Below are 130,495 nucleotides of genomic sequence, written 5' to 3' on the forward strand. Positions count from 1 at the left end.
CGTTTATTCATAGAAAAATGTAAATGATCAAAGGTAAAACTTGAGGAACCTAGTTTTGTGCACGTGAACATGTGTTGCATACAGTTTGAGGACATGGACCCTGTGGTTGTATCTGTGTGCTGGAGGAGTCCTGGCCCATTCAAACAGACTGTTCAGCCAACAGAAGTTTCCCCAGATGGGTTGCCTGAGGCTGGGAGAAGAAAGAGATGCAGCCTTGGCCCAGCTGACTGCAGAACTGAGTGATGAGAATTTATCATGTTATCAACATGGTTAGTGTAGCAAAGTTGCTTCTTTCTCCTAAAAAGGTTTTTTTCTTTTTTTTTTCCATTATCGTATCTGCTTTTTATCTACATGGAACCCAAGTTTTGGCAGCCCTGAAAAACTATTTATGGAAAAAGGCTGAAAAATCTCTCTTGCATTATACAACCAATAGCACCAACTCTTTCTTGCGCTTGCATTTGCTGTCACTATCTTCATCGTCGTCTTCTTCCTCTTGTGTTTGAAGTTTGTTTGGTATTTTTAGCTTTATGATATGTTTTCATTTATCTCCTTATATCATCTTCTTGGTTCATTCGCTCTCTTTTCTGTGATTGTATACATCGTAATAGGGCTGCACAATTCTGGAGAAAATGTGAATCTTGCTGAGAATTGAGATCACGATTCTCTGGCATGATTTTTTCACAAACCAAAACGTTTATTGCACTCAGCGAAAGATTAGAAGTGCCAAATAGCTCAACTCGTGACGTCATAACCATGGAAAATGTGTGACGTCATCAGACTGCCGTGCACTGATTGGTCACAGGAAGAGGCACAGGAATCAAACCGAACTGTAGATCAGTTAAAAATACTTAACAATCCTGAAAAGAAAATGTCTAAAATCCCATAAGGCGTCTGGTGTATTTAGCTGAACGCCTGCGATCGTGAGCCGAATGTGAACCTTTTCTTGGCACAAGCTCAGGTCGGGTTGTTGTGTGATCCTCGTCACTACCACCTGGGTTTTCATCACTATCCATTTTGTATTTATTTCTCCTATGTTCTGTGCCGCACTCACTCACACAGCTTGGAAACGCTCAACTGCAGACGGGCTTCTGCCTCCACTGAATCACGTGACGTAAAGGGGACAGAAAACCTTTGAAAAAGGAAAACATTGTATGGGGAAAGTTTGCTTTTCATGTGATAAGGTTTTAATCTAAATGAATATTCAGTAAAGTATGTGAAATACTTTATTTTGGGTTCAGTTCTTAATAGAACAGTGGACAACTATATCTTGAAATTTAATGTTAAGAAGGAATATCATGAATATTAGTTCAGTAAATGGGCTACAAAAGTCTCTATGAGAATAAATGAATGCAGAGGGACTTTTTTTGTGATGTCGGAGAAACAGTTGCAAATCGCACATGATGCAAAAATACAAAGCCAGAAATCAGTCCTGACCCAAATATGACTTACTTTATAAGCCGTGGACTGAAAAAATAGTCAGACTCATTCATAATGAGAGGAAGTTATACTGCAGTTGAAAAAGAGAAAGTGATGATGAGGATGTAGGATGAATGAGCAAGTGAGACTTAGCAGCAGGAAGTCTCAACAAGAGACGCTGAGACAAGAGTGTAAACATTACAAAAAATACATTTCTTGTTTTTATTGTCTGAGGACACTTAGTAATGTAATAAACCATTTAAATGCTTGCATTAGTATTCACACAAACAGAGGAGGTTTACTCCATAGTGAAATTGTATTAATATTCATACAAGTGAACGTCTCTGGAAGGAGCCATTTGTTTGTGCTGCATGTGTGAGGGGAAGCTCGGAGCATGTGGTGACACTGGCTCACCGGAGAAGATAGCTTTTGTCCAATGACCTGAAGTAATACTTGATGTAATAATGTAAGTGTAATTTATGTCACTTTGAGATTTAAATTGTAAATGAAGGAATTACATGTCTAATGTTTGCACTTGAAATGCAGTGGTCATAAATAAACAAGAGCTAAGATCTAATAATAATGATTCATGATACATCTATGTGATGTTGTGGAGGTTCTAATTTGAAACAGAGTTTGAATCAGAGCCCTCTGCACATATGTATGACATCACATTAATCACCTCACTTACACACCAGTCATTACTGCACACATAAGTTCCTAACCAGCAGTGATTGCTGTTGGCTGTGAAGATTTCTGGAGAATGTAATCCTCCTCTGTGCCTTTCGTCACCCATCCCCCCCTGGTATTATTTGGCCTGCCATTCCTATCTGGCGGTGTTTGCTATTTTTCTCCTGTAATCAGACACACAGATTCATCTCTGTCGTCCTCAGACACCACCTAAATCAATTTCCCAGCACTCTCCCGTCTCAGAGGGCCGCTGTCAGGGTTGGCACCTTGCAGTTTGGGACACACCTCTATGCATGCACACAAACACGCAGACACGTACACACGCGCGCACCCTCATACCTGTGATTCACCACATCACTGTTCTCTAATGTCTTACTTGCTTCATCTTTGCAACATCCATTTGTCACCACTGACAGGTCGCGGCAGCAGCATCTATCCATCCTGCCTTTATCCTCACCACATCAGCCCACTCTCTGTTTCTCTCAACCCCCCGACCCTCTCCCCTCTCCTGCATGGTCTCTTTTCAAACTTAAGAGAAAGAAGACACGATGGCATACCACCTGTAACCATACTGATGCGGGGTCATGTCTTGAGATGATACCGAGCCGGCGTTCTCTGTCCTAACATGAGTTTTTGGGTTTAGCAGCTGGACAAGCAGCCAGTCAGCTGTGATCAGTGGTGTCGAGGAGAGCATGTGATGCATTAGCAGGGAGGACACAGTTCAGTCTGACATCTCGTGGAGAATCACTTAGACACGGTGTCATGGTTTGTGGCTCATATGGAGCTGTTGTGAAACCACGTTAAATGTGTTTATAGAAAACGTCAGCATGGTACAGTGATATTAGCATATATTAAATATTAAGATCCTCATGCTAACACTATCATAAGATTGCATAGGTAGACTCTTGTGGTGTAGGGCAGTCATGCTTTAATCATTTATATATGACTTTAATATTATTGTTTTTACAGAATTACTAGATCGCATCATATTTTTTGTTAGTCTTTCTGTTTTATGGTGATGTGTACATTTGACAGTCAGAGGGCAGAACTATATATATATATATATATATATATATATACAGTATATATATATATATATATATATCACTTTTTGATTGTATTTCCAAAATAATACTGATATAACAGTAATGTAACGTTACTTTTTTATATGAGGTAAAACATAAATGTTACGGTTCCCACATTCACATCCATTCACTCACAAATTCATAGAGTGCATTTACATGCTTCTGGCAGAGCAACTTGTTAAGTTTCTTGCCCAGGGATACATTGGCATCGGAGCTGGGGATTTGAACCCCGACCTTGAACCAAAGCTGCCCCGGGTGTTCTATTATCGTGAAGCTGTAGAAACGAGGACCCTGTGGCAAAAAACAAGAGTCTCTTAATGAAAACTTACGAAGGTGAAATCACAGAAAAACCAGGCTAAGGCAGGGTAAAAATAAAACGGTCCCAAAAAACCAAAAACAAAAATGACTCGAGGGAAAAATATGTGGAACATGGAAAGACAAAGGACAAGAAACCAAAACAGACAAAATGACAAAAGCGACAGCACACAGAGAGCACAGAGACAATGAGGAGACATGGATAATTGATAATTGAACACAAGTGAAACACATCAGGGAGGAGCAGGAGGAAAACTAGTTAAAACACACAAAGAAATGATCAATAAAGTATGAAAAGCAAAAAAAGTATAATGGAGAACACAACATCCCAAAGTCCCAGGAGTCATTAAATGGCAGATATAGCATACAAATAAATGGAGGTATGATTGTCAGATTGACCAAACCACTTCCACACGTGGTCAGGAACACATACGGTAAATGAAAATGTCTTTTTTGTTCACATATACGTAACTACATTGGTGAAATTAACCATTCTACACAATTGTTCCTAAATGAATATGCAGCAGAAGCCATTAGCCAGTATACAAGAAAACAAACACATTAACACTGTTTCACAGATGGCAACCATCACTTATTCATATTCTACATTTTTTTGTGTTTCTCTACACCGTGCAAATGAGAGGATGATGTGACAGAGCGTGGACATCAGTGTTTATACCAGAGAAATATTATAATACGAGTAATAAATGTGATCAGTTTTAAACGACACAACCTGGATGTGTTTTAATGGCAGGTGTAAATCAAGTCTAGATGTAATCATTCAAGTATTATTCTTAGGAGGAGACCCTTCCCTCCCCTCCGCTGACCATGCCCTCTATATTAGTAGCACCTTGGTGAATACATTTGCATCTTAATGAGCATTAAAACATTCTCATAAAATGGCTTGCAGTGCTTTTACAGCGCTGAGTCCACAAGTTACATAAAGTCATTTAAGTTGTGCATTTCTTAATGTATTATATGGCTTCATGAATGATCTTATTAGCATAGCTGGTGAGGGGTCCTATTATACTCATTATACTATTATACTCATTAATTGGCTCACTACTCTACTACACTAATGATTAAATGTTTACATGAGGCGCTTGGTCCTGGAGAAAATATCACACAGAGGGATTATGTAAAGTGTTTGATTAAAGCTGCAGTATGTACGTTGTGGCTGTTTGTGACGTGATTTGTTTGCTGCACATCTGAAAACACACTCTGTCAAGAAATACTGTCAGACTTGACTGACGGAACACGTGTGTGTGTGTGTGTGTGTGTGTGTGTGTGTGTGCACCAGCAGTGCAGAGGTGGCTTTTATCCTGTCAAACTGCTGAAACTTTCTGTGGCTGCCTCTTCAACCTGTTTGCAGCGTCTCACTTTAGCATGATGTTGCTGTTGTCTCCGTCTGTGTCAGCGTAAAGCAAATGACTTCCTGTGTGCAGCAGTACGGTAATGTCGCGACACATGAACGGAACTGAGAAACACAGCGAGAGTTAAGACTGCTGAACACTGCCCAATTATTCCCCATTTTCTCCCCCTTATTATTAATAGTATTTACTGTTATCTTATCTTTTATATACAAAAATGTATGTGAACTATATATTATATGTATATTATTTAGTTTTTTTTGTATAAATAGTATTTTTTGTCTGCGCATACTGCCTCCTTTTTATTCCTGCTGTGCTGTGTGCCATTGCAAAGAAATGTAATTTTGATGTAAATCCAAATGACAAATAAAGTATGTCTAAGTCTAAGTCTGAGAGTTGTGTGGGGCTGATAGACTTAATCAGCATTGTGTGACAATGGTTTATATGTAACAGACATTTGTTTATATTTAAACGTCACACACTACAGTTTGGATAATGAAAGATGAATTATCAACAGGGTAAAAGTGTAACCTAAAGTACTACTGCACTGAAAGCTTATCCACCTACCATCCAGGTTCTTCCTCTGTTTGCCCCAAACACTGTTATACAGTGTGAGTTTGTGTGTGTGTGTGTGTGTGTGTGTGTGTGTGTGTGTTTACCAATCTGGCAAGGCTACAGAAGGCTACTTTTAATCAAATATTGATCTACAAATCAAAGACAGGCATGGAGGTCTAGCTCCCTCTCTGTAGGTCAACAACAAACTATTATCATTTTCTTTTGTGATTCTTGTTTTTCTTGCCGTGTTTGGCTGGATTGCAACAGCAGTGTGTGAGCCACATAGTAGTAACATGACCACAAACGTTGCTCCCTGACCGTTAAGTAACTGACTTACACGTGAGTGAGGGATGTGGTTACACCACTGGTCAGACCTCTTTATGGCCAACTGAGAGTGGTGAATGATGCCAGCACATGTGTAGCTAGATTTATAAATGTTTCAGACGTCAAGAGTCAACAACAGTCTACTTCCTTATGACAGCAAGGTTGGGCTTTCCACTGTTCTTGTGTCTTCACTTATTCACAATATTAAATGTTTTGACCTACTTTTCCATTTCACTTGTTTGTTTCATTCTTTTTTATTTTGGATAACTGGTGCCTGGCTTTGTCATGTGTGTATGTGATGCCGCCTCCTCCCTGCTGTCTCCCTCATGTGTAACTAACAGCTACACTAACAAGTGGGTTCACAGATTTGCTCATTAGTTTGTCACCTGGTTCAGAACGCCACTCATCAGAGGTTTTGTGTTGTGACTGCTCGCTCATGAGGAAGGTTCGGTTTGTGTGGATCCTCCATTTTCATAGCAAAACCTTAGGATGCAAAATCAACGCTGGTTCTCTGAACAATAACGATATCACTGTCTTATTTTTCAGGTTTAATTGTGCTCCCACTGCCTTCTGCTGGATCTTTCAGTAACTTCTTCAGATGGCGCTTCTATGCTTGAATTGGTTCTAACGTTCAAGTTTGAATGAATATCCAAATGTCTGATAAAAATTGACAGCCCGAGTGTGCTGAAACTGTTTTTATGTTAAAACCTTTGCTCACACTTTGTTGCATGGGGGCACGCATGCATTTTTATTTGTATTGCTTGAAAATTGAATATTAAGCTTAATTTATGCATCTTTTGCCCATGTGGCTAAAAGCAAGGAGCCATAAAAGCTAAGCCATAGCTACACTGAAGTTGTCGACAGTGACAGTGAAGACATATTCAAAGATGTTCAAGTACAGGATCTAGTGAGTCTTTGAGAAATCTTTATCTTCTTTCCACAAGAAGCCTGATTCTGTACATTAACTGTACACTGTTTAAGCATTGTCTCCTACTGATTTCTGTAATAATATTAACTATCTAAAACCCTTTGCTGTTTTGTTTAGTACTATGTCAAAGCTCTTGGAAGATATTGTATACATGGGATCAGTGATGTAGTTCCATTTCCAACATCCTTCAAGTGTTCCAGGTATGTGGCGTCAGAATATCCTTCAGTGTGGCTGCAGTGAGTCATCCTTGTGTGCTCAGTGAAATCTGTCAACTTGACTTCTCAGTTGTGCCCACAGTCGCGTTGCTCGTCAACAATAAGGCATTTGACTCAGAGGCCCTGCTTTCTTCCGGCAGCAGAAGAAACAGCATGATAGAATATTGTCTTTCTGAAATACATCACTTTCAGTCAGCTGTGCTGCTTTTCAAAAAAAAAAAAAATACAGTGGGAGGTTTTTGGAGTTTTTAGATTAATTGTATACCTTTGAATTTTAAAGAGGAAACAAATGCAGATTTGATATGAAGGGAGAGAAATGACATGGAAAGCAATGAGCAGTAGTTTTATTGACAGTGATCGATAGTGACGTGTTAAAGCACAAAGGATCATAAATCACAAATGACAGCTGTCATGGAGCCATGGCTGCATGTATAAAACATGGACGCAACTTACATTCTCACATTCTGTTTGTAAAAAACATCAAAAAAAAAAGATCCTGTACTCCAGTGAAGCTCCACGACACCATTCAGCTGGAGTTTCATAGATTCTTCCCATGAAGCAACATTGTGTGTTTATGCTTGTGTTAAGTACTGAATGAATGAAATGAAGTCCAACTGTACTGTGGTTCAAGATAATCACAGGCGTGTGCCTGTGTGCACTTTTGGCTTTCCACAACACTGTAATACACAGTATAGTTTGTCAAACCACAGAAAAAGTGTTATTAGCTCATTTTGAATGAATACAAATGAAATCATCAGCAGGTTTACTCAGTTAGGTTTACTGCTGAACAATAGAGCCAGATATATAGTAAAGCTTTAATGTACTATCCTGCCCTTTATGTGTTTTTTAACACATTTATTTAAATATCATTATAATATTAAGAGCACATGGGAACATTTTGATTGGCATATTACAACCACTACAATTCATATTATCAAAATACTAACATGAAAATACACATTACATATTAGCTTCAGTTGAACTGAGTGTGGATGTGTGGATTTTCTCTCATGTCTTACTGTGTGGTTGCCTCACAAAAGTCGCCCAGTATGTGTCGGCACTGAAAGTGAATTGAAAAAGTCCAAATCTATATTTCAAACATGATTATTTAATTGACAGTTAGCCTTTAAATGTTAAGTAAATGTGAATTTTGAAACATGGCCTTGGCCAGTTTGAGAAATTGAGTGAAATAGCATGTCAGGTTCAATTTAATGGTTCTCGCTGGTACAAATGCATCTATATGTCCGTCATGCGCTGTCAAGCATGGTGATGTATGTGTCTCCACACTCTGCTGGTTTCATTGGCAATTTAAAAAGCATATATTCATCCTTGTTGTTTATATCTGAAAGCTTCAGGTGGTTGAAAGGTGTATTCTTGTGTGTGTGTGTCTGTGTGTGTGGGGGGGGGGTGGGTGTGTGGTGGGGTGGGTGTGTCGGGCTTCTTGTGTGTAAGACAGATACACTTTTATCCCTGTTCTTAATGTAGCAACAAGATTAAGGAGCACTGTAGTGTACTTAAGGCTCAGCCTTCCAGTGCAGTCTATTTCCTCCTCCTGTGTTTGAAGATAAAAACCTTCACCAAACTACATTCTGGCTTGCGATACTCTCATCCCCTGTAATGCAGAATTCTGGAACAGTGATCAAGATAAGTATGGCAATTTTACACAGCAACACTCCAGTTGAGCCACGAGGAAAATGCATTTGTACATACTGTTCTGTGGGCCCTGCAGTATAGACGGTGTGACCGTGACTCTGCTCAGACCCGGTAACATCCGCCATGTCACAGGCAGATCATGCTAAGTCCAGGTCTGAAAGGGGTTTAGGTGAATATGCAAGAAAAAGATTGTTTACATTTCATGCCGTTTCCGTCCGTCAGTCCTGAATGCGAGACCACATTTAGATGTGTCCACATTCCTGATCTACATGAATTCAGTCCCTCCTTGGAATACGTTAGACAACTCCTCCGCAGGTTCGTCATCTGATTTCCAGCAGTTTGAGTTTGTTTTTTTTACACTAATCAGAGATCATATATTAATTTACATTCACATAAAATCTTTGTAAAATCTTTGTATTCCTTTTATCAGCATGAGTTTGAACTTAAATGTTTTCTCTTTGCTCTTTCTCTCTCTCTCACTACCTCTCTCTCTCCATCACTTGTGCACACACACTGACAGTGGACACATCTGTACAGCCAGACTCGTTTAAAAACATGATTTTGTACTTGCAAACAGACATGGTGTCAGTGTGTATTTAATTAAAGGGCAGGGATGCAAGATCCGATCGTTTATGGCCACAGGAGACATATCCAGGACACCTTTTTAATGCCAGGTGTGACCAGTCCTACTTCGGGGCTCATGTACCTGCATGAGATTGGATCACTGAACACAGATGTTAATACCAGGTCTGAACAGGGTCTGCCTCTCAACAAATGTCAACTGCTGCTTTGACCCTCTTCCACCCTCAAATTGGGATGGATGGATGGATGTTGTCAAGCGCTAATGTTTTATGAAAAAGTTGTCATTTATGAGCAGAACTGCTGCGACTAAGCTATTTAAAGTTTGTTACACCCAAGAAAAGGACAGGATAGAGGTGCATCAAGTCACACAGGATTTATTGGTAAAGATATTAAATGTACAATCAACTTTAGTGGTGTGACTGGCATCTTTTGCAGCTTGTTACACGTTTTCAGAGGTGACCTTGATGGAAAAGCGATGCATCACTGTTGTAGCCGGTGTCATTTAAAGGGCTACAAAATGTTTTACTGCCTCAACCCGCAACTGTCTCATGAGACCCCTCACTTCAAAACTGGATGATGTTGAAAAGCTGCTGTTGCTTGGCAATAGTTGTTCACGGGTAATTTCACACCATCATAAAAATGTTAATCTACTATAATAATACTGCAAATGGAGTTCAATAATTTGATGTGGCACAGTAAAATGTCTTTTTCTTCCTCTGTTGTACATTTGCTTCCCCTCTCTGTCTTTTTCCAGCCTTAACATGTGGACTATAAATTCATCATAATATAAATTCAGGTGCAGAGACCAGTGTCAAGCATGAAATTGCATTAGTTATGGCTTTACCTTACTGGCTGCAGCTACGCTTTAGAGGCTTTTAGGCAGGGCAACTTTCAGGTGGCTGGTTCAGGTCACAGGGTCTGTGGAATTGACTGCTCGGAGAAGCCATTCTCTCAGGTGGCCAGAATATGACCATGTAATCCAGCTTCCATCCGCATTAAATCTACTCAGGCAAGGTTGTTTGCAGGGCAGTCAAGATGTTACCAAGTTCAACATGGGGGTTGGGGTAATAGTCATATCAAGGTCAGTAAATGTGCCACTTAGAGATAAATAAAGGACTGTACTTCTGTTTGATGTTCATGATTATACACCTTTTCACATATTTATAGCAGGTGCTCTAAGGCGGTGGTTCTCAAAATGTTTATACCTGCAGTACCACCTGAGAAAATATTGAGCCCTCGAAGTAACACCATTATCACAGACGTTAAAATACAGTGGTGTAAATAGGTCGAGCAAAATCAGCTACAGATTTAATCCCAATAAGATAATTTGCTCTCTCATCATCCTCGTCTTCCTCACATATACTTCACACACTGTTATAGTGAAATTAGATTAAGATGGAGCGAGAGATAAGGTGACTCTAACTATTATTATTTCTTTTTTTTTTCATTTGTTTCAGGATTCCTCAGCTTCACTCCGATCTCATACCCTGGTATATACAGAAGAACAGTATTTCTGATTTTCCTCCAAGTACCACAAGAGGTACCTCATACCACAGTTTGAGAACCAAGGCTTTGAGGTGTGTCCATAATTCGCACGTTGAATTCTGAGCCAAAACGACTGAGGTTGTAGGCTACTACTTTTGTCGCAGTCTGTGTCTCTTGTGATCAAACTACTGCTACTGAAGTGAAACAGTAAATCTATGTACATGACCCCAAGTCTCACCTGTTCACAGCCTTAATCCAAACACCTGTGTTTTGGTGTTTGAATATAAACACTGCGCGAGAGAAATAATTCAGTTTATTCAGCGAAGAAGTTGGTCCATTTGCTAATGTATGAGGTAAAATGCACTATTTTGGTTTGGCTTTGGAGACACAACGTTCACAGTGCATTAGTTGCGGCTTTGGCGAGTTAATTGAATGTGTCTCCCAGGGAGAGGCATCAAGAGAACAAAGTGAACAGCTCCTGTACTGATTTCCACTGGACAGCTTGACAAAACTAAGTTACTTAAGGGAATCAGTCCTCCCACTGCTAGGTATTAGTGAGGAGAGTTGTTTATGGTTAGTGCAGGAGCGGTACAAGCCAGCAACACATTATGTGGCCTAATAGTTATTCAATAGTATCACCAGCCATAGTCATTATTGGCTGCACGTGTGTGTATGAGGGTCAACATAGTGCTGCAGGGTGGGAGAGAAAAGCCAGATGACCAAATAGAATATCCCATTAAAAGCACATCGTTTCTGCTCCCTAAGCAACACAAGGACGCTGTGTTTCCTTAGAGTTACATACAAAGCAGTAAAAATATCTTGCTATTTATGCCACACATTTTCTTAACTTAAGCCTGAATGATAAGCTGAGATAAACTCTGATGCCAGCCGGTCATGGAAACCAGGGGGAGATTGCTCTGTGGTCCATACGTGATAAATGAGCATGCAAACATACCGTACATTCAGAGCCAGCCTCGAGATGAAAAGGAAAGGATGCATCATTGACGACTTTGACTGGTACATTAGAGCACTGATTCACACTCAGCTTGAGGAATTGTTCCAAGTCATTATCTCACTGACATGTTACCAGTCCTGTGTATTTAGTAATAAAAGACCTAGAGCACAGTGTTCGTCGATGTTTTCTACTTCTCAACTAAAACTGTACATTTACGTTTTCTCCGATGAAAAATGATGGGAGACACTTAAGATTTTGATTTATGTCGTACTCATTAGTTTGATCACAGAGGAAGAAATGTGTTTTAATTAATGACTCTTTTCAATTCTGGAATCGGAACAGACTGTGTTGAGTAGATTGAACAGAATTTATCATGAAGGAAACTAAAGCACTGCTAAGCAGCAGGTGAGTGGACCAGAGTGGTTCAGAACACAGAAGATGTTCTTTGTGTTAGTAAAAGGCAAAACTCCAAGATGTTTGTACCACATAGCTTAGGCTAGTTTGTATAACTGTAACACTTTTCCTAACTGTCACCTAAGAATTTCAATGTAGGGTTTGGTGAACATTTCCAGTAATCTCCATGGTCCCATCCTCCAGCAGCAGACTCTTTTAGTAATATTGTGTCTTCCTGATTGGTATGCCTCTCTGCCTCTTTATATTAATATATTTGGCCATTGAGTGAGGAATGAATGAGTTGAAATGAGTCCGTTAAATGACGAGGAAGTGATTTTAAAATAACTTCAACTGAGAGGACAACATGAGAAAAGGATTCACTCACTCTCACTCACCTTCCACCGCTTTATCCTCCCGCACGAGGGTCGCGGGGGCGCTCGTGAAAATCCCAAAGATTTCATTATTATTGTATATGGATTCAGCAAAATCATTATCAAGTGGTCAGTGAATCCATCAAACGATACAACTACAGGGAGAAAATGCTTTGTTCCAATTGTACATTGTACAACAAATTATGACCGTGTTGATCACATAAGAATATTCTTCAGGTGCATGACATGAAAAGATGCATCAAGGCAGACAAGTAAACATAAACAATGATAAAGATACCGGGGAAACATGACATGCAAACAGTCATGCAGTTTCCTGTGGAACCATTACTTTTCAGACTGTGTTCAGTAGCGGCACAGATTAAATACTGTGAGAAGCTTGGCCACAAAGATGTAGAGACTTGACCGTTGTAATTTTCTCTAAGTTCTCTGCTGTTGTGTGGGTGATTGACTGTAATTGACTGGACTGGAATCCTTCTGAGTGGCCAAAATACTCTATGACAGACTGGCGACGAGTCACCAAGCTGTCTCTCTACCTCAGTCATATACTGTGGTCTCTTAATGAAAGCTTCTCCAGGAATCCAGCGGTGTGCGTTGAGTCACGGGTGTGTGACACTTGAGTACAGAAGACTAATAACTTATTCTCTATTCTATCGTGTCTTAAAGCCAACCTGGAGAAGGATGGAGACAAAGGCATGGGAAATGTTCTGCGTAATATGATTGATGAAGGGCAGGAAAGGATAAAGTTTGATTTTTCATTTTTTACTTTCAGCTAAATGCCAGAATCATAGAGAAGAGAAGTGAAGCTGCAGGGTTAAAGAGGTGAAAAGTCCCCCATAGTGACAGGAGTGTGGCCATTATCACGCAACAGCCAGTGGTATTAAATTGAGTTATTTCTGCCACATGCAGCTGCCACTTGGAGATAAGCACTGTTTGGCTAAACCTGTGAACTTACCAGCATCTCTTATAACCTGTTAAGTTTGATTTAAATTTTTAATGTATCAAATCACAAGGAATCAGGTTTGCCTTTTTTTATTGTTGTATTTACGTGTGCATCAATTTGACAATGGTGGAAGCATGTACAAATATAGACCTGCTAAAAACAGGAAAAATGTGAAGAACATGAATATTTTATAATATAATTACATTTGCATTCACTTTGATGTTAATGTGTGCCAGACGCCTGTACAATATAAGACTAACATCGATGCATACCAGTGTCAAAGTGAGGAAAATATCCGTAAATCTTTGTGGGGAGTCCCAACTAAAACTGTATATGAACCTCGTTAACCTTAACCCTTAACCTCAGTTTGCATGCTGACAATTTTACCAGCTCTTCCTTTCCCCAAACCTGTCAGAGTGAAGAAAGATGCAATATGCATTATTCTGCCTCACAAGATATCAGGAAGCAAATAGAGTATTGATTTTTAGAGTTTTCAGCACATGATGATGTCCCCCTTTTCCTCTGTGTGTTGTTACTGGGTCCTCTGTTTTGGTTGCAGGACCAGGTGATACATTCGCCTACAGCAGGGAATGGAGACCCTGGATATAAATACGCTCGGGTTGTTTACTAGAAAAGCTTCTTTGAACACTTCCCTCTCATATTTAAGACCTGTCAACGTTTTCTGAAATCCTCCAGTTCAGGGTGTCCTGTACAAAATATGCACGTGAACACAGTGATAGAAACAGTGAGTAAGGAGCTGCACTGTGGTGGCAGAAAGTAGGTCAAGGTATTCAGCTGAAGGCGACTTTTTGGATTTACTTGCTAAAAAGGCCTCAGACAAGTGGAGAGCTGAGACCAGGGTTAATATTATTCTGACATTTTACTACAAATATCTCTACAAGTCCATGAAAGGAGCTAGGTCTTTTCCCCTGGACTCATAAGTAACCTGGCGCATGTGTTTCATGTCTGTTTTCACTGGTGATCCTTTAGAACAAGGACATTCAGTCACTGATATTAGCTCTCATGGTCACTGTTGGATTGGTGTGAGTTAAACAACTGTCATGACTAGTTGTACCTTGAAACAAAAACTGTTGTTCAGCTGATTGTGCTGCATAATTATTGTGATAAATTAAATTTAAAAAAAAATTAAATTAAATTAAATTAAGATTTTTTAAACCTAGATGAAGGTAAAACCCCAGCAATAACTGCACTCCCACAGGAGGCCCACACCCCAGTCTGTAAACCACTGATTTAGGGCCCATTCACAGAAATATAGCAGTGACAGTCCTTCACCTTCCGTTCACCTCCAGTCTGAGCCAGCAAGAGAGTGAATAAACATTAGCTTCCTGTAGTGAAGCTAAGCCACAGTGTGCTTTTGCATCATAGTCACTGCTGCTTAACTTTGACTGGTGAAGTCACAACCTCTGTTAGTGTCAATGACATTTGTGAGGTTGATTACACTTGGTTGTGATTGGCCAAGATAAAGTTAACCCTGACAGTACTCTGACCCGCTCAGCCTTCACATCTGACCTGAGTGATTCAGTCATGTCCAGATCGTGCTAAGTACATATCTGAGTGCACCCAATCTGTCCTATAAATGTGTCTTGAAATCTGCAAACAAAAATACATTCAGAGGTGGTTTAAGGACACATGTGGCCACATTGCTGCAATCTGTCCTCAGAATTAATTTAAAAAAACACCTCCTCATCTGACATCCTCTGACACGCTGTAGTTTCACACTGTTTTACACTAATCAGCACTCATACTTACGTTTATTTGCAGCCTTCACTGCAATATTAACACTGATTTTCACATGATTTCACTGTGAGATGAGCTTAGATTGTCCTTTTCTCTCTCACACACACCTGTAGACAGTGGACACATCTGTAAAATAATTAATATCATATTTAAATTAAAACATAATTTCAGCCTTGCTCCTTCAAACAATCCTGAAGTCAGTGTGTATCTGAATAAAGGGCAGGGACAAGCTTTCAGGACGCCAGGTGTGAACAATCCTACTGAAGGCTGTCCACTGTTAGATTGGAGCTTTGAATGAGGCCCTTTCTGATGTTGAACATGACATTTATAAACTGCCCCGCAATAGAGAGGCTGTGCCAAACAGACTTTAGACGACATGCCTGATCTCAGTGTGCATCACATCCTCCACAGCCTGCACACGACAAGTGATGATTCCTAATTTGCTTCGACAGGTGATCGATAAACCCTCCTCTGCTCCAGAAGCAGAAGTTGTCGCTTCCTTTTGAGTTAATCCAGCAATCTGTACATTGAGCCGACGACCTCACAGCCGTTTCCTTCAAGTGGATCTGCTAAACACACCATATGTTGTTCACACAGTGTTTTCTCTGTCATGTAACCTGTCAGTCATTCTCACAATTCCCAGATCCGGTGACCTGAAACAAGCAATTTGGACTGACTCGACCCCGGCACTTTACAGAGATGAATCTATTGTAGACTCCCCACATGTAGGCCACATTAGCAACCAGGGTTTCTGCTGATCCATATGACACAGCCTCAGGGTATGAATGGGAGGAGAGAGATAAGGAAATACAATAGACCACTTAACAGTAATTATGCATGTAATGATATAAGTATTAAGGGGATGGCGACAGCAATAGCAATGATTTGGCTGATGCTGAATATGAAACTGAAATGTTCTGATGTGAACAAAGCATATCTCATAATCAATCACACCTGTTTCAGACTCTGACTCTGTCAAACAAATGCCTATGGGCTTTGATTTCTTTAAAGGCTGTGCTGCTTCACAATGCAGTGAGGGATTAATCATTTCTGTCCTGGTTTCGTGCTGTATTTCACTGAGTTATGTTGCACTTGATTACAAAGGAGCATCTTTATTACAAAACAAGGGTTTTGTTGTTTTTTTTAACCTTCATTCCTTGTTGTCAGGCTTAGAGGACAGACATCACAGAAACAGTTTTGTTTTTAATTTCCATTACATCAACCACCCTGCTGATAGTCTCTGTGAAACCCGCAATTATAGCCAAGGCTTCAAATGCCATTAACTGATTCATGCTCAGCAGCACAACCAGAGGGAGTGGTTGAGGAGAGGAAACATTTTGGCTTGAAAAATGAAAAATATGATTTGTCACCACAGACATTTTGTCTTTGTGTGCCTTTGCATGAATTAATTTATTTAGTTTTCATTTCATGTGCTTTCAGTGTCTTAAAGGTGGGGCAAGGTTAGACCACGTGATATATGCCTTTGTAAAGATTGAGCATTTGCTTGGAGCAGAGGGATGGAGGAGTGGGTGCCTAAAATGAGACTATAATGATCCACATGTTTGTGCAGTAAAAGCCTCAACACAAGCAATATTAAACTTACTCATGGCCTGTCATCAAAAACAGTGCAGGGCTTAATAGGATTCACCGGCGAATTCTAGCCCACAGGCCTCTTTCCTCATCTCCTTCCTCTGCACTCGGATAATATGCCGATAAAGGGCTGTAAGTGTTGCAAAGCACTCTACTGACCTTGATAAGGCAACCAGCCATGATGGGGGGCGAGGAGGAACATCAACCTATCTTAACAGCAAATGGCTGATGGTGTGAGGACAGAGGGAAAGAAAAACAATGAAGTAAAGAGATAGGAAAATGAGTAAGGTAGAGTGAGAACAAAGGGGTGAAAACTTGTTTGAGCGATTCTCAGTCATCAAAGCTACATCTTGAAAGGTATTCTCGGTTCTTTATAATAAACTGCACTTCTGTGGCCTTGTTCAGAGCACATTACAAATAACTGCCTTTGAGGAAGGAACCCATTTTAACTTTTTCAAGTGGAACAAATATCACTCTTGTTAATACAATCACACCACAGACATTGATCATAATAAAGTGGGTGTACTCTGCAGGCTTTCCAGTCGCAGCCACTGACCTCATGAACAAGGTGATGCTCCAGCAGGGTCATGTCTGTGTTCATGAGGGTCCATGCTGGTTATTTACCCAACCTGGTGGTATAGTTAGGAATCAAACCATTGTCAACCGCACTCCGGCGCAGTGCTCTCGCCACTGAGCCGACTGCCGGTGCCGACATCAGCGAAGATACCGCGTCCAATGTGGAAGTGGTTGCTGTTATGTACCACTAGGGGCGCTGGTTTTGAAAACGTAAACATAGGTCATACTTCCTGCATACGACCTATATGTACGTTTCAATGGAGGACAGTCTCTTTTTACCATATGCCCAAACAGGGATTCTGTCTTACTGGGTCTAACCACACCAAAATGCTTCGAACATGCAATCACAATATGTGCCAACTACAAAACACAGGGCATTGTGGGTAAAAACAAACTAAACATATGCGTGAGTAGAATGCTCATTGTTGCAGCGTATATGTTCACATTAAACAAAATAAGACCGATTTGATGCAGCTCCATATTTTGCTCTTATGTGGCAGCAACAGAAGTTATCCTGCATTAACCAACAGATGAGCACATTTTCTTGTTCTTGGTTCGTTTCACTATAGTGTTGTGTGACCGGGTGAATCTTGAAACCCCCCAATTGAACCGAGTCCCCAATCGTACCGAGTCTAGCGGACTATTAGGAGCACCCATAACCCATAACTGTCACTCCTGGTGCAGCAGTGGCTTGAGCATATAGTGTACATTTGCTGTGCAAGGCCCAGGGAAGTAGACACATATTAAATGGTTTTATCCCTTAAAAATTAAAGAGGTGGAAAGTCCCTGTGCCTGGGAACCACTGATACACGATAAGAGTGATCTTCAAGTGTATCTGCCAGAGTCTTATGTTCTCCTGTTATTAAAGGGCAGTAGCGAATCATTGTCTCTTTGCAGCAGCACCTACTCAGAACAACAGCACAATGTCCTCATGAAAGTAAATAAAGGACTCCAGAAAGCTAATTTTGTGCTGGAAACAGTACGGCAGGCAAGCAGTCTGCTTTAGGGATGAGGCTGGAAGCCCCTGATTTCATTTCCTCCTTCCCCACCATTATTCCCAGTGGATTAAATAATCTCAAGGGGGACTAGAATGAAATGAATTACTGCTGTGCAGTAACTGATGACCCTCTCAAACCAGAGTGGCCAAGTGGAGGAAGGCTGCAAGAAAGAGTGATTACGTCTGTAATACTCCATTCCCACTGGTCAAGAAACCTGTTTAATGACGGGTTTAAAAGGGCTTTTTCCTAAGGGAATGTGTTTAATCGGTATTCAGTCACTGGTCTGAAATGCACACGTTTTTTTCCGCATTGGCTACCGTAGGCATCAGTGGAACCTCAAGTCCCAGGTGTACATGCTCATTTCTTCTTAGCTGCTCTGTTTTGCCAGAGATGCACCATTTCCCACACAATGCAACAACACACCTACAGCGTTCTGCTGTTAGCGTAGCCATTAGTCTTAACGTTTGTTGCGATCCATCCATCCATCTTCTCCCGCTTTATCCTCCACATGAGGGTCACGGGGGGTGCTGTGCCGATCTCAGCTGACATAGGGAGATAAGCAGGGTCACAACCTGAACAGATCGCCAGTCCCTTACATTTTAAATCTTGGGACAGCATTCAGTATCATTTACTTCCTCAGTCAAATCATCTGCTGCAAATGATTCATTTAAGGAGGAATAAAAAGATATTGTTTTATTCCCCCCAACTTGTTTTTTTCTGGTGTGTCCGTGACATCACAATTCATGCAGGGGTGATGCAACACCAAAGGGAAAAGCAACCAATGGCAATAGGAATGGTGTTAATCACCTTTTTAGGCGGCTTCCCTCAGGTTTGAAAATCCCGCATTCACCTAGTGTGAAAAGAGGCAAAATGAAATGTGGATGCCACTGCAGTTGTGTTATTTTTTTACTCTGCATGCATTGTTTTGTGTCTGTTTGTTTAGATATACAATCACTAAACCCTTAACTTAATTACTTTCATACAGTTTGTTTTTAATAAAATTTATTGCATTTGACTGGCAAGTGATAATGATTGACTCAATCAAAGTAGATACACTAAGGCTGCAATATGTAATGACAGGATTCCCATTAAGAAATTAATATTCCTGCTTTCAGCCTCATTACTTTCTGTTAGCCAACAAATGATTTAGAGATGCATGCATAATTCATGGGGTTGGAATCTTAAACCATGAGAGCTGCAAACACATGATACAGATAAAATCATGTTTGTCCAAAATCCACCAAGGATCCTTTTCACCTCTGCAAAGACCATATTCTGCAGCAAGAACATCATTTTTAGGAAAACACAGCACTGAGATGAACAGAAAGACATTAATCCATGCCTGGATCACCACCAAATTATAATCATTTCTTCCTTGGATAGATGTATATAGTATACAAAATACTGTTTTTCATTAGAATTAAATCTTTTACTTTTTGAGTTATGCTGTTTACAGACACACAGACAAAGATTGCCAAAAACATAACGTCCTTTGTGGATGTAATAAATTGAATGAATGTGATAATAACTCCCCAATTCTGTACAATGCTGCAATTTACCTACCACTCTGACATTTTACATCCCACCTGGCATATTAATTTGAAAAAAATAAAAAAATAGCTTCAGGGCTTTGGGGAAGAAAAGTTGTAATTAAACCATGAATTGCTCAAAATTAATTTGTCACTTCCGAAGATGAACAAGGATAAGGGTATACTGTGTACTACTTAGCTAAATCTATGGGAAATATTTGACATTGTTGCAGCAAACGGCAAGAATCAAAGGCTTTGTAAAAGAAAACATGTGCTGCTGACAATAAATCTTCCCCTGGAAGAAAGCACGTTTTTATCAGTCAGGCCCAAATTACTAGTAAACATTCATCCATCACTGGAGGGGGTGGCCTGCATAATCGCAACGTTTGTAGTGGAGGAATGAAAGGAACATAAAAGAATAAGTTTGCAGACAGGAAATAATAGCACCGGAATCTATAACATCTGCCCTTACAAACCCACAATAATAACACCTGCTGTGAATTATCATGCAACATACAATGAGATAAACAGCTTCATTGCAGCACAATTGTTGTTATAGCTTCAAGATATACAGTCTGAAACACTGTTGTTGTGCTGTACACCAGCAGCTGCATAAAGAAAACATGTTTTCTTCAACCACAGGGATTTTCCCCTTATGATTGTGCTTTTCTGTATGTTTGTTTTCATATCACACTTGCACACACCAGTCAATGCATATTCATTATTCTGTTTTCTATTGTCTCATGTGACAGTGAGTTATGCATAAAATATTTCCATGGAAATATTAAATGTGGCACTTTTGTTCCCACCCTCTGCTCTCATAACTTCCCCTGGATTATGATGCTTCTCCTCTGAGGCCCAGCTGAGCTTATCCATATCTAATGTTCATCCAAACCACACATGAAGCAGTGGCACCAACCCCCAAGAGAAAAGGTGATAAAACATCCCCACTCAGCAGCTTAAAAGAGAACTGCGGTTTCCATAGGAACAGGTCTGAAAGCAATTAGCTCTGACATGCAGGATGCTGCTTGATGAGCCATCATTCAGGAATGGCCCTCAAAATTCCATCTGTGACGTTCAGAATCCTCTAGACGACAACCTATCTTTAATTTCCCTCTTCTTATTGCTTGTGTTTCCTCTGTCTCTCCTTCCCGCTCTTCACCAGATGCTGGTTTAAAACATGCGTTCTGCAACAAATCTCATCTTTGCATCATGAGGGCCCTATTCATCTTCTCATCAGCCAGTATGTCTTAAGTGGAGATTGATGACACACTGCTGTTTTGTGAAAAGATGAAGGACATACTGAGGATGGGCTTAAGGAGCAGAGGTAGGAGGAGATCTGTTGGTAAGGTAAGACCTCAGCAAGATGATTAAAATCGAGAAGGGGAAGGTAAGGACAGACAAATTGGACTACAAGAAAGACAGAAAGAAGGCAGGGAGTGACAAAGAGACAAAAGAGACGGATATAGTGATTGGTGACCCTTCTTAGAAGCTGTTGTCCATGCTCCATTAAGGCTCATCTGCATAATGCTCCTCCTGGCCTCATTAAAGATGAACAGCGATGGCAGACACATCCTGCCAGGTAACACATGTGATAGCACCCCTCACCCCACCTTTCCCTGTTTTTTATCCATTACATGCCATCAGTCTTCACTCTTCAGTCCTCCCACCTTCCTCCTGTCCAACCTTCCCTCAGTCTGCGTATCAAAATCACATAAGAGGGTTAAAGGGAACATCTGACAGTCTGCAACCTCTCCTCCTCTCATCCATCATACATAAACGCTTCCCTCCCTTCCATTGCCGAGCTGCCGCCCCCTACTCATTTGTTGGTGCATGTGCTGCCTCCCTTTCTCTCCCTCCCGGCACATCTCTGCTTGTTCTGAACTAAAGCATGACTATACGTCAGCAGCAGTTTACTAAATTACACGTCTTCCCAGGGAGAAATGAATGAATTTCATATCTATTTTTGCTCTGTACGTAACTATCAGACTTAACACAGAGTGACACCAGCTCTGGTGTCAGTGTTAGTCACTGGTAAAACATTTGATCCATTTTGCAGTTTTTTTCTTTAGTTGTTTTTTTTTTTTTTTTCCTGCAGAAATTAATATGAGTCATCAACGCAGGGACTAACCAATACAAATCAATAGCCCCCCCCCCGGAGAAGAAATTCAAAAACACATCACATACAATCCATCACATCCCCCTTCTCTATTCTCTTGACATCGAGAATAATGCCTGCTGTGTCAATCAATAGATTTCCTCACAACTAATGTCACGCTCTGTTCTGCTCTCTCCCACACACCTCCTCACTTGTTGAGAGATAGCACAGTACGCATTTTTTTTTCTCATTTTCTGCTCACACACTCCATTTGTTTTTACATCTTTGTACTTCTCTCCATTTCTGATCTCTCTCTGCTCTCCTTTGTTGCTCTCCTCTCCCCCCGTCTCTAACAGCTGTTGTTGCTGTGCTGTGTTTGCAGCCTACGCCTTATCTGGGCATGAATTCATTTAGCTGCCATTAGATGCCTCTCCACAGACCCTGCCCAGAGCTCTCCTACAGCAGTGGACCCATTTTAACAGCATAATTCATAACACAGAGAACAATGATGCAGTACAGTACATTAATGTGTTTTAATGTTATCAGCTATGAGTTAACAAATAGCTGGTCATCAACAGCCATATCAGTGCACATGGGGGTAAAAAAGTCAATCCTTCACTGTTGTTATCATTTACACAGAACATGTTACAGTATAGCACTGTGTTTTTGACATCAAAGTATTCCCCCGAAAAAAAAAGGTTAATTCCATGGGATTTAAGATGAAATGTAGGCTAATATTTTGCTCCCACTGCTTACGTATGCACATTCTGCTCAACTTTTAAACCTTTTATCCAACTTCCCTGGATTCCCTAGCACCCGTGCTTGCCATCAGCATGTTTCTGCACCTAACCAGCTTTGTGGCACCATATGTCCACAACTCATGCCTCTTTCAGACTTAATCCCACCCCGTTTCTCTCCTTACTACTAAACAGAGTACACAAATCTGGTTAAAACTGGGCTAAGTTATAAATAAAAGACAAGGACCACTGTGCACCAATTCTCAGTTTTACATTTGAGTGCACATAAACACAGAGGAGTACCTCAAGGCTCCATAATTGGACCTCTTATGTTCTGCATCCTCCCGTTGGCTAAGATGGTAGAAAACAAGAAATATATTGTATAATATAATTCTTTGGATGGAACAGATTCAGTGTATTGAAGTTGTTGGCAGAGCTTTCTGCAGAGCTTGTCCTTTCTCCTTTTTCCACCTCTCACTTGCAGAGTGAATTGTGTGTAGTTTGTGTTCTTATAGTGACTCACACAGCCAGTTTCAATTCCTCCACATGCTTGCCTTCTAATGCATCTCCTGCTCCCTAGTGCAGGAGGTGAGACAGTCAATTTTATTGAACTAATTCCAGTTCTCCTTGACATATATCCCTCTGTCCACATTGACATTACGCCTCCACAGTTGAAAGCCTGGGGGATGAGGGTGTGTCCTGTCTGGGACCACTCGTACATTGGACATTATTGTTGAGTCACCTGTGAATGCAACATTTTATTATTGCGATTAGACTTGGTTTTATTATTTACTTTGACTCCTTTTAGACCAAGTGGGACCTGTTCCAATTGTGTGCATCTTTACAGGAGAGGAACAGGATGATTGGTTTAAAATCTTATTTATCTTTTTGCTTTTAGCTTTAAGTGATGGTTTTCCCATCACTTAAGTGTCCTATTGTCCAGTTTTCTCCTTACACCAAAGCCCTGTGTCAGACAGTGTGGATATTGCTGCTGCTTCTTTTATTTGATGCATTTTCCGCTTATGTTTCCTCCACTGGTTCTTCTGATTATTAATTGACATGTAACTGGCACTGACATCTTGACACTCAGCTTTTTGTGGGTCATTATTGAACATTTAGAATAAAGCCAAAGTATGAGGACCACTCCAGGGACATTACTAATTCTCCATACTGCTAGTGTAGCTTTCTAAGCTTGTGCCGCATTACATGATGCACAGAACTAGACAGACTCACTCTTAGAAACTCTCCTCCATTATTCCTATGAGTTTTATTACATTTATTCTCCTTTAGACTCCTTTAACAGCAAAGGCAGTTGTTACAAATGCTTGAGTAGCAATCTTTTTATCAAAGGGATGTGTTTAAGATCACTTCATTTATAGTAAGCTGAAAGGTTGTTGCGGAGTTATTGATCACTTATGCCAGTAATATTCAAGTAACTATAATTTGAGAATGACTAATAGTTAATGAATAACGTTGAGTCTTGGGTTATTATTTCTTATTTCATGGGCCAAATCGGAATTGATTGGCTACGGCATTTAGGCAATAGCAATAGCCTTCAAATACTGATTTGGACATCAAACACGACAGAGTCTGGCTCAGCCTTATAACAAAACACACTCACATTCCACACAGAACATCAGCTCACACTTATCTGCTAAGATTAAATATGGATCATACTTAACAATATTGAGTTTAGATTCAGCAAGTCTTTACTCTACAAAGGTTGTGGCCTTACAGTCATTCAATGAAATTATTTTTCACTGTTCCTCAGTCTCACTCGAGTGTTTGTCCTTCTTTGAGCATCAGCTTTATTTTATATAATACATTTGTGTTTTAATTTACGGTCTCTACTGAACTCACTTCTGGATTTATTTAGTAAGTTTTTGAACTTTTATCAACTCCTCTGCGTTAATGTGACCCTATCCATGGTTATTGGCCTTCTATCTTTTTTTTCTTTGGAATTCATCAAAGTCCGTCAGATTCATTTAACCCAGTGTCACTCTCCAGTGGCCTTTTTTCCTCTCGGGCTCTCGGGCCACCTCTAATATATGTTTTAATTCCATCCATCCATCCATTTTCTACCACTTTATCCTCCACCAGAGGGTCACAGGAGGTGCTGTGCCAATCTTAGCTAGGGTGATAGGGCGATAGGCAGAGTCACACCCTAGACAAGCAACCATTCACTCTCACATTCACACCTATGGTCAATTTAGAGTGATCAATTTACATAATCCCCATATTGTATGTTTTTGGACTGTGGGAGAAATCCGGAGAAAACCCACGCACACGCGGGCGTGTTCCCTTTTTGAACCCTTGTTCCAACCGGGACTCGAATCCTGGTCTTCTTGCTGCAAAGGCAAGAGTGCTAACCACTACACCAACCGTGTGGCCATGTTTTAATTCCAGTGGACAAAATGGCCTCTCTCAGAAGTCTTGCCAGCTTGTCGGGGCTTATGACTCTTCAGATTCCAACTTCAGTCAGCCCTTTGCCATGACTGAATGATTATTTATGAAACATAAAAGGAAGGCAGGGCACAGATACAAAAAGAACAAACACAGTGATTCTGTATAAAAACAAAATAAAATTGAATGCACTTATTAACATCCAAAAAAAGAAGGGAACAGATATTATACCTGCTCATCTATATCTCTGGTGAGATTATGGCCAGTATGACTTTTTATCATCTCCTTCACATAAATCCACTCATACATATTAATTAGAATTCCCCCACCACCATCACTTTTACAGAAGTATTAATGTTAATCCATTAACCTGTTAACGACCAGCATATTGTAATGAACAATTAACTCACATTATATATGCATTTATTCAAACGGTGCTGCAGAGTTCAGACATCACAAGAGCATAACATTTTAAAACATGTAAATAATCATGATAGTGCATATAAAATATATTATTATATATTTTATTCACTGTGTGTACACAAATGTGTGTTGTGTTTGTCTGGGGCTTCCCGACACTACACACTTCACTTTTCCGTCCTGTGGGAAAGATAAAAGTGATCCTGTTCTCTTGGCTTAGATCTGTCCCTGCTTGCTGTTGTAGTCGTCGCTTCAAACTGCCGGGTCATTACTGCACCACAAGCAGCTTGGCTTAATGTCTTTTGACTTAACACTAATGACTGACTCTGCATCTGTCCCTGCGGGGACGAGAGCGGGCGAGAGCACGGCGAGAAGTCACGCTAACTTTTATTTGCTACAATTAACGCAGGGATTTTTATATCATAGGTTTTCTTAAAGCAATTTCCTGGAGGATGTTTTTTGGCTTTTCATGTTCATGTTTTCATAACAGGCAAGTGAAATGAAACGAAAGAAAGGAAAGTGTAAAGAGGAGATCATCTCGAGGACAAGGTGATGCAAGCAAAGCAGAGGATACAACAATGAAACAATAAAAGAAGCAAAAGGAAACAAATTGAGTCAACATGGAGTGAAAATGAAGCATCGGAGAATAGATGATGTGAGATGAAAGGAACGACAACCATATGTAGTAAAAGAAAAGGAGGAAATTAAGTGGCAGGAGATTCAGAGAACAAGGATTTCGATGTATTTTCCTGCACCTCCTTCTTTTCTGTATCCCTCCTCTTCCTTCCTCTTCCACCATTCTTTCCCCCACTCTGTGTACCGTGTTGGATAACCCATGCATATTTAACATAGCTGCATCTTCAAAGCTATGAACTTAGTCATTAGCATTTAGAGTGCTAATGAAAGCACGGAGTGCTAGCACCCTCGCTGCTTGCCTACACCTCTTCTCAACTCCCCTCATCCAATCCCACACCACCCACTTGCACAGCGCGCTATATGCAGCACCTGCCCAAGCCCCCACTGTCTTCCTATCCCTCCACCTTTTAGTGTATTCAGCACAGAATCCAATTACACATGGATGGACTTAAAACTAAAAACAGAGAAATGTGTGGGAGAGCTGAACCCCACAGGGTTTTTTCTGTCTGTCTTCATCCGCCACCACGACTTCCACTCGGTGTGGCTCTATTCATGTCTGACCCATCTCTATCTTTCTCATTTCTCCCTCTCTCCCTGTTGTAGCCCGACTGGGATGGAGGATGAGTTCCCCATAGTCTCAAGGTAAGTTGTTCATTCCTGTAAGTCTAACTTTCTCTTAACCTCTTGCTGCACAGACACAAGGTAAATTTACAAGAAAAAAAAGTTTTAAAATACATGTAAACACGTTGAATTGAATTTCTCAGAGATGGACAATTACTATTGCGTGTGCATGCATAATCAGATTCAAAATGTCATGGGTGCTCTGCGCGTGCTCCACATTCACCACCCCCGGGCTTTAACCCAGAAGCCAGTACACAGAAGACGAAGACAACAGCGAAGAAAAACATGGCACACATTTTTGAATATGTAGAAGTTCATGGATGGTAGGAAGACTCGGAATTGGGCTCGAAATGCTAACAATTAGCTGCCAACTAAACTATAAATAAACCTAATACTAACAAGCTGAAAGTGGACATATCATAACCTTGTAAAACGGAGGTGGACAAACTTCATTCAATCAATCAATTCCCTGCCTTGTGTTTGTGAACTGGGACAAGGGCAGCAGTCCAATTAAATGGCACAGCCAAGCTTCAGCCATAGCTCGACTTAACTGTGCATGTAAATGTATGATATTCTCCTCTCTCTCTCCCTTTCTCACACACACATGCACATTGAATGGACTGGAAGCAGCTGGAAGCCCAGCTAATTGGACAGGGAATGTTCTCTCCTGTTTACTTCCACACAGTGAATTGCGTGAAAGGTTGGCGCCTTTTGTCACCATGACCCAGGCTGAAAGAAGTCGACTTCTTTCTCTTTTCTTGTGGCCTCAGTTTCCCTCTGCCCTGTCAGTGTGTCCGTCACAATGGCACTTCCTAGAGAGAGAGAAGCCTTTGAAAGAGAAACAACGCACTGGAAAGGGAGGCTGGATCGTTGCACTGTCTCCACAACTACAGATTCATCCCTTCTCCCACACATGCACACAAATGGACAGGAGCCCATGCAGGTAATCTGACTGACAGACAGCAAGTGAGCGTATATAGGAGGAATACAGAAGTATCTGGAGGGCATAATGAAGGAGGAGGAGGAGGTGGAGGGGGAGGCAGAGGTGGAAGGGAAGAGAGACGATGGAGATAGTGGATGTTTTGGAGGAGCGAGGGGCCTGGAATGAGAGAGTTAATCTGCAGAGGAACAGATTGGCTTCCTATCCCTCCATCCCTGTCCTTCAAAGAAAGCACAACTTCAGCATTCTGACACACACACACACACACACACACACAGTTTATCACAGCTATCCTTTTGAGGACATGCAGTGAATTCCATGTATTTGGACAGATTAAGCGTTATCCCTAAACTCAACCATGAACAGTTAATACCTAACCTAACCTTACCACAATCTGAATCTTAGCCCTAAACCTAACCAGTTCCTCAGAAATAAGGTTCTGCCTCATTAGGGCCAGGTTTTGGTTTCCATGAGTAAGTCAGACCAACACAGCCAGAGAATTACTACTGCATGTGCTCTGTGCATCCTCCACAGGTCCCACTCCTGCTCTTTGACCCAGAAATAAAAGTAGCACCACAGCAGGAAAATGGAATAATACATGTTTGGACTGATGATGATAATTAATTTATGCTTTGGTAATTATTTTACAAATGAATGGATGGAAGGGAAACTAGGAATAGTCCTTGACTTGCTACCAACTAGATGCCAGATAGTGAAATGGAGGCATATTGCCATCTACCACAGTAGAGTTGGCCACACTTCATTGAATCAATTGACAGTAGTCCAATTAAACTGCATATTCAAGCTACAATGTAGCTAAACCATAGCTTGACTCATCTGTGCATGGAAACATACGTGAATGTACACATGCAAAACCTTCAATGACACTGACAGCCAAAGAAGGTATTTCAGCTCCACTGCACACACAAACAGGTGAATCCATGTGCAGGCTACACATGGAATGGCCCATTGTCTCTCTTCCATTTTTGGCACTAACACACTTGGGGTGACCAGAGAATGGTGTTGGCAATTTAAAAGATATGGGTCAATAAAACACAAGGGACATTTTAGCTCAAAGGGAAATTGATTTCTCAGTGGCCAGAGCAAGCTGTGACCTTCACAAACCTTGGCAGGCCCTTTTCCCGTGACTTTATGAGCAATGAGTAACATTTTGGTCAAATCCCACAGCTGACGCCGTGTTCCCCTCAGCAACGGCACATGGGAGCTCAATTCATTTCACTGTAGTTTAAACCATTTCATGAAACAAGTTATTGCTGACAACACTTGCAATTCTGATAAAGTAGCTCAAAGTATCAGGTAATACCAGATTTTTTTTATTTACTATCTTTCTTTTTTTCAATCTAGAATCTTTCAATCTTTATTTCACAAGGCACTCACGCTCAGTTAAAACCTCTTTTACAAGAGAGACCAAGACAAGACTGAGTCAGTTAGCAGCATCAAAGATACAGGTGGACAGCCATGTCAACAACAACGAGAACAATAAACACATAATGCACAACAGAAGTGAGAATGTCAACAAGGGACATTTTTTAAAAGATAAACCTGCATATATGTGTGAGTGTGTATGGTTTGCATGCATGTGTGTGTGTGTGTGTGTAGTACTGTGTGCATGTTCTTTAAACTTCTGCTATGCTGTGTTGAAACGTTTATTCTGCCTGCTGGAGATTTTGTTGTGCTTTTGTTGTTAATGGACCAGACTGTTGAAAGCTTGTGAATGACTTTAGATTTCATACATGTCAAAATGTCTGTAATTCTCCTGTTGGACTTTCCTTTTGTCTCTTCTGCGTCACTTCCCAGCTCACATACCCGCCCTCCCCCCATGCTTTTTAGGACTCACCGTCTTCTCTCTGTGGAACCACTGAGTCGGTCGGTCTGAATCAGGCGGCGATTGAGGTCATTAGATCTGCTGATTTAACGAGTTCCCAGCACTCCGTGCAGCTGCTACACTCAAGGTTTGCACTGCTGACATAAACACACACACACACACACACACACGTGCACCCTTAAATGTCTAAATTGATTGGGCCAGCACTGATTTCCCTGGGCAAATATGTGATGCGTGGTTGCGCTCATAGGAAGGAGCTGTCAGTGCCGTCACCTGCAATGAATACTGCAACACATGAGCCGTGATGAGCGCTGCATGTGAGTGTAAAAGAGAGAGAGAGAAATAAAGAGGTTATTCAAACCAGCCACAAAAGGTTTCAGGGGGATTTTATGATTAGAAAATTAATTAAATTGCATTTTTTTTTTTTTTTTTTTTTAATGATGTTTTTTTTACTGAATGGAGGCTTTCCCACTGTCTCAATAAGAATTTCAATACTATACTTCTACTCTCCCTCCTTCTGGCTACCTGGCAGGATTAAGTACGATCATAAGAAGCCACTTTCACATTTATTTTAAAATGCTTCATGACTAAACACTGGCCAGTAAGATTGGCAGCTCGAGGTCCTGTTAATCATTAATTTTCCTTTGACTGTCTCTGTAAGTGTGTCTGATCTCATTTGGGCTGACCCTGTTAGCCATGTAGAAAATTAATTTGTTTTGACTGATGCTAAATGCTTGTTAGCATAGGGCAGGACATTCGTGAAGAGAAATGGCAGCTTGATATTCAAAATAATGAGATAGTGACACACTTTGGCAATGTATCAATTTGCACCTCACGAATGTACCGTTGTCGTAACGCATTCACGTGAAGTATCTCCTCGCCATCATTCCAAACAAATCTACAGATGTTGCTTTCATCACTGAAGCGATGATGTGGCAGTGATGATGGGCTGAAAAAGTGAGGTGATTTTTAAGTCACCCTGAATATCATTGCACTGTATGATGCACTGGCAGGCGCTTGCATCCAGGGACATGGAACCAGACCTTCTCTTTGTTTTGAACACAGAACACATGGTGTTTTATGGCAGTTGGCATCTATGAGGTTACATTACTGCCTCCTCCTCCTCCTCTTAGGAGGAAAATCAAAGCAATTAACTTTGTTAGGTCAAAACATTAAACTTGTTTGTTTGGACAACTTTACAGTTCCAGCACTACACGGCTCGACTCTACTTGACTCTACTCATTTTTGGATTGTTTTGCTTTTCCATTAGGGACAGTACATGGTATCTGTTGCTTTTTTTGGTACCTGCTCTGGTGAGGTTCCAAGCTAGCTGAGCCCATACTAAAATTTGACATCAACAGACTGCCGGCCACTGATTGGTCAGAGTGTGTCGTCACTGGAAGAGTCATGAGTGTGACATCTGACACAAGAATCAAACTGAACAATGTGAAACTGTAGATCAGTTAAAAAGACATTTAGCAAGGTTGTTTCTAAAATTTCAGTATTAACAGAAGAGTCTGGTGTATTTAGCGACCGCCCTGCTGAAAGCCGCCGATGCCCGCCACTAAGTTGTGAATTTGTGTGTTTCGCATAACAAATGACGTCACCCCCTCTCTCCCTCTCCCCCATGTTGGGGGGGTAGAGTAGAACTGAGTAGAGTAGAGCCAAGTAGTGCTAGAACTGTATAATGAAAAAGTCCTGGACATGATACACTGCTGTATCATCTGAGGTGCGATGGTTCTCTTCTATTTATACATATTTATAAATCAACTCAATATTTGGTGTGACCACCCTTTGCCTTTAATGCAGAACTTTTTACAACTTTTACGTATTTTTACACAACCACCATAAATATCCATCCATCCATCCATCCATCCATCCCTTGTCTACCACTTTATCCTGTTGTAAAAACTCATCACTGATGCTCCCCCCTCGCTTCCCCTCTCCTGGCCATGTGCATTTGTTTTCAACAGAGCCGACGAACACAAGCTGTGGAGCCACATCCATGTCAGTCAGCATCTGTTTTACATGTTTCTGTGTTTTTGCAATTCATGTTTACTCATGTGTGGCCCCTCACTTGGTCAAACAGTCATTTTCTCTTCCTCGCTTCTTCCAACAAGTTTTTCTGCTTCTTTTTTTTGCCAGCTTTGCCATGATGAACGTCTAAAATCTTATCTTATCTTATAGCCAGTACCTGGCGTGTGTGTCTTGCAAGACCTCTTGATTCTGAGGACTCCAGGTCAGCGGCCCTGATCAGCCCCCAATCTCCCCACAACAAGACATTTAACCATCACAATGACTCTGAAGCTGTTCAATTTGGGAAAGTTCCACCATAACACAGCATCAATTCTTCTAGGTGCACTTGTACAATGTCAGGGATTTTGTAGGATTATAGTCAGGTGTGTGATTAACCAATTATACCAAGCAGGTGCTAATGATCATCATTTTCGTATGTAGGTTGAAACACAGTCATTAAATGAAAGCGAAACAGCTGTGTAGGAGGCTTAAACAGCTGTGAGGAAGCACCATGTACTGGAGGCCTAGTATTATATTCTTTCCTGGGGCCCAAAATTTCTAGCAGTGCCCCTGAGTGGGTGTTTGAGCTACACAGAGAGACACCAGTTATTGTGTAAAAGAGCTATTTTTCGAAGGGGTTTTTACGGCCAGACAATTTATGTTTAATCTGTGTTTGGATTATGAGACAGGTCTTTGGAAAATGTTCTTCTTGTAAGGTATCCCTAACCTCAAAATAGTTTTCTCTCATTTGGTTATTGTAATTAAATTAAAGTGTCATAATGAATTGACCATACATTATGTGCAGTGAAAGCATTAAACTTCTACACACAAAACCTGCACTAGTTTTCAACATGGAATTTGATTAAATGTTTGTGTCAGTGCAGGAGAGAACCTTCACATTACACATTTTAACATAATATTACATCGTCTGAACAGCATAGAAATATTGACTTTTACTGTTTATGGTTTTAATTTTCACCATCCATGAGTATTTGCTTATGGGGTTGGTACTAATTCAGGCAAATACAGTCTCTTTTTGTGTTTTGAGTCTAAGGCAGATGCAGAATGTATCAAAGAACATATATTTAAGCACTGTGCTGTTGTTGAATGTTGTTATTTGGCATCTACAGTATAGTAACTTGAAGCTCATAAGATGTGATGCAGTGCTTCATATTAAATGCCAGCTGTATGAATAAATAAGTCAATGGAGCATCATTAAGTGCTTCACAAAAAGAAACATGAATAGAGAATTCAGTGGTGTAAAAACATGATATAACAGGAATGAGATACCAACACAGAAAAGAACCCAAAAACACTTTACGAAAAAGTACAAGAAAATAAATTATGATGGCAGGAAATTACCAACAGAAAACTAAAACAAGTAAAATCAAAGTTGAAAAATAATAACAAAATATTATACTCTATGTTATGGCAAGGATGCGGTTTAAAAATGACTTACTGACAATAATACTTTGCATTACAATAAGTACTTAGCTAGACCCACAACAGTCAGGTGATTGACAACGCCTGCTGGACGTCCTCCATTGTTGTCCGTTGTGTAGTTGTCAGTTGTGTCACGTTCGATGTTGTACTTTGTTGTTGCACCGGTACAACGTCACGGTACTTGTCTCGCTAACACAGACACAGCAAGTAAAGTTACTGTTCTCACTCTAAATGAAAGCCTGACCCAGAGCTTTACTGCTCCAAACTGTACCATTCTGTTCGAGTCCCTACCCACTCAAAAAAAAAGGGCTGAGGTACCCCTGAGCAAGGTATCCAACCCCCATTGCTCCCTGGGCACTGCTCAGTGGCTGCTCGCTGCTCCTAATTCTAGGAGGGTTTCTAGTAGAGGATGGGTTAAATGCAGAGAAGGAATTTCCCCTGTGGGACTGATAAAAGACTAATTTATTATACAAACATACCTTACTTATTTTTTGTCTTTCGGCTGTTCCCTCATGGGTCGCCACAGCGGATGATCTGCATATTTGATCTTCAACACTTCCAGTTATCCGGGCTTTGGGACCAGCACAAGGAGTACATTATGTGGCTTGGGCCAATTTAGAGTGTCCAATTAACAATAATTGGGTACCTTGCTCAGGGGGGACTCACACCAGCAACCTTAAATCAAGTTATCTTCCCGCTTGGCTATGAGCTGCCCAAACAAACATACCTTACACTTTCTGCCAGTAACCTTTCCTTAATGTTACAAACTGTCCCTTTAACACCCATGGTTAAAAGATTGAAACAGGTTTTTATAGACCCATCGTTAACTTAGACCTCATCCATGCACAGAGGCACCTGACCTCCTCCTTTGTTCCCTTCGACATGACCACAGCCACTACAGGGCTTTGTTACGCCAATATAAACATGTACAGTAGTTCTGGGTCATTAAAGGAATGATGTTGTCCCACATGACCTCTATGTCACCGAGCGATAAAACGTGTATGGGTTCGTAATAAGCTGTTACAGGAAGACAAGTTCTTCTGCATTGTCCACACGCCTTTAGTCGTCAGGAAGAAAGTGCCACCTCTAAAGCACCGTCTCCTGCAGATTTAAGCCTGAAGAGAAGAAATACAAACCCCGACCAGATGACTTCAGAGAACCTCTGATGATAAAGGTCAGCAGTAGCCGTCTGATGATCGTGCAGAGCTAACTGATCACAAGAACCTTGCATTGAATTTGAATTCAGTGAGATGCCATTGAAAGGAGGATCACTGTCCCATCAGCCTTTTGAAAAGACCTCATTAAAACCTCTGCATCTGCACTTTTTCATCGCTTCGGGCTACAGCCTAAAAAAATCCAGCTTAGACACATAAATAATTCATAATGTGTCACTTGGAAAGGGCCAGTTTTTATTGGGAGATTTTTCTACATTTTAGATTGCAGCAAATTATACAGTGCTGATGTATAACCTGGTTTTATAGCGGTAAAAGTGTATTGTGTGCTTTTACTGAGTCACTAGGTAATACTGCTCCATCTCTGTCAACAGATAATTTAACCCTGTTGACCTAATTAGATTAATTTACCTCAGGTTAATTTATTTATAGTAGCAAGTGATTGATGGCAGTTTAAATGTGATTCTTTATGTTTTGTCACAGAATGATTTCAAAACATTCCACATCATGCCAAGTGTTTTGAGTTATCATCATAAAATATAATTGCATATAACTGCCTGTTATAAAAGGTGACCTTTAAGTCTCTCTATTTCTTATTTCATGTGCTTCATGAGTAAACATGTGCTGCTGATGTGGGTTTTCTTGACTGTTCCTTACTGTGCAGAGTCAGACACCTTCTTCACTCGCCACCAGTCCACCGTTCCCTCAGAGCTTAGAGATTTGTTTCTGTCTCCAAATTGTACGCATTTGAGAGACAGTCTGACAAAAAAGTATTATTTTGTAACGGTAATTGACTTCCTTTTCATCCACGTAGTAAATCAACTATGGTTATGAATTTCTTCTTTGTCAACCTACACTTGTGTCTCTACATCTAGACAATGGACACAAACCCCCCTGAGTTAGGTCTTATTGTACAGCTCTAAATCCTCCATGGGTTCATAGGTATTCACAATATTTCCATTTCCCCCACAGGGAATTAATCATGATGCGGCCATTATAATTTGTCCGCTGATATTTGTCATGTTTGTGTGCGGTGATGCTCGATGTTCTGGAACCACACGAGCATCGACTCCATCAATCAGTATTACCACTGTAACATTGTGAGAGCTCCACTTCTCCCGCGGCCAGTGGAGGGGAAAGGCAATTAGGTGATGCAGGTATAGCATATGAGGGAGAAGGAGCTAGGAGATAGAGTCAGGAAGAGAAAGAGAGCGCGAGAGAGAGAGAGAGCGAGAGAGCATCCGAAGAGCAGTAAAAGGACATTATTCCCCAAGCCACCTAATGTTATTCTCTTCAGATGGTGTGCGTGTTTGATAATAAACATTGCCTGATTGACTTGTCTCTGAACATAAACAGCTTGCCTGGGTATGAGATGGTAAATGATGCAGATATTTAGTGAAACCATCTGTAACACCTTTTTCACAATTTGACAACTTAAAAAATGCCATATGGTAGGGCGTGGGCTAAAGTACTATACTATGTAATACTATATGTAATGTTTTTCTAAAATTTACAGGGTGGCTTTTTGGCATCTTATACTATAGCTTAAAAAATAGATAGATAGATAGATAGATAGATAGATAGATAGATAGATAGATAGATAGATAGATAGATAGATAGACAGACAGACAGACAGACAGACAGACACCTTCTCTTTAAACACATGGAGAGTGAACGCTCAGAAAACTTTAAGACTCTTTGCATTTCTGAAAGTACCAGTCTTCTCCCACTTCTAAAAGGAGCACTCATTTCCTCTCTGAGCAGACCTGCTTAATCAATTGTGGGGGCAACTTATTAAGCTACATGTCAATACCTCATCCCAATTAAAGTAGACAGCAGAAATCAGGCATGTACTGAGTCCGCGGCGGTCTGCTTCCTATCGATTCTGTGCTAATGCCAGGCATTTGTCTAAGGCTGTGGCGGCTGCTGTATCTCCACTGTGTTGTTCAGCAGTCAACAAGTGCTGTGATCAAGTCTGCAGACAAAGTGGGTAACAAGCCAAAACTGTCAGAATCCATTACTGATTTCTATGTATGACATTAAGATTGAGCAGTTCAATCACATTGGGAAGGATGGGAGGACAATTTTCACTCGGCTGCTTTATGAATTGTATTTTGCTGTGCTTCTTGTCCTTTGTCAGAGTGATGAGAAATAAGATCTTACTTGATTGGTCTGGTCTGCCTTTTTGTGAGAGTTTTATGCAGGTGGATTTTTAAATAAAAATATGAGGGGCTTTCGCTTTGTGTTTGACCTTAAATTAATTAAATCTCGGCTATTTTTTTTACATTATAGGTCTTAATAAACTGTATTCTGTCACTCAGTTAATAAATGGTGGTAGTAACTTTGCATCAGGGCGGTATTCATATTAGCTTGCAGTCAGCTTTTGTGAAGGCTCATAAAATATTACGATGATGTCTTTTAAACTGTTAAAATTGAGATGCGTATACTTACTTACAGCTTCTATGTGGCAGTGTTGGTGCCGGCCAATCAAATGACATTTATGTTTTTAAGCTTAAACACTGCACTTTCCACATGAAGCTTTTGCACACGGCTACTCAGGTGTCAGGCATGATGTATCCAGCAATGGCAACACTGTCTCTTCAACTCTTGCGATGAAATCGGCCATGAGAGACACTGCTCTGTTAACTGCTGCTAGCTGCCTCCAGCGTCAAATATTAGAGCGTTAGAGAGTTGATGAAACAGTGAGAATTAAAGCGGAAGTCTGCTTGCTTTTTTACCCTTTTCTCTCCAGAGCTGCATCTCCAGTTTAAGAGTACATATTTCTGTAGCTGGCGAACACAAGCCTTGTCAGCATCCTTTTTCCATGCTTCTATGTTTTTCAGTTCTGGCCATTCAAAAAAAAAAAGAAGCATGTCTGATGTTTACTGATGTGTGGTCCCTCACTCAGTTAGACAGTCGCTTCCTCTTCCTCGCTTCCTCCGACATTGTTTTTCTCTGCTTCTTTTTTGCCAGCTCTTCCATGATGAACCTAAATAACAGCATTGCTGCCTTGATCTTATAGCTGGTACCTGGCTGTAGGGGGTGTGTGTAGTGTCATGAAGCAATTTGAGTTGCGAGACCTGAGACTTCGGAAAACCTCCTGATTCTTAGCACTCCGGGTCGGCGGCCCTGATCTTGCAAGAGCTGGAAGATATTTAACCATCACACTCACTCCAATGCTGTTAAATTAGGATGCAAATCCTTCATAGTCCTGCTTTCATGATAAAGATAAATATAGGGACTGTAAAACAAGCACACGCTTAACAACAAACTCTGTAGAGCTTTACATTTGGTTGTTAGCCTATTAGTAAAATCAACTCTTTTGACATATTTCTGTTTTAATGCATTGGGGGGTTTTTTGCCCAACAATCTGAGTGTGTCCATTGTTTTTTCCGCCTCCAGCCAATAGTCTCTGTTGTCCACAGAGAGCACATTATTTTGCACAACCACCTCTGCTCCTATTCGACATGTTTTGTACCGCTGCACCCCTGCAACAACATACTTTTTTATAGTTTTGCCTCCAGCAGTATGATGTACACAAGTATAATTGACAGCACATATGCGGTAGCTCAAGTACAGGAATAATATGCAAGGGATATTTTTCTACCTTTTTTTCTCCTCCAGTCAAACTCAGAGTTAAACGACCAGATTTTGATGGATTAACCTCATTATACATTTCACATAGACTTCTATTAAAAACCTTTAGACAGACACTCACATTATAATCAATGACAGAGACATTTTTGTAACAAAACGACACTACCGCACAGTTCCTTCCCTCTGATACTAAGTCAGTCTGATGGTAATGATATTGTTATCCTCTGTGGTTGTTGTTCTGCACTATAGAATATTTAGCCGTTGTTAATAAGGCTATTCTCGGATCTATTTGCATTAATCATGGATGATTGCATTGTACTCATTACACATGTAACACTGCAGGCAAAGACCAAGCACACCTGAATCCAAACACTGAAATAAGGTGATAAATATCTTAAATCAAAGGTCAACTCACACACAAGAAATACAATGCATTATTGGAATGAGAGCCTGCATAAACTAACCTCTCATCATTTCTAACAAAGGTGTGGTAAATTTACAATTCTGCCTGTATACATCATTCATAAATTAGAGAACCTTTTACCTCCTGCAGTCACAGGTAGTCAGTCATTTTTTTGTTTCTGTTTAATTTGAAAAACTGGAAATCTAATTCAGAATAAGCCTCTAATCTTATAAACGCCATTCTCTTGGAGAAAAGTGTTAATTCCTGCCTTCATATGTTGGAAACAATGAGAGTGTGGAAAGTGATTTAAATGAAAGAAAGTACTCTGCCGTAGTCTGATAAATAAGCTCATCCTTAATCCTAATTGTGTCAAACACAGGATTTACCACTTCATTTTCTAAACAAGCACTGGGGCATCACACCGCAGTGTGGTTTGCTATCAATCTCATGTGAATATCGCCAGTGTTGGTTAATTTTGTAGTGTGTACAATAGCAGGTGTGTGTGTGTGTGTGTGTGGGGGGGGGGGGGGGCAACCGTTTTCTCCAGGAAATAATTGGATGTAGCTGCCAGTAAATACATGGTTTAAATCATAACCTCCCTTATCAGCTGCTCGCCAGTCCTGCCTTGTGTGTGAGGGAGGGAGGAGAGAACGCTAAAGCACTTTCACTTTCTGAATTCTTAAATTTCATATTAAACTAAGGCAGTTTAAGAAATAAATGTTGGCATTATTAAGCCAATTTTTCACAGTGAGCTTTTTTGTTGCAGTTCCAATTGCTTTGTACTTTCAGCTCTGTGTGATTGAGAAGAGATTTCTCAGGTGACAAACAAAGAACAGTAAAACCTGGTGAAGAGTTTTCCATCCAGCCACTCATTCATCTATTGTGGTTATTTCATGATTATTTATTACAGGCAAAGGCGAGAGTGACTCATTTTATATTAAGACATCTAATCATGCTTTGTTGAAACTCCACGACTGAGAACTAACAGGGCACACATATTGGTTTGTGCTGAAGACTACCAGTACATAATCTGTATTGGTAGTTATTTTCTTAATTGCTGAAAAAACATTGTACAATAACATAACCATCAATTGTGATGCAGAGATTGGAGATATTTCTAAATTGTATAATCAGTAAATGCATTTGTTTCACTGTTTTCAAAACCAAATCTTTTTCCATGATCTTTGGAAAATGACAAGATAGTGGTGATCATGTTCTTAACATATTGTAGATTTAAGCAGACATGCATTCTATTAAGTGCACATTTACTGTAACTAACCAACTTCATAAATATAACTTAGTGTGTAATCTTTAAATGTAAACAAATGTCTCTTACATTCAAGCCATTATCAAATAGGTTCAAGGGACGCTGATGAAGCCGCACGACTCCCTCCGTGTTTCTCAGCGTAGCAGTGTTTAGAAATCATCTTGCGACATTGCACTGCTGCACACAGGAAGTGATTCACTTTATGTCAAGACAGACAGAGGCAGCAGCAAAATCGCACTCGTAAAGTGAGACAGCTGCAAACGGGGAGTATGACTAAAAACACAAACACAAGTTCCCACAAAGAACTCTCAAAGTGAATTCTGAGCCTGGCAAAAAAACCCTGGTTATTCAGCAGTTTGACAGGATAAATGCTGCGCTGATGCTGTAAACACACAAACACTCCATCAGTCAGGTTTTCATTTCTTTAATTCTCTATTAATCAGATTCCCATTTGCTGCCATTAAGGTTGCAGCTACTCTTCCTCGAGTCCACACACATCAAAACATAGAATAAAACAACAACATGTAAAAAACCCCAAAACATTAAAACGTGTCATCATAAAAATTGGTGCTCTTCCATCACAGAGTTGGAGCACTACTCAGCTTTAATCGAGTCTGTTTATGTCACATTTTGGTCTCGGCTCAGCTTGCACCAAAAGTACCAGGTACTATCCCTAATGGAAAAGCAAAAAAAAAAAAAAAAAAAAAACACAAAAAATGAGTTGTTGAGTTGAGCCGAATACTGTATTGTGGAAAAGCCCCATATATTTCTGTTGAAATCCTCAAAACTTGGCTCACTTGTTGGTTCATTGATCTATTGGAGAATTTATTCCACATTGTGATGGCTCTGTAATTACAGATCTGTACACTGCATCAGTTCTTTTGTTTGACCAAATATCCTCTAGTAGCCAGTGTGGTAATATATTATGTCGGTCTAATGTGAGTGCAGAGGGTTTGGATGCTTACTATAACAGCAATTCTTAAAAAAAAAAAAAAAAAGACAAAAAATGAATTAGATTAATTAATGCTAATCTCTGCTCCACTCTGAGCCACGAGAGACTGGCATGCATAACATCAGCACTCAGCATCACACCCGGCGGACAGGCCAATGCGATGCTTGCAGCTTTATTTTGAGCTAATTGAAACTGGGACAGATGTTCTTTAGCAGCACCAGACCAAATTAGTGAGCAGCGGTCAAGATGCGTCAATATTAGTGTCTAATAGTAGTAGGCAGAATAATGACATCACAACAAAATAAAATGAATGTGATTCTCAGTTACACACTGCAGCTTTAATTAATGAATTATTATTACATTATGTTTACTTTACATAGACTTTAAGGTTCAGGACACTAGGAGTCCAGTATTTATACATTACAGTATTTATTAAAAAGTATTGGAAATTGAGAGGAGGACAACGAATCAACAGAAGTTGCAATGCAGCATTAAACCAAATTTTTCTCCCCCTCTCTCTCCCTCTCTCTCACACTAACACAGACACACAGGCACGCAACACATGCCCTTTCTTTTGTAATCACCTGGATCAAATACTTGTTTTAGTTCATAATTGAAGGTAAACTTCACACCACATTGTTTTCCAAACATTTTTACCTTGGATTTTGGCAAACAAAAATGTTGTGCAAACATGTGTTCAATTACACGTGGGCGTGTGTGTGTTATTTTTAAAATATACAGCACAGATATGTAGTAATGTAGGCTATTGTGCCAGCAGGGCTGTGAATGGGCTCCCATGAAATCCCGTGCGATTTGTGCGGGACCTGTGGGAGCGCTGTGAGGGTGCACACTGCAAAAAATACGTGTTGTTTGGGTAATGCAGTGACTATTATATTCCAGTTCACAGTGTGCACATGTTTTGTTTCATGTTGGAACAACACTTGTTGTGCAAAACTGTTTTTTCTCCATTTTTCTTCCCTTTGGAATATTATCACTGTCTCATTTTGCCTTTTTTTTAAACTTGTGAGAATTCTGTCTCCGAGCAGCAAACTAGTGACACCACGTCGTCACATTGTGGAAAAATAGATTTTAAAATCGATACTGAGGCTCAACAGCTTGTCAAGAGGTGCGCATTTTCTTGCAGCGCGCGCGCGGTTCCTGCTGAAGTCATTCTCCGTCTCATGCAACAGCAGCCAAGGACAAGGGAGCATCAGCAGAGAGAGAGAGAAAGAGAGAGAGAGAGAGTGTGAGAGAGATAGAGAGAGGGGAAGGAGCCTGCCTCCTCTCGCCATTGCGATAATTGTCTCGCCGCTGCTGAATCGATGTCGGAGTAAATGCTGCTCTAACGGGAGGCGATCGCAGGAGAAGCGGGGGATTTAACTTCACGCACACGGACGCGCGGACAAACCTATGCGTGGATTTCGGCTCTTCTCTTCCCCTTCGCCAATGCAAAAGGAAATATGCAGCGAAGCCTCAGCATCCTCTACACCAGTTTACTGGGGGTGTGCTTGGGTTCAAGCTCAAGTTTCCCAAGTAACATCAATATAGGTGAGAATGACGCGCCGCATCTCCAGCATTTCCTTCCACTTTAACGCGTCGCTTTTTTTCCATCTTTGTCTTTATTATTATCACCATCAATGTGTGCGTGTGTGTGTTTTCCTTTGTCCAACATCAACTCCTGCGTCTCTGCTGCTCAACAGGAGGATTGTTCCCAACCGAATCGCACGAATATGAGGTTTTTCGCTTCGCCCTCTCGCACCACCAGGACATCCCCAAACTGGTGCCGCAGGTGGATATGGTCAAGATGGGGAACAGCTTCTCCATGACATATGCATGTAAGTGCTAGATTTCACAGAGAAACACATGATTCTCTCTCTGTGTGTGTTCTGTGTTGCCATGATCTGTGTGTGTGCCCAGGCTGTTCCACCTCCTCTCAGTCTGTTGATTCACTCATGCGCAAGAGCGCAGTGAAACTCTATAGAAGTATAAAGGTATTATTGCTTATATGATGTGCATGATAAGGCCTGACACTGCAAACACATTCATATTTTATTAGATTAGACCATTAACTGTTGCGTGGGACTTATTTCTCTTCCTCTGCATGATTGCAGCGTGTTTTTTTATTGCGCTCCGATCACGCCACTGGGATTTCAAAGCAGCAGCAGCAGCAGCAGCAGAAGCAGAAGAGGGTAGTCATGTAACAAAAGGTTTCTTTTATTTTTGACTCCAGTGCGTCTTTCCATCTTTAAACCGAGGTAGAAAAAAACAACAGAGGCAGCTGAGAGCGCAGAGCCACGATTTCTCTCCAGTGATGTGAACAAAGGCAGAAAATAAATGCACTTGTAATTAGCCGCGGACCACAATCCGATTATCTTTTTTTTTTCCTCTGGAAGAACACACACTAATAATAATAATACTCATCCCAGTCCTCACACCATCTTCAGACTCGTGCACGCGAGCGCGCTCAGTATAAGCTATGTTTTAACTTTTAGGGCTGAGCTGTGTGTAACAGACAGATTCACAGTATAATAATGAATTGCTGTGAGGTGAAATAATGACTTTTCTTTATTATCGTTTTGAAGATGACAGCTTGTTGCACAACATATGGTCAGTGAGAAAAGTAGAAATTATCATTCAGAGTCAGAGCAGTGGATCCTCACACCTGAGCTCTAACTTGTTACTTGTTTGTCATTTCTGCACTCACAGAGGCACAGTCATTCAAAATGAACGTATTTGATCATTGCTTATTCAGTTAGAGTGACTATTCTGTCTGGCTTTGGTTTGAGGAGTTTTGGGAAACACTGCTCAACATTTGCCACGTTGTTCTGCATGTAATAGACAAAATAACTAGTTGATAAACAGAGAAAATAATCAACAGATCAATCAACTATGAACATAATCGACAGACAGTTGCAATCCATCCTTTGAGAATCTTTTATCTCAACCCCTCTGAGTCTCTCTGTGCCTCGCTCACTCATTTCCGTGAAGTCACAGACTTCAAGGAGATTTCCTCTGACAACACTGTCTTCCTGTCTCTCTGCCAGCTGTGTGACGTTTCCTCAGTGGCCGACGTTTACTTACTTCTGTCCGACAGTGATTGTGGCGTCTCCACTTAGAAGCCTGCCCGGAATTCAAATAACTTATCTTTGCTTCATCTGCACTGGCTCGTGTGTGTGTAGTCACAGATTTTAGGCATGCCTCACTAATTAAATGAAAATAATTGACTAAAAAACATGATTTGCACAGTGTACAGTGGGTGGAATGGCATTCTGAGTCAGAGCTTTCATATTATGTGGTTGCCGCTGAATATCCAACACTCTCAGTAAAAGAAAATTCCGTCTCAGAGCAGACCGTCTTCCTTAACCTGTTCATGGTGAAGGTGATCATGTCCAGAGTTTTGGCTTCATGGTGTGCAGTCTTTGCAGAGCTGACTTCATGAATATGTAATAATAGCTGTGAAAAATATTTGGAAACCATTATTTCCACACACCCCCACCTCCATAAGCTACTTGGGCCGAGCTGTGTAATGAAATGTAAACACCCTCATTAATGTGATGGTCCTCTGCTCAGAAGGGAATGTGACATGAATCCCAGTGTCCGGCTGTGGAGGAACGTTTCCAATGGTGTCGCTAGTGGATGAAACCTGGTTAATGTCTCAGTCACAACGTGCGTCCGTGTGGAGAGACAACAGCTTAAACAGTAGGTTGTTAGAGGACAATAGCGACTCATTGGGGCATCTCCTGTTGACGGGCTTTACTTGTTTTGTAATTAATCTGATTCTCAGTTTAAAACTCCATAAAAGTATGAGGTGGAAATGTTCACAAAGATCCATTATCCTGATTATTATTTGATCATAAATGAAAAGCAACCATAGCTGTTGATATGTGATCATGTTTGGTTAATTATTGCAGTAATATTCGCTTCTTGCACTAAGTGGCAGAATGTTGTGCTTCTCCTCATCAGTCCACATATCCACACATTCTCCTCTCACCCACTCTTTTAACCGTTTCCTCTATTTTTCCAGTGTAGGGAAATGTGAAAGCATGATTTTGAAACCTCCACTTTTATTTACTGTTGTAATTGTTTCCATTGTGCTCAAATTTTGCATCCACATTTTATAGATATGATCTTTCCACCTCACTCGAGCGTAAACACTTAAATGCAATATTTTCAAGACGGATTCTGGCAGTTTTGTTTTTGCCCATCAAAACAGGCTGAAACATACTGTACCTACTGCCAGTAGACGTGGTCGCTATCATCACCCCTTTCTTCTCTGTCCTCGGAGTGATGCCATCACATCTGATATATTTCCTTCATTCTTTCACTCATGTCACTGCAGTCCAAAGGTATATGATGGCAGGCCGTGGTGAATGCATGTCAGAAAGATTCACAGTGGAGGGCGAAAACAACACCTCACCCTGCCGCATGTCACTTGCTCGAAAGAGTGTTTGGCTGTGGAGCCCATGGAGACGTATTTGTGAGGAATAAATCAGAGCTCCAGGGCTTGTTTTTAAAGAGGCAGATGAGAAAAGCAGCCTAGATCTGTTTTTTGTATTTAGTCAGCCTCCGTGGCTGTGTGTGTGTGTGCATCTGGGTGCCCACTCTGTCATCTGTGTAGGATGTCTTGAGTGAGTGACAGTTCACCTCTGTAAGTGCGCGTGAGTTTGGCTCTCGGGGTTCACAAGGGTGAAAGGCAGCGGGTGAATGGGCCCTTGTGCAAAGGGATGAATGGAGCTTCCGGATGAGGGTGATACTCATCAGCTGGCTCTTATGAACCAGCCACTTCCTCCTGAAGCAAGGCCTTCCACCACACACACACACACACACACACACATCCTGCCCAAAGAGCGAGAGGATAAGGGCAGAGGTGTTAGGTGGGAGGCTGGGAAAAGACAAAAAAAGGAAAAGTTAGATAGATAGATAGATAGATAGATAGATAGATAGATAGATAGATAGGTTTCTTTCAACCTACGCAAACCAAGTGATACACACCGTAGTAGAACTGCTGTAATAGTATGGAAAATGCTTCTTTTTCTATATGTGCCTGTGATCTCTTGCAGGACTGGCTCTTTTTTACGTTTCCAGTGGTTAAAAATAACCGCCACGGATGCTGTGTGTACAAGGAGAATATTAGTCACCGTTCCCCTTAGTTAGATATCACATTACCATAATCTGCTATTGACTGGGTTTATAATAAGGACGTGGTTCAGTCGCTAGCTTCATGTCAAATCCCCTGCAGGCTCACGCCTACAATATCTCCTTTTCTCTTTGATATCCCACACGTGTATGGTGAACTAAACTCACTTCATTTTTAGCTGTTTTAATTTTGTTTTTATTTTTTATGACTATTATTTTTAACAATCTGTGTAGGATATTAAACTTGGCTACAAACTTGAACATTTCAGACATGGGGATTTGAAGTTAGATTGCAATTTAACTCTATAATTCCATAACTCACGTTTGATTTCCTGTCCAGTTCAGCCGTTCTGATTATAAATCTTTCATTAGGACTAATTAGTGTTCATGGAAAAGACGATTTGTGTTGTCAGTGTGATGTAGGCGGCAGTATTTCCCTCAGGTCTCTGAGGGTCAGTTAAAGGGAACTAGAAGAGGATCTATGAGGCAGCCGTGATCAATGAAGTAAGCACCGCATGGAGGTCTGCTCAGCTGATCAATACGGCACAGATGAGAGGAGGGGGGAGGTGGGGGCTTCTTCCCTCCAGGCAGACCTGCAGGACAGATATGAATTACTTTCGGATGATGCGATGTATGTAGGTCTATGTCACAGACAGAGTGTGTAAGCAGAGGTCAAGTCCAGGGGTGGTCAAATGTTGGAGGTAAATCAAATCCTGCATTGTTGGATTTAAGATAAGAAAACAAACATTTATAGCTGAGGTATTGGTATTTATCTGAGCGAGTGCGTGCACTGTAGTCTTTGCAGAGACAGTGTGTAGAGTGGTCAGTTAGATCAAACACGTCATGTACTCACTTCTATGACCTACCTATATAAATCTGTCTGCTTTAATCAGATTAACATTTAGGTCTAATTGAAGGATGATTTTCTTTGTCATGCAAGTTTGGTGCTGGGACTGACAAACTGAATGTGGAATAAATAATCTCATGCTTTCTCCGTCACTTACAACACCACTAGCAGATGTGACATGAAATAAGGGAGAGCAAATTTTTTAAAATCTTTCACAATATATTTTTCTACTCTCAGTTTTTATTCCCTAGTCAATCAAGAATGACTCAAATCGAATTGCGGCAAAGATTCCGTAATTTTTATTAAATATTACAATTTATTTCAGTTATATTACGGCAAGATGTTATATTGGAATGCCATGTTTTCGCAGCGTCATTAATCTTATAATTTAGAGTTGTGTAGAATAACAACAGCCTCATAAAGATCTTGAACAGAGAGTTTGCTGTAGAGGCAGGCGTGTGGATGCTATGACTTCTTTTCCAAGTTCCTCACGTTGTTCCCTGACATTCATCTGCAGGATTTTGCAAAAAAATACCGCAGTTCACATCAAACAGTGAAGAAATGGGGCATCAGCTTCGAAGCCAATTATTTGGTGTGGATGTGTTTTCACGTGTTAGTTCAGGTGTCTTCTACGACACTGGGAGATTTAATACAAATAATCTATTATTTCAAATAAACTGGTGTAACAAAAGGTAAATATAATCTAAAAATATAGTAAACTAAATGTATGAAGTATATGCTTGACTAAGTTTCACTTTAGTTTTATTGAGTAAAGCACTTGCCACTCAAATTTGTGATTGCTGTTTCATCCTAAAAGAGAAGACTGACAGGGCAGAAAGCATTGGCAGTCAGGTTGGTTTGAAACACACAACCAGGTTAACCAAACCTGTCTGAAAGCTAGAATGAATTACTAACCAAGCAGACTTCCTGATATGCTGCTTCAGTGCATACACGTTACCTCTCAAATAGGGCAATATGTACTACTTCCTCACTGCTGTTTTTATATGGTTAACAAGAGTGATGGACATGTTTTAACAGCCTGAAGAGGTCAAACTCACACAAACGATAAACCAGTTTTCTTCTTTTCCTTTCGGCTGCTCCCTTCAGGGGCAATCAACCTCCTCCATCTCACCCTGTTCTCTGTATCCCCCTCTCTCACACCAACTAACTTCATGTCCTCTTTCACTACATCCATAAACCTTCTCTTTGGTCTTCCTCTAGACCTCCTGCCTGGCAGTTCCAACCCCAGCATCCTTCTACCAATATACTCACTATCCCTCCTCTGTACATGACCAAACCATCTCATTCTGGCCTCTCTGACCTTATCTCCAAAACATCTAACATGTGCTGTTCCTCTGATTGACTCATTCCTGATCCTATCCATCTTCGTCACTCCCAAAGAGAACCTCAACATCTTCATCTCTGCTACCTCCAGCTCTGCTTCCTGTCTTTCCCTCAGTGCCACTGTCTCTAGACCATACAGCATCGCTGGTCTCACCACTGCCTTGTATATCTTTCCTTTCATTCTGGCTGATACTCGTTTATCACACATTACCCCCTGACACTTTTCTCCACCCATTCCAACCAGCTTGAACACGTTTCTTCACCTCTTTTCCACAATCTCCACTGCTCTGGACTGTTGACCCTAAATACTTTTAAATAAGTTTGGTGTCCAAAACTATATAAAACAAATTAGTAATAAACCAAAACCACCATTTCACATGCATGAAAAAAACAACTCCAGCTACATCAGCTGAATCTAAGTGTGGAGACACACACACACACACACACACACACAAAGCGAAAGGCAGAAAGCTTGAGCTGATGTATTTAATGTATTATTTAATGCACCACATCCAAACCTATCACTCCATGTAGCTGTGAGCATAAATATGTAATAATAACCCCACAGGGGGGGAAGAAGAGAGAATTGAACTGGCTCTTCTGAGCACTGTAATGCATACAAGTACTCATAAGTACTCATTACTCAGAGACACTATAAAGGAAATCTGTCTGTTTGCTGTCGTGTTTTGTGTTTTGCCCACATTTCCATCGCGGTGCTCAGGTTAAAAAGGGTGAAGGTGAGTGCAGACTGAACATTTGACTGCAGCTACTGTCAGTCATTGAAACACAGCTGGGTTGACTGACTTCCACAGGACATGTTCCGAGGGATTACCATGTGCTCAGTGTGTTATTGAGTCGGACTGATAGCAGATCACCACTCCCTCCTGACTGTTTGGGACAGGACTGTCATTTGTCAAGGAGAAAACAAAGGGATTCATGTCGAGGAGAAAAACAAGGAAGTCACGGTAGTTCTCTTGGGCTACAGTCTGGCAGGTGCTGGTTTGATGAATTAGAATTTTTTATTTATTTATTTTTTGGTGCCAGGGATAGAGATTGGCCCACAGCAATCAATGCAGATCAGCCAGAACTGCTCTCCCAGCAGCGGAGAGATAGAGTGTGGAGCAGAAGAGAGACAGAGCTTGACTTGTGTTTTGCCAAGGAAAGAAAGAGGTGACACGGGCATGCAGCAAGGGTGAAGAAAGAGATAAAGAGGAAGAGGAAATTAAGCAACCTGTCATTTAATCTCCTATAACCTTCTGATGTGGCCGTCTTTAAGAGCCACTTAAAGGTCCAGTGTGTGACATTTAGGAGGGTTTATTGGCAGAAGTTGATTGTGTGTAGTCACAAAAAAAGTTTTTATGACACCATGTTACCATAGCAGCCTAACTGGACAAACCACCCAGAGCATGCAACTTGCTATGGAAATGAAGAATGATATCCTTTCTGGTGTGCAAAGGCCACTGTACTGTAGGTACTCGATGCACATGGGAAAGGGGAGGGATGAGCAGAGGAGTCTGCCGTTTGTTACAATCTGCAGTCTCACCATTAGATGTCACTACTTCTTACACACTGAATCTTTAAATGTAACCACAGTAGCCATCCAGCAGCTTGTTGTTGGAGAAATCAGCTGTGAAGACAAGAAGAAAGCCCTAAGCAACACAAACACCTGTAGTTCTCCAAATAATCACACAAACATTACAGATGGCTGTGTCCACTCTGTTCCCGTTTGTTCTCATTGTATTTCTCAGCCTGCTCTCATTCTTTCTGTATTCATCCCGGCTCTGTGCAAGAACCTAAAAGAAATCTGTCATCTCTGGAGGTAATGACAATTGTGGAGGTCTGAGCTGAGACGTGTGGGGCTGGCAATTAGAAAACAATGTGTTTGAGAACGAGGCCCAGGATTCGTGCTGCAGGGTGGAGGGACGATTACCAGATGATGGCAGCTGTCATGTTTTTGCAGTAGAGACAGAAGCAGAGTCCCTTTTTCATGTCATACTGTACATCTCAGGAGTGTCTGCGTACTTTAATGAGGAACACTGCCTACAAGCATATTAAACAGTGTGACATAGTGCAATTGCTCTTACGATGACAACAAAGACTGCTGTTGTCATCCATACACACACACACACACACACACACACACACAGCAGAGCAGATGCTCACAAAGACAACTGACCTGCAACAGTTACTTGCCAAACAGGACAACAAACAGAAAACAACAACAGCAAAAAGAAAAACAGACACACCTGTTTGCAAGTTATTCTAGCTATAGCGCTAACTCTGTGCTCAAAATTGAAACTGATTGTATTATGGCTCTCGATGCGAACGTCGTTTGTGTCATGTTTATATCTATTTGCATCACTCACTCAAGTTCCAAGTTCCAATCAGTGGACAGAAGATGGAGTAAACACAAATTATCCTGCAGCCAAAGTTGCTATGCAACGCAACCTAAATTCTCTTCACGTTTGGTGTGACTGCAGCATTAGAGCAGGATGGATATTATTTTGATGTAAATGCAAATGGGGCTGCATTTGCAAACCAATATTCTGCATTTTTGCCAAAAAACCTGTTGACACAACCGTTCTCCAAGCGAAAACTATTGTCCTCAATAAATTCCACCTTGGAAATAAAACTAAGCTCGTGTGGACAGATTTTTCCACATCTGTTGCCATAATTTAAGTTGAAACAGCATTTACTCATACTCATGGATTGTAACTCTGGAAACAAATCTAAAAACACTGTAAATTAGATGTTCTTTGGCAGTAAGATATGTGGTAACAATTAAATCAATTTATTTCACTTTGGTACAGTTTCTTACCATTTCTAAAATGATTTCCCTGAGTTTTCTTCATCATCATAGTGTAATATACAGTCTATGGTTATATATATATATAAAAAAGGCCATAATAAACACTGCAATTCCAATCAAGTCTTAGCACAAGTTTAGTGCTTGAGGACCTTTCTTTTTGTATGTTCCCTGTGTTTGTCTCTGTATGTTGGTTCTGTGATGGACTGTGGTGACCTGTCCATGGTGGAACCCTGCCTTTGGCCAGATGTCAGCTGGAGTTGAAAGGAGTTGAGAGTGAATGAATGAATGAAAATTAATGAATAGAATAATTCTGTAGTAAGTATTTTATCTATGGTATTTCCACAAGAGCATAGTAATGTACTGCTCTTGCATCAATGTCAGTTTCATTTTCGAAGTTGTTTATCAAAAAGGATTGCTTTTGCTGTTCCAGCTTCTATAACAAGACAATATTCTGCTTTGTTTTGTAATGACATCATCAGGGTCTTTGATATATTAATGGTCATTTGATAGTTTTGGACACAAAAACACTTTATGTCCCAGTGGCTCGGCTGGAATTTTCGACGGCCGATCCTCATGAATTAGCATTCAGCTTGTGTGTCCACCTCCTACTCCTCCGCATATCAAGCTCCATCACTTCCTCTGTCAGGGAAAAGAAAGCGTGTGAGCGGGACCGTCCCTCTGCACCTGTCCACACTGATACGCAGATGGGGAGATAATTGCGAAGGGATGATTGTTAAGGAGATAATTGGAGTTTCCGTACCCCCTGAAAGGAATTGGTCTGGGCTGGGTTTTTGACCTGTTGCCCAGGTAAGCGTTTATTCAGCATGTGGCTGTGCTCCTTGACAAACCAGATTGAAAGCGTGGTGTGAAACAGCGAGGAGGAGGTGTGACAATGGCCTAGTGTGAGAGGGTTAGAGAGTATGACACAGGATGGCAGAGAGAGAGAGATGTTCAGAGCTGAGGGGAGTGCTCTCACACCCTCGATTACCCATTTAATGAGGCGATGCAGTGCCATTGTTTTATTACTTAGAGGAAATAGGAGAAATCTAGATTTCACCGTGTGGTCCCCATTTCCCACTGCTAGGCTGGCATCTGTTCTCTTTGTGCGCAGCAGTCTTCCTATCATCTCCTCTCACAGGCACTAATGCTCCTGTTTCTTCTACTCAACCGCAACCGGCTTCGCCTTCTGTCTGCCCCCATCTACATTTTCAGGACACGCTTGCTTTTTGGCTCATCCTTATTAACCTTCCATTACCCCGTGTTTCAGCTAATGTAATCTCTCATGAGTATCCAACCCTCTCCAACATTAATCTGGGAACGGTTGGCTGGTCATCTGTTCTCGTCACTGCTGCTCCCAGTGGTGGGATCTTAATATTATAGTGTCTTCCCGTCCACCTCCTTGCTACATTCTCCTTTTATCATCTTGTTTCCATCTTTGCCTCAACTATTACTTTTTTCTTTTTATCAGTCTCTTTTCATCCACATTCTCTATGATTGTTTCTCCTCTTCGCCACGGTGACATAAACTCAGTTTTATTGCACTTCCACAGGCTCTAAATCTCCTTTGAGCTGGAGGAGCTGAAGCTGTTTATACAGGGGAACAGCGAGTGCACCTCTCTGGAGCTCATCACTCCATGGGGCATATGGGCACTCAAAAGAAATGGGAAAGCAGTGAGGCAAAACCCAGTCTGCTTCAAAAAAAACTTTTTTGCATCTTTTCCTGAATATGCAACAAGAACAACTTTTATCTATAAAAGCAAGAAACATCTGTCTGTCTGCCTGTTTATTGCTTAGCTGTCCGATGTGTCACTTGACAGGCTTCAAACTTGGCAGGTGACTTACTAAGGGCACCAGTGTGTGCAGTGCTGACTTTGACGTTGTTTGGATAAGAAATGTACGAAATATCAGTAGAAATGCAGCAGATTTCTCACTCCAGAATATTGAATAAGTTGCTCTGGTATGTGTTTTGGTTAGCCCGCGATTTTTTACCCCATTCAGCATGATGTAGCTGTTGGCTCTTCCAGCTGCCAGTCTGTTTTGCCAACCTATCAGCTGCTGAACCTGTTCCTCACCGTGACCCAATCAACTGCAACTTCCTCCTGCTTTGAACACAGAGAGACAAACCTCATTCATGACATGTTCTTCTGGTGGGGAATGACCTGACACTGAGCTGATCACTGCAAAGAACAAAGATTCTGGACTTTTGGTCAATCCCCGCACTTGGTGAGTGTCATTTCACAACTTGGCTGCAGCATTACTGCCGCTTTAGCAATTCTAAAGCTAATTGCTAGGCTAATTAGCTATGCTAATAAGCCTGTTGCCACGTGCTGCCCTAATCCTAATTAACAATTCCTCCAAACCAATTTCACAGTCGTACCACTAAATCCACTGGACTACTGCAGATTTGAATCTATTAAAAGGACAGACTTGCAGCAGAGCAGTGGTGAGCAATCATTTGTGAACTTTTAATTATGAACTTTTAGTATTGAAATTCTCCATGCCTGGCATTAAGTGGGGCATGTTTCTTTTAAAGAGCCGAATCGGATGATGAGCTGAAAAAAAAATAGACAAAAAAGAATGTATCCCATTGCATACAAGCCTCAAGTCTGATTGTCCTAAAAATAACTTTTGGTTTGGCTGGTCAGGTTTTTATTTTGGTTTCCAATTTTTTGTGTGACAGATTGAAAGAGAGTAGCTACCAATAATACATGTATTGCACAATTGAATTATATTTGAAATTGAAATAGATTGAGAGTGTTTGTCATGCTGGCATATAACTTTAAAAGAATTTGTGCTGAAATAACTCCGCACAAATATCTTTTTTTTTTAACTCAAAGGATCCATTTTTATTTTCCGTGTATGTATATTTTCTATAATTCCTTGAATACATAAGTATTCTGTTTTTCAAATTGTTAATTTCTCATTGTAACCCTTCACAAAATGTGATACTAACCACCTTGCCAAATTTGAATAATGTAAAACAAAAAGTCAGTAAGTACTAAAAATATGTAAAATTCAGCAACATTCTCTTTGGTCGATCACACACACACACACACACATAGTGGTCTCCTCATTTAAATGAGGACCAAAGCCTGCAAATGTCACTGTGCATCAGTTTTTGTACATAATATAAATGTACATTTTCTGTTGGAATTGGACTGCATTAAAGTTCATTTACAACAAACATGTACAACGTCTCAAAAGAGTCCAAATTAATAAGATAAAGAAAAAGAATGATTAGGTCCAGGATATATTTACAGTTCTGTCCACAGGACATTTTTTAGATTTATCCCGGGATGAAACTGTCTCTTTGCTGTTCACTGACCTCTTATCACTGTGCATATTCATTGAATATATTTTCCAGAGCAGATTTTGGGTAATTTTTAAGAGATCCCAGAGATCTGTGTTTCAGTCTCCTGGGCTTGTGTCCTCTGCACAGGAGACTGATTGCACTGTGTGCGTCATGTTGTGTTGGAGGGCCCATGGAGTGGGCCTCCCACACCCATCACCTGTGGGATTCTTCACAAGCACATGCTGTGTGTGAGACCCACTCTTGTCAAAATCAGTGAGACATTTTATTTTATTTTTTTTAGAGTTCTGTTAGTGTTGTTGGCTGCATGCGCATGTGTGAGTTATCAATAGCTTTCTCTGGTCTGCTCATTAACTGATTATAAAGTCGGATGGGACCGGTGGGACCACAACATGCTCTCTGCTTTTATTACACACATCATCTGACAGTCATTAGCCACGGGTGGCTAAGTGGAGGATCATTGTGTGTCTTCCAGTGTCTGGTGTCACATGTACTGTATATCTCCTTTCAAAGTGCTTTGTGGTTGATTGAGCGACCCTTCACCCTTGCGGAGGTGGTGTATATTACCGCCTGATGTGATCATACCTCTCATCTTTTAGGTTGCCTTAAACTAAATATGCAAAATGCTTTATTATGGATGAAGCATTTTGTTCTGTTCATTTATACATAAGAAGATGGCAAGACCAGCACTGTCACCTGGGTCACATACTTGTCTATAGACATGTGTATCAAATAGTGCTATAACCTCTTGAGTGTGCTGATAACCATGTCCTGGTTATGAATGTGGTTCACTGACCTGTGAACAGGTTTAGGGGCCACACAGTGTCGCATGTGGCCAGCACTGGTGCCTCACAGCAAGAAGGTTGCTGGTTCACATCCCAGTCTGGGCCTTTCTGTGTGCAGTTTGCATGTTATCCCTGTTTGTGCGTGGGTTTTATCATGCATTTATCATGCAGAGGTTAATTGCCCATAGGTGTGAGTCACTGCTTGTTTGTCTCTATATGTTTGCCCTGCACCTTTCACCCTATGGGATTGACACCAGCAGCCTTGTGACCCCCATGTGGAAGCTAAAGTGGTAGACAATGGATGGATGGAAAGGGTTGGGCACAAAAAGCACCTAGTTAGTGCTGGGATCAGGGTTCTTCCTATAATGGCATCAACATCCTCCCCATAAAAAAACAATGTTGCAGGGCTAAAACATGACAGTGACAATGACAGCATTAAACCATGTCATGTCACAGCCTTAAAACACACTGGGTGTCCACATAAAACCCAATAAAATGCATATAATTGCCATGACAATTGGTCTCAACTTGGTTTTGAGCTGTTTTCACTCACCACCATCAACCGTATACATTAACTATGTCACTTTACAAATGCTGATGATGACAATCATACGTTTGCTGGCAGACTGTAATGACGAGTTCCAAGACATGGCAGCAACCTTTCTAGCAGGAGCTAATTCAGTCACCCATATTGATTTGTATAGCAGCACAGTGATGGGTTTTTATGGTGAAATCCTCTCGTATTGTTAGACTCTAATCACCATGAAAGGAGAGAAGAAAAGAAAGAAATTGAGCTGATGCAATTGATTAAATTGAAAGGTATTTGAAGTCGGTTTGTATAAGGCCTTTTAGTTTAGACTGCCGCTCAAATCAGAAGATCAGAATCTGATCTTCCTGACTAACTGTTCACATTATATATTGCAAGTGATCAGGTCCAAACTGTGTGTGTCCATATTGACATTGTTTAGTCTAGTCTTAAACATGGATTTCAATAGTTACAGGCCTTTCCCCAGAAAAACAAGTAGTCTAAACAAATAAACAAAATGGGCGACATAATTCTGCGTCCGTTTCTGTCCCAAATGGTTATATGCAGCTGTGGCTTAAACTTTCTTCTGATTTTTAAACTATTGTCTTTTTAAACTATTGTCTTGCTATTTTAAACTATTGTCGTGCTGATCATTTAACTTCTGTCTCCCTAGATCTACTTCATTGTTGTTGTTGTTCAAGTCGCGCTATAGGGGGCGCAGAACCCTGGGATTCAACTGTATGCGTATACATTTGATATGGTGTAACACAGGCTTTTATTCTGAAAATAACCAGAAGCTTAATGTTGTATCGGTGTTCGACTTCCTGTCCTGCTCATGTTGAATTATGAAAGAAACAGAAAGATTTAAGATGTCGCCTTGGGTTATGTGCAATTGTCATGGGCATTTTCAGTCATTTCTGCTATTTTAATTTACAAAATGATGTATTCAATTAAAAAGTGTTTCTGAGTGTTTCTTAGTGTCAAATTACAAAGCAAATGGAGTTTGATTCCTTGGGCATAAGTCTGAAAGCTGTGGTCTTGTGTTGATAAGGTGACAGTGGGCAGACATTATGATCCTAGTTGTATTTGTGGAAGTGCATGTGCAGAGAAGTGGTGTGTTGCTCTTGGAATCTATTTGTCAGGGTCATGCTGGGGTGGAGGACAGCCACGCTGATGTAGCTGCTCACTGTTCCTTTGTAAAAAATCATTGTTCATCGATGCCAAAAAAGAAAAACAACAGGATTTCATGCTGCTGGAGTTCGATGGTAAAAAATACACAGAACACAGAATTGTATTGTATTGTAGTTGATCAGTGAGTGAAATGAACGGCTTCATAATTGGATATCATATTTTGTGAAGGCACTGGACATGCCGGTCCACAGCAGTGGGGCTCTATTAAAGAAAGAGACCTTTATGGATGACTGAACAAAAACCATCCAATCAGTATGCTCCCTCCAGCTGATCCCAGCTTCCTACTGCTGCAAAATTCCCTCTGACCTTAATGTTGCAGGATAATAGCATGCGAGTCCCAGAGGACAGAAATAGTAGAACATTTCTATTCCTTCTGCGCGTGTTTGTGCGTATGTGTGGGGGTACATATTGTGTGCAGAGTCTTTGTAGTGTTCGTGTGATCACATGAGTCCGTGGGTCTGGAATACATGTTTACTGAATGTGTTTGTATTGATTTTGACTCACCTGGTTGTGTATCTCCTCAAAAGAGCATTTGAAAAGATGTCTTGCATCTGCTCTCCGTGCAATTCAGTTCAACTGTATTGATTTTCTTTTTTAACACGTACATATATATATATATATATATATATGTATATGTATAGTTTTGGACTTACCAAGCATCACAGATCTATTGAGAATAGAATCACTGATTCACACAAAAGAGCTGCCTTGTAATATCCTATACGCAGGGCGAGCAGCTCCAGTGGAACAGCAGGGAAGCAGCACAAGGGCACCTTGACAGCTTCCACTTATACATACGTTTGCCAATATGTCGGGCAGATACTGATGTTTAATTAAGCAGTCTTACTTTAATATCAAAATGTGTTTTCCAGCCACATGTTTGAAACATCTCTGGTCTCCAGTCAATTTGAAAAATCAAACAAATGTATCCAATTCCAGCTATTTTTAATGATAAAGTTGAACTCAGATCTTTTCATTTATTTCATTTTGTAAATTGGGCTTTTTAAACATTTATAGCTGGTAGGAAGCATGCAGAAATGCCTCTCGCAGCCCTCCCATCATCCACAACTTCAGATTCAGGAGCAGCTGTCATGAAAACACGCTCTGTGCAGCCGGCACAGACACGTCTGTCATTTGATATTTGGCTCATGCTAAACAGAGGAACAGCTGCAGGGCACAGGAAACACAGAGCAGGGAAGACAGTGGGTGCATGATTTGTTTCTGACAGCTCCTCCTGTTGTGCTAGTTTCACTCCCTTTAGGATTTGAGTTCTTATTCTCCCTCTTTTCCTGCTGACCAAAAGTTCTGAATGAGTGGATTTTGCATTTCACCGAATGCAACTCATTGTTCAGTCAGAGGATACGTTTTAGATCTCAAAGGACAGTCCCGGTGAGCCTCCGTACGTCTCTCTGCTGAAGGGTTTTGTTGACTTTTGGAAATTGATGTGGTTAACTTTGAGCGTAAATAAGAATGTGGTGCAGTGGAAGTGCGCTGCAAATCGCCCAAATTCCAGAAATTATCTCAGGATTTTGCAAAGCTGAGTCAGTTTAGCAAATTAGCTGATTCCTCGAGGGGGAAAATAATTATGACAAAAAAATGTCCAAACACTCGCATGATTCCCACCGCTTTCAAAAGTCGTTTAGCAGCTCTGAGCAACTGTAATCCCTGCTGTTGCCCGGGCAACCTCATTCATGCCGCCATAGCAGCTGTAACTGTGACAAGAGACACAGAAATCCACGGTGGACAAGTGTTGCAGAGGTCTTCGAGATCACTTAAGGTGTCTCTGCCCTACCTTGAATGTCGTTACACTTGTGGAGTATCGCTAACAAGCTGCTCATACACACACAAACACACACACACACACACAACCAACATGCCGCTCTTTGTTTCTGCTGTCTGAGCTGAGACTGCTGAGTTACACTAATATTCTGTGTCACGCTCATGTCGAACCAGACGAGCACCAGGTCCTCTTGCCAGCTCGGAGCAGGAGGTCCGTGCCACATGGCTTCTTTTCCTTAGTCGGACAGAGTGAAGGTATGAGAAATGACTCCTTTTCAGTGAAATGTGGTAACCTGCTGTAGGCCAGCATAATGGGACACTGCACACAAAGTCAAACAAGCCATCATTACCTTTTATCCAAGCAGAACATGGGGACCACTGCATGGAAATTGGTCCTAGAAAATGGTTAGGAGAAATTTACTGTGTGCTGGTGGAGAGGAATAGCTGAGAGAGTGTCCGTTTACCAGTGAGAGCGTGTGCAGACCATGAAAGTGAGATAGTTCTGTTGCTGAGTCGGTGTGGCAGAGCGCAAAATGTCTATTTCAGTGCTTTTTTTTAAGTGGGGTGAGTCACCAGGCTTTTGAAGCATGTGTGTGCGCATGTGTGCGTGTGCACACACACGTATGTGAATGTGATACCGCTCTCACTCTCCATTTGTCTCCGTCACACACACACACACACACGTGTGCCTGGAGGGTGCAGGTCTGTGACAGGTTAGGCGTTTTGGGTGAGGGCCATTCTCTCGCTCTGTCTTTCCCTCAGCTCCTAGCAGCGAGCTGGCCCGTGCACCAGGGACAGGCACCGACTTCAATCTGTTTGGAAAATACTGAGGCGTGTAAGGCCCACAGAAAACACAGAGAGGCCATACCTCTGACAATAATGCAGCGAAGCTATTTTGAGATATTAGAGGGTGTGACGGAATTGAGAGTGTGAGGAGTGACGGGAGGAGAAATGGACAGGCTGGGGGAGAAAAGCTAATGAGAGATGGTAGCTGCCTCCTGCTGCCAGTAAAATGTCAATGGAACCCTGGGGATGCATTGATTAACCTCTCTACTCCTAAGCTGCCTTCACCTCCTCCACCTCTTAGTGAAAGCAAACAAACTGTTGTTGCAGTTACACACTTTGCATGAATATGTCAGTGAGTCGTTGAATTCACATAGCCATTAAAGTTATTTTTGGCTGTATTAGTGTATTAGTTTCAACATGGGGTTACAATTAACTTTTTCAATTTGTGTTGCATTAGAGTGTCGTGTTTGTTTGTTACATTAATACCTTTGTAAAATGAGTTCACACAGTGCTGATTCAGTGTTTCTCAGTATAGCAGTATTTAGATCCCACGTTGCCCAGCAACCTTATCAAGTGTTTCATTTTCTGTCAAGACAGACGGAGGCAACATTACACAAGTAAAACAAGATGGCAGCAAACAGGATACAGTACGACTGGAAATGCAAAGAAGTGGCCCAAAAAAATTCAGAAGTGAATTTAATGGGATAAATGTTTACAGGTCTGATCATATTACTTGACAGCAACAAATATTCTTGCACTGTTTCTGTTAATGAAGATGAAACAAAGGCACAATAATATCAGCAATAAAACAAATCCCCAAGAGTTACTTACTGCAGCTTTATCATGATTATTTTTTTCTCCGTTAACTGATCCAAAATAGTTAAAGTTATCATTATAATAAAAGGTGATGTTTTCAAATCTTTTTACAGGACACATCTGCATATTTACACAACAAAGAAGCTCGGATCAATCAGCTAATTATTGGTCTCATATCAGCTCATATTCCTCTCCCACATGAGGAAATCTATTTCAATCTAATTTAAAGTAAAGCAGCTTCGACTTTTATATTATATTGCAGAAACATAAATTGGCTAATGGTGTGAAATCAACGGCACAATGTTTAAAATTACCATTGTCAACACAATTAATGCTACAATCATGGTTTCTAATGAACATAAAAATGGAGTACACCAGTGGATTAATTGTCTATATGAAAACCTGCTTATGTGTTAAAGTAGGTAATCACATGTGTAGTAATTGTAATCACTGTGGCAATATGATTAATACATTCTCACAGCCGCTGCTATGGTATAAAGTCCTTCTTAAATTACAATGAATTGGGGTTTCTAGACTTGTATCAGCAGAACAAATGTAAATGGAAGGCTTGAACGTTGGTCGAGCATAAACATGCAACGAAACGAAAAACTGCCGATCTTTAGTATCCGAAGGCACCGCTTTACAAAGACACTAATCGTGGTAACTACGAGGAAGATGTCCGCTTAGATCCTGTCGATGTCACAGTCGGAGAATGAGAAAGGGATTCATTTTGGATTTTTACAATGGACGGCAATCCCCATTTTTCTCCTTCTGTGGAGCCATTTTGTTTCCTAAAAATGACTTTCTACTTTTTTTTTTAATTTGGATTAAATGTGTTATTATTCTAATGTACGCTATAAATAATAACCCTAACCCTTACTGTTGAATGTGCTCTGTCATGTGACTTCTGCACTGACTGCATTCTGTTCACATGACCACAAGGAATATAAGTGTGGCCATGTTTATATTTTTTAATAGCCATTAAATGTTTAAGGCTTATAATAATAATAATAATTATAATAATATCTGTGTAACAGTTCACAATATGTTTTTTCTGATTTATTTTTATGCCTCATCAGTGACTCACCTGTCACATCTCATTCCCCTCACCTGTTGTTCCACGCCTCTTCTCCTCACCTGCAGCTCCATTAGTTCCCCTCGATATGTCTTGAATATGTCGACAGATTATTTTTGTGGGTTTTTTTCCAAGCTCTCCCTCATTCTTAGTTTGATGGTCTACAAGATCTGACCTGTTTGGTGTTTTTTGTTTCTTGGATTCCTGCCTGTCGCTTATTGGATGTGATTGCCTTGTTTGGACAGACTGTATTTTTGACCCCTGACTGTTTATTTTACTGTGAAAACTGAAAATTCCCTTTGAACTGATTTCTGCCCCTGTTGTGCTTTCAGGTTCTTCTCACCCAGTTCACCTCACAATCTGCCTTTTCTAAACTTTTCTAAACTATTTGGATCCCCAAACTGAAAGAGATACATTATTCACCACACAACTTAATCCCTGCACTTCTGCTCCTTCATAACTTGGAACAAACTACACACTTGTATATATTGTACAAAAAAATGTTGTTTATTCTATAATCCTGTGAGGAAAGTCCAGAGAGTAACTTTCCTTCTCGTCTCTTCTCTTGTTCACAGTTTGCTCCCAGTTCTCTAAAGGTGTGTACGCCATCATCGGCCTATACGACAGAAAGACCGTCAACATGCTCATGTCCTTCTGTGGAGCGCTGCACGTGTGCTTTGTCACGCCTTCCTTCCCGATCGAGACGGCCAACCAGTTTGTCATCCAGCTGAGGCCTGAGCTGCAGGACGCTCTGGTGGGTGTCATCGACCACTATGGATGGACCAAGTTTGTCTACATGTACAGCTCAGATTCAGGTAGGAAATGGACTTTTTCTTTTTTTTTTCATTGCATCTTCCTTCACAAACACAACAAGGCAATCAGAGATAGCAGACAGGCAACAAGCCTCTGGCGGCCTCTGTTGGTCATGTTGGCAAGTTCAAGTGCGGAAGAACAGACAGACAGACAGACAGACAGACAGAGCCACCAAAAACAATACTTCACTGGGGTGAAGTAATAACATGCTCGGCCTGATAAATGCTACAATCAGGGGTATGTTGCACAAATGTAGAATTAAGATATCCAGGATATCTGAGAAAGCGGGACTTAGCCTACAGTGTCCTACTGAGTTCATCCTGGTTTAGTCCATTACACAAACCCCAAACCAGGAGGAGAAGGTGTGGCTTGGTCAAGCCAGGAGTAACTAAGCACACATTCACAACTTTTTGAAGAAGACCCTGAGGTTGATCGCAGGTTTACTGATGCATGAAACACTATTAACCGCTGTTCAAGATCAGAGAAAAAGCCTGGTAGACAAAAGCAGACGGACTGAAGAAGCCTAATATTACAGCGCTCATTTGAGTTGTTGTCACACTGTCGATCAAACTGAGGTGAGAACAATAGAATTTCATATAACAAGATAAAAAATGTTTCTCCTCAGTTGTGCTTATTTGTTTTTGCAAATGAGCTCCCCACTTACCAACTGCTGCTCCACTGAAATCATCAGATTTGCAATTCAATGAGTTCTCAGAGTTGTACATTCTCCAGTGGAAAAATCTCATTCATGTTTCCCTGAGGGACGTTTGATGCAGATCTGTGTGCAGTCCAGTCACCAATCACACGGGGGAAAGCTGTGATGCTTGTTCCTACTGCGACTGTAAATGGAACGTCTTTTGTGGAATCTGGAATGTTTGCCACCGGCAACACTGTCAAATTTTTAATGTTGTGCGATCTTCTCTAGGCAGAGAAGGTGATGAAGATGTGAGTCACTGACATTAGCAGCAAATAAACAGTTGGGATAGAGTGTCAAATTGTGCCTTTATTCAAATTTTCCACATCTCCGATCTAAGAAAATGCAGCTAAATCGTAGACCCGTGCAGATCATCTCTGGTGTGGTGAGTGCACGGCTTTGTGCTGTGTGATGCTGACATTTGGGATCAAGCAGTCAGCAAAGGTAATTGATACTATCACCAAAAATCAATACCTCTCGTGCAGGTACTTGTCCGGAAAAGCCAAAGGTCAAAAATGGGCATATTATTGACATAAATCTTTATATTGTTTGCATTTCTAATCCTCTCAACTGCAATGATATTGCATAAAAAAAACATGTTTCTAATCCTTTGACAGCAATACGAACACCAGTCTTCACAAAATCCATATAAGAATAATAAAGACTATTACAATTAAATAACATTGACTGACTCACAGTTTGTCTTTTTAACGAGTGCTAATAAAAGTGAGGAACACAGCTAGAGGATTATGAATAATTGTAACTCGCATTTATTTCCAATCAGAGTGACAGCTGACTGAACGGATTGAGCAGCAGGATTAACTAATCCCTAACTACACACAACAAATCTCCATGCTAATTTATGCGTCTCTGCTTTCCTGCAACCAACTTGAGGCTCGGTTCAGCCGAGGTTAATTGACATATCCCGACTTAATCCCTTATCTGGGTTTTGTTCAACAGCCGGCTGATTGGAGGAGCTTTGTTGATTCATGACTACATCATGTCTGAAACCAGTGAATTGCAGCTTTAAAATAACATTTCTGGACAGTAGGGCTGAAACAATTACTCTTTTAATCGATTACTAATTGGGTTTGAAACAGATTTTTGGATTTTTCAGCTTCTTAAATGTGGATATTTTCTGGTTTTCTTGCTCCTGACAACAAAGAAATCCTTAAAACTGAATATTTTTGGTTTATGGACAAAAAACAAGACATTTGAGAACATCGTCATTTACAGTTTTCAAAAACACTTTTTATGGACCTAACGATTATTCGATTCATTGAGAAAATAAATGACAGGTGAATCAATTATGAAAATAACACTAAGTTACAGCCCAATGGACAGATACAATTTCATTTTGTGTTCATAGTGTTTGCACAGTGCATAAATATAATATCTTAATACATTAAAACTTTATTATTTTGATTTTGCAGAAACTTACATTGTCATCTGTATTGTTATTAAATTATTGCCCAGCCCTTTCAGGACATGGAGAGGATTTTAACAAGGAAGTTAAAAAATTTTTTTAGAAACCAATTACAGGTCATAGCTTCAAATGTCGTCATCTTTTTTGGTCTTTCAGCGTTTCATCAATTCTTTTTAAATGTGTATTTCCTGTCATTTCTTCACTACAAGTACAAGGTGTAGTTCCACAAAATCTGTGTGAAGAACCAGCTGTTAAACCGACCATTAGTGGTCTTCAGATTGCCATGGCGACAGCCATGGGGTCAATTGTAGCCATTGTGCAGAAATGAGCTGCCATCAGAACATTTCTTGTCGACTGCCGTCTGCGTATACAGACAACGGACAACAGAAAAGATGTATTGACCTGCAGAGACTAGCAGATAGGGCTCACAATGGAACAGAAGATTAAGCCTTTCGTCGAGCACTCCTTCATAGTAACTCATGTCACAACAGTTCTCTTTATAGCAGAATGTCCAAATAAAGCGCTGCGGTGTCTAATTTAAACATCTTCATAGCGTCCTGCAGAGGCAGACAGAAATAAAGTAGCGCACCTGTCAGCCTCCTGCTTCCTCCGCACACTCCCCCATGTAGCCAATCAGCTGTAACTTTGCCATAATTCCATGCCATCTGTACCAGGTGCTCTGATTTTTGGAGCTTGACCATGTGCATGTGTGTGTGCGTGTGCAGGTGAGGGTTGCCTCAGGGCAAAGTGATGTGTGTGCTTTTCAAATTTTAAATATGCAGCTGCAGCACAAGGGCTTTTTACAACTTTTATCTGCTGATGTCTGTGACTTGTGTTTGATAAATAAGCTGCTTAAGTCTAACTTCTGAAGATGGACGCCGTCATGTGACTTTCCTCAGCACACTATGAAGAGTTGGCTTGGACGATTTCACAGTGGCCTTTAGCCCTGTTGATGTATGATTGCAGTGGCGCCACACATGTGCCACAGACTTTTTTAATCTCTTCTGATCCCTTCATTATCCACTCACAAACTGTTGGATTTGTGTGTGTGTGTGTGTAGGGTCACCCCTGTGTGACTGAGTGGTAGGATGGAGCCAGTGGAATCCATATCAGTAGTCTTTGGTTGCCTGGATACTATGCGGCAGTCACCTCTCCGACAGGGTTATTTTAAGCCTTTAAGAAACGTCATATTGAGTTGTGAAGAATTTTAGTTGTGCACATGTGTGTGTGTTTGTGTGGGTGTGTGTACACGTGATAAATAGGCTGTGTGGACCAATGGTCAAACAAACAAGATAGGTTTGTGAGAACATTTTGACCTTGTCATTGTGAGGACATTTTGCCTGGTCCACACAACTTTAATGGGCTTTTTGAGCATTAAGACCTGGTTTTAGGGTTAAAATTGAATTAAGATTAGGCATTTAGATGTGATGGTTAAGAATTTTGTCATTTTGCACATACACCAATTCTACACTACACACCAGTAGTGAACACACACGAGCAGTGGGCAGCACTTATCAGTGCCCAATGAGCAATGGTGAATTTGGTGACAAAAATCTACTTTCTACTCTAATATATTTTGATATTCATATTGTTTGAAGTGTTTATCCGATTATCTGATTGAGGATAAAGACGTAGACATACCTTATGCCACTTCATCACTTTATCAACATCTTCCTTTTAACATCTGTCTTGCTGTCTTATTGCGCAGCATCTGCTAATAAATGTGCCTCTTGTTTTTATTTTCAAAAGACAAGAACAGGAAAACAAATTTGATAGGCCATTAAACCCATCATAAACAATATTCAGGTAATGGCTTCCCCAAGTGTTGTTTTCGCCTGTCTTGGTTGCCTGGTTTCCAGGTTCTCAGTGTAGTGCCTCTGGCCCAAAAAGGTGTTTATGACAGCCAGATACTATTATGATTTTATTCTCTTCCAGGATGCCTTTGGAGGACCATTTTTACCTTGGCTAGTTCTACGAGTCTCCCTGTCAGACTGGCTCTGATTTATAGGGCAGCATTAGGGCACATGGCTACATTTAAAGAAGAGAGAGGATATTTAATGCATACACAGCCAACCAAAAAAAGGAAGGAAGGAAGAAGGGGGGAGGAATGAAAAAAAACAGATGAAGGTTTTGAAGAGATATGAATTGTAGTCATTCAGCAGCACCGAAAACATTGAAGGATAGTGCACTCCAGCTCTGTGTAATGCATTATGCACAAAACAGCTTCATTACTAAGTACTAATGAGATTCGAGCACTAATTTTAGTGCACGTTGACTGCTGCCCAGCTGTAAACTCAGGTGCTGGAACATGATGCACATAATGCACAAGCAGTCTCTCAAACAAAGGAACACACACACAGATGGTGGGAGAGTTGAAAGATGATTAAAGGGAAGGAGCAAGAGATTTGAAAGATAACAAAAAAGACATGGTGTGCCTTCTAAAACGGTGCTGTCCATGGTGCTGAAACCACAAAACATGACCCCATTCAGTCCATGATGTTTGTATTTTCTACTCAGCGACTAGAGTGCATTCATGGTGGTGATTAACTGGCTCCTGTGTTTCCGTGTCTATCATCATTTTCACAGTGACTATTAAAACTGTCGGTGCCGAGGATTACAGTCATTCACTTATGAGCAACATTGAAATGAAGGAAACACCATGGAAGGAGTTATATGTCTCTTTGCACCTTTCCGTGCATCATTTCTCTTCAACATCGCGGCATATTTTTCTGGTTGTCTAATTTATTTACCTGTACTGTATTGTGGTCATATGTGGAGGTGAAACACCATCCATCTTTCTATTTCGTAATGACCTGGTGTCAAAAAGGCAGCGTGAATTGCCTTGAGAGCAGCTGGTGTGCATTCTAATAAAGCCCGGCAATCATCTTTCAGAGGTTGTGACTGCATTTCTCATCCTTCTTTTGACGGGCCCTGGGTTGTGTTTGTTGTTGTCGTGGAATAAGCCATTTTCACATTTGCTCAACACGCACAAAGTGCCTTTTATGTATGTGAACACACGAGCATGGAGGATATGTAAAGCACATAGTGTTTAGGCCCACAGTGGCTTTAGCAGTGTTTGCAGGCTTAGTGTTAGAAAAAAAAACAAATGCAGCTTCATCATGTATTAGTTTACATTTCTAAATTTTGTAATTGCTGTAATTCATTTGGGTAATGGCTGACAGTCTGCTGCGGGTGAAATTACTTTATTTACTCTCTGGAACAACCGCGGCTGCCAGCTCCAGCGGAATCTGATTGGTCTGCTGCCAGCAGCGAAGCAGTACAGCAGTGAGTCAGATTGTAAATCAGAGCTCAAGATCAATGTGCTCTCTAATCGCCTTTTATTTCCTGCCTTAGCATGAGCCCCTAGCTCATTGGCTGCTCTAACTCTTTCTCTATGATACCCAACTGTCTCAGCAGTGTATTGGTGACAGTGTTATTGAGTAGCGGCACCTGTAATTGGTGCGAGGAGGGCGTGATGCTGGCTGAGTGTGGAGCCAGTGATGATGTACGGGCTGATTTGTTATTGTGAAAGTGATTATTTAGCCCCAGCACTGTATGAGCTGGAAAAACACACCTGTACATGTCAGTATGTTTAATGGACCGTCCCACTTATAAAATTTAATCACTGAAGCCACAGGTATAGATTATGATGGATAAGCAAACAACGAATAGTTTGGTTTTCTGCCCAGCCGTTTTGTTCTCAAGTTATTTCAATTTCTTTTTGCTCCTATTATGACTATACGAATACTGTGGCAGCTTAGTGCGCCAGAGCGGGTCGTCCTCCCACTGGAATGTTAGGGTTTGATCACCTGCTATATATTCTACATGCCAATGTAGACACTTAACCCTAAATTGCTCCTGTCAGCGTGTGAATGAGTATGATAGAAAGAGAAATGTCGCATGTAGGTGTAGTGTAAAGCACTTAGTGCTCATCAAAACTAGAAAAACACTTACATAGTGTTGCCTTCAGTAAATTATGACCAGACAATCATTCATCACTTAATTAACCACGTGGTTCTGTCATAAAGGTGTTGATGTCACTCCTTTCACAATGACCAAGAGAAGTGAAAAAAAAGAGAAGTAAGGAAAAATTGGGGAGTTGCATAGTTTCAACAGAATGTTTACAGATTTTAATAAATGATAATAAAGAAACACAAAATGCATACTGAATTTGACAAACAAATACAAACATGGTGCTAGAGGTTGGATGATGAGGGAGCGTGATGAGTGTCCCTGTCAGATCTTAAACACAACAGGGAGAATGGTCAGATGCTCCCAGTTGCACTAATGATCTCCACCCACCGGGTACCTGCCAGACAAACAACAGGCAAAACTCACAAACACAGCAGGCCCTGATAGAGCTGGAGGGCCATTACATCTTCTTTTTTGCACCTGTTTTGCTGTAAATGTCCACACAGGTAGCTCCCAGAGTTTGTTTCCTGCACAGTTTCCACAGAGTGTCAGCTCTTTCCTTTTCTTCTCTCTGCCAGGACTGTCAGTGCTGCAAAAGGTCCTGGACACGGCAGCAGAGAGGAACTGGCTGGTGACCTCGGTTAATGTGGAGACGATGACGGAGGCTTCTTTTCTGAAAGTGTTCCAGGATTTGGACAAGAGGAAGGAGGGCCAGATTATCATCGACTGTGAGACTGAGCGACTCACCGGCATCCTCAAAAAGGTAGAGAGTGTTCTTTGTCTATTTATTTATTTTATTTTTCAAAATTAATATTAATATTGTATAATATTATCATCTAGGAATAAAAATACTTCTACTTGAGAACAAGACTTCTTATGTTTCAAACAGATGAGCAAAAGAGACGCAGTGTAGATGCGAAGTTGGGTTTGGTTGGCGGTCTCCTGGAGCATTGAGGACAGGAGCGATAAATAACGCAGCGCTGGCATTTGAAATCAGCAGTTCTTCTGTGATAACATCATCACTCACTCACCACTGAACTGTTGAAAGGAAAAGAGAATCTGGTGTCCTCCCCTGAACACGCTTTGTCCAATCCCAGCCTGGCAACAGTAACTAGGCACGTCAGCTCTGGTTTGGATGTCACTGTGTGTTAAAAGGTGTAGCTGTAGTAATACTATTTGTGTTGCCTTTAAAAAAATAAATAAAAAAATTATATTTTTTTATCTCTTTAATTGTGACTGCATTACTTCCAAAGACATTGAGAAACTGTTTACTTGCCTCCCCAAGTTATCATCATGGATGCCAATTAAAAAAGTAATCATAATGGCTGGTTTAATCCCACTTAACAAAGGCTACTAGGACTAATTAGATGTATACTGCTTTACATATGTATATATCTGTAAGCTTTAGCCTCAGTCTTTTAGAATAATGATTCTGCATGCATGTGCACTTGTTTTAAGATAAGTATTTAGAAAAAAGCCAGCCCGAGACCGTTTAACTTTTACGTATTAGCTCACTAATAACTACACCTTCACAAAATCAACAAAAAAAAACTAAAACTAGAGGTGTAACTTAATAAATTATCATGTGGACCGTCTGGTTGTAGGGTTGGCTCTTTACACATTTACATGGATTTTAAATAAATCCTGGATGGACTGGCATGATAATGATATTAACTTAAAATGGGAAACTGTTTTCTTTGCATTTCTGATGATGCCATGTCGATGCCACATGTTTCAGCTCAGTAAAACCCACACACATTATCTGCCAGAACTGCTTTGATCGCCGTAGCTCCCATGAAAACAGTGGTCTGCCTGAGTCAGGTCGCCATAGCAACCATTTGATCTTTCATTACACGGATGATGACATTTACTCTGATTGTCTTTTGCTGCATTTGATAACAGCATATACAACTGGTGAAATAGTACATTCTCCACCACTAAGGAGATCATTTACACTTGAATTTAGGTTGTTTTGTGTTTTTCTGTGAACATCTGATTGTGTAGAAAGCTACTTAACTCTATGCAGGGTGTGGGAGTTGCATGAAATAGATGGAATTTTGACCATTCTTTAGACGAATAATCAGAAATGCAACGAAAAATCGAGAATATGATCAGTCAACATGTCAAGTGTAAACTCCCATTGCAACAGTGTCCATATCCGTCTTTTGATTGATGGCACTTTTATAATCAGTGTAATAATGTGATTAATAATGTATTGTTAATAATAAATGTACTAACAATAAAAAATAATAATAATAAGGTCCTTGCTTTTGGACACTGTAAAGAACACGGTATACCCCAAGATGTTGTGAATAAATAGAACACACACACACACACACACACACAGACGGTCCCCATCTGTATGTGCAGCCTGCGTCTGCTCTGTGTGAATGTTATTGATGACCCGGTGTCTACAGTTAAGGTTATTGCATGAGTTCTTACCAGTTTACAGGAGCTGGAGAAGTTCTCCATTCAGACGACCGCCATCAATCACCCACACGTCTGCTTCCCCCTCTCTTCTGCCTCTTTTTTGCCCTTTAAACTCACTCCTGTGTCGGTGTCATACAGTACACAGATTCCCTCACGATAAAGTCACTGACAGTGTCCTGAGGGTGACTTCTTGTGGAGGCTGAATGTTGACGTAGTCTCCTCAGAGAACATTTATTGTACATCAGCGTGTGTTTTGCTACATCGAGACTAAAAACCGACCCCCCACCTCTCTTTCTCTCTCTTACCGCTGAACTGTGAAACACTCTTCAGATCTGCATGTGTAATTTAAGGGTCACTCACATTCTAAACATTTCCATTTGTAAGGCAACTCTCGCAGTAATGTGTGTGTGTGTGTGTGTGTGTGTGTGTGTGTTTTTTTTCTTCTCCCTGGTATCAGCTGTATTAGTGGCACCGCTGGTGTGTGCGTGTCGCTCTTCCTTCCCTCTAGATTTTCCCTGCCCGGGGCTAAGCCGCTGGGCTCGTCTTGCACTGGGGTCACCATTAATAACAAATGCCACCTTCTGTCATGACCTACAGCGTCATTACACACACACACACACACACAAACGACAAACAAATAAGCACACTCCATAAAATGTACACAGGGGAAGGTGCTCACTGAGAGGAAGAGGAGTGAGGTTATGAATATAATGCCTGAGCAGGGACAGTGAAAGTCTTTATTCTCTGTGTTAGGGCTATTAATTGAATGATGCATGGCTTTAAATTAGTGTTACCCACTTGGCCTTATTTTATGTGACTGCCCAGTGTGATGACACTCATAAACGTTTGTTGTACAGCACAGCATCTCTTCATTTACGCTTTGCATGCTCTGTACGGTGATAGAAATATTATTTAAAGATGTGATCGATAACAGCGCTGCATTAAAATATCTAAAAAATATGTTCAGGTAACCCTCATGAAACCACAGAGTGAGGAATGAAACATTTGTTATTACTAGTTTTTCTTCCATTTTATTGTGTATATGTGTCATTATTGGATAACAATGACTCACTGGTGTTTGCTGTTCTGCCATCGAGGCGCCCACACTTTACAGGGAAAACTCCTACTGCCGTACAACAATTCCCATGATCATGTGCTGCTTCCCAACACCATCAAACTACGCTTTTGTCTTTTGTTATTGTTTTGATTCAGACCTCAATGGCACACAACAGTATTTTCCCCTTGTCAAGTATTGACCAGTAAATGCTCACACTGTCAGCCCCTGTGGACAATCCTGGCTATTGACAGTTGTCAAAGATTTCTCTTAAAGCACACACACAAACCAGATGGATAGTTAGAATCAAACCAGAATATAAAAAGATATATTGCCAGACAGCTGAGAGCGTCGTCTGTGTTCTGCCAGTGTCTCTTGTTTATATCTGTTGTAATAGTAGAAGTCAGAGCTTCGTCACCTTGCATATGCACACGGAGGATAGAGCATCTAAAGTCGGGTGAATTGAATCATGGCTGTACTTCAACAGTGCAAGAGCCTAATATTGGTCGTCCAAAATCTCTTGCGTCAGAAATTCATTTGACTGCCAAACTGCTGTATAGAGGCAGATAATCAGTCCCATCTGTGCACTGCATGAGAAATGATGCCCGATCAAGTTGAAACTTAACATTGGGTCAAAAATGGTTCACTGAATGACGAGCTTTAGACACAGACTATGTAGATATTGGTGCTGACTTTTTTTGTCTGTATGTAGATTGAAATGTTGTCAGTCAAAAATATGTCTGGTTTATGTGGATAAACCAGTTCTGGCACAAAACTATTCAGCTCTCAGTCAGTGTGACCTTAGGTGCTTAGTTGACCTGTATCTCCCACGGTTAGGGAGTGATAGCAGTGCAGGCGGAGGAGAGATGGATTGTATAGAAAACTCAGGTCTGACTGAGTGCATTATTTGATGGTATTGTCAGAAGTGAAAAAAGCAGATTATTGCAAGTTATTTAAATATCAGATGAAGTAAAGACCGTCAGAGGACACAGAAATGAACAGTAGAGGGAGGGGAGAATGGTGTGTAATTATATTTATTAATCTCTTAAATAGAGAAAGAGCAAGACATATTAATTATGTATTCTTTCATTAGTTGGGTATGGAGTTAATTAACTGTACTTAAAAAAACTATTTAACAGTCAGTGTGGGCTCTTTCAAAAAAACAACAACAATGGTTAACAACGTTATGCCCTTCTATAGTATTATTGGAACAGTGAGGCCAATTCATTTATTTTTGCCATGGACTGAAAACATTTGGGTCTGAGACAAAAGATGAACATTTCATCTTTTACTTCCAGGTATTTGCATCTGGAGCTGATACACAACATAGAAGATAGCACCTTTTGTTTGAACCAACCCATTTTTCAAGTATTGGAACATGTGACTGACAGGTGTGTTGTGTTGCCAGGTGTGTCCCATTGCATTGCTTATTCAAACAATAAGCTCAGTTTCAGATTGGGTAGGATAGGTTGTGCACATGCAGACTGCATTTAGAAGTGGAACCAACATGAACCAGAGAGCTGTATATGGGGGAAAAACAAGTGAATTTGAGAGAAGATGGGAAATCAATCAGAGTCATTGCACAAACATTGGCCATAGCCAGTACAACCATTTGGAATGTCCTGAAGAAGTAAGAAACCACTGGTGTACTAAGCAACAGATGTCCAACAGGTAGACCAAGGAAAACATCAGCAGTTGATGACAGAAACATTGTGGTGGAGGTAATGTCATGGCTTGGGCTTGCATGGCTCCTTCTGGGATGGCCTCATTAATATTCATTGATGATGTAACACATGATGGCTGCAGCAAAATGAACTCAGAAGTCTGCAGAAATATTTTCTCTACCAATTTGAAGAAAAATGCAACCAAACTGATTGGGAGATCCTTCATCATGCAGCAACATAACGACCCCAAACACACAAAGGAGTTCATCAGGGACAAGAAGTAGAAGGTTTTTAGACTGGTCAAGTCAATCTCCACACTTAAACCCTATAGTGCACACATTTTACCTGCTAAAGAGGAAACTGACGGGAGTAAACCCCCAAAACAAACTGAAAGAGGCTGCGGTGAAAGCCTGGAAAAGCATGACAGCAGAAGAATGCAAATGTTTGGTGATGTCAGTGGGTCACAGGCTTGATGCAGCGATTGAAATCAAAGGAGTTGCAACTAAATGTTTAGTCCTATTCACTTCAATCCTTTTTAAATCTATCTGTTCCAATACTTTCGCTCACATGAAAAATGGGTGGGTTCAAACCAAAGGTGCTATATTCTATGTTGTGTAAGTACCTGGAAGTAAAGTCTTTTGATGTCAAACCCAAATGGTTTCAGTCTATGGCAAAAGTAAAGGAATTGGCCTCACTGTTCCAATATTATAGAAGGGCACTGTTTATATAATATGGTTGCGTTTTAGTTTTATTTACGCTGGAGAGTGGATTTCTGGCCAAAGAAACAAAGCAGTCGTTGTCAGAGGAGCAGAGGCGATGAGTGGAGGAAAGGAGAAAATGAGACAGCAAAGGAGAGAAGAGCCGTAAAACACCAAAGTAGACGATGTAGGTAAAGGTTAAAGGAGGCGGTAATGCAACATTACGGATGCAAACTGTCATAGATCACCAAAGAGGGAGAGGAGAAGTGCTGATTTAAGAGAGGAGAAGAGGAGGGGAGGCAGTTATTAAGGAGAGGGAAAGGAGCATAGGAAATGAGAGTAAGTAAGGAGCACAGGAGGAAATTGTAGAGTGACAAAAGTGACAAAAGAGTAGAGGTTTCGAACTGCCTCCAGAACCTTCCTTTTCTTTAAGACATACTTTGAATACTTTAAATGCAGCAGGTAATCTCTTAAAATGCTGCTCAGAGATCGAAGCTGACATTTGTGAATTTATCCTTTCTCTTTCTTACAGTAGAGTGTTCATTGTTCAGTCCCTCTGCTCTGATTTCCTCTGAATCTGTGTCTGTCTGTTGTGCACAAGGTCAAATACTGTACACTGTACCAGACACACAGCTGAGACACACACACACCAACACCCACAAACAGACTTTCTGTTTTTCTAACACTGTATCAGGCATTTTATTCTCTATTTGTCCTTGTCTTTCAGATTGTTGAACAAGGCAAGAATGCCAAGAGCTATCACTACATCCTGGCTAACCTGGTAAGGAAACACTGCATTTTGTCTGTGCATGTTTTTTTTCAAAGATTTTCCACATACATTTATGTGTTGAGTGAATTTGTATTCATGAATGTGTCTTGTATATATATAATTTTAAGGTTTTTTTGATCACACAACCTTGCTATGTGTAGTAAAAAATGTATTGTCTGGTAATGAGCAATGTTATATTAAAGCTATATAATATTTGCAGAGTAAATGTATTTAAATGTGGTATATGGCAAACGCAAACTCAAACACTTTCAAAATTGCTTGAATTAGCTCAAGCAAAAATGATCTTTTTCATGTCTTTATGTTCTAATATTCACTTTTCTTCTTCAGTTCAACCATATGCTCTTTCTCTGCACCGTCAATCCTGCTGACATAACTGAAGTTGACTTGCAGTGAAGCACGAGTAGTAAACCTGTGATAGACAGAGACAGAAATCTCACCATGAAAGGCAAAAAGTCTCTGCAGCCAATGTATGCAAAACTCTATGCATTAGCTTTCTCCTTCTCTCTCTGTACATGGTTTGTCGACCCCTACAGCACTGCTCCCGCTCACTAAATGCAACCAAATGAAGAGAAAATTGACATCAACTAAAGCCGTAGTAATAACAGCATTAATATGCAGCTGCTGGCTTGAACAATTTCTCACTGCTGGGGTTTTAGATTAGCTCAATCGCTCTTGTCTGGCCAGTTTGCCAGATTTAATTTTAAATGATAAGACTCACAGGGTAATAACAGCTGATAGGCAAAGTGGCTACTGTCATTTATAATGGACCCATTAAAAGGTTTGCGCATCATAAAAAACTGTTACTGTCGCATGTTTTCATACATTTACCAATTTACTTTCTTGTGCCTATGTTTGCAGCTGTGTGTCTACTAAGCATAATATGATAGAGACAATACTTGTGCAGTATATTTAGTGCCTTGAGGCCACAAAGCAAATTGGACCAAAATAAATGCTTTGTGGCCTCCACCTCGTTGGACTTCAGGTGATGCAAAGGCCATCATGCAACCTGAAGCACAACTAAAAGCTATCCTATATTCAGTGGCATCAACAATTAAACAAGATTTAGATAACATTTGGCATGACAAGCATTGTAAGAATAATCTAAATGCATACATAATAAGTATTACCTGCTGCACACATGCAGTAGCATGAACTTGTGCCCACCCTGACTGATGACATAAAAGTGGTGCCTTCAAATCGGACTTGTAAAGTTGTGCTTATGACATTGGAAGTTTTAAACACAATATGCATAGCATTCCAATTGTTATGTCATGAGAACAGTGTTTTAGGCCAGGGCTCTCAAACTCAAATGACTCATGAGTTTCAAGACTGGTAAGGAGAGGCCAGTCAAACACTCTGTGTCAGGAAAGGGTGACTGATATTAGCAATTATTGTGACAATAATTTAAATCATTTCAAAATAATTAGGTGTTTGTTTTGATACATAATGATATGGTTCACAATAAAAAAAGATATTTATCATGGAAAATTAATCAATACATATCACAAACTAACATTTAAGTTTGAGACCTCTGTTTTAGGCAGTGTTAGCTAGCCTGTGAGGAATTTTAGTTCTTTTTCACACCTAATAGTCCGCTCCGCTTTAGTGAAATGAACTGAACCGTTTGAATAACATATTCCCCTCCTCGCCTGAGGCGGCACTGCATCAAGAATTACTGAATGAGAAGACAAGCAATGAACAAGAAAACTCGCTCATCTATTGGTTAATGCAGGGAAACTTGTGTGTCCGCCACATAAGAGCAAAATATGTAACTGCATCAAATCAGTCTTGGGTTTTTTATTTTGTCTTATGTGAACATGTGACACAGAGTATACGCTGCAACAATGGGCTCAGCCATATCTCTTGGCTATCGTTCTACACGCATGCATGTTTTGGTTGTTTACCCACAATGCCCTGCATTGTAGTCCACATTTGGTTCACTTGAAGCAAACCGAGACCTATAATTTTAGGCGGACCAGAGTTTGCTTCTTTGATGCACATTAGAGTTCAGTTGCACATTCACAAACCGGACTTTCCGAGCAAATGGATTATGGTTAGATTAAGAAGGGCTGGCGTGAATTTCAATTCAATTCAATTTTATTTGTATAGCGCCAAATCATAACATACATTATCTCAGGGCACTGTACATAGACAACATCAAAGAGAGCAGAGAACCCCAACAGTTCACACAATGAGCAAGCACTAGGCATCAGTGGAGAGAAAAAACTCCCTCTTAACAGGAAGAAATCTCTGGCAGAACCAGGCTCAGAAATGTGCAGTCATCTGCCTCGACCGGTTGGGGTGAAAGGAAAATCGGGGACAGAGGAGAGGTGGAGGACAGAAAGGGGAGGGGGGAGAGAAAGGACAAGAGGGAGATGAGGTAGAGACATGCACCCTTATTGTACTTTAAGGAATGAAAAAAATACATTTATTTCTAATGAAAACCTACAAAATTATTTTCTCCATCCAACTAAAATATATTGATTATAAAAAATAAGCTTCCATGGGATCCACTATTTTTGAAAATGTAAAATGCCACAACTTATGAACTCAGGGTTTTCAGAAGCTTTCTACTTATATTGTTGTGACTACAATACGAGTGTTGTTTTAAAATACCTTAAACAAGTTAAACGTGATCCCACTTGAAGGCACCAAATGAACAGAGGAGAGAAGCTTGGATCAGAAAACCCACTGAGTGTGACGTGACTCCCTGCTCAGGACACCATGACTCCACTTGACTTCACATGGTGAATAGGTGTTGCCAAACTAATGTTGAAAATGTCTTTCCTATAACCTTTAAATGTCATTAAAATATCTGTCTGAAATACCCCAACTACGTCCAGAGTAGGAAAGGCTAGTTTCTATAGTAACCTCTTCGTCTCACTGCACTACGTTAGCTCGTACATGGAGCAGAAATAAAGACTACTCTGTCCGTTCAGCTGAGAAATATGGACACCTGGCAACACACAGGCACATTAGAAGGACTCTGAACACTGTTCCTTTTCTATGTTTCCAGTTTGTTCATCCATGAAGAGCATTAAAAAAACATTTGAACGTTGCTCTACCTAACAGCCAGACACCTCTGCTTGGCCTAATTTCTCTGGTTAATTCATTTTCTGAAGTGATCTGAATATAAACAAGTGAGATTTTGGTACAGATATGATATTTTCATAATCGATTAATCTGATGATTGTTTCCTCAATTCATGGATTTATCTTGTTTTTGGCCACAAACCAAAATGATTCAGTCAAAATATGAATATTTAAGCTCGACAATCTGATAACTTATTTTATTTAAAACACTCAATGATCAAATAGTTTTCAATATTTAATCAATAAATAAGATTACTTGATTCCAGCCACTGCAGCCCTAATCTAGAGAGAGGGAGACAAAGACATGACAAGAATAGCATCAGAACAGAGGAGAGAAAAAAGATGGAGCAGTGTGTGTTGTCAGACAGATGCCTGGTGAGCAGGAACGACCCAGTGAGGCGTCATTTCTCCTCACCTGTCAAAACCTTTGCTCTTAAATCTTAGACAAATCTTCTCTCCCCCTTTACTCCCTCACCCATTCCCTTTTGTCTGATTTTTCTTCTCCCCAAACTAACAGACTGGCTGCTGAAAGACTCTCACACTGCTGCCTTTCTCCCTCTCTTAAAAAAAACAGTCTTCCTCACATAACAGTCAGGGGGAAAAGTACAAGTTGGAGATATACCATTACAGCAAATCGCTCCCTTTTCCATTCTCCTCTGCCTGAGGTATCCTTTATATTGTTCACAGTAGCCCATATGGGTTTGATCCTGCCATTGATAACTGTAGCCTTTGAAGACTCTGACTCTATCAGAGATTAACGGTGGACTGCTCCCACCATGAAATTAGGTTTTCTATTTTCTTTCTCACTACTCTTGTCCCTCGGGAGAGACGGGGATGGAGTCTGCTCAATTGGATAAACTCTCTAAGTGAAAAAGACGAATTTGTCATTTTCATTATGCAATTAACCCTTGCGCGTTTGATGGGAGGAGGGGTTAAAAACGATAACCAGAATACAGTTCTTTAAATGACACATTGGGTTCCAACTCTTTCAGCTTGTCAATTGTCCCTTGTTAATTATCCAGCACAGTTGTCCCCAACCTGAGGTTTGGAACCCCCTAAAATGGTCCATATGTATAAATGGATACAAAAATCTCTCTGTAAGTGCAAGGAACATCTGTCCATCTGACTCAATCCCATAATTGTCCTAAGGATGACCGGCTTCAAACTTGGCAGGTGATTTACCAACAGCACCTGTGTGTGCAGAGTCGACTTTGGTGGTGTTTGGATCCGAAATACAAGAGATACCAGTTAAAAACAGATAGATATTGAATGGATATTGCACTGATAAAATAGGACAAAAAGAACTTTTGATATTGTAGGGCTTTTGAATATCCTTCAAATTGAAGAATCTCAGAAAAAATAATCTGTTAAGATTTTTGAATAGCTAACAGAATATAACTTCAGCGATTTCTTTGTTTTAATTCATTCTCGACTGGTGATGCGGGCGGATGGGAGTACGGCACTGTCAGTCTGGAAGCTGGCAACCTTCATAGGTGGTCGCTTGCCCCCTATGGGGCTGGGGGGTGAGTGTTCTCCCAGGTATCCGGCTCCTGCTCGGTCCTCAGTTGGGTTGGGGCTGGCTGTCTGGGTGGGGACAGCTGTGATGGCCCTGGGGCATTGCTGGCTGCGGGTAGACTTGGCCCCCTTCACCCTGCCTGGGGGTTGCAGTGGCTCTTCACTGCACATCGTCGCAAGTGCAGTGTGGGGTGGTGGACTGCTCACTTGGTGGGGACCAATGCTGGACACCAGGGCTCCTGGGTGTTTGGTGGGGCCTTGTACCAGGGAACCACGGGTTCGGTCATGGCAGGTCCTTGGACCGCAGGCCACTACCTATGCCTGGGTGATCTGCTCCTGGCTGGCTCGGTATTCCTCACCACATCTCATGACGACCTCTGCACATACACACACATCATGAAATAAACTCAAACTGATACTGTTGCTTTGGGCTTGGTAACCCTTTATGTGGTTGTTTACGATTACTGTATTCGTTGTACATGTAAATATCAGTACCATTACTGTTATTGTACTATGTTGTAACTGTACCTGTACTGTGTCTGGTGTCGTTCTTCTTCTTCTTCTCTCTCTCTCTGTCTGTCTCTCTGTTTCTCTCTTTCTCTCTCTCTCTCTCTCTCTCTCTCTCTCTCTCTCTCTCTCTCTGTGTGTCTGTCTCTCCCTCTCTTACCCACTCTCTCCACCCACCATTCCTCTGTCCAGTCCTGTTATCCTACATCACACAGTCAAAAACTTTAGTGCATCACCAGTAACTATTAATTAGTGCAGTTTTAATATGGGCCTGTTTTTGTGGCATTTTATTTGTTTTGTTTTGGTATTATATGGTATATTTTTGGTGTTTAGTCACGTACAGACAGATCTGTGAGTAAGTATGTTTTTAAGCAATATATCTGTGGCATTTTATCTGATATTGCTTGCATTACTAATCCAAATGACATCACAGTATAAGCACTGGACACACTGGTGCCCTTTGTAAGTTAATTGTCATGTTTAAGTGACCCGTTAGATAGTTATGCGGTTAACAGACAGACATTTATAGGTAGATAGATGAGATGTGGCACGTTGATAGTGATTTTCAGGGATCAGTAAGTGTGTACGCACAGGCTCAGCAGCCCCCAACTCCTTAAATGTGAATGGCTTTTTGTTTTCCTCTGCCTTGTCTAGTTGTCTACTCCACTTTCCTCACAATAACCATTCCACACATGAATATAAATATCACTTTTACAAAGTCTCCCTGCCTGTTCTTCTCCTCGTCTCAGGGTTTCCTGGACATTGACCTGACAGACCTGAGGAAAGGTGGCGCCAACATCACCGGCTTCCAGCTCGTCAACAACTCGGAGCCGAGCGTCAGCCGTGTCGTCCAGCAGTGGTTGGAGTTTGACAATAAAGACTCCAAATTGCCCAAGAGTGGACTCAAAGTAAGAATCTTTCATCCTTGTATTTATTCTCCCTTTGTTCTTTTATCTTGCATTATCTGTTTTGGTTTTTTTAAGAAGGGAATATACTCATTCTTTTCTGTCGTTTTGTCACACTTTGGATCAATGATTTTCTGTGTGAGGCTGCCTTTACCATGCTTGAAAGGGTGTTGTTTATGCCCTTGAGTCACATTTTGGTAAAAGTCATGAAAAGATGTTCATTAAAATACATTGGCAGATTAACTGCAATCTTATCTCAGTTTGTTGATTCAGATTGTGGGATTTCTGCCGTTAAATGATTATTGATTTTTAGCTCTAACAACTGTCCAACCAGCTGAGGTAGAGGATTAATTCCAAATCTAAACATTTGTGTTCACACCGAGTCAAAACGAAATGCCTCGCCTCCCCTCAGCTAAGACCATTATCGTTTTTATTAGCGTTGCTTCTGTTGAAACTGTCTGCTCTCTTTTTTGCAGTACACCGGCGCTCTAACGTACGACGGGGTGAAAGTCATGTCCACGGCCTTTCAAAACCTAAGGAGACAGAGGATAGACATATCTCGCAGGGGCAACGCTGGAGAGTGTCTTGCCAACCCGCCAGCTCCCTGGGGACAAGGCATAGACATCCAGAGAGCCCTGCAGCAGGTCTGCACACGTACCACATGCACATATATACATGCACATACATGGACCGGTGCACACAAATTCTTGACTGACACATTAGCTAACAGCTCCTGAGTTGGTGCTGGCTGAACAAATTAGGTCTCATTCTGTCGTGTAAAGTTCACATTAAGTCGTAGGAGCGCTCTCCAGTATCAAATGTGACATCATGGCTAGTAAACAAAACCTGGGGGCAATAACACTCAGCTGTGATCATCATGGAATATGACATCAGCAATTGGGTTTAGAGATGTAATATTTGGCAGTGGAAATGGAAATGCAGGGCTGGCTGTGAGACTTGTTGGTCTCGTGCACACACAGACGCACACTCGCGCATCTGAATCCGTGTATGTTGAGGAATAAGGGCAATTATTTCACATTTAAAACTCTGCTAACCTAATTAAAAAGACAAATCTCATATTTTAATTATTTACTCGGGAACCCTATCCACATTGTGTATGATAAATTCAAGATGTTTGCAAGGCCATACCCGTGTGAGTGTGTGTGTGTGTGTGTGTGTGTGCACGCGCACAGAGCAGCCTGAGGCTCAGTCTGGAGAGTGGCTGTGCAGCGGCCTGCTCAGAGTCATTCCAGCCATCTGCCTGAGGATAGACTGGAGATTGAAGCCGTGTTCGCTCAATTAACTCCATCACACAGCCAAGACAAACACTCTGCACTGTACACATGCACGCACACCATCTGTCATTCACCTCTGTAGGAACTCCGGCACTGTGGGCTCTCACAAATGAATACTACCCAAGCACACGAAAACCACACTTAACATGCATCGCATGTGAGCACAACATGCAAATGCCTGCCGCCAGTGCTGACATGAAGAAAACGGCATATTTGTGCTTCTCAGTGAATGTTATTACCTGAGGTGAGTTCAAGTCTGCAAGACACTTGTTTAATATTTGTAACTGCATCGTAGGTTCGCATAGATGGATTGACTGGACACATTCAGTTCAACGAGAAAGGTCGCAGAACTAACTACACCGTGAGTGTCATGGAGCTGGCCCCATCTGGACCCAAGAAGGTAAACCTGAAGCTCTCAATTCACTATTTTTATTATTTTTTTTCTTGTTGTTGTTGTTACCATACAGTTGTTAATGTATTTATGAGCTTTAAAGAGACAAAAACGGCACCAAAACATTTCTGAATGAACAAAGAATTGTGAGACTTGCATTTAATAACAGCCCTGAAGTGATGTTATGGTTATTCATAAATAAAAGCTTTAAGTGGGGAAAAAGTGCAGAGAATTGTTTTGATAATGTTGTAGTTTTCATGACAAAATGGAATCCAAACAAAGATGGAGCAAAACAAAAATGTAACATTGGAAGGGGCAAACACATTCTGTGTTAGCTCAACAATGGTAGAACATCTTATAATGTTTAAAATCTAATGTAGATATGGAATGAATAAATTGCAGCTACAGAAAGGTTTCAAATGAACAAACAGATGATAATCTATGAACATTTGTGTAAATGAATGTGAACAAGTGACATTTATTGTTGTTGTTTTTGTTATTATTCAGAATTGTGACATATTCTGCTTGTTTTAGGTTGGCTACTGGAATGAAGACGAGAAGTATGTGACTACCGCCAGCTTCATGAGAGGCAGCAACGAAACATACGGACTCCAGAACAGAACTTACATTGTCACCACTATCTTGGTGAGTCAGAGTCCAACAGAGAGGTTTGACGGATTGTGTGAGATGAGACAGAGATTAAGACAGTCGACAGCGTATTACTCTGTCATTTTCTTTTTAAAATAGTTTTTCTATAGTCGAGGCTCTCCAAAGAATTCAGCAGAAATTATGACTGTATCTCCCTCGTCTCATTCCTTTCTTAACTCTGCTATAACTTCTCTCCATCTGTCTGACGCCTGCTCAGAGTTGCAGTCAGAGACAGAATCGCTTTCTGCTGTAGGTTCAGTACAAGTCCAGAAATGTGTCTTAGCTTCTTTAAATTACTGGAATATGAATGCATTGCATTATGTATTTACTGAGCCTGGCTCATGTCAGACTACATCTCAATCTCATTTGAGATTGAGTACAAGTTTGGAAAGGGTTTAGTTATCTCCCACTTTCAAGAGCGTGACCAACGGCTGTAGATGTAAAGGCCTCTGTATGCAGTTGGATGGAGCTACAACCTGTCAGACCAATGATCCGTATTTGTCCAGGGAAACTCGGTGGAGCAAGTCACATAAAATGGAAGCAACAGCCGTATCGAAAGACAGCTGCTCTTCAGTGGCCACCGAGTTAGACGTATACATACGCTGACGCATACGCTCACGATAAGCTCTTCTAACACACGGAGATTCTGAATTAGGCCGAAGTCGTGTGTGCAGAGCAGTGGGAAACAGGGGAAGCTCATTTCAGGTCCAGTTATCTATCCATAAATTCTGCAAACATACAACAAGACAACACAACATTTACAATGTGTATGTACAAACAAAAATGGACTATATTGCCAAGCAAATGACACACAACCACCAACTATTCGTCTACAGACTTTCATTGCAAAATCCATACAGGACTGAGGCAGAAAAGGCTCTGCTGTTGTGTATGATTCTGCAATGCTGTCAATCAAAAAACGCTCCGCCTTTCAGAAAGTTCCTCCAATCATCATGCAGAAGCCCGGCGTCCGCAACTGTCCTATAGGGAGTTTTAATACGGAGGCTACTACAGGAATAGGAAAATCGCTCAAGACGATCCGATCAGCTGATTCTGTGAACTAGTGACACGTTCTAATCGCGCACGTATTGAACTGTAAATACAACACAGTACATATTTGAGCTTCCCTTGCTGTCTTAGAGAAACCAAATGTCTGTCAGACTCGGCTGAGTTCACCTAGGCTAGTTTTTACTGTACATCTTAAAAATACAAATGCAAAATGCCCTGCAGTTCTAAAGATACATTATGAGCTGTGCAGTGTCAGTGTGTCCTTCACGTCTCTCTCCTGCCACGTTCTTTATTTGGCTCAAATGTCACCATTGGGCTGTTCAACAAGACGTGGCCAGGTTGTGTGAAGTGTTCTGGCCTATATATCAGAGATGGAGCTTGCAAGGGCTGCGAGGGAGTCTGGGATTGAGAAAAGGAAAGAAGAAGAAAGATTCAATCTGACAAACTCTCATTGGCAGTTTTTTTTTTATTCTCAAAAGAAAGTACATACTGAATGATATACAGCAGAGGATAATACTGAAGGTAGTTTACACGTCTGTACAGGGTGTTCCAGAGCAGGGTTTGGTTGTTTTGCTGTACTTTTCAAGTGGAAATGCCTTTTATCTCTGGACATTTCGTCCTCCATGTAATCGTGTTGGAATGAGAACAAGCATAGCTCTTTATCGTGTGGTTGAAATGGGTGTCAAAAAAAAAACCCCAGGTGATTTTAGATATTCTGTTGGCGACTTCAGATCGTGCAAGGCAGTGGGTGTGCAGCTGATCGTCACCGTGAGAGGGTGAAAGATTTCAACTGTTTGCTTCTCTTAAGAGAAGGGGACAGAAGAACATGTAGAAGCATTGGCACATTGTCTCATTTTAACTCATTTTGCAAGCTTTCACTCTGGGCCCATGTAGCATCAGCAGGGAAAAGCCAAACACAAAATCATGTTTTAGTATCATAGTATCCTGTGACATTACCACTAAGAATCATCTGGTAATGCTGCTTTCCTGTCATACATAGTTGTTATTATGATATAGTGAATTTCTGTGAACAGTGTGTGCTACAATGATTGTTACATTGAGTAGTCGAATCAAAATAAACCCCAGCATTAACATTAATAATATATAATAAGAGTGCCAGCAGGTCCATCCAAGCAAAAACAATTGTGAGCTTCACGTGGCCCAAAAAACAGACAAGTAAGGTTAATGTTTGCCCTTATAAATTCATGTGAAGAGGAGCTTTCTTTTGAAGTCAAATCAGCTGGATGCTCTCGACCACTTTCTGCCACAACTAAGTAGCTCATCATTTATCTATGGCTGTGTTCAAGATTACACTGAGGGAAGTTGTTTACAGGACATTCAGAACTCTTGGCTTTCAGAAAACCTAAAGTGAGCAGGTTATGAATATGACATGAGTGATGTAACTGTTCCAATTTACTCTTCGTGTGAAGAAAGTAAACAGCCACATTTGAATGCAGTATATTTATCTACAGCATTCGGTACATTCAATAAATGCAGCAGACAGACTGGCTGGCTGGCTGCCTAAACAGAGGCCCACTAATAACACAGACAGCACATGTGTGACATCATTGTATTCTTAAGTCATCAGTACTTTATGTTTACATGTCTTAAAAAGAGATTTTCCTCTTCACACATTATATATGTTAGAAAACAGTGGCTGAGAACATGTGAAACAACATTACAACAGTACAGTAGCAAAGACTGAAAACAGTTCCTCTTCATGATGCTCACGAGCCGTAGTTAAATATTTCTCCTCACACTGTAATGATATAAATATAATGATATGTTTGTTAAAACGAGTGGTTTGATACCAGATAATTCACGTTAATATTCTGTACAAACGTTTGCATACTTTGGTCCCCAACAAAGTGGTTGTGTGTTTGGCTAAATTTCACATTTGAAACCTAATTTTTAAACACTTGCAATGTTTTTTTTAATCATTCATTTTGGTAAAGTTACTCGTTTTTGTATGCGGAGCAAAGGAGTCAGAAGTGACGATTTCATCACTTCACAGGGTCTTATTCAAAAATGAAATACATTAAACACCTTAAACACCACCCCAAAATAGAATGGTTTCATCACTGGTTCATGGGAAATTGGTATTATTGTTTTTGAAAAATTGTTCTAAAACAGTAATTATTACGACCTTTGTTCATACTTGATTTAACTTGATTTCAGTTAAATAAACATGTTATGTTTTAAACACAATGTAGGCTGCTTTCAGTTGTGTGTACTGAAATGATGAAATCATTGTCAAAGTATTTTCATTTTGACATGCAGTGCAGTGCAGTAAAAGATTGAGTGTTAATGAGAAAAAAATGAGGAAAAAAAGGTAATATTTGAGATTTTCTGTCTCACACACACTTCTTTTGGCTTCTTCCATGCGTATGGAATCTTAATTAATATTTTTTGTAAAAGTGTAAAAACGAACTAAGTATTGGACAATTTTTTTTTCTAAGTTTTGGTTGGAGTTTTAGTTGTGACTCTTGTGTAGAAACTGGCATGTAATTAAAATAACATGAATATCCTGTTTTAAAAGCATACGGTTTTCCAAGAGAATAGACTTAAAAATACTGTCTCTGACATAATCTGCTATCAGTGTCCCCATTCTGGGAAAATAAATTGGTTTTCTGTCTTGAAACCTTAGGAAAAGATAAGGTGTAGTTACTGGGCTGCAAGCGTAGCCGTGGACTTTTTGCACCTTGAAACTTTTGTGCATACTGAGTCGTTGCTTGAGGGAGCATGTTGTTTTCCCAAGGTCTCTGTTATCACCTCATGTTTCCTCCCCCCCAATCCCTTTTGTTCCAGCCCGATACACTCAGACCAAGTCTGGGTTAACAGGAAATCTAAAGGAGTCAAGCAGAAATATATTTAATGGAACACACAAGCTTCACAATTGTGGCTTTACAGCAAGACCAGGCTATGACTGGACTTACTTACAGTTTATTTTTAGTGAGTTGAAGTTTTTATTTTTTATTATGTGCTTTCACCAAGAAAGTGACATTCAAGAGCAAATTATTTCTCTTTTGACTTTTCTAACTCAAAAAAACACCCATGTTCTTTAATTGGGTACACTTTAATTCTGTGTTTATGTTATTTTGCACATACTGAACTTTGTGTTTAAAGTAGCATTCCGGTTTATCATATAATACTGTCTTATAGCTCCATGTTCATTTGCATTCAGCAGCAGTTTGTGCCCTTGGCTTTATGCACTGAGATTTCCCTTTTTCACAATGTTATGTACTGCAGACAGTGACCTAAATACTTTGCAATCTTACATTGTCTTTGAACTGACTGACTGAACTCTCTTGCACAAAATGGTGAGCCAGTTCTTGCTTGCAAATGTTAAGCCATTGTTAAATGTTCCCTTTATACCCAGTCTCAATGCCCTCACCTGTAATAACTGGCTAATAATGGAACGTGTTTAACCTTTTCCGTTTTGCAAACTGTCCCAACTTTTTTTGAGTGTCTTTGTCAGTGTCATATTTTCAAAACTTTTCTGGAAATTGAGATTATAATGTTGTAGTTTTCCTGAAAAAAGGAAACCAGGACAAAAATGGATATTATTCTGGAGTATAATAAACACATAGACGAGTACAAACAGTGTGAAGCAAATTCAGCTTTAACACGAGGGATGGGACAATACCAATTTATTTATTTATTTTTATTTTGTTTATCTGTCCGATATCTGATCCAGTGATTTTGACCAGTATTGGACTGATACTGATTAATACTGTTTTCCATCCCTATTTAACACAGCAAAGTTGGTAGAACATTCTATCAGGAATGTTGACTATGTAACTTAAAAACAGGTTGATTCTACATATCAGTCATTACTCATTTTCATGTAGTGTTTTGTTTGATTCAGTATACTTCAAATGTACAGTATGTTTATATTTTCCCCCACGTACTGTGTGTGTGTTCTTGCGTGTGTATGTGTGTAGTACTTTTTACATGGTTGAGTAACTGTGGATCTCAGTGGAGCAGTTTGAGGTCAGTGAGACTAAGTCCTCTAGGACGTTCTGTATGCCATGTCGTATCTCTACATAAACACGCGTGTGTGTGTGTTCCACTGTCGGTTCAGTATGGTTGTGTGTGTATGTGCATCTGTCTGCTTTAGTGTTGTTTTTTCTTTTTTCTTTATATTTCTCTTACTGCAAGTGTGAGTGTGAAAAGCCTGTCAAAGCGCTGTGTACCAGACCTTTCCCTCCACTGTCTCCCTGGGGTTCTCTGTATCTACCAGTGGGCTTTTGGTTCCCATGTACAACAATGATTACCTTCACCTCAACCATAAAGTGCAGAAGAACCCAGATAATTGTAACACACAGAGGAAACCCCAACCCTGTCTCCAGACCCTGATGAAATATGGTGTCAGGATTTGCTCAGCTCAGCACAGCCTTTGCTAGAAGCCGGCACCTATAACAACATGCGGGAATTGAGGCCCGGCTCGTGCCGGCGAACAATACAAACTGATGGGAATTCTACGTGAGATGCATTTTTCTGAAAAATAAAGGGAGGCCCCAGATGTCATGTCAGCTGTAATTTCTCAGGATACCCAATCAGTGTGAGATGTACAAATGTCAGCGTGATATCACAAGAACAGCCTGGCCCTGGAGCAGAGGTTAGCAGCGTATGCTTCACCCTCCACATGGCTCACACACACGCACACGCACACACACACACACACACACACACACACACACACACACACGCTCACACTCCTCTCGAGCAGATTCACCGTCTTCTCAGCTTTAATAACCCAATTCCTCTGCTTCCTCGCAGTCTGCTCCATTTTATCACCCTTCCTTTCAGTGATGATACTTCTTATACACCTTTTGTGTTTAAATTACACACCATACCTTCAAGGAACAAAGCCCAAATAATACCTTGTAATTTCATAGAATTTAATTAGAAACCCTTTATATAGTTATACAGTATGCTGGACCCAGTAAGACGTTTTTTTAAAGACTTGGATGTATCCACGTCTTCAAAATTAAAGAGTATTATTGTTCAACTAAGCTACACGCAGAAAAATGTTAGTCGTAATAATTCTTACCATAAAAACATGTGACATGCTTTTTAAATCAATTCTTTGACAAGAAACAAATGTGTTTGTGTCCTCTCATCTGACAGGAATCTCCGTATGTGATGCTGAAGAAGAACCACGAGCAGTTTGTGGGAAATGACAAATACGAGGGCTACATAGTGGAGCTGGCTGCAGAGATAGCCAAACATGTGGGATACCAGTACAAACTGAAGATAGTTTCAGACGGCAAGTACGGAGCCAGAGATACTGAGTCCAAGATGTGGAACGGCATGGTGGGCGAACTTGTGTATGGGGTGAGTCGACATAGATTTGTGTTTGTGTTTTTTTTCTTTTTTTTTACACAGGGATTGTCTTTTATTCTGGAACCAGTAATTAAAACAATCATTCAAAGGTTGACAAAGTAGCAGCACTGTGAGGTCTTACGCTGTGTTTTCATCATGGTTTGGTTCAGTACGGTACAGTTTGGAATAAATGGGTGTGGACGTTGAAGAAACACCTTTCGCAAGGGAATTATGTTTTTCTGTTGCCCAATCAGCTGACTGATGTGACCGTACCATTAACTCTGGTACTTCAAGGGAAGGGTGACAAAAATGGAACCATTTATTTTGTTACTATTTCTAATGGAAATGCAAAAAAATGCCTGCCCTACCATTCCACTCGGTGGGAACACAGCTGTAGTCAGACCCAGTGTTATAACATCGCTGTTTTCTGGAGGACACTCCCCAGTTTTTTTAATCGAAATGTCCTCATTCATTAAAGTCATTGTCTGGAGATGGTTTTTGTTTCGTTAAAGATTATCATTTTATATAAGGATATATGTGTAAATGTAGAAGTGTTGTGCAGCAGCACTGAGGAAACTCTACAGCATCTTACTCATGGTGGTGAAAAAAGTAACTTTAACTTACTTTTAACCTTTTCTAACTAACACTTATTAGTATCAAACATGTAGTTACCATGGCAAAAATATTTTATCCCCTTTCATTTAGCTTAATGCATCTAATAATACTTATTGAGTTCAGCTAATGATTGGCTCAGATTCAAATACAAGCCTCTATGTGCAGCTCTACTGAAACACAGCAGAGGAAATGTAAGGTAAGGCAGATGGAAATGACATTACCATACTGCCGATTTAAACAAAAAATAATTTCAACAATATTTAATCATCTTCCTCATGTATGTTCTTTTTGTGAGTACTCCAACTGATGTGTATATGACTTTGAAACAGTAGTGCTATATTGATATTTTGCCCTTTTGAGGATATTCCATTGGTAAATCGATTGACATTATAAAAAATGGCGTTCACTTTATGTATCTTAACATGACACATTTAATTTGATTTGTCCTAGTCTGGCCCTGGACATGGACGCAGTTTTTAATTCCGTGTTTTATTTACACTAATATCATTTCATGTTTGTGACATAAAATGGCAAACTCAACACACTCATCACTCCAGCATTATTGAAATGGTGCTTTTTTTAGACTGAAGGGGAGCTACCCGCTATAAAAACTTAATATCCCCGTTGCTCTAAATTACTCACTCTTCTGTTCTAAGAAGATGCCTATAAAACTTTTAAGTATGAATTGGAATTATGTTCAATTTATTTAAGATTTTTTTATTTCACCTTTATTTAACCAGGTTATTCCCATTGAGATCAAGAACATATTTAAGCAGGGAGAAGTAAAACCTGTTTCTTTCCACGATGCATTTTTGTGGCATTTAGTTGTTTTGCCCTTGATGGTGCAAAGGCTTTAAGAATATAACAAATTGCTGGTGGTGTTCAGTTCTATTTGACTGACGATTGTCTCTTTCATTAGAAAGCGGATGTGGCTGTGGCTCCTTTGACCATCACGCTGGTCCGAGAAGAGGTCATCGACTTTTCCAAGCCCTTCATGTCCCTGGGTATCTCCATCATGATTAAGAAACCCACCAAATCCAAACCGGGTGTGTTTTCATTCCTCGACCCCCTGGCTTATGAGATCTGGATGTGCATTGTGTTTGCCTACATTGGCGTGAGCGTCGTCCTCTTCCTCGTCAGCCGGTTCAGCCCGTACGAGTGGCACGCTGAGGACTACGAGGAGGGAGGTGAGCCGCAGACTCCCACCCAAGCTTCAGCTTCTAATGGAGTGCAGCAGGGCCAGACCCCAACACAGCAGAACATAAACCAGCAGAGCCAAGAGCAAACCAACGAGTTTGGCATCTTCAACTCCCTCTGGTTTTCACTGGGCGCCTTCATGCAGCAGGGATGTGACATCTCCCCACGGTAAGCAACCAAGGCCCAAACTGTTCATACATGTTCATGCACTCCATCCACAGTCCTTTGAATCCTTTCCTTTTGCTTGTTGATACACAAAGAGAAGACACTCAGTGCCACCCACGTACAGTATGTTTCTGTCTGCGACACCAACGCTTCAAAAATAATGCATTGCTTTTTTTGTTCAACTCAGTTGGGGTTTGTTTGTTGAGATTTTGTTTTTGTCAGTCACTTGTCAAGCAGAACATTGATAAAAGTTGCATGAAGAGCAGCAAAGGGAGTTTATGATGTGGCCAAGTTGCACAGCGTTGTGTTTTTATTCTTATTCTTTTCAGACATTTTGTGCCTTGTTTCAAATCTGTAATTACCTGCAGGACTAGAAAAACATATTCTTTTTTATTTAAAATCTCAATTTATCTGTCTGTCATGCCTCTCTGTCTGCACACCTGTCAGGCGGTGGGTAAAGGCAAATATTAGATTGAAAAGCTTAGGACCCTGGTGTGAATCGAATATTGCGTGGTTAGGTTTAGCTCCCCTCGAGTGCTCTCCTGCGCTGTGCTATGAAATCATCCTCCAAAGGTCACCAATTAAAAATCTCATTAAGTGTCTGAAATTAGAGACACTGAGGTCGACTTTCTGAGCTTTCCAGAGGGACCAACACGAGGAGACGGGAAGATAATGTCAGTATGAGCACTGTGGGCTCTGAACCAGCAGAGACAGGTTAGGTCAGACATGGAGCTTCTTGTCTTTTTAAATATTAAGCTGCATATACATTATGTATAGTAAGTGTGCAAGTTATGGATGTCACAATGCCAGAAATGTAGTAGATACGAAGACCAGTCACACAATTCACCCTGCTCTATTTGATAGCAATGCAAAAAGAATAAAATCATTAAACAATGATATTGTTGTACTTAGAAACAGTACAAAGCAGAATCACGTGTTTGTAGTAAGTTGTAACACATAGTGTAAGAAGTAGTGACGATTTCAGTTTGGTCTCGTCAAAACACAATTAAAGATATGGATTTATTTTCAGGATGAAAGGATGATTTTATTGATATATAAGGTCATAAACTGTGTTTCCAACATAGTAATGTTTGGTTTGGTACAGTATGGTTTGGAATGGTAGAGCAATGGTCAGGCTTGCGTTTCGACTGAGAATAGTAGTGCCTTTACTTGGTAGCAATATATGTCGTACCGGTGCGACGACAAAGAACAAAGAACGACATGCTGGCATCTTCTTTTTCTGAGTGTTTGACTAACTTCCATCGGCCGCAGGAGTGACGTTTTTCTGTTGTCCAATCAGCTGACTGTCGTGGTCAGTTAAGCTTCAAGGTATGGAGCAGTATGGGCTGGTTATTTTGGTGCTATTCCTTATGGAAACTGTACGTACTGAACTGTGCCAAACTGAATTACACTCGATGGAAATATGGCTATAGATATTCAAGACACACATGGGGAGATGGTGTCTTTGCATGTGTCTCGGTTCATATGTGTATTTACTTCTGAATTTAAGTTCTAGCTGTTTGGTTTTTGGCTTTGACTGTGAAACAAACACAATCGCTCTCTGTCCTCTCTTCATTCAGCCTATAGCTCTCTTGAGCACTGCTGCGTATTCTCTCCCTTTACGAGCATATTTAGAATTTTGGCATCGGATAATATCCGAGGTAACGGTTGTGGTGACATAGCCAGTGGTTGTGTAAGTTTAATGTCTACACCATGTAGTCAATAGACTGTGTGAATGGAGACTTCAGATTGTTGAGTGGCTTGATAGATATAGTTGGACATGTTCTCTCTTCCTGAGTGTTAAAAGATTATCGCTCATGTTTGAATAGTAAATGAATCCTGAGCCAAGTGATGATTTGTTTAAGTTAAACAGCTAATCTCACTTGGTCCAAAGGTAAACATGTTCACCTATGAGCACATCTAAAAGCTTATAACGCAACACGTTTAATCGTGTTTACTTAAACTGTACATGAATCAAAGTGGGAGAATAAACACGTTCTGGTTTAGATGGGGTTTTGTGCAGATTAAACCAAACAACAAAGCATTAGGAAGGCAACTCTCATCTTGTCCTGGCACTAACCCTATATTGGACAAACAGATAAAGAGAAGTGCAGCATTATCTGCCTCATGTCAGTGCCAAACGATTGCCTTGCATCTCCCCAAATAGAGACGTCCGTGGTTTTTTAGCTTTTTAACTGTCACGGTGCCAAAACAATCCATTCTGAATCGTACTGAAATGAGCAAATAAAATAATGAAACAAATGCATGGCTGGATACCACATTAAGTTTTTTGATGGGGTGGGTGAACTGACTCCTGCATCCACTAAGCCGATCAGTGCCCAACAAAAGGAAAACATGTTGTGCTGCAAAGCCGCCCGTTCTGACTGTATTTATTTATAAGCGTGTTGCTGAGGAGCATCAGTGGTGTTGACTCAGCCTTCTCCTGATTGAGTGGATGAAGGTTAAAAAAAATAGCAGCAGTGTACAACTCTTTTTCTTTTTTATCTTGCCTTTCATTGTGTGACATTTACAGAGTGTATTTCCACTTTGCTCTTAAGGTGTACAAATATCAGAGGGGAGAAAAAGGCACATGGGTGCTGCTGCCTTAACAGTACATGATGGAGGTTCTGGATCTCTACTCCCACAGGCCTTGTCCTTTTTTAATCAGAGACGCCACCGCTTTCCATGCAGGATGATGCCTTTTGTCTCATTTTTCTTCTCTTATGAGCTGAAAATACAGATCGAATAACTATTGATTTTCTTGTACACATTATCGAGGAAGGAAGGATATGTAAAGACGCTTCTATAAATTGTCTGATCCCTGTGGTTTCTCTTCATATGTGTACACTTGATTGTGTGCATGCAAATTTGTGTTACTATACATGTGCATGTCCACACATGGATTAATGCTTATTAGTATGACATACAGTATGCATCTGTTTTTGCTTGAGGGGAGCGATCTCCCCTGATGCCAGACCTTCCACTGACTGTTTAAACAGCACAAAACAGATCATTCCTTGCAGCAAATCCTGGTGATGCTACATGTGACTGCAAACCTGCCCGGCTGTAACGCACAGTTAATCATAGTTGGTATAATTACTGTAACAAGGCTGTTGGCCCATTTACCTACTATCAAGACAAATGTGACAAAACTCATTACGACTTTTCTCTCCCCAGTAACAGCAACAGTATTTTGGGATATTAAACCCATGCTGAGTGCTCCCAGACATGTACTGGTACTTGTGAATGTAGGTTTCAGGTAGTCATGAGGGTGGCAGCTCCAAGGGCTCGTATTAAGAATCCAAGTGGGATAGTTTTCTCTACCTACCGCATTCTTCCAAGGTGATCCTCATCGTCAGTATGCTTTTGTCAAACAAAAAGATGAAGAACACGAGCAGCTGCAGAGCACTGTAGCGATCAGAATGCTGTCGTCTACTCTGTGTCTTAAAAAACCGACACAGCAAATGTTTCACCCCACTGAATTCTGCCCTGAAGGAAACATCTTCCCTCTGAAATGTGGGTGACCTAGTTGCTCCAGTTAGCACAGCAGATATTCACAGAGGGAGCTGCATGTTGATGTAACTCCTAAAGCACTGCCAGTTCCTCTGCTAGATTAGAAGGACACGTTCATGTCATTGTTCATGTGTTGTCAGATGAAAGCAGTGAGCTAACATCATTCAAAACCAGTTTTTAAGCAATTTTTACACATGTAATTAGATTTGGATATTTGGTTTTACTGATCAGTTTCATCATGTCAGTGTGTACAACCTCCATAAAATATGTGTCTGCTCCTTTTAAGTTGCTTTTGTGTTCAGCTGTGTTTTTATAGTTCCTATAAGAAGCTGCAGCCTTGGGTCATTTCTGTTGTCTCCGTCTTCTTTACACTGGATTCTAAAAATGTGTTAGTGTGTCATGGCTTTCAAACACATGATTTATGGTGTTGAAGTAAAAGTCATGCGTGAATATAATACTGGGACATAAATATTGCTCCAATTGTTACCTGATCATCATATATTTATAGGACTGGGCTACACTGGATGCCTACAGAAACCCTAGTGTGCGTTTATTTTGAAATGGGTACAGGACATGTTGTGTTTATGACTTATTCAACAAATACAGATGTTGAAACTACACTCAAAAATCATTTGAGCTGTCTATTTTAGGTCTACTTGCAACGTCTCTGACCTCTCTGTTCTGTGACATGGGGCTTAATTATAAAGCGAGACCTTCCATGAATCAGTTGTGCCACTTATCGTCTCAAAGGTGACTAAGTGCACTTTCCATCCTAAGCATTTTTCACAGCAGACATTCTTGACATGTCTGGGAACAGACCAGATGTTGCTGATGACATTATTTCATTTAAATTCAGCCATTATTCGTTTTCATGGAAACACCTGTGCTTTTCCCAGTCACATGTCAAAAATGTCCGCTGTGACAAAGGCCTGTAGGTGGAAACCGAATGTTCTGGAAGTGCACATCCTGCATCATGCTCCTCCTATGATAAGAGACAAAAGGTCATTGAAAAGCACTGATGATCCACTCTGTCCTGGATTAATCACAAAAACACACAGTGTTTGTGATATTGGGTCTGATTGGACCACTCGAAAGGCATCTCTGTAGACACAAATTCATACATTAACGTGTACGGTACATTAAGACGTGTGTGTCTCCTCTCCTCTTGCGATTTGTCTCTGTGAGACCTTGTTTACTGTGCTTTTTCTAAATGTCAGCACTGTCAGTCAGGCCTTCCCATAAGCCCCAGTCCGTGCAGTCGGACCCTTCCCGTGTTTATCTCGGCAGACAGGTGCACTCTGAGAGTCACGCCCCCACCCACCATCACAAGCACCACCACCACCACCATCATCCCATCCCTGCACTCATTTACGTCCTCTCTCTTCACCTCGGTCTTCTCTGCTCTCTATCCTGTCCAGATTTCTCCTCCAATGCTTTTATTGTTGACATTTTCTGTTTCCACATTTCATGTCATGGTTTCAAGAGAGAAGGACCCACACACTTGTTCTCTGCCAGACTTTCAGAATGTCTGGTCGTATGTCTTATATACACTCAGGAGAACAGGAAAGTCTTGGTGTATTATATCAGTGTTAATAGCCTTTAATGTCACAGAATAACTGATCACCAGCTGACTATCACATGCAGTCACACAACAGAGGGATCTGACCAGTGGCCCGAAACTCTTTACATATCTATCATTTGACATAATCCTCTTTCACACTGAAATGAGTGGATATACACATTTTAAAACCTAGGTTTAAAAATCACTGCAATCATTAATGCTAATGGTTAATTGCTATGCCAATGGCCAGGGGATGAGTGCACATCACAGTATTGGACCATAAATGGTGAATATCTTTTGAAAATAGAGAAGCCAAGAAGAAAATTAATGTTTTCACCTGGGTCTTACATTGCAGAGTCATTTGACTCTTGAGTATTTGCAGATGAAACACATTCCCACGGGTAAAAAAATGCTTAAACCAGGGATTTAACAAGTTTTTGACCTGTGGAAAATGGGTAATGGACAACACCAAAATCTCAATTTACTTCTAAAAACTCAAAAAATCATTTACTGTGGGAAATGAAATGTGTAGTTTCAGTTCCATCCGCAGGTTGATGTGGGAATGCAGCAATACAATGACAGACGCACTTGAATCAGAAGCGATAGATGACCTGAGGCAATCTATCTCCACTGATGATGACACATGTTTTTTTTTTTTTTGCATTTATTGTCCAGCTCTCACTGAGAGTCTTTCCATTGTTTAGGATTCAGAGCAGCATCGGCAGCTGCTGCCAGTGCTTGAAGAAATCTTTTTCATCTCAGTCACCTTTTATGCAGAGTAGTTGTACAACAGCCAGTGAAGCTGCCCTGTCAGTCAATGAACAGATTTTTTCCTGGCAGAGCCTGGAGACAAGTCTCATTCTCAGATTACCTGATTTAAATTACCCTGAAAGGTATGGAATTATTGATCAATAATGTCAAAACACATCCCGCCTGCTGTGCAATAATCAATAATTTTTTTTTAGTATCTTGTTAGCTGTCACAATCAGAGTTGTTAAATGCAGCCTGACACGTTGTTCCACCCTGGGCACAGCAGTGACACTGGAATGAAAAAAAGCTGGTGTGAGTCTGTGAGCATCACTACAATGTAGTGATGCTCACAGACAAACACCTGGGTCAAACATGACCTTGTGGATTTTGACTTGACTCTGAGTTTCCATACAAAGTTTGTCAGGTGGGAGCTCACGGCGGGAAGAGAAATCGAGTAAAAAGGCGTGGGTTCATGATGGTCCTCCAGTGGATGTGTTTTCAGATGAGAAACATTTCTGTGTGTGTGTGTGTGCGTGCGTGTCTGAACTGCATGGCCCCGTGGACTTGTCTCCTCTCCTCAGTGCCTGTGTTGCTCCTGTTACATGACTGTAGCCTGAAATAAATCAGCTCTGTCACTCACACCCTGCCTGCCACACCAGCAATTTCTCAGTCTGGCGGTCAGAATCATTCAATAATGGATTGTGTATGTGGTGTATGATGGTTACCTGGGGAGGGTCCGTATTTCTCGAAGGGACTTTTTTTTTTGTCATGAGTCGTGTTAGTTTTCCTTTTTGAAGTGCTAAACATGAGAAAACAAAAACAATTCACCATATTTACATACACATGTGCTTTATTATTTTATTAAAGGTCCAGTGTGCAACTTTAGCCGGGTTTATTGACAGAAATTGAGTGCAAGTATATTTGTATAAGTGGATGATCGCCACAGTGAATGAATGCTTAATGCACACAAGCTCAGTGGTAGAGCAGGCTGTCTCCCAACTGGAAGGTTGCGGGTTTGATTCCCGGGTCGGGTAAGACACTTAACCCCGTGTTGCCCCTGATGCCTGCCAACAGTAGGCTCAATAGCCTGCCACCTCCTTGACTTCTACTATGCTAGTGCATTGTTTATTTATTTTGCTCAATGAAGAAAATGTATATCTACAGCTGCTATAACATGAGTATATGCAAAATATTATTTTAATTTCACTACAGAAAATACTAAATGACCTCTGTAGGCCTAATAACATAGTTTTACAATGTCGATGACGATTTACCATACCCACATGTTTTGAGTTAATATTGTTTTATTGTAAATTCCATACGATAGCTAATGCTTTTCTACATTGCTGCAGTGTGTCCTTGAACGCCTCTCCATGGTGTGCTTAGAGAATAGTCCCTGCTTGCAGCTTCATTATCACTGGACGGTAATGAAATTAAGGCAAATAATGACAACATAACTTTCTCTGTGGGACGAGGTCGATCTGGTTTTTAACTCTTTTCAACTGAGTCTTAATGACAGTGGTAGGCAGAGGAAGAGGAAATGATTCTCTTCTTAGTGTTCGATTAAAACAAAAAACTGGAGTTATGGTAGTTGATTAAACATAAAATGAAATTGAAGACCTAAAAAGGTTGTGTTGTGTTCTAAGACTTGGCAGTGTTTTTATCACCAGTTGCTGTTACGTGTCCATGTTAATTATAAAATACTCCTCTTCTTTGTATTCAGCTTTTACACTCTGTACTTTGCATATCTGTAGAAATACTCCCTTGCTCCCAGACAAACGTGGCATTATGGAGTTCATGAAATCATAAATGTGTTTTTTTTTTTATTGTTATCTGATTGGATGCGAGTGGCTGTGTGGTTGCTAATCAAGCCCACAGGGACGAACCAAGCGCGTTCTTGTAATCATTATTGATTTTGCACAGGAATCAATTAGGTATTACGCGGTTGTTATTTATCTTAACAACAATAAATTAGATTGTGTGACACACCACAGAGTTACATAATTATAGAGTGGGAAAGTTGCTGTCAAAGCAGTTGGGGAAGACTTGATAGGAGAGAATGATTTATTTATGAAGAGATGGTTCATTTTAGTTCACAGCATCACTTATGTTTTATTTATCTGGAAATGGCATGAAGGCAACTTTTGATCATACATGCATGCGCATTCTCACACACACACACACACACACACGCAGGCCCTCAGGATTTCACAGGGACATCACACTTTGTACACAGACATGGACACCAGCCCCTCAGAGGTGTATGATCTGTCAAATCTGCATTTAAAACACAGTCACAAAGAGGAGCGCATACTGTACGTTTCCAGAGCAGCAGGGGATTTCTTTTTTTTTTGCTTGCTGTAATCAAGCTGTGATGGTATGTGAATGTCTTTTCTGCAACCATGAATTAAACACCAGGCTACAAGCCTTATGGGGAATCTGCCTGGAACTGGATGAAACACTGGCAATAGTTTGGAAACATGGCAGGCCTGTGTCTTTGAGCTGATCAGTTGAAACGAGAGCTTTCCCGTGGTAATGGCACTTGGGTCCTACTATAGAGGTGCTCGCCCTTATAGACACAAACACAGAGAGGGAGATGAGGAGGAGTGCGATGACTAAAGTCTCTCTCAGCTCAGCTGTACTGTTTGGAGTGCAGAGTGTGCTGCCATGGCAACGATAAAGAGACAGATTTTTTTCCTTCATAGCAGTGCAGCTTCACATCAAGTGTCTCCGGTCTGTGGAACGGCACTCGAGCCCCAACACATGTCACCTCTCTGTTATTATACAGCCGCATTTAATACCCTATAAGTCACTTCATGTGTCTGCTGATGGTATTGATCTTCCCTGAGCAGCAGTGATGTATCTGCGTCTGGATGCCTGTTTGCATGCTGGAGTGACTAAGAGGTTGTGCGTATGTGTGTGGGCGCCTCACAAGCTCCCTCACAGCTCAACCAGCACTGACTTATCTCAGGTTCCTTGAGGCTAAGAGAGCATCCATAATATCACTCGGCGAGCGTGCAGAGAGACACAGATATGAAGGTATGAGTCATATCTCAAACATACCGATTCCTTTGCACCAGCGCGGAAATGGGAGAGCCATTGTTTTGTGTTCATGCTCCACGACTCCATTGCATGATAAAGTAGGGATGAAATTAAATGCATTAAAGCATTACAGGGCATTTAAGATAATAACGATGCTTTCGTCAATTTTTCTAGGTCCACGTCTAGTGTGTAATATTTAGGATGGTTCATTGGCAGAAATGAGTACCCATTAGTACTTTGTATTACAATGCCTTTAAAAAAAAAAAAAAATGAAATACAATTTCAGCCTTAGAGTGAGCCTATGTTCTTAAGGAGCTTGCTTTACTCAGCCTGTCATCTGACATTTTCCTACTTCAGAACGAGTGGACTCATGTGGTTTTGCATTTCGAAGTGGCAGCTTACCATGCAAACATCTTTGTCTACATAAACCTGATGCATAACCCAACATGGAAGTAAGAGAAAATGGGAGAGTGGAGAGAGTTGTGAAATAATTTAAAAGTCCTTTCTGGTATACAACGGCCACCCTAGTTCCCTTGGTAAAGGTGGGGTTGAGCAGAGGATTCCAACATTTGGTGCACTCTGCAGTCTCACCATTAGATGTCACTAATTCTTATACACTGGACCTCTAAGTTAGTGTCGTCACATAGCAGCCTGGTAACAGTAGGATCATAATATCAACCGGGAACACATTCTCACCCAGAGCGTCATTTAGCCGTGTCACGACATAGAATGGAAACACACTGTGAGCATCAGATCAGTGCATTTTCATACCTTGTCCGTTGTTTCCTGTGGCCCAGCGTTCACCAAGCACATCATGCGTTGCCTCTAAAGCTCATTCTCTGCATCTCAGAGACCAGAGTAGGCCTCTCGCGTGTGGTTCCTGCAACCGCAGTGACCTATATGGAATTACATTAAAAGGTAATTACGTTTATATGAATACTTCTACTACTATCCGGATAATTACCCTGACATGAGCACATTATAATGCATGTTTTTAAACATGCTGTTTTTTAGCTGAGGAGACTGTAGGGAATCCAGAGGCCTAATAACACTCTATTTGTAACATTTACATGCAGCAGAGGTGGAGTTGAGGTTGCGTTAATTAACACTGTGATATAAGCCCAGCATATACAGACTCAGTGTGCACTCGTGTTGGAAAGGCTGGGGGAAAACAAGTGTTTGTGTGCACACAACTGAGGAAGAAGACTGTAGAGATGTGCTGCCTTTATTTTGGAGGGTGGGCAAAAAAAACAATGAAAGCAGGTGTGAGACGGGTTATTCACTTTAGACACTGTTTGTGTTATGTGGTATTTGTGTCTCTGTGATCTGCTGTTGATACAGATGATGCTCTGCTGTTATCGTTGCTTTTTCCCTCACACTTCTGTCATGTTTGTTTTTTTGGTTTTTTTAGTGAGCTGTGGTTGCTAAGGGCATTTCTGGCACTTCACAACAGCAGGGGCCTATTAGTCAGCACATACTAACACCTCAGACTTGTTTTAACACCGACGTTTATGTGTACTGTATGCGTGTGTATACAGTATATTCACTGTATCTGCTTTTCACTCTCAGATTGTCACAAAGCAAATCTTGTCTGCTCTGATTTACTGACAACGTACAGCTGTCTCACTGATTTTTAAGACACAGAAAAAGCAGTGTAGCAGAAAACTCCCCAAATTTGTCTTAGAATCCCACCACAATTGGAGACCATTTTCTCTCTCATTGAAATCTCTGTAATTCCTAATCCATTGTAATGTGACCATTATGGCTCATTTTTTACACTTGCTAAAGTCATTAGTCATTGCTAATTACCATATTGAATAGAGGAGGCCAGCCAGGGGAATTCTAATGAGAGTTTAGTGCTCCAGCAGAATCTCTGGTAGCTGTGGGTGGAGATTATGGGATAAAGATATGAATCTGACAGAAACGCTGTCCTGTTTACTTTGTTCTCCATCATTACTAAATATGCACATGTGGAGAAAAAAGGCCTGGGCACAAAAGCATGTGCTACTAGTATTAAATTCTACACAGTGTTGTAATGTAACAGTTACTGTACTTTGTTACTTATATTTCTATTTACTTCACTACATTTGCTGTAGAAAACTGCTGCTCGCTGGCTATTTTATCTGTAAACCATAGAGATGGTCTTGCGTACATGGCACTAACAACCACATTCAAAGTCGCTTAAATCCCCTCTTCCCTGTTCTGATGCTCGGTTTGAACTTCAGCTTCTCTTTATCATGTCATTTGGATTCACCGGCAGTTGAACAGCTGTAGAAGAAGAAGTGGATATTGAGTGTATACCTAGGCTACTATATTTACAACACAGTTTGTGGGAGAGAAGGAGGGAGCGATATAATCACCTGTCTCTGTAGTTTGGCTGTTTCGCTGTCCGTCAGCTCATTGTTGTGGTTCGGTCTCACCACTGTCATAACCTCTGGTTTCCAGACGCAACAGCAGCTGTTTCCTTCCATCTTACTCATTTTGATGACTCACTGTGGGACATAAACCCACACCATGCAGTGGAACTGAAGTGTTCAGCAAAAAGCAAAGGTCAGAGATGTTGCTGGGGAACATAGTTAGAGGTTGGAGTCGGTGCAGGAGCAGATTATTTCTCTCTCGGGTCAACGGGGAACAAAGCCAGTACGAGACTGAACCACAGACAAATGGAGGTGTTTCCATTATTCCGTAGTAGTTTCTTCTACGCTGGTGTCACTGTTTTACGATCAGGTTGCACTTAAAATCAGATTATTAACTGTTTTGAAGCCTTCTAAAATGAGTAATTTCTAACGTGTGACACGTTTGTGAACAGCTAAATTGAAATGGATTGAACAAGAAATTTCAAATTGGTCAAACTTTTCAGCACTATTGATACACACTAGGCTACTGTACATATGCAGCTGTTTATGTATGTGCATCATGCCTTTGCTGCTCCCATTCCTTTTCATGGTAATGCAATAAAAAAAGGCCGAATGAATAATTGATTAATCACTGCCTTAACAAGATTATGAAATCACAGTTCTACTTGAACGATTCCCCTTACTGTTTAAGACAGTTTTAGTTAATGTTCCACCAAAGCACCGGAGTCGGCGGCTCCGTGATAATGTACGAGGAACGGGACGCAGGCTGAGAGGAAGTGACAGTTCTGTGTTTGTTGGTCACTCTTTTCAGCAAAGGCAGTAGAACCAACACACACAGAACTAAAGTTTCTGTATCTTTTTATCCACTGCATTGCTGTTGAAACAAAAAAATCAAACCCATGTCAACCCTTGAGCGCATGGAGAGGAAGACAGAGTGCACAGCAGGGGATGGATGGAGGGAGAAGGAAAAACAAAAGTAGAGGATGAGAAAGGAGAAAGGGGCGACCGAGAGAAAAGGATTAGACAGCTGTTTACTGTCACCTCTGCAGGCGAACAGCAGTCAGAGCCGAGGGGTTTATCAGCCTCTGGTGGTACTATCCAGTTCACTTTTCATCTCAGCCACTTCTCACCCCTCCATCTCTCCCTGCGTCTCACTCACTTATTCCACTTACATACTATGAATATTCAATAAAAATACATAGAAAAAAGTGATCAGAAGAAACAATAGCAATGCTGTTTAATCAGACCTAAAAAAAGAGCTTGATAAATTGATGAACCCTGTGGAACGTGCCCTCTCACACGTTGTAGAGCACTTTCTTTAAAAGTAAATCCAGAGGGACACCTGAAGTTGGACGCTTTGACATATTTTCTGCTACGTCTGCATCTATTGCTGCATTCATGTGAACTTGTAATCACAACATACACAGCTCTTGTTGTATGATTTTCAGTTGAATGTTTACATTTTCACAGATGTTTCATTGACCCTGTTGACATATTTTCACACTGTGGAACGTTCAGGGTCAAACGATGTGCTGTGCTCCGTCAGTTAACACCTGTGTACCTGAGCTGGTACATGTGGGGACAGACGTGACCAGTTTGTCAAGAGAACATACACTACATGTGGTTTTATTAGGCACACTGAGCTAAAAACTCATGTTGTGTATTTACAAGTAATCCACGATAAGTCCTCTGTTATGAAGATTTCAATTTTTTTTTTTTTTTGTTGCCTCTGCCAAGGAGGTTACATTTTTGGCTGTCTGTCTGTCTCATTGTTTGTGAGCAGCTTAACTCAAAATATAAAGGATAGATTTTATGGTGATAAAGGTTAATGATATGTCGTTATGCAGGACTTGTAATTGTAATTTATCTTTTGATATATTGTACCTAAATTTGTTTGTAGCCTCAATAACTCAGGAAGGCTTTAAGGGAGGTTTGCTTGAACACACACTGATTGGTGTTGGTGTATGTTTACAGGAACATGATATAAATATTCAGTATTTTTAAGTTCTGATTGCCACCTGCTAATGAAGAGTTTGCTGAAGTATTAAATATTCACAAAGATGTCTGGAAATACATGGTGATTTTCTCACTTCACTGTCAGAGCTTAACCTGACCCACACGCATTTGTGCAGTGATCAGTGAAGAAGTGGAAATATACACACACACACACACGCACACTGCAGACAGCTTCTGCTGTCTCCCGGCTGATTTTCAAAGGCTCGGCATCCATTCTGTGTTTGCTTTCTACTTGCTCCCCGACGGCTCTTTCATCATCCACCCGTCATCTGAAAAGCATCTTAAGTGATTATGTTTTGCTTCTCTCCCCACAAACCATAGGCACCCACCCACCCCGCACTTAATCTTGCCTTCATGTTCATGCTCCGTTTGGCTTGACGGTGCAAAGGTGAATCATGAAAGCCTTTCTTGTTTTTTTGTTTCAGATTTGTGTCATTTTCATTGTGTAAGCTCCACCACTCTGTGTCGAGGACCTGATATGTAATGCAACATGATTTCAGCTGTTTCTGATCTGGCTGACTTCTCCTAAGTTGCAGAGACGTGCAGAGATGAAAGACGAGGATTTTACTCAGGGGATTTTGCACCAAAAACATAGCTTTTTCATTTTTTTATCAAGTGCAATTAGAGCAGTGGCTACGAGTTCCCCTCTGTTAATCCACAACAATTAATGTGCATGGTTCCATGCAACATATTGGCACATTTCTTGAAGTGAGATTAATTTGGCAGGCAAGAAGCTGAGTGGGTCTTTGTGGAACTGGTTATCTTTCCTGAGCACATTGGACTATAAGCTCCGCCAGCCCAGTGGAATGATGAGCTTGTGTGAGTGCAGGGCACGTGTGATGCAATGTGGACGGTGTGGACATCACAAGGTTTTGAGATCGATTTTCTTGATAGTGTGGAAAATGTGTTGAGTCAGAAAAACGACCACATCTGTTAATTTTCCAAGTCACCTCACACTGACGCAGAATTGATTCTGTTTGTTAGAATAACAAGAGAAAGTCTTTTTGAATTTAAGTGTACATGGTCATGTAAAATTGCAAGTCTTGGCCTTTCATGTTTCTATTTTCATTCGACCAAATGTTCTGTCCTTCTGTTGTTAGTTCTCTGTCAGGCCGCATTGTGGGAGGCGTGTGGTGGTTCTTCACCCTTATCATCATCTCATCCTATACTGCCAACTTGGCTGCCTTCCTGACAGTGGAGAGGATGGTGTCTCCTATAGAAAGTGCTGAGGATTTGGCCAAGCAGACAGAAATCGCCTATGGAACACTGGATGCCGGCTCCACCAAAGAATTCTTCAGGGTAAGAACAAAAGCGATTTGAGCATTTATTGAAATTGAGACCTCTGTGACAAGTACACTGTGTTGTTCAGCCAGCTTGGGTTTTGGCACTTGAACACTTAAAATGTGAGGAAGGAGCAGTTGGAAATGTTTGGTTGTTAGTCACAGCGATCAGTGCTCATGAAATTGAACCTTGAGACTAATAACAGTAAAATAAAATGACAAGCAATAATGCTGGATCACATCATTTACTGTGAAGGCGTTGTGTGTTGAATGCAGTGTTCGGAAAGACGGACTCTACTAACTATGATTCCTACTACAAGCTATTACAGAGGGAAAAAAACAAAAAAAATAGGATTATAGTTTGTGAAAATTTCATATTATATTATTTCTAACCTCAATAGCATGATATAAATAATATTATTTATCCAGCAGAGATGTCATTACTGTGGTGGCACTGTAGGTTGCAGTGACTCACTGCTGCTGCTGCTTCTGATGACATTGGCTGTTACTGATGTACATAATTCATCATGATAATAATGTTGCTGACATGTTGAAACAGGTCAGAAAATACAGAAAAGGGAACATTTTCAATATTTGTTATATTAAAACATTTTTTTGTATTTTGTGGGTTTATGGTTATTGATATAAATAACTATGCCAGTGAGAACAAGATTTCCAACTGTAACCAATTAATAATAATGATGATTAGGGCTGCACTTTCTTCACTTGCACACTGACTGTAGTAACTGTAGCTTATTAACATAACAAATCAAGAGTTTAATGTTAAAAATGTTTAAAACATTTTTGATCTCATCTCTCCCAAAGAAACTGCGTAAAGTTGTGTTTTATCTCTGTGTCTGAAGCAGCGGAGAATGGCATTAGTTCTCAAAAATATGTCTTGACATGTATTTCGCATTCATCTGCTGGAGATGCCGTCTTAGAAATGGAAGCTTGCTTACTGCCAGCACATCACCAGATTCATATTGTCTGTTGTTTTCCTCTGTCCTGCCATCATTCTGTGATTTCCACTTTGGCTTGTCAGAGGTCAAAGATCGCCGTGTTTGAGAAGATGTGGTCCTACATGAAGGCGGCCGACCCATCCGTGTTTGTCAAGACCACGGACGAGGGCGTAATGCGAGTCAGGAAGTCCAAGGGCAAGTATGCGTACCTGCTGGAGTCCACCATGAACGAGTATATAGAGCAGAGAAAACCCTGTGACACAATGAAGGTGGGAGGAAACCTGGACTCTAAGGGTTACGGCATCGCCACGCCGAAGGGCTCCCCTCTCAGGTAAAGCCCTGCCACTGCATTTTGGCCGGATCATGCTCTTACACTGGAGCTTATGCATGACTCATCATTTTTCATCTTCTTATATGTCCATGATCAGTTCTAACACTTGCTCATGCATGAACACATACATGAAGTTAGTTATTATGTGTTTTGCATTTAATCATTTGTCTGTTTTATCATAATAACTCAACTTTGAATTCATCCTAGTCTGACATTTAAGGCATGTGTTTACTTTTACAATATTCCATCCAAGTTTTTTCTTCTTTTGTTCATAGTTTGCACACGTGTCACAGACATTTACGTCTCCATCACGTCCACTCCTTCTACTGAAGGCCGTCTTTGTGTGTGTCTGCACATGTATGTATGCAGTTCATAACTCATCATAGCTGACTTGTGAGCATGAGCACAAGTGTGAAGTAGGACTATGTGATTGTCCCACACTTGTTTTCCTGCTGCCCTTTAGCCTTCATAAATATTTGGGTGGCCTCTTTAAAGCCAAAGCATAAACACACACACACAACATGTAAATGTACCTCTCACGCCAGAAACAGATTGCAGCTACATGGACCAGAATCCCATATGGCTACTTTCCCACTTGTGCCAGGCTCACACCTTGAGAGTGAAGTCAGCAGACCTGAATTTAAATTTGCAACATTCAATGTGATAATTGATGTAATGACTGATAATTCATACTTGATGAACCTCCATCGCCAACGTCCAGTAGCAAGCAGCAGCTGCCATTTCCCATTCCATTTACATCCTAACCAAAATCCCATTCAAATTTCTCCTACAACTACAGAGAGAGGCCAGGAGCTGGTGGCATCTGAAGCTTTTAATCTACCTCTAATAGGCCTCATTCATTTTAATGAAAGGAGCCATATGGGGAGATTTCATTCAAAGTCGCTGAGAATTCATTTGGCATTTCACCTTGGTTTGCAGCCAAAGGTCATAACACGGCGACAAGAAATGCTTCCCATGTTTGCTCAGGGGCTTCTTATTAGATTCATGCAGTACAGCAAGTGAGGGCTCTGTTAGCAATATGATAAATGGTGAAATGAATCTGCTCCCAGGTCATATCATCCAGTCATTGAAAACCTCCAGTGTAACAATAGGATAAGTTGTATAAGTGCAGGGGATTGCCACCATCATCTCCCTCTCTTTGTGTTAATTATTAACCGAGCAATGTGTGTTATTTCCATTCACTGATGTCTGGTTGTGGGTGTCACTGGCAGATGACACGTATTGATTAAGGATCAGTTTGTGTGTTAAAGGATGGGGAATACGAATGATCCAGATGTTTTCTTTTATGGTTGAGGTACAAGTTGACTAATTGTGCCGCTCACTCTCGATCAGACATGAGTGAATGTCTTGTGAATTCAAAGAGTTGAGTTCAGTTAAGCCTGCGATGCACTTTACTGTGAGTATAACGGATGCTCTGTTCTGACCGAAACTCGCAGAAGTAATTCTTGTGCTTAAGTAAACTCCCGTCACATTAAAGTAATTTGAAGTGGACATTAGGCAGTGAAAGGAAAACATGAGTAAGAGAATATATGAAAAACACACATACACAGTACACAGTAGGTCAGAGTATTACTGTCTTTGCTGTGCAGGCCTAACTGAAATGTGCACTTTGAAAACAAAGATAATCCAATGACATAACGATGCATTTTAATTTCACAGGACTGTCTTCACGGAACACTTCCTGACCTCATTTCTTAAGCCTGATTTGCACGCCGTCACTCGACACGTTTGATAATTGTCGCCAGACAAAACTTAATGAGTTAGTGTAGAAAGGTAACGAAGGCTCTTTCGGTTGCCAGTTTGCATTCTGTCATCCTTGATCAGCACTGTCAGCTCGTTTATTTGAATCCATGTCTGTGCTAATTTTGCCTCATGTTGACAATGGATGGATTTGATGAAGTTCTGGATGTAATTGAGGAGGGAGAGATTTGGAATTCACTTTTACTGAGAGGACAAACAGGAGGTCCTGACGCGCATGGTGAAGACGGTGTTTTGGTCCAACAGGTGAAAGATGAAACGTCAAGGAGACATGTAATACCAATCGAATTGTGCAACAAACTGTGACAGTCTCGACGACACAAGACAATTCTACACGACATGAGGAAAATGGCTTTTTCTGATCATTTCTGTCGCGCATTCAAAAGTGTCGTGTGACGGAGTATAAATCAGGCTTTACATGAGCGATGTCCATCCAACCCCCATGCCTGCCTCACTGTTTTCTCCATCTCACCTAACATGCAGTAGCCCTCCTGACATCTGCTCCCCCGATACCAACTAACCAAACTAACCAATGACCTGCAGGTCTCCAGATCATTCATGTCCACTCACTTCTTTCTTTCCATCTGAGTTCACTGAGCCAAGAAAGAATTCAGAGGTTTTACCAGCTCTGAGGATACCTGTGTTCCCTACAGCTGTGTTGTGCACTTCACATTCAGGGTAAAGACTCTTCTCTCGTCAGCTGCTGCGAAAGGCACAATCTCACCTAACTAAATTGTTGCTGCACACAGTAACTTACCAGAACGTAAAGACGTAATCTCTACTTCTTTTATTTACAAATCAGATCTCAGATTGTGCCTTTGGGTGAGTGGTGGATGGGGGAAAGTCTTTGTTCCTGGTCAGTCAGCTATAGGAAATGCATGCACACACTCACCAAAGGGAGAGAGAGCAGCTTTTGAGGAGCTGCTTTGGATGAGTTGGTTTTAGGACGCCACACAGTTAGTCCCACAGTTTCCTTCTGGCTGTGAAAATGAACCTGACATTAATTAATCAACATGGGTTTACAGTACACCATTTAGGAGTTGAATATTGAGAGATTGGTTACCATAGCAACCTGTATGCTGGTGCTACTGAAAGGAAATTACCATCTGTAGACAGACTTTCTTTATCCAAATCATCTCCTTTTACAGTGTCTGCTCTGCCTCCCTCTGAAGCCCCTGCTTGGTAAAACCTTTCTCTGCTCCTGTGTGGGTGCTCAGCATTTCAGCCCCAACTAACATATGTCAGACATGTGCATCTGAAGCCAGTGCTTCTGCTTCATATCAGTAGTTAAAATGCAGGAGAGACTGAACTAGAAAGTTAGTGTTGTCATAATCACCGCCACCACCACCATGCGACCAATCTTTTTATATCTGTCCCATAGAGTGTCTCCTAATGGCTATCGTTTGATATTATTTTCAAGAAACCCAGTAAACCTGGCAGTGTTAAAACTGAACGAGCAGGGCCTCTTGGACAAATTGAAAAACAAGTGGTGGTACGACAAGGGAGAATGCGGCAGCGGGGGCGGGGACTCCAAGGTCAGAGCCAGTTTGATAAACCCTGCGGGTAACCCCCCCCCCACCACTGGACGTGGGGGGCTGTGGGTAGATGGGTAACCGGCATGCCCACGCTGCTCTTCCACTCAGGCAACATTCATCTCTCTGTGGTGCAGTGGAAGCAAAGTAAAGTGGCAGGAGGTGGTTGAATATGAAAACCACAGAGAGAGATTTTGTATCATCGACCCTGGTTTAATCAACAATTTAAAAAAAAGAAAAGAAAAAGGGTTTAATATTTAATAATTAAACTAGCTGGGTCCTCCATTTGGATTAATATCCTTCAGCTATAATTATCAAATGTGGCCATTTGTGCCCTTTTTTCATTGAACAAATGATACAACTGTTGCATCATTGAGGGTAAGCAGTGTGCCGGTTACCCAAAGTGATATAGTAATACACATCTACTGCCTTAGGGAGCAAGACAACCAAGCTAGATGGAGTATTAATGCATATCACTTTGTCTCTGATGTTTCTAATGTTTTTATGCTTTTATATACTGTGGCTGTGTGTGTGTGTGTGTGTGTGTATGTGAGTGTGTGTGGTGTTTGTGACAAGTGGTTGTTCTTTTTTTACCTCTACGTAAGCTCAAGCATTAACGTGTGTATGTATTTGCTGCTCCATGTTTCTGAATCAATAACATAAAATAACATGGTATAATATGTTATTTATGTTATTTCCTTATGGTTGGAAGAATCCCAGTAAACCTAGCGGTGTTGAAACTCAATGAGCAAGCCGTCTTAGACAAACTGAAAAACAAATGGTGGTACGATAAAGGGGAGTGTGGCAGCAAGGACTCCGGAAGAAAGGTTAGTCTCCAACCCAAGTCTGTCACCTCACAGCACAACCCTGCCCTGGTTCCTAGATTAGCCATAAAATCCTGTCCTCAGCCTCTGTTAAAGTGACCAATGCTCCACGTGTGGATGACAAGTATGACAATACTGGCCCGAACATAAGACCATCCCAAGATTAGAGACATTAAATACAGCAGAGAATGTACAGATACACCAAATAAAGATGTGAAGCACTAATCTATGTGAAATAACTTGCGGGTAAATAGAGTACAGTATCAATTCCAGTTCCAATCGAGTCTGATTTTAAAATTCATCCACGTACCTGCGTGTAGATGAGCACAATTCAACAGTTGCAGAAAGAATATCTGAACCTTTTCTCATTATAACGAGATTGTACTCTCGGTATAATGAGTTTTTACTTCAAAGTCGGGATGTTTACATCAGGGACGGATGAGCTTGATGGTGGAGAGGCTCTGTTTGCTCTTAGGTTGACGGCCACAACAGGAACTCTGTGGCTCCTCAGTTTGACAGTACATTCCACAGAGCATCTCCACTGACGACACGCGGCGTCCTCCCGCACACTGGTGTGAGTGAGATCATCACAAATCATGATGGCGAGTTTAATTCTGTGCCCTTCGCACAAGCGATGAAGCGCTGTCACGCACAGCTGAAGGATTCAGACGAAATCTGCCTGCTGAAGACACTAAAAACTCTTGACAGATGAGAAGGAGAGACTTTTACCATTGGAAAAAAAAAAAATCCAGAGCGTGTTTAGCATCCTCAGCACGCAGATGTAGTTAGAAGAACCTTCAGCTGTGTGCATAATCGCTGCCGCAAAGTGCTTGAAATGAATTAAATTAAACTGTAACATGACGACAAGTCATGTGTGTAATGTACAGCGACCTGACAGGGCCATAAATACAGTATATAGCTTTGAGTGTACTGAATAAAAGTGTATATTTTACTACCACTAATAAATTCAACATGTAATTTGGAACCTGTTTGACAGATGTAGATGTAAAACAGCACCAACACACACACCAGCAAAGTGTTTTAAATAACAAGTAATAACGATCTGCTGTTGTGAATAAAATGCCATGTGCTGTTATATGAATCAACCTAAAGTTAAAACTTAGAAATCTCATTTTAAAGGAGAACAACACGTCTTATATTGGGGCCAGTATACGAGTGGTACTCTGGTGTCTGTTTCTTCCCACTGATGAGCTTGTGTTTTCACAGATTTAATGTTTATTGCTAAAGTGTAAATAAATATTGTGTGGTGGATGAGATTGGACTGTTATTTACACTGTTATGCACATGCCATCAAGGTAGAATAAATCCTCTGAAAAATAGATTTTTACGACCGCCCAAGCAGGCAGATGCATATACACGCGCACATCAGGTGTTTGGGTGACCTTGAGTGTGTACTGTAGATTAAATATAAGTCACTCTGAAAGCAATATGTCAGTATAGATCTCCTTCCTAAGAAGGGAAAAAAGTGACATAAAAACAACTTTGCTGGACATGAGGGAGACAGATGATGACACTAGGTCAACAGTCTTTTCCAACATGTTGCACCACAACCTTTGCACTCTGGCTCGTACAAAACATCTGCCATAACTAACACTGTAGACGTTGTAAACAGTATATAAATGTGTCTGCTGGATGGACCCTCAGGTCACACTGAGCCACTGTCTGATGGAGCAGTTCTCACCAACAGAGAAGACTTTGCTTTTCATCTTTCTCATATTTTTTACTTTAGAACAGAGTTGTCAAACTATGTGCTATGATGGGCCTTGTCTCTGAGGGAACATTAGCTCGGCTAATGCCAGACTGCAGCTCCGTCTCACTTTAGGTTCAGTATAAGTTTGGAGAGGGTGCAGTCACCTCCCAACGGACGTAGATCAAAATATTAAATAATATAATATTAAAACTACACTAACAAATAAACCTTAGTCTTAGAAAGAAGTCCACATGAATTAAAGCTCTTATCAGAACGCAAGGCTCAGTGCAAGATGATTGATAGTTAACTAGAATATACTGTATTCTAACTATTCTAATTCTAATTCAACTAACAACACATCTGTGACCCATGTACCTACAGTACAGATCGTTTGATTATTTTCCTTTAATGCTGAATCAGGTTAGTTAGATTGGATTAAGTGTAACATGCAGGTACAAGCACACTGCAAGAAAATGAATAAGTAGGGGTATTAACATTTATACTTCATATAAGGGCTGTTTGGTATATTGGGTTGGTGTAAAAATGATGATTGTTGTGTGGCACATGCAACTAAGAAAAGTGGAATTCAATGTGACTTCAAAAAAAAGAGCACAGATCAATCACTTAGTCAGGAAGTGAAATAAGTAAATGAATAAATGAAGCTGCTTCTCTGCTGAAAGGCAGTGAGAGATAATGCTGCTGGTTCTCTGTGTAACAGAATTACCAGCCTGGTTCATTCATCAACCCTAATACAGAGCTCTGTATATGAAAGAGAGAGTTCCACTTACACAGGAACTCCTGCAAAGTTTTTAAACTAGACACTGAGTTACTTCAGGCTTATTGCACCTCATTTGATTAGAAATATTCAAATAAATATAAAAGTCCAGTTCATAAAGTTACTTGATTGCATTCATTTGATTCCCAATCAAGATACACTGCTGAAAAATCTGCTTAAAAACCTCCTCCTTAAAACATGTGACTCCAATTATAAGTTATGTGAAAAAATATGTAATTCAAAACCAAAATGTAACTTAAGAGGAGAATAGACTGAGTCTCTCAGCCCCACAGCACATAGATTAACACACATGGCCTCAAACGAAAACCTTACATCCATCACATAGTAACGCTTCATGTGGCAGAGTTGATCTAAATAATACTCAATTTACTCAAAGATGGAATAAATATATCCAAATGCAAATATGTGCAAATCCTATAATCTAATCTAAATGGATAAATATCAACTTGAGATCAATGAGGCTGATATTCCGTGTCAACTGTAAGCTCCGGTGCATACTAACGCATAATAAAGTGTAACCACCCAGACAGAATAGCTCTCCATGTGACATTGATCACTTTATGTTACGTTACATGTCATTTAGCAGACGCTTTTATCCAAAGTGACTTACAATGGAATTGAGTACAATCAGCCAGGGGTGGATACCAAATACCTATGTGACCAAAGGTATTCCCCAAATGGACGTACTGAAGGAAACATCCCCATTAGTCGTCATTGCTCCATGAACGCCTGTTAGCTTGACTGACTCCAGTCTTAATGAATCCATTTCGACTATAAATAGACATAAATGTAAGTCAGAGCCATCGCAGTAAAGAATAATGATCTATAACGCGAAGCAAAGTCCAACTACCCTGTTTGTGCTGTAGCTGCATGTGAATGCATGTGATGCGAGGGGTTAATGCACTTTCCTGTACCTCCCTGTCCCCTCATATAATAATAATTATCAGGAAAAATTGTTGTGTACAAGAAGTGTGACTTAATATGATAATGGAGTGAAATGTTTTTCCAAATGTAAAACATGTAGGTCAGTGTCTGTTGTTTTGATATGTGGGGCCTGTCTCATAAAGCAACGTCAGTGAGGCGCAGCTCTCTCTGAATGAGCGTCTAGTAGTTCTACCAAATCTAATTTGAAAATGGCGATTGTGGACAACAGCGAGCTGGTTAACACATGCAGCTGTGAATGTGTACACAGGGACGAGACTACAATAAGTTCTCCACTGGAGAAGGATCAGAGACGATCACTGCAGCAGCCTTTCTTTGTTAAATTCATATTGATTTGATGACGGTCTGTGCGATTAAATAAATCACTGGGAGCTCATTTTCTTTCCTTTTGTCTCCTTTTTTTAAATTAAATGCGCTGAACATTCTCCAGCCCTGACTGAATACTGTTAAACTGCCTTTGAATCCTTTTACAGCATTTTTATGACCCACTGTTTTGTAGCAAGAGCAGAAACCTGCCCATTTCCCAAATCCCTGATATACTTCTATAGAAATAAATAAAGCCGAGGAGTAGGGAAACAAAAGTCATAGTGTATTTATATTTATAGAACCTCTGTAGTCTTGAGTACCTGTTATTTTAACTTGAATTTATACAGTATTTTTGTCGGATTGTTTTAAAACTGAACCTAAAACCTTTTACCAGTTCTGATCGTGTGTTGTGAATTTCAACAACTGCGTCTCTACTTAGTGTCGTGACATTAAGAGTCCAAAGTTATTCAATCAAACTTTGTGTGACAGGCCTCCTTTTGCTTTTTGTATGTGTGTGTTGTGTGTGTGTGTGTGTGTGTGTGTGTGTGTTGTCCTCTATTCTTGTACTTTGACTGTAAAGCTCTGTGTACTGTGTGTATTTGTTGTTTTGCTGTGACGTGTTTCCTGTTTCTGTTTGTCCGTGTGTTTCACGTGTATGTATTTCTTGTCTTTGTTCCACCTCACGACTGCGTCCTAACACTCGCCCCTGCCTCTCTCTTCCTCCCCCCCCCCCCTCCTCCCTCCAGGACAAGACGAGCGCTCTGAGCCTCAGTAATGTGGCAGGAGTCTTCTACATCCTGATCGGCGGCCTGGGCCTGGCCATGCTGGTGGCGCTGGTGGAGTTCTGCTACAAGTCCAGGACCGAGTCGCGCCGAATGAAGGTGTCCACAGCGCGAGCCGCTGCCGCCTCAGCCGCTCAGGCCTTTCACTGCTCAGCCTTAGACAGTGGTGCTAGTGCCCCCTACACAGAGTTGCAGAGCTACGGCCTGTACGCCAACAACACTGTTAAGATATAAGAGCAGAGCACAGCCATGGGGTAGGAAACGCTGTGATGAAGCCTTGATGATGATGATGATGATGATGACATCCGCCTCTTCACACTTCCGCCCATCTAACCCGTGATCACAGTAGGGCCTCTCAAGGCTTCCACCGCAGTGCAAACGCTCTCCTGTACCTCTCTCTACCTCTGCCACTCCCCTCGCTCCTGTAGTGTTGTTCAATCACTTGATTTAAAATTGCCCTTCTGCCTGTTGTTTATTTTTTTTACTTTTTACTTTTGCTTTTGTGAATTCAATCAGTAGTTCCTGTGTTAGCTCTTCAGAGTTGTTAACTTACACCACATTTGCTTAATTTGCCTTAACAATCACACTTAAATGTCGTAAAAAAGAAGACTCTATCATCAGCTTTGCATTACGTCATCTGTATCCACATTTAACCCTGTAACACCTAAGCCTCAAAATGTCCGTCTGGAATTTTTTGTTCCTCTAAAAGGAACAGAAAATGTCCTGTGAGTAAGTGCTTTTGCCATTTTTCCAGCATAACTTTCAATATCTGGCAGTTATTTACAATTAAATTAGTGTATTAACAATTTGAAATGAAGAAAAAAGTTTTATTTAGAAAAACACTGTAGTTCTACATGAACACCTACACATATGTAAACTTTTTCCATCTCTCTACTCTCTGGTGACAAAGACACGGATTTGCCGGCTTCCTGCGACAGCACGAGTGAAATTACCGTAATAACCACATTGTTGTTGGAAACCGTTCACTACTATCGCGTAGTTACATTAATGCAAAGTATCTTATTCGATATGCTCGGTGTTATAGGGTTAAAAAGCAATAGAGAATTAAAATTTAAAGTGCACATACCTTTTAATGTCAGGCCTCTTGTTAAATACAATTTCAACACTCATTACAATTGAACAATATTGTCACAGCACACAATTCAAGTGAAGGACTTTCACTTTACAGCTCAGGTATTAAGGCAATTTGAATCAGAGTGGTACATCTCTCTGTCACTCTGAGCAAACATCTCCTTTGCTCCTTCCTCTCTTTTTGCTGACTGTCTCGCAAATGCAGGGCCCATTGTGGTGAACATCCTTTATATGTATCTCATCAGGCAGGTCTGGTGCGGCTCACATGTGTTCCATCATTGTTTTAACCCAGAAACAGTTTAACTCAAAATGTTGTGTTGTGTCAGAACATGTTAAACAGTACGGACGTGTTGCTCTGTCCTTTTTATTTTGGAGATGTGAGGTTTCTCCTCCTCCTCCTCCTCCTCCTCCTCCTCCTCTGCCTCATGGATAAGCTTACAACAAATAACCTTTGAGTCATTCACCCAACATCAAAGCCATTCTTGTAATCAGCAAAGAGCAAGGGAGAGCCGAGACAAGGAGTGATCTTCTACATGAGTGTGTTTTAATCAGCCCACGAAGACGCACCTGATCAGTATGCAGATGAGATTGGCGAGGAGCCTATTAGTGCAGAGGTTCCTTTATGCTGTTTGGCTGCAGAGAAACAACAACGCTGTTCCAATTAGAGTGCGCTGTAATTTTCCAGTCCCCATGCAGCACTCACCGGTTGCTCCAGGTTGCGCTTGCTTTGCCCAGTTTAATCAGCTATAGAGTATTGGAGGCAGGCTGACACACACACACACACACACACACACACATCATTAGATCATTTTTTTTGGGCTCAGTGGCTTTTACTGGAGAATGAACTTATTAAACCAATGCAAGAAGACTCTGCTCCATTCTTACTACCCACACTTCGCTCTGCTCCTCCTCCTTTTGCAAATTAGGACACTGGTGCATATCAGCCACCACCACCAGTTACCACCCTTGAAAATCAATCAGGCCTAGATAAAGGTGGTAAAAAGTAGAAACCTTGTGACTCCTAACAGGCAATGCTTCTCTTAATTGTCTTGGTGCACCAGCACCACATTCAGAAGTGTCTGTACACTGCTAGTTCTGTTGCGTAGGCTTTATCATGTAGTGCATGTTGGTGAGATGCATGGAGACGTGACGTGCAGACTGACTGTGAACTGTTTGTTTCCACAGCAATCCATCAACGACGCCATGCGCTGCTCCACCCTGACCAGGATGAGCGGCAACGGGAGCGGCGGAGAGAACGGACGAATCCTCACCCATGACTTCCCCAAAACCGTTCAGACGCTGCCCTGTATGAGCCACACCGCCAGCATGGGACTGGGTGCCTCCGGCATGTGATCATCACATGACTGTGCTGGCGGTGAGGAATAGGCAGGGTGGGGCAAAAGAAGAGCACAAGACTCTCAAGGACCTCAACAATCATGGTTGTCCAGTTTGACCCATCTATTCTCTCGGCTGTCAGCTCTTTCAAGACTTGTCTTACTGCCAAAATGCACACGCAACAGTGTTTTTTTTGTTTTTGTTTTTTTAAACAAGTGGACATTTGAAGAAGAGACGCTGAAAACAAAAGAAGAGAAATGTGCTGCAATAAAGAAGCCGTCAAGGGGGGAAGGGGAGGGGGGCGTTTTTGAATTTTTTACAGTGTTCAATTATATGTGTGGGGGAAAAAAAGAACTTTATTCAATGTAACGCCTGCGCTGTGTCATTTTGATGGAGCTGTTGACGTTCGACTGCGTGTGCAATATCTTCACCTCCACTGCTGACCTTGTACTACCTATAGATGCTTTGTGATGGCTGATGGACAGATGTGGCAGAGGAGGAAATAAGGAAATAAACATTTGTGACTGTGAGGATGATTTGATACAGTTTTGGCACATTCAAGCTCTCTTTCACTCTCACATTCACGCGCCAATTTGGAAGGACAAAGTGCTCTGTGTAGCATAGCCAGTTTTTATGGTATAGTATCTGGTTTACACTGTTTGTAATCTGATTTGAGTTTTCCTCGATTGAAGGTCAATGCTGTTTATCAGTGGTTGGCCTGGCTACAATGAACATGCAACACCTCATCCAGCACATCATGCCTTGTCTTCGTTTCGTACAGTATGACAGATGCATTACAAACTTGTTGCTACTCTGGTCATTTATCTGGCCATAGATTAGAGTTTATGCTCTCGGAGATTCAGATATTCTCACTTTGATTTGTGTGAGAAAGATTAGAGAGAAGAGGAAAACATTACTGACACATTACTCTGTGGTTATGTACAGTACTGAGTGACCTTACACTGTATTCTGCTGTTGTGACATTCATACCATATCCACTGATATACTCTGGAGACAACGATTGACAAATCTAAATGTAATCTGGAGAAAACACTCCTCAACCTATTGTTGGAGCCGTTGCTGCATCGTTCACTCTTTCCTGTGATTTACTTTCAGCTCTATTCAGTTTTTATGAAATGCGCTGCACAGCTATTCACTCCCAATTTATTGAGAGAGGCATATCCTCGTCAGATTGTGTGTGTGTGACCCATAAAAGGAAAGGTTCCGTCCTCTAACTCTTGCGAGCCAGCATAGGAAGCAGGGTTCAGAGTCGCTCGTTATCCGTGTTTATAGGAAGCTGTGCAGCTTTATCTTTCAGAGCATGTGACGTTAACAGAAATCACAGCGACAGGCCCCGGCCCACAGAGGGCAGTGAGGACAAGATGCATGCAGCTGGGTTTGACTTGAAGGTCTTAAAGAAAAATCTCACCCGCTTCATTCTGTAAACAAAACGACACGTGGTGATGTCATTTGCATTTCCAGGCCCGACTCGCCCACAGCAGGAAACAAAATAAAAGATTAATTCGTCAAAAGGCTTCATTAAAGCATGTGACAATATAATGTTGACTCCTATATTCAAAAGATTTTCAGTCAGATTTCAGTATCTTCATCTTGCCTTAGCTCATATATCCATGAAACGAGGAAATAAGGAACAAGAATTAAAGCAGACAAACACCATCTTTTCCCTAAAGCTCAACAGTCGCACAGGTGACAAATGTCAAAGTGTGACAGAAACCAACAGTTATTCATATCACAGCTAGAGGCTGTGTAAAGGTGACCTTTTGTGTCTTTAGTTCAGAAACTTCTGTTCCCTGACTTCATATTTTGATTTCCCCACCCACATAAAAGGTCCCACGGCCAAATGCAATAAGTACATTGTGCATTGTCGTCTCATTGGTTAGAAATGAGCTAATCCCAGCGTTGGGATTAATCCAATACTGGTCAAAATAATTAGATTGGAAAAATGAAGATCTGATATAATTCATGAACCCTAAATATGCACTCTCCTGGCCACCAGGGGGAGGACTGAAGAAGACGCTAGTCTCATGTCTTCACCAGTTGCATGTGGTGTTAGTTTTGTAAATGATGTTCCCATTTATCGTGACATATGGCACATATGTCGTAAATGTCGTAAAGCAGGTGCTTAGCTGCAGGTGACGCCTGTGAACTTCCGGTTGCAAATCTCGTATCTTCAAAATTGGACGTCAGACATCTTGACGCCACTTGATAAAGAGAAGCAGCAGCAGCTGAAATTGACTGTATCGTGTCATTACTGTTTATTTCTTCCTTTAAGGGAATGCAATATTTGTTACACAGCTGGAGCGTCATGCATTTTCAGTTATCACTGGTAAATGGATCTGCAAGTCTTCATCAGACTGGTTGTTTAAAAATGCATAAAAAGACTGTATCTGAACAGTATTGGAATCATTAGTTGAGGTTGCTGATCGTATCCGGCATGAAAAAGTGCTATCTAGCCAAGCCTAACTCTAAAAATGTGAAATCCTTCAGATGTGGGCGAGCTGAAGTCAGTAACATATTGTCCTTTTTGTCACAGCAGCCATTTTGTCACGTTTTAGCCGGTAAATCACAGGTGTTACTGATCACATTATGGTCGGTGAAACTGAGGAAGCTAAATGGAACTCAGCCACCATTAACGTATTTATACCTGTGCTTTTTTGGCTGTGACCGGTCGAAATGGCTTTCGTGCAAAGGGCTTATTATATTAAATGAAATGAAATCATCATCAATACAGTACGTCCTGAAATGCACTGAATGTCATCATCCTCACGCGTGTGTGGTTGTACAGTGTGTGTGTGTGTGAGTGTTCACAGTGTTCAGAGGTGTGATTTTTCTTGAAGGTCACCGGAAGGTTGTTGCTAGAGATTTCCACTGCTGTCTGATGCCGGCGTTCAGCTTTATATTATGTACTGCACACTCGCGCTGACCCCTCGCCTCACAGCAGAGGCTGCACGCCTGTACAAAGACAGTGCTCATCCTCTGCCTCCACAACTGCTCATCTATTATTTTCACTCTCCTCTAAGTCTCCTCTGAGTTTCTCCTTGAAAAAGAACCAAATCTAATGTGAGGCTCCTTTTGTTTCCTTACAAGACAAATGGGCAGTCAGAGTTCACTGAACTCTCACATATCTCCACCTATTATGTATATAAAAGGCTTTATCTCTTCCCCAGTGAAAATGTTCTCCTATGAATCATGCCTCAGTGTACCTGGATTAGTTACCTAATGTGTGAGTACTTTTCCTTTCCTCCTCCATCTATACGTCTTCTTTTGCTGGTGTTGTTTAAATTAGGACACAGCACAGCGTCATTCAGTGGAGGCTTTACCTTCAGAAAGATGTTTTATATGCCATAAAAAGATTTGTTTAAAAAAAAAACAAGATAAATAATTAAAAAAAAAAAAAACACTCAATGTTTGTATTGTACAGGAGAGTTAGGGTGCCAGGAAAGTTTGAGGTGTGTAAAAAAAAAAGACACACACACATGATGTTGAATAATATGTAAATGCTGATGTTGTTCAAAGCCAGTTTTGATTTGATTTAATTTAATTTGTTGGTGTATTTTTTAAATGCTTGAAATGAAATTTAACACCATTTGAATAATTCTTTGTCCTTTTTTTCACAGTATTTTACTGGAATCTAATCATAGTTCGTTCACCAGAAACATCGTTATGGTTGTTTTTTTGTTGTTTTTTTTCTTCTTTTTTTTAACTTTGACAAGGTTTTAAAAATGAAAACTATGGTCAATGAGTGGGTTCACACAGTTTAAAGCAAAAATAAATAAAACAATGAATACAGCTACTAGAAATTTAACTTTTGAGAAATAAACTTTTTTTTTCTAACCAAAGTGTCCTGAAAGGAAGTCATCACGCTTTTGTAACTGAATAAAAGAGGGGGAAAAAACACATTTTTGTTCAGTTTTGATTCCACAGGAGTCCTATATTTCACTCCATGCCTTGGGCAAATGCTATATGGCTTTAGATATTACAAGCAGAAAGGGATTAAGTGGTGTCTGGGTCTGAAAGGCGTGCAGTGGTGCAAAAAATGATCTCGGGCTGCAGGAGAGGAAGAAGAAGACAGTGTTACATGAGCTGCAAAAGAAATAAAAAGAACCAATTTGTGTCGACTTAATGGTCCTCGTCAGGGTCTTACAAATTAGTGAGTTAAGACAACATTTAATTAAGCAACTCAAACTAATTTGCATCTGTGGGCATGCGTGTCTTTATCAGATACAGTAGCATGGACAGATCTGAAGTTAAAAAAAAGAGTGGCGGAGCCTCTCATCGTGTGGGCTCGGGTAATTACCTTAACACCATTAACTGGTGTTTTGTTATCTCGCATGTTGGCTCTGAACTCATTACTCTGCACAGTGATCAGCAGCACAGGTGATCTCACGTGTGGGAGACTGTGGACCCCAGCAGGTGGATGCCCTGTGGGAGTGTAGCATGTGAAATACTCCTAAGAAATAAAACTAATTATTGTGTAAGTCCGACTAAAACTTAAAAGCAGAACTTTGCAAGTTTGGTTGTTGTTTTTTTAAACGGAGCTCCCTCTGCAGTTTTGGAGTACATATTTTTATGACACCACCGTAAACATCCATCCATCCATTTTCCTCACTGTCGTAAAAACTCAATTTGTGTTTTTGTCGCAAGACCAAAGACCTCCTGATTCTGAGGACTCCAGGTCCGTGGCCCTGGACTTGCAAGGCTGGTTTTCTGCGAACAAACACTAGGAGGAGTAGAGACAGCCACAAGAAATGTAACCATCACCATGTCATCCATGCATCCATTTTCTACCACTTTATCCTCCCAGTGAGGGTCGCTGGGGGTGCTGTGCCAATCTCAGCTGATATAGGATGATACACCCTGGAGAGGTCACCAATCCATCACATGGGCCACATATAGAGACAAACAACCATCCACTCTCACACCTACCATCAATTTAGAGTGTCCAATTTGCCTAATCCTCAAATCTGCATGTTTTTGGACTGTGGGAGGAAGCCAGAGAACCCGGAGGAAACCCACTCACACATGGGGAGAACATGCAAAGTCCATGCACAAAGGCCCTCGTTCCGGCTGGGTCATGACCCCGTGTAATCTTGCTGCAAAGGCAAGAGTGCTAACCACTACACCAATCCTGCAGAGTTCTGCTTTAGAATATATTTAAACACGTTGTTCTGACTGAAATGTTACTAAATCAGAATAATAGAAGAAGCTGGTACGAAGACAGCAAGACACAAATGGTGAAACCCAGCACTGATGAGGAGGCTGAATCAATGCTCTGTCAGCTTACAAAATGTAATATTTCGAAGTAAGTGCATGGTAGAAAGACACACAATGTAGCAGAGTAGCACTAAATTGATTCCCCGCTACAAGTAGAGCGAGTCGTCTTGCGACTGGAAGGTTGAGGGTTTGATATCCAGCTCTGCTCTGTCTACATGCCGATGTGTCCCTGTGAATAGAGTAAAGCAGCTTTGAGTGGTCATCAAGACTAGAACATTTTTGATTACAGTGTGTGCATCATCCAGGGCATATTTTAATCCTTAAAACAATTAAAATATTAATAAAATAATAGTAAAAACGGGATTAAGGAATGAAAAAAGGTAGGACACTTGCATATACATATAAATACACAAAAAACTGAAAAAATGTAATCAAAATATTAATGGATAGTTTACAAGGATCATCCATGAGGACAATATTGTGCAGATGAGAATAAATATTGGTGACAACTGAGCTGAGTGTTCCATATCACTGAACCTCTGTATATGAGACCAAACGAGCTGAGGTGTTCAAGATATACGAGACCTAAGTCGATTAAACAGTTGTACACAAATAAAGTCAAAACAGTCATTTAGATGAAAGAGTTTGAAGTACACCATTGATGACTCCTATAGATGGAGAAATAGAGAAAGAAATGTTGATTTCAGATAATTACACTGACGATAATTTAGGTTTAGTCAGTCCTCCAAGTTTTTTTCATTATTAAGAAAAACATCCTTGGCTGGATTTACGTGTTTATATTGATTCATGATAGTATTCATACACACTATCTGCCTGTGACAGTGAATCTGCTGCCGACTGACAAATGTGCAGCTCGTCGTCTACCTGAATGTGCGCACGTTAAGCTTTATTTATTTGTTTGCTTGTATTAACTTTCCTGCCGTCGTCATTTAAATTCTGCTTTTGCAAATTCCGTCTCTTAGAAGACAGGCTGAAAACAAGAAACATAACTTTCATTACCTGGAAGAGACATATCCTGCAACAGCCGCCTCTTATATTATTGTTCAGCCCAGAGGAAGGAATTATCATAATGATGAAGAAACAAATATAGAATGTGCCGTTGTGTGCTGAGCTGCGTCTTGTGTACGTGTGTGTGTGTGTGTGTGTTGCACAGAGATAGCGGGGTGTCATGCTCTGTCACACCCCATGATTAGTGACATCAACAGAGAGAGAAGCCCCCACTCTCTCTCGGCCTGACAGCTAAAGGCCTAATGTATAATTAATGTCTCTTTTCTCTCCCTTTCTGTTCGCTGTGTGTCTTCTGTGTTTCCATGAGAGGTGTTTCAAGAGTCACAGGATTATTAGCATTTGCTTCTCACCCTCATCTGTGATCTTCAAACAAGGTGTTTGAGCAGAGTTGTCAAACACTTAAATGTGTTTTCCAGAATCACATTTCAATGTGATTCGTCAGTTTTACAGGTCTGATGTCTATAAATTCCCGCAAACTCACCAAAGTGAAGTAACTCATGTTTCCCGTCGATGTGTGAACACAGAAATCTGATTATGGATTCCCAACTTCGAATCAGATTTGTGTAATTTCAGTTTGTAGTCCGAGATCAGACATACAGCATAGGCAACATGTGGCCATGAAACATGAGCTGCCGAGGTTTGGTGTTATTTACCTGCACTGTGACAGCACAGCACTATGAAACCTCACTCATAAATTTGTCTTAAAGGTGCATCTGATGTTAACCTTATCTTATCGTATACTGTATATCTCCTGCTTCAATACAGCGTGGTGTCCCAGATATGATAATATGAACCATCAAATCAGGTCTGTGATGAATCAGATATGAATCAGATTTGAATGATGAGACTGTCCCAGGGCGTGTTGCATGAAACTAGAATAAGAGATTAAGTCAGTTATCCTGGCTGAACTTGATCCTTGAGTCAGTTGCATGAAAGCAGAGGCGCATAAGTTACCATGACGATCAATATACAACATCATTTCAGAATAAAAGTGTTAGTTTACTGGTTGGGGGGATGATGAAGCTCTGACGGGCTTTGGAAGGAGAGAGTGTTTCAGGACAGCTCAGATCCTCTGGTGTTTCAAGCACCTGCAATGTTTTGATGCAGTGATGGTATAAAATTCATCATCACACAGCAGAGAGCCCTAAACTCACCACAGATGATCTTGGAGGGACTATGTTTTTTTTAAATGATTATAATTATTATATATATTTGCCGCACTATCTGACCTCTATGTGATAAAGTCAGTGGCTCGTGTATTAGCGATATCTTTAGAAATCAATAAATGGGTACAGGAACTTTATCTTCATCTCAGCTGCCTTTAATTCAGTCAACAACTCTTCAATAACTGTATGCAGGGTACCCTATAGCGCCTTCTACTGGACACAGACGACCATGCTACATGTAACATGAATTGCAGATTTCACAAAACATGTTCCCTTACAGTCAGAGTAAGAAAAACCCATGGAAACCCAGGGAAACATGAAGGAGATTTTCCACTTTTAGCTTTTATTTTTAGGACACCTCTGTTTTGTTCCATGAAATTCCAATGTATTCAAAAGCACCAACCTCAGTTGAAATCAGTATAAAAACAGTTCTTTATATTGGGCTACTTATGCGTTCAGTGGGTCCACAGTTCAGCCAGACTTTTTCTCTGATCTTATTAACTTTTGTGCCTTTTTTTCATGTCAGGGTTTCTTCTCTTCATAAATTCCTATTATAAGCTGATGTTCGCTTGGCGACGCGCGTCTTTCCATTTCTGCATCGGTAAATCTGTGATCGATCTCAGGGTCCTCTTCAAAAAGCTGTGAATGCGTACTTACCACGATAAGTTACACCTAGTTTGACCAAGAAGTGCCTTCTCCTTCTGGTTTGATGTCTTTGCAATGGACGTAAGCCAGGATGAACTTATTAGCATGGGTTAGGGCCCACTTTCTCACATATCCTTGATTTCTTAATTCTACTTTCATGCGTCGGGCCCCCGGATGGCACACTGGACTTACACACTCAACACCCACTGACTCTAATCTCACACCTTGGATGAAATGTATCTTCAGAGAATCATGTCCCCAGGTCTGAGCCTGAGTAATTAGTCCTTATCTAAAATTAAATCTGCATGCCTCACCTGTCCTGGAGCATGAGAGGACCGGTGTGAAGATTCTCTGAAACACTGGCAGTGGGTGTAGCACTGATGGTGACTGCAGCAGAAATAAGTCCGTGGAAGACAAAAGAACATATTCTGATGAGAAAACAGAGAGTAGAGAGAAATAAAAGGACAGAAAAAAAGTGTGAACTGCCTCCTTTTGTTACAGCATGTGGAATCATTGCAGGTTAATTGTGTCCAGGTGCAGATTTCTCATCAGAAAACTGTTAATGAGCTGCCGCAGCATCAAGTGGTCACACACACACACACACACGCGTACAGTGAACATTATACTAGGTTTTCCACTAAGGACACTTGATTAGCAACATGAATGGAATGGAAGCTCTGGCTCTTATAATTGAGCCCGATCATTTGGCTCAGCTCCTGGACATCTCCTCATTTAGTATCACTTGTGGCTTTTATAATGCACCCAAATTTAGCATATTATGACACATTAGTGGTGCGTGTGTGTGTGTGTGTATGTCACCTATATTAATCAGTGTAATGATGCTGAACCATATTATTTCCAGGAAATATTGAGGGTAAAACACTTCTAATGTCATGACTCCTGTACCCTGATCCCTGTTATATAGAATGATTTAATGATTTATTTAGTTTGGACTTTACTTATTTGGAATTAGTTAATTAGCTATTTGTTTTTTGCTCTTGTTATTTTAACATTCTGTTGGTTTTCCATGGTCTTTATTTGCTCTGCAGTTTGTTCCCTTTATCTGTATCTTGTTACTTCCCAGTTTAGTTTGTTTTAACTAGTGTGTACCTGTCTTTGTGTGGTTCCCCTCAGTTGTAATTGTCTGCCCCACAAGCCTTGTTTCATTCATTCATTCTATCCACACGGGGCCACATAGGAAAGGAAAGGAAATCATCTTTATTGTCATTATACAACCCAAATTGCACAACGAAATTTCAAGGTCAGATGGAGCCGCTGCAACTGAGCACACCTCCACAAGGGACCAACCTTACCGGAGAGCCTGGAGGAAACCCACGCAGACATGGGGAGAACATGCAAACTCCACACAGAAAGGTCCCAGACTGGGAATTGAACAGAGTTTCTTGCTGTGAGGCAACAGTGCCTCACAACCACTACTAACCACTGTGCCACCGTGCTGCCCACAAGAACACAGAGACAAACAACCATCTACTCTCACTCTCAAATGGTCAATTTAGAGTGTCCAATTTGCCTAATCCCCAAATCTGTCTTTAATTGTCATAGGTGGAGTAAATTCTGTCATCTGTAGCTCAAGCTGGTTAAAGCTTGCGGTATACTGCCGCGCACATACCACGAACCCGGGTAAACTAATAATAGTTTTGCTGACTTTTGCTGTTTGTTCCTCTTCTTAACCAGATACTATAATCATGAATCAATTTAAGATGTTTTTACTATTTAAGGCACATGATGGCACGATAAAGGTTGAGGTTAAACTGCATCTTTATCTGACGATCACCATAGAAGACGACGACATGGTTCTCGTGTTAAATAAGGAGCTGGTGACTCTACATTTGATGAGAAAATGACATGTGTTGCATAGCCGCACAGTGGATGTGTTATCATGAAGGGCTTTATTTTTACATAAGCTGTTAAAGCCACAAAATAATCTCCTCCTTGGCCGCACTCACTGTCTCACTAAGCTACCGTGTTAGCCTGTCAGTGTTTATAACTTACATTTGTGCAGATTTAAACCAGAGAGACTGCGAATGAGGTGCTTCTTTATGATAAACCGACTGCGTATACGAATAGTTATGGGGCAGTAAATCATGAAGGTGGATCATGATAATATTTGTTTTCTTTATATGCTCCCAAACCTAATTGAATCACATTTCTGTGCAAGTGTCCAGATGTTTTTTCTTTTTTTATGGCTAAGTGTGTCTCATCTTTTTTTTTTTATTTATTCATCTATTTTTGTTATTATTTCCAGGCTCTCTCTCTTACTTAGCATTTCAATAATGCTGTTATGAAGTGAGGTTGCTGAACTTTATTGCCACGTCTCCCTGCTGCACGTGAGCCATGCTTTTCCAAACAGAGGAGGAAAGAAAATCAATAGTGGTGAAGACACTGCTGCCAGCTCCTGTTGAGGGGGAGCAGAGTCTCACAGCCATCAGGGAGGAAACGCTTGCTCCTCACTGCAATAGCTTGAGTGAACTGCCTCAGTCTGTGGCTTAATGGAGGACCACACACACACACACACACACAAAGGACCTACACAGCTTCAGGGATATTGACTCTCACTCATTTTTGTCTTTTATGTCACTTTTTATTCACCTGTCACCCTTCCTGTCGTCTCCTGTGCCTTCCCCTTATTACTCAACATGTGTTTCTGACACACGAAAACATACACACACACACACACACACCAACACTGAAAGACACTGTCTTACAGCGTCTCTGTAGGCTGGAGGCCGTGTTCAATACCATGTCGCACCTCACGTCTCTCATCCATCCAGCCCTCAGGCCGTTTCTGGCAGTCTGAGTGACAGACACTCACAGCAGGATGAAATCTAAAGACAGCATCTAACGATGCAATGACAACACACAGACGTGTCCCCAGGACACTCTTGGTTCTCGCTTGATATCACACATGCTGTATGTGTGTGAGTGTCTTAATGCTACACTTTTTAATAGATTTAGGCTTCATGCTCCTGCACATCAATTTGAAATCAAACAATAGCTACAAAAACTCTCCGACGTGAGTGAGGAGTCGTTCTGTTATTGTGGTCCTCCTGAGAGCAGCAGAGAATGTTGACATTTTTAAAAACAAACTTAAGACCCACCTTTTTAACGGATTTTACCTGAGATTTATTATTTATTTGTACTTTAATTTTAGGGTCTGACATATATTATTTTATTCTACCCTTTAGTGTCCTTGAACAGACCTCATTTATTTATGTTGTGTATTTATTTGCTTATGTATTCCATTTTCTTTATCTGTTACTCTTTATGTTTTTAATTTCTATTTTACCTTCTTTTACCTCCTGTTTAGATCCCCCGTTATCTAATATTTTAGTCTCCAGTGTTTTACCTCGCAGGGAGAGTTGTGTGTTCCATGATAGTGTTTCTTCACTTCCTTTGCTCTCTTCTTTTCCTCGCTTCCTTCTCTCCCTTACTTCTTATTTCTCCTTTTCCTCAGTGTGGGGGCTGGAGAGTTTCTTTCTTTGATTATGTTTTTCTCCTGTGAAGCACTTTGAGTTACATTGCCTTGAACGAAAAGTGCTCTATAAATAAAGTTTGATTGTTTGATTGATTTATGACAACATAATAGTCACAATAACCCTCACCAGATTAATTGTATCTCCAAACAGGTACAACAAAGCCAACAGAGGTGAGACAGAAAGTTTGCACGCACACCCTCTGTACTGAGAGGAGGTCGATGGACCTTTTTCACAGCAGCCATTTTGACATGTCTCAGCAAATAATCAAGTCATCAAGTAATCAAATAATCAAGTTAATGATGGCTGAGTCCCATTTTGCTTTCTTCCGGGGTGCATTCTCATTCACACTGTCACACTGTCCTGACTGAACAGTTACACCTGTGCTGTCACTGCTAAAACACGTCAAAATGGCTGCTGTGGAAAAAGTCCCATGCACCCTGAGACTGAAGAAGCTAAATTTTACTCAGCTTCCTTCCGTGTAATTGTAACACCTGTGCTCTAATGTCTGATCATTAGGCTCCACTACAAACAAAGTGTGTAGGTGCAGTGGATTTACATACAGTAATCTATGTAACAATGTGGACTACTGTAGCAGTATCACTTTTTAAAATGATTGATTGTACCTCAATTTACCAGTAATGCAGTGATATATAGAATTATTTATATTTTCACTTATAATCAGCACTTTATATTTGTGATTCTGTGGAGTACGGTAGTTTAAGTCAGGTGGAAAATGATTACAAGGGCTTCACAATGAACAGACTGTAAAAGTGTAAATTAAAGGCTGCAGCAACATTTGAACTGTCATGTCATGGGCTGGTATATTTGTAACTAGAGTGGTAATGCATCAGCACAAAATGTGTTGCTAAGTAGTTTAAAGTGTGTAAAATGGCTATATCAGTATTGGGACAAACTCAAGGTTGTAACTGCAGTATTACACAATAAACAATTGCATTACGCCATCATGTTGTTTGACATCAAGAAACACCAGACTAAAATGTTTAACTCTTACATATAATATTTGCCTGTTTGCTGCAGAACAGAATAAACAAACCAAAGGGAGAAAAAATGGTCACTCTTTGGTCAGAGTGTGCAGGCGGTCAGATACCGTATAGTTCACTGGCCTGAGGCAGGAGTGTCTTAAATATTGCTGCAGCACCTCAGT

General features: G+C 40.8%; 1 protein-coding gene across 1 annotated transcript; it reads left to right on the top strand.

Moving 5' to 3' along the window:
• The first annotated feature begins 41,523 nt into the window (after positions 1-41,523).
• Positions 41,524-121,676, top strand: gria1a (glutamate receptor, ionotropic, AMPA 1a). The gene is given in 20 exon segments (XM_058649205.1): positions 41,524-41,848; positions 42,001-42,135; positions 61,279-61,518; positions 68,127-68,311; positions 74,122-74,175; positions 80,048-80,206; positions 80,680-80,847; positions 81,794-81,898; positions 82,424-82,534; positions 88,679-88,885; positions 90,408-90,853; positions 105,190-105,388; positions 106,412-106,659; positions 109,859-109,973; positions 115,296-115,430; positions 117,609-117,662; positions 117,664-117,700; positions 117,703-117,770; positions 117,772-117,843; positions 117,845-121,676. Coding segments are annotated over 20 exon segments (2,967 nt in total). The 5' UTR covers positions 41,524-41,760; the 3' UTR covers positions 117,986-121,676.
• The last annotated feature ends 8,819 nt before the right edge of the window (positions 121,677-130,495 follow it).

This window comes from Solea solea, chromosome 14 (genome assembly GCF_958295425.1).
Source record: "Solea solea chromosome 14, fSolSol10.1, whole genome shotgun sequence".
Classification (NCBI taxonomy): domain Eukaryota; kingdom Metazoa; phylum Chordata; class Actinopteri; order Pleuronectiformes; family Soleidae; genus Solea; species Solea solea.